The sequence below is a fragment of the Seriola aureovittata genome, chromosome 9, assembly GCF_021018895.1.
Source record: "Seriola aureovittata isolate HTS-2021-v1 ecotype China chromosome 9, ASM2101889v1, whole genome shotgun sequence".
Lineage (NCBI taxonomy): Eukaryota > Metazoa > Chordata > Actinopteri > Carangiformes > Carangidae > Seriola > Seriola aureovittata.
The window spans coordinates 27,494,032-27,615,927 of NC_079372.1; the positions used below are offsets into that span (position 1 = coordinate 27,494,032).

The 121,896-nt window shown below is 39.3% G+C and overlaps 5 protein-coding genes across 17 annotated transcripts in view; 3 read left to right on the plus strand and 2 right to left on the minus strand.

Annotated features, from left to right (window-relative positions):
- LOC130174394 (teashirt homolog 2) overlaps positions 1 to 19,047 on the plus strand; it is a 104,144-nt gene extending 85,097 nt beyond the window's left edge. For both annotated transcript variants that reach the window (XM_056384173.1, XM_056384172.1), the window contains one exon: positions 15,284 to 19,047. In XM_056384173.1, the coding sequence (XP_056240148.1) occupies positions 15,289 to 18,324 (3,036 nt within the window). In that variant the 5' untranslated portion in view covers positions 15,284 to 15,288 and the 3' untranslated portion in view covers positions 18,325 to 19,047. The remainder of the gene's footprint in view (positions 1 to 15,283) is intronic.
- Positions 19,048 to 53,854: 34,807 nt separating this feature from the next.
- On the minus strand, positions 53,855 to 61,904 carry znf217 (zinc finger protein 217). Of its 4 annotated transcripts, XM_056384175.1 has the most exons (6): positions 61,548 to 61,904; positions 57,539 to 58,920; positions 57,235 to 57,342; positions 55,717 to 57,108; positions 55,462 to 55,585; positions 53,855 to 55,309 (listed from the first exon to the last, which is right to left on the minus strand). In XM_056384175.1, the coding sequence occupies exons 1-5, from the start codon at positions 61,622 to 61,624 to the stop codon at positions 55,473 to 55,475; spliced, it is 3,072 nt and encodes a 1,023-aa protein (XP_056240150.1). In that variant the 5' UTR covers positions 61,625 to 61,904; the 3' UTR covers positions 53,855 to 55,309; positions 55,462 to 55,472. The 4 variants fall into 4 exon arrangements, with proteins under 4 accessions (XP_056240150.1, XP_056240149.1, XP_056240152.1 ...); XM_056384174.1 differs by having other exon boundaries at positions 53,855 to 55,585; XM_056384177.1 differs by lacking the exon at positions 61,548 to 61,904 and adding an exon at positions 60,888 to 61,534 and having other exon boundaries at positions 53,855 to 55,585.
- A 4,055-nt stretch (positions 61,905 to 65,959) lies between these two features.
- bcas1 (brain enriched myelin associated protein 1) lies at positions 65,960 to 81,047 on the minus strand. Of its 9 annotated transcripts, XM_056385591.1 has the most exons (16): positions 80,946 to 81,046; positions 80,738 to 80,818; positions 80,383 to 80,467; positions 79,193 to 79,506; positions 73,279 to 73,458; positions 72,210 to 72,269; positions 71,851 to 71,886; positions 71,326 to 71,541; positions 71,102 to 71,182; positions 69,879 to 69,917; positions 69,348 to 69,413; positions 68,995 to 69,033; positions 68,308 to 68,430; positions 68,112 to 68,192; positions 67,582 to 67,797; positions 65,960 to 67,126 (listed from the first exon to the last, which is right to left on the minus strand). In XM_056385591.1, exons 2-16 carry the CDS (start codon positions 80,774 to 80,776, stop codon positions 67,046 to 67,048), a joined length of 1,656 nt encoding a protein of 551 aa, XP_056241566.1. In that variant the 5' UTR covers positions 80,777 to 80,818; positions 80,946 to 81,046; the 3' UTR covers positions 65,960 to 67,045. The 9 variants fall into 9 exon arrangements, with proteins under 9 accessions (XP_056241566.1, XP_056241567.1, XP_056241568.1 ...); XM_056385592.1 differs by lacking the exon at positions 71,851 to 71,886; XM_056385593.1 differs by lacking the exon at positions 71,102 to 71,182.
- Positions 81,048 to 82,701: 1,654 nt separating this feature from the next.
- On the plus strand, positions 82,702 to 88,696 carry pfdn4 (prefoldin subunit 4). Its single transcript, XM_056386037.1, has 4 exons — positions 82,702 to 82,790; positions 84,236 to 84,343; positions 84,996 to 85,136; positions 87,782 to 88,696. The coding sequence occupies exons 1-4, from the start codon at positions 82,764 to 82,766 to the stop codon at positions 87,911 to 87,913; spliced, it is 408 nt and encodes a 135-aa protein (XP_056242012.1). The 5' UTR covers positions 82,702 to 82,763; the 3' UTR covers positions 87,914 to 88,696.
- Positions 88,697 to 94,415: 5,719 nt separating this feature from the next.
- Positions 94,416 to 114,885, plus strand: LOC130175102 (N-acetyltransferase family 8 member 3). The gene is made up of 4 exons (XM_056385397.1): positions 94,416 to 94,927; positions 112,652 to 112,724; positions 113,182 to 113,290; positions 113,869 to 114,885. Exons 3-4 carry the CDS (start codon positions 113,272 to 113,274, stop codon positions 114,612 to 114,614), a joined length of 765 nt encoding a protein of 254 aa, XP_056241372.1. The 5' UTR covers positions 94,416 to 94,927; positions 112,652 to 112,724; positions 113,182 to 113,271; the 3' UTR covers positions 114,615 to 114,885.
- The last annotated feature ends 7,011 nt before the right edge of the window (positions 114,886 to 121,896 follow it).

The following is a 121,896-nucleotide window of genomic DNA, read 5'->3' on the forward strand; positions in this document are numbered from 1 at the left end:
GTTCATTTTGGAAACCCACTGTCTATTCCCTTTTTGGGTTTCAGCGCCGTCAGCCTTCCCACTGCCTCCACCATGAGAGCCTTGACACTGTCCAGGTCCGTCCTACTTGGCAAGAAGGAGAGCTACAGAGAAAGGCAGAGTTTATTTCCTGTTCTTGTGAATCATATATCAGTACAATTCCCCTCTGTGCTGTTTGGCAACGGCGGAATGACGGGTGTCATTTATCATACGGACTGAAAGAGGCTGTGGGAAAAGGGATTTGAATTCTTCTGGAAGTGTGTGGACTCTCCTTAGTGGTGAATCATTAAACGGAGGAGTTTTTCAACAGGGATATGAGTAACTCCTCACGCTGGTACTTTGTTCCCCCGTTTCACTGGCTGGCTCAATCATTAAATGTCTCAAAAATAAGATTTACTACTTTTATATAAATTGTGAAGGGACATAGCATTTAACTTGTAATTGGGGGATTTTGTCCTGCTGAATCCATTAAGTCGCTCTTCCCTCTTTGGTTGGATGCAGGCTCCCTTGGTCATGCTTTGCAAGAATTATATTTAAGCTAATTTGAATTTACAAATTTGATTAGCATTGCATTTGTCAGTTTCCCGTTGTCCTGCTAAGCGATGACATTTTCATCTCCACCATACGGTTATTTTCTGCTCTCAGTTATGTTGACTGGTATTTAAGATTGTGCTTTATAAACATTTTGTGTTCCTTTGGATTTTTTCTCTTCACTTGTCAGGGATGGTTACTATTTCCCACATTTTGAGTCGGGTGATCAAAGAAAACGACTTTTGATAGGCTGTCACCAGCTGTTCAGCTGCACTGGCAGAAATAAACGTGTCAAGCTTTAACTTATCCTCAGAAAAACATACTTCTAACCCCTGCTGCTCTAATTGAGTGTAACTCCCACAAACCTGTGAACACACATGCAAAACCGAGTAGATCATAAATCAGGCTTCTATAGACAGCCACTGCCCCCCCACACCACCTCCACCTCCACCCTTCCCAGAGCCTCCCCAAAGGAACTACTGGTTTCCATGAGCTGGCTGGAAATCAACATTTTCTTTATGATATTTCTCTACCCAACTTTTTTGGGTTTTTTTTCATATGAAAGTTACTTGAAGTCCTCATCAAATGAGAAGTGTCAATAAGGTATTGTATAGGGAAATAGGGGCTCGGTGTGTTACAGCTGTCAGCAACTGTTAGCTGTCTCTCATGTGCAGATCACAAAGTTAAATGTGCTGTCAGCAAGTCCTCAGCTAGAAATAGACGTGTTGAGGTTAGCTTGAGAAGCACCGCCACCCCCTGCTGCCCAGTAGAATGTAGATTCATCAAACAATGTGAACACATTTCAAATCCAAGCATGGAGGTGTAATGAAGCACATTTTCAGGTTTCAAGGTGTTGGAATCTTGCTATGAAACAAAAATGATGCAGAGCTGTCTTTGCTCTGTCTTTGTCTGTGCATTAACAACATATCTGATGTTGATGTTGTTTGCTAATATTCAGCTTCTAGGCTGCAGCAGTGGGCAATGCAGAGGTCTTGGCTGCCTTTCTTCTTCTTGCAGAGAGTTCTGTCTTGATGTTTTCTGAACCCGAGCTCTGAGTGCGTGACCTCTCCCAGAGAGCCCAGAGTCCCGGGCCGGTATCTTGACATGTTAGCCTGCCACCGCCTACTAAAGAAGAGTGTAGATGCCCCTGAGGTAAATGAAAACATTTGGTTCTTGCCAGACCTGTTCACATCTCAGCTGGGCCACATGAGCTGGCAGGTGACGCGTGTACTGAGGAGAATCGGAGACCGCAGCGGTGGCCTACTTCTTTTCTTTCCACACAGGCCATGCAGGCCACAACCCAGAAACACAGATGAATATGTTCTTGGCTCAGAAAACACCCCAGTGAAACTGACAAAGACTGACCTGCATCCAGGTGAAATTCAGCCTTTTTTATGCTCATGTATCTATTTCATCCAGTACCGGTGTGTGATAGCATGGTGCTAGTCTGGTTTGGATGATTCTTTTGGGTCAGTAGTTCTTCACTGTCGTCTTAACTTCATAAAAATCCCCTTGTTAGTGAATTTTGGAGGTTCATCCGGTGGCTGTGCATTCCTGATCATCCTCCTTTTTGTTCAGTAATTTTCCGAAACAGACTTGACATTGTGTCACCATCTCACATCAACATCTGCAATTACCAGACAATTCACATTCAGGTCCCATAGGGAAGTATGATTGCAATTAAAAGCACGGGGCAAATGTTAATTAAGTTAACTACTTGAAACTGGAAACAGCGACTGTTTAAAATGTTTTTACTTTTAACCTTGCACTTCTTTTTCACTTTCATTTATTTTTGCTGCCTGGTGAAAATTACAGTAATAATAATTTTAGAGAAACAATCAAGGTTTTTTTTTTTTCCATACAATTTTTGGTTAGGCACTGAAATATTTCATAACATCAACAACTGATTAAATACCAAAAAAAGAAAGAATTGCCTCTGTGAGGACATGTAATTCACACTTTGAGCTTCTCTGCTACACAATGCTGTTGGTAAACGCTGGGATGTTCTTCAGTTGACTTGAAGACTCGCAGTGGATAACACTGCAGTTCATCGGGTTATTAAATCAGAGGGAATAACAGGCCAACTTCTGGCCATTCTAGTGATTGATGAGCCAAGCTTTATTTGCTGAGGCGGTGTGTTTGTTCCTGTGTAATTGTCTACCAGATGGCTAAGTTAACTGTTCTTAAATGCCTTCAGACCTGCAGGGGTCCTGGGTCTTAACATTTTCCCTGCTAATGACATTATGCCTTGAAACATCTCATTGTTTTTGTCTTTACTTTTTGTTCAGGATCAAAATGGCTTTGCAAGGCATTTAGTTCAAATTATTTCCTCTGTATGATTCTGTTTTTAATTTGTTCAAAGTAGGTGTTTTGAAGTCGCTCTGTTGGTAAACTCCTTTGCAAAAATGAGCCCACTCGAATTTGAACGGAGATGAGAGAGAGAGAGGGAGAGAGAGGGAGGGGGGAGCAGGACTCCACTCTACCTGTGAGGAGTCAGATTGGAGGAGAAAATGGATCTAGGTGGCAGTGCGAGTCATCAATCACAGCCCCTCAAGGGGAGCTGCAGCTAAAGCTGCTCTGAAGTGCTATCTGTCAGCTGCTCCGATCCAGTCGGGGGACCAGAGAAGGGGCCATATCGCCACCCATCAGCTCATACTCAGCACACAACTGCCATGTAAACATGTGCAGGTGCTCCTGTTAAAATAACCCCCGTCTCAGTTCACGAGGTTGCGCATATTTTCCGAAACGGTCAGTCGGGCCTTCTCATTGTGAAGACGTGTCCTCCTCTTTGGTCTCCTTGAAAAAAATATCTCTGGATGCTGCACTTCCTGTAATGGGGTTTTGATTGTTACCAGTGTTGGGTGGTTTATAGTAATTTAAAAGCGAGCGTACTGTTTCTCCTGCTTTCCCCCGTCCCTCCCATCCCAATCCTGAATAAAGCCACCAAGTGCTTCTCTGCCGATGTCGAGCCATGTCTGTCGATACCTCTCAAGATGGATAGTTGTTCTGCATGCTTATTGATTCGGCACAGGCCAGAGATATAAGTATCATTTGTCATTTCTGGAATTATTTGGAGTCCTAGTTAAAAACCAGAGTGGAGGGGGTTGGGTGGGAGATGGCCGTGCCTTGGGGGGGTTGGTAGTTGGTGGGGGAGTAGCAAGTTGTCTGGGCTTTGATGAATGACTGCACGGGTTTTTGGTTTTTACTGCGAGCGCCGGGGCCCTTTAGCTGCTATTTGCTTTCACCATGGTCCAAGAAAAACAATGCGATGGGTCCAAGGACTGAGCAGCATCGTCCTGTCATGTAGTGTAGCACAGCGAGCAGGGTGGTCCCGGCAGAAGAGTCAGGAGGAGGGTGGGCCTTGGACACTACACGCTGCTTTTTCCAAAAGACCCAGTAGGTTGTAAGCCGTCCTGCTGCTCTGTGGTCCCAGCTGACGGCCCTCGAAACACATGCTATGAATTTGAATATTTAGCATTCGGATTCTACAGTGTAACGACAAACAGATTTTTCTTGTTTTTAATTTTAAAACAGCAACACAATAAGGAAGAGGAAGGATGTTGTTTGGTAACAGTAGCTCCAGCGTGTCCCCTGTGACTTTGATTATGTCCTGTTATGGGCGCCAGGCCAGAGGCAAAGCTGGCTTCATTACTGTATGGATCATCTTTTAAGACCATTTAAGATCAACGAGAGCTATCACCGCTAATGACAGCGACTCCTAGAAGTTCATTACACTCACAACCCTTTGATTCATTCAGCTGAACAGCCAGTTATCAGAAATATGACGCTCACAGATTTATTTTCCTCTTTTCTGAATTCAATGAAATTGTTTCGTTTTTTTATTTTAAGAGTTCGACTTGAAAGTTGAGTCGGAGCGTTTTCAGAGTTTGGTGAGGGGAAAAAAGTGTTTAACAGAGGAACATGTTTAACAGCAACAAAAGAGGAGAAAAGAGGAACCTCAGACACATGAATGACAAGTAATTATTTCCCTTGTCCATCAAACTGTGTTTTGATGCGAGGATGCGATCAAACATGATATGAACAACTTCAAGCCTTCAAGTAAAAATGATTCTCAAATCGTGCAAAGCCTGTGAGCGTGAGCTTTTGTGTTGTGCTGCAGCATGAATCTTTCATAAACATGCACACACACACACACACACACACATGAACACACACACACATATTGGGCAGGGCAGCCTTTTGCCTGACCAATATTATTGCTACAGCTTTTCAGCGCTAGATGACCATTGTATATTCATTTCCATTTTAGCTTGCCAAAATGTCTTCTCACAGCAGGACAGGGATGGAGAGAGAGGGAGCGACAGCTTTGTGTGTCTTTCAGTTTTTTTTTTTTGTCGGTGAATATCCCCATATGCAAGCGGGCTGACCGGCTGCCCCCCAGCCTCCCCGCACAGCCGTCAAACAGGACAGTGCACCGGGCCCGCCATATTCTCATCACTTGTCCTTTCTCACATGGGGCAGCACAGGCTTCCACGAGGCCTCGAGAAATACTGCTTCTGCCCTGAAACACAAAGAGTTGTTTTATTATCAGCAGCTTTACATTGCGCTGTGGTTTATGCAGAAGCCCCATAATGTGAGCAAAAAGAAATATAGAGTTTAAATAATTAAAAACAATCATTGTGATATACTGTAGTTTTAAGTATTCATCTAAACATGCTTGCTACAGTATGTCATGAAAGAGGGTATTTGCATTAGTAGGGCAGCTTCTCCATTTTGTTTGCCAGAGCAGCGAGAGGACAGACAACAGAGGCCCTGCTTAATCCCTTTGGAGAACTAGTGCATGAATTGATATATCCTCCTCTCTCTCTCTCTCTCTCTCTCTCTCTCTCTCTTTCTCTCTCTCTCTCCCCTCCTGCTAATGTCTTTCCTAGAACTTGAACAAACAGCCTGTGCGTGTAGGACATATAAGACAGATGTTTAGGATTACTTTCACCTCATTGCTCTATTGTGTGCACTTTAAGGGAGCTCAGCTGATGTGGAATGCCACTCATTCAGGGCTCTCTGCTCCTACAGGGCTCCTCCTGTTTATCAAAGTGCCATCTGCACTCAAGACAGAACAACACAATTTTTAAGAGGCGGGACGTTAGCGGGGATGGATTCAATGGCAACTGGAAAAAATCTAATATTTTGAATGCTGTTTTGCAACATGGCAACATATGTAACTAAGGAGCAGTGTTTAGTTTTTGCCATGTGTATTCATGTGTGCTTAACCCCCAGGATTTCTGTTTGTTTTTGCCTTTAAAGAAACAAAGCTAACCTCTTCCTCCCTGTCTCCCCACTCATCTCAATTCATCTGTGTGTGTGTGTGTGTGTGTGTGTGTGTGTGTGTGTGTGTTTACAGATGTAGAAACAAACTGGCCGGACCCACATTGATATTGTTGAGGGGTGACATTATCTTTTAGCAGAGTACTTATCTAATCTGGCTGCTGTGGGAAGCTGGAGGAAGTGGCTGTGGGACAGGGGCCGGGGATGCTGCATCTTTAATTACCATTGATATCGCAATAGAGAAGAGAGAAGCATTGCCGGCGGGGGTGGTGGTGGTGGGGTGGGGGTGGGGGGGTAAAGGAAGGGGGGAGTTGAGAGAGGGAGAAGACCCGTGTTCACTTTTTAATTAAGGCTCCGTAGTGTAACTCGTCAATGTACATTATTGGAAGAATGAACGTCAATGCCATTGCTTTTTCTCCCCCTCCTTTATCTCTGTCAATGATTCAAAGACATGATTTATGGTTCGTCTCCGTCTTTCAGGATCATCCATCAAGCGCTGGCTCTGCCGCAGCGCCACCCGTTGTAAATCATTCTGAAAGCCTGTCACTCATTTCCATTAACCGTTCCTCTGTCGCTCTGGTCTCCACCTCCCTCAACCTCCTTTTTTTTTTTTTTTTTTTTTTCTCAGCCCCCCCCTCCTCCCTGCTTCCACCTCTCTCTCCTCCCCCTCGGTGCACAACCTACAGCCACGCAGGGTATCAGTTCCGTTCTGCTGCTTCGTCCGCCTACCTTCTTTTCAATAAATTAACCACTTTCTCCCATGCAATGAATAAAACGGCTGCGTGCTCGTCTTGCAGTCGGCACCTACTCCTCCTCCATTACAGCTGAACACCTTAGAAATGTCACGCCGCTGACTCGTAGGCTAAATGAGGATATAGCACAAAGAAAATATTTTTGTTGCACTGACTTTTCCAGTGGCAATATTTGAACAGCTTTGATATGTTTGCAGTGTGGTATTAATGAACATATATCCCACACATACAGGGCACTGCATCTGGTTTTATTATGTTTCTTTTTTTGGAGGTGCCTTGAGGATAATTTGGCTAAATATGAGCACACAATAATAACCCATGTACCTGGAGTAGACTCTGTTTTTTATATGCATTCATTCTGGGAAGGACTGTATTCAACAGTTAATGGAAACAATATTATGTCTGTAATTATTACATGTAGTAAAAGCAGCACTAAGTGGGCAGTCCTGCCATTAAATACTGTTGGTTTTCTGTAAATCCTACCAGTAGTTTAATTCAGACACTCCAACAATGACTGTAGTCTTTAACCAGTTTTTATTGAAACAGGTCTTATGAACAGAAATAATTGGCTCAATGGAGTGACTGTCAATCTCTTACAATGGTTGATGTGCCTGCTCTGGGGAGCCCAATTCACAGGCGTCTTTTTTCATTCTAATCAACATCTAGATATCAACACAGCAGAATACCCACAAACAGCAGAAAGCCTGTTTCAAGGGGAAACTTTCAACTATTGGGTGCCAACACATTTCACTATTTGGGCAGCCATTGTTCTCAGAATGGGCTGTCAAAGTGACAATGCGCACCAGGCAAATCCAGAAGTTTGCACTTTTCAGAAAACAGCGGGTCCTAATCATTTTGTGGAGGACACTTGACAACAAATTTGCCATTAAAATGAATCTGAATAGGAGGGAGCGGGCTGTTTTGAAGCATTTCTGCCTCTCTTACTGTTGCTCGTCTTGTCCCACAGAGCTCCAGGTTTGGCGGGCTTGCTTCGCTCCCTTTATGCTTGCCATGAAGCAGCCTTTGGTCCCGCTAGAAACTGACAGTACCACGCTTCAGCTGCAAATTCACTCTGTAGCCTCATTGTATTTAATGAAGGGAAAAAGTGGCAATCTACTATTAATGAACTTGGAATGTAAAAAAAAATGCCTCCCTTTGCTGAAAACTGCATAAAACTGCTTGTACAAGGAAAGCTTTGGCTGGAACCCATCCAGAATCTAATGAAAGATCCATACAGGGACAGAGCGAGCGGGAAGAGTTAGTGAAATGCAGATTGTTTTAATAGAATACACACAGTCTCTTCCAGCTGCACTATCAGATTCATCAAGGCCTGACCTTGATGGAGGGCTGCTGTTGTTTGGGAGGGCCAGTGTTTAGGGTTCATGCAAAGTTTATGATGCAGGGACTGTATGTACCATATACACAACTACTGATCTCAGGGGAACACTGAATGTAATACAGTCCATGGAGGAAAGAGTGAACTGGATGCTTGTTTTTCTTTCTATACTATAATATTATATCATGAAATCACACATGAGATCACAAGGAAATAAAAGAACAATTTAATATTAAAGACAATTAAATCCTGGATATTGCCCCTCGGATGCAAAATAAAACAGAATCATATGATGATTACAAAACATCAGACAATGACTGAATGGGAATTGAAAAGCTCTTTATTTAGTCAGGCTAGTGGGCATGAAAAACAAACAGCGCGTTAGGTACGTCGGAGTGTAGGCCATCATACCTTTCACTCAGTATCTCATAAAACTAGAACAAAGGCCTTATGTGTGTAAGGCAGTGGTCCTTTAAACGATGGCCCACTTTCCTCCCTGCTGCCACGCAAACATTCCTGACTGACATTCAATCAGGGAAATTTGAACCGAAGCAAGATGGTCTTTTATTAGTACCGCCCTGTTTGCTCGACTGGTCAGCTCCAATATGCGAAGCAGTTTGAGTGGCGTACTGTAAGATGATGGGTTCTCTCTCTGATAAGGGTGAATGAGGGGTAAACTGCTATTCTGCAGAAAGGAACCATCAGACCTCATCATGTCGCTCCTGGAGAGCCGTGTCACGGGCTCTTCAGAAACCAAGTGACAGAGCGGCACGAGGCTGCCCCCCCACCACCCTCCTGCAAGTGGAAAATACACTGGAGCTGAAGCCGCCCCGCTTCTGCTCCGCCAACTGGAACTTTGTATCAGTCAGGGCAGAAAAGATCATCTATAATCTGACAAATATACACTGAGGCTTTTAAGCCTCTTCAGTTGTAACGTTATCCTACACGCTCGCCAAATTGTTTATATTTACCTTTGCTTGTTAGCAGAAGAGGGCGAATAGAAGGCAGCCGTGCCGTGTGCAGTATTTTATTTTTTTTCCACTGTTTATACAAAACAGCGTATTACAGCTTATTCAGCAGCCAGTAATTTAAAGAGTTGGTTCACCTAAATTACAAAACAACATATTTTCTCACTTACCTCTGGTGGCATCTAGCCAGACAGAGGTTTGCAGATATCTCTCTCTGAGATTTCAGATTCTTTATTTAAGTACAAGTAGCAATGTGACATTAAGAAAATACACCATTACAAGTAACATTCCTATATTAAAATTTTCATGTACTTAAAGTCTCAAAAGTTAGTTCTGGCTGCTGTCAGTATACTAATATTAGATCATTATTAATGATGCATGATGCAAGTAAATTTTAACCTTGTAGTTGATTTAGGTGGAGCTAATTTTAACTGGTTCGTATACAATACTACTGATTAATTTACAAAAATGCATCATATTTTACAAACTGATCATATGTTTTATTGTGAAAAGCAACTGATAAATATTGTAAAAAGGACAATATTTCCCTCTAGAGTCTTGGAGTTGAAGTGTTAATTAACATAATATGGATATACTCAAGTAAAGTAAAAGTACCAGAGAATTGTACTATAGTATTTGAGTAAATGTACGTAGTTTCTTTCCACTGAGGCAGTTTTGAAAAATCTCAGAGACTCAAACCCTGGACAAATAAAACCTCTAGTATCTGCATTTTTTTTTAATTTGGATGAACCCTGAGTCTCTCTATTTATATTATTACATATTATATACGAATAGCAAACATCCACATGGCTCTGTGATGTTGGTTTGGTAAAGACCTATGAGACGGGGTGGGAGTGTTGTGTGTATAATTGTCTCTGCTGGTGCTGATAGGAAACCCTTTGGTGAGATACAACACCAGGCAACTGCATGTGATGCGGCGGCTGTGGCACGTTTTAAAGTGATGACTTAGGTGCTGGAGTGCAGATTGCAATGCTCTCCCACCGCTCACTTCCAATTAGGCAGCGGGCCGACTCTTGCGTCTCGGAGCAGAAGCTTCTAGTAGGCATCAAAAGGAGCAGCTTTGCTCTGTGACATCATGGAGGGAAGGGAGCTCCTGGAGCTAATCAGGGCAATCTGATGTGGCTCAGTAAATATCATGATTAGCCTCCATGCAACATGCAAGGACAGACTTTTAGAAATTCCCACGTTTGTATCATTAAATAAAAAAACACCCTTATAACCCAAACTAAACATGCTCCAAAGCTGAGCAGCTCAGAGCTTCAGATATTTCTTTGTGTTTGTCCGTGTGTTGATTGTGCATTGCAGAACTCTCTGTATTTTTAGTTAACAGAATGTTGGTTGTGAAAACATTTTTGATTAATTGCCATAATTATTGTGATCATTTTTGCCCAAATGAACAGCCAGATGGCAGGATATGGTGTCATATTTGCGATCCTATCATATTAATCTGGCTCTGGGTCCATCTGAGCACATTGTGCCATTTGCTGTGTTCACAATCTGTCCTCAAGTCGTCCATGTCTTCTTTTTTCTTTTTTTTTCTTTTTTTTTCGCTGTGAGTTTTTATTTGATTATATTAGACTATTAAATATTAAAGTTGAGTGTGTATTAAAGCAAGGCATTTATCTGCATGAATAGCTTGTGTTTAGTGAAGTAAGTAATGCGCTTTAAGTAACATCTCCATCATGCATACAAAAATTAACATGAGTGTTTCCGTCTCATGGTTTTGTCATCGCAGCCTCAGAAAGATCCAACAAAACCACTTTGTGGGGGGTTCACGGCTGCTTTTAACCCACTTTTCATCATCTAATCTACGTTTTGTCCTCTTTATCTTGACCATAATGTGCACCACAATACAGTTGATAACCATTTCCTTCTAAACACAACACGATATAGACTCAGTTGCAGCGTGTCTGCATAGTTTTGAAGTCTTTTCAGGACATCATTGGAGTAATTTAACACCAAATTGTTGAAATGAAATAATGGGTCAGATGGGAACTAATGACACGTTCCTATTTAAAAAGCAAGTCAAAAACTATTTCATTGTGTGATATCAATTAACCTCCAGACAAAATTTTAGTCAAAGAGAGCAGACTGAGTGTGATTGTTCTCTCTTTACTCTGCAGTGTCCTTGGGCTCGGGGAGACTGTTTCCTGACAGGGAACAATGAAGAGAGAGGTGTTTACAGATCTTTTACAGATGGCTCCGGGGCTCAGAATTAGCTCTTCACCATTTCTCATGTGATTCGGTTCAGAATTAACTTCAGATGTGTCATCAAGACTATCATCAGGATGTCTGACAATGTGTCTGTTTGATCTTGACGTGCGCTGCTCACTGAGTTAGTCAGATATCACTGTCAAATATTAAACCTTGTGGCATGTGTGTCTCATTCTAATGATAGCTCACTGAAAGAAATCACATCATGGTGACTTTTATAAAAATGCACCATCCTGTTTCCGACATTACAGTCACAAAAGAGCTTCATAACTTTGGAATTGTGTTTTGTACGCCGAGTACTTTTTGACTGACATTTCACACCTATTTATAACAACAGATGACTGCAGTCACTTAAGTGTTGGTAAATGTACAGACACAATTAACTGGGCGCATTGCTTACATGTGAAAGGAGAAGCAGATGATAGTTACCGAGCCAGCCTGGGGATTTTATCAGTGATCCTGACCTGCGTTGTTAGCGTATGCTCTGCCTATCCAGCAGCAGGCCCCCTTTTCTTTTTCTTTTTTTTTTCCTCCTTTTTTTTTTCTTTACATGGCATAAATCCGGGAGATGAAAATGTCATGGAGCAGGTTCATTTTGCAAAGAGGTTTTGATTGCCATGCGCGTGTAATTGATTGTTCCAAGGACAGGGGGAAATCTAGAAATGTCATAACAGTCCTGCTTAGGTTGGTCCCACCGCTAGGCAATCAATGAGAAGTAAAAAGAGATATTGATTTGCGAGCAGCAAAAACTGTAGCTTGAGACAACCAGAGAGCACTGGGGAAAGTGGCACAGACATGCAGACCTGTCACTGCCACCTATGAATTACCCAATCTTCTCTGAAGATAGTGTTACCTCGGATACTCACAAAGTCCTGCGCTGGGTATTGCAGCTGTCCATTAGCTAAGCTCCTCAGGCTGCTAACTCTCTGTGGCTTGTCAGATTAATGAAGGAAATGTTGACCTTCCAAGGGATAAATGTTGATGTTCTCACCATTACAAAAGTTTCAACTGGCGTGTTGATATTGGAAACAGAACGCCCTTTTACAGCTGGCACACACGTTTCTGAAATGATTGACACATTTTGAATAGACTCACTTACACACAGGAGGAGGGATTGTGTTCTATGAAGATATTGCTTAAAGTTGAGCTATAAATATGTTCCCGTGTAAGGCGTTAGCACCCAACCAGTTGGGCAGCATGCTGCAAAAGAATATAGCAGTTAATGTAATGTACCATTTCCTATGCAGTTAGCTGGTTTCTTCTAGTGAAAAAAGGCTTTTGGCTCAGAAACAGGCTGCTGCTTCTGTAAATCCAGGTCTTGCTATGCCAAGAGTCTGTTCTAACGGATAAAGGTTATAAACACTTCAACTGCCTGATTTATGATGGACACCTCAGGTTTTTTGACCTTTGCATATCTCTGTCTGAAGATATAAATTTGTAGTGACACAGATTGGAAGCTTTACAGCAGTTTATGACATGCTAAATCTCAGGCAAGGCATGCCAGCCTCTTGTTTTGTACGGCTAGTTAGGCTGGGAGTTGCCTTGTGTGGACTCTGACACAACATTTTCAAAGCAGGCATTTCCTTTTTTTTTTTTTTTTTTTTTTTTTTTTAAGATCTGAAAAGAATGTGCATGCAATTGCTGCTCTTCACTTGTGTTTTACACTGTGACACACAAGTTCTTATACTTTACACATTGCTGTTTTATTCTTGATCAATTTGTTAGTTATTTATATAATGATCTGCTGTAGGTGTTGTATGTTGGCCTAGTCCTTGAATCTGATCTTGTATTAAAAAAGGAATGCAGCTTGGCATGGCAGCATTACGGTGGTAGACCAAGCCCTGGCAGAGCGCAGTCACAAATGGTGTGAGATGCAGAGTTAGACATGCGGGTATCTTGGAGTGATTCCTGCCAGAAGGTTAATTGGTGCCTCTGGATGTCTGCTACTTAGGGCATCTGATAGAAAGCCATAGAACAGCAGGAAGGGCAGCTGTTAATCTCTGTCAATTCCATCCTCAAATACCAAGATAAGGCACAGCCATTCACATTCAAACTGATATAACTACATGTAAGTGGTTATTTCCAGGAAAACTGTGCTTTGTGAAATGCACATTTGTTTCACTAATAGGGGCAGGTCGTAGTGAATGGCATGTATTGGTGAATTTTAAGCTACATAAAATATGCAGGAAATAGCCATTACATGATGGTATGTACAAAGAATGAGCCATTTCTATTTAACCACCACTGAAGTGGAAAAATGCTCATCTCCCCACTTTGGTGCGCGTTCTTACCACTCCTTCAGTTTTAGTGATGACTTTGAAGAGAGAGGACATCAACTGGGAGCTTGTCATAGCCACTGGTGTTCTCCTTCACTGTGAATACTATATATAAGACTATAAATAAAACATACCTCTGTGCTCTTGACAACTCTCTCCCTTAGCATCAAGGGTGTTTTGGAGGCCATCACTGATCTCACTTGGCCAATCAAAACATCTCTCTTGCGGTGGATCAAGGTCACAGCACACTGGGGCTCTTGGGTGTGTTTGTGTGTGTGTGTGTGTGTGTGTGTGTGTGTGTGTGTTTGTGTGTGTGTGCAGGCTCTTGTTCACGAGGCCCCCATTCTCCATGTTTGTTTTGAAAGTCCGAATCCCATCTCCATCTCCATCCATTAGCTGGCAAGCAGTTCACCTCCAGGGTTTCTCTTGAGGCACTTTTGAAATATTGATAAAAAAAAAAAAAAGTCTTATTTTCAGAAGGCAAAGAAGAGAAGACATTCTATGGGCCGCCCAGTGTGGGACTCCTGAGTGCTCAGCTTCAGCCATCCCCTCATGGAGTGCCCTCTATTCAGAAAAGAAATATTAACCACATGAAATGCATAAGTGCCTGGACAGGGCTGTTATGTCCTATTCATATTTAACTCAGAGCACATCTGCCACATCTCTCCCAAAATGCACATTTTCCCGCATGACTATGAGGCGGAAAATATCTCAGATATGTGACAACACTGACAAACTGCATTTATTGCCGGATGTCTTGAAAAGATATGCAAACATTGGTTGTGATAGCGTTGACGTGGGTTTCCGGGTGGTTAGATTTAGATTTAAAATAATCTGAAATAGTTATTGTCAGAAAGGACATTTTAATCTTCTGTAGCTGCGTATGATGTCGAGCAGGCCCTGCAGCCACACGAACAGCCCTCTGTGCTGAGTCAGAGTTTCCGCTAATTGGATGATGGGAAATGTGTCAATTAGAAAAACTGTTGTTTAATTATCTGTTAATTGAAGCAATAATGTTTGTGCTCTATGAGTTGGGAGAATGAACAGGTGAATAATGAAAGAAGTAATTGCTGTTTATGAGACTGTCAGAGAAAATATAATGACGTGACAGATTGCCAGTAATCTTTTGAAATTTTGTATAATTGTCTAGTTTTAACGCTGATAATTGAATCAGCTTTTCCACCAGCATGATCAGCATCTTCATCAGCATCAGCATTCGCATTTACAACATATTTTTATTTTGCTGTCAACTAAATCAGTACCCCGATGTTGAAGCACTGAATATTACAACCTTGTGATAGTGGCTAAATGTCCTCTGAAGTCGTGTTTTCTCATCTTTTCTCAGTCAAGCCTTTTAATTCATTGACAGAGCAATGCTAGACATTAGAATATCTGCAGTTTGTGTTAAGCCATTCCTCACATGTAGCTTCAGAAAGGCTGAGATGTTATCCAGAGCAGAAGGCTTGCATTTTCATTTCAGTTTTGTGACATCCATAATCACTATGGAATAGGTCATTTGCAATAACACTTAACAGGCCCTAGAAGAATCAATTTCATTTTGTCACTCAGTGGCCAGTGATTGTTGTAAACATCTCAACTTGAGGCCAGAAAAACCTTGGACGCAGCACTAAGTCAATGGCCTGTCGTGAATCACATGGTACTGTTGTACCAGCAGCGTTTCTGTTAGTGAACACATTATGTCCAGATATACTCTCCCACTTCTCAAGGCACAAAACAGCTGTTATTATGTTGTCTTTATATTTCATGTTGTATGTGGGTTTTTTATAAATGTTGTACCTTGCCAAATAAATTATAAAGCCATTAAACTGTTGTTATGAATCATGTTTTAATGTAATTAATTTCTGTTTCTTCTTTTTCTAGTGTACATGCCTGATGAAGATGCTGTTCTTCAGGATTCTGTTGCTGAGGAAGATGGAGAGAACGACACTCAGACTGAGGAGGAGTGCTCAGAGAAGACCAGCCCCAAAGTGTCTGAGGACAGAGAGCTTGACAACAAGAGCACGAACACATATAGCAACCAGAACTCTCCCATTAGTGTCCTTTCCAATCAAGAGGCAGAGTTGGAGTCGCGCCTTAGCGACAGCAGTGACAGACTCTCAGACTTCAAAACCTCCTCGCCACCTGAGAGCCAGAGGGATGACGAAAGTCGCAGCTCCAAACTCAAAGACGAGACGGGCAGCAGTTTGGAGAAAATGAGGGCAGCCTATGCAAACTTTCTCTCTGATTCCTACTGGACAGGGATAGGAATGGACTTGAAAATGGCCAAAAACACCAGCAAAGCCAACTGCGACAGCACCAACGGAAGCACCAAAAGTGAGTTTGACTGGCACCAGGATGCGCTGTCTAAGACCTTGCAGCAGACACTCTCCCCAAAGCCTGTGTCCAAACCCAACCTCTTTAGCTCCGTCCACCTATACAGACAAACCACCAAACCCTGTGGCTCGGTGTTCACAGGAGCCAGCCGGTTTCGCTGTAAGGATTGTAGTGCAGCTTACGACACACTTGTGGAGCTGACGGTCCACATGAATAAGAGTGGACACTACCAGGATAACAACCACAGCAAGCAGAGCAATTCCTCTGCCTCATCTTCTAAATCGAGGAAACGAAATTTGCAAGATATGGAAGGGAAGGAGGATGCACAGAAAGTTTTGAAGTGCATGTTCTGTGGCCATTCTTTTGACTCACTCCAGGATTTGAGCGTCCACATGATTAAAACTAAGCATTACCAAAAAGTGCCTTTAAAAGAGCCAATCCCAGTAATCACACCCAAATTGTTGCCACCAGCAAAGAAACGGGCCTTCGAAACAGTGAGACCTTGCTCCCCGGACTCTACGACTGGTATTTCTGGGTACACTGAGGCACAACGGGCTGCGACCATTTCAAATGCCAACAACAATCGCTATGGCTATCAAAACGGAGCGAGTTACACTTGGCAGTTTGAGACATGCAAGTCGCAGATTCTTAAATGCATGGAGTGCGGAAGCTCTCATGACACCCTTCAGCAGCTCACCACACACATGATGGTTACTGGACATTTCATCAAAGTCACAAATTCAGCCTCTAAAAAGGGCAAACAGTTAGCGCTTGACCCCCTGGCCGTAGAGAAGATCCAGGGTTTAGCCGAGCCTGCTGCCAGTGACACTGAGGGAGAAAAGGTGTCTCCAAAAAATGCCTCCCCTGGGAGGAGTGAGAAGGATAGCCAGGGGGAAGGTACATCAGACAAAATGGAAGACACTGAAGCTAAAGATGACAAGCAAGAGAGTGAGGATCAAAAGGCAGGCAATGGGGCTTTTAAGTACCCTTATCTCCGCGAGGAGGATCTTGAACAAGACTCAGGTGGAGGAGGGGACATTCTTAAATCTTTAGCCAACACAGTGGCCTCTGCCATCAATAAAGCTCAAACAGGGACACCAAGCTGGAGTGCCTACCCGAGCATTCACGCCGCCTATCAGCTCTCTGGCATCATCAAAAGCGCCCCTCTCTCTGCGTCTCCCCCTACTCAGCTAAAGCAGACATTTAACCACAAGCTGAGACCGATTGCCCCAAAGGGGAAGTTATACCATGGTGCTGTGGGAGTTGAGGCTCCCCAGGGACAGCATCAAAATGTGGACATCAAAAAAGAAAAGGTTGGCATTAGCGATGGTAAAGAAAGCCAGAATATTAAGTTTGATCTGGTGGAGAATGATGACAGCGATTGTCAGGATGATTCCTCTTCCTCTTCAAAGCTTGATGCAGACTGTGTGAATGAAGGGAGTGAAGCGATCAAAGGGAAGTTGAGCCCAGATTTCTCTGACAGAGGCAAGACACCAAGCCCTTCTGTCAGCAATGGCCGCAGCACTACTTCAGAGCCTCTCAGTGACACTCCGGATATACTTGGCATAAACCCTCTTAGTGCACTGCAGTCAGTTCTGAACAATCATCTGGGCAAAGCAAATAAGCCCAATAACTCAAGAGTAGATAAACTATCTGCTCACGCCCAGTCCATTTTTGCTGACATTAATCGTAGCAGCGAGAAACCAGCTTTAATGCTTGGAAATCCTATAAGAAATAGGCCTGATAACACCTTCCTCTTTGTTAGTGATGACCAGCCAATAGACCTGACAAAATCTAAACACAGCAAGCCGAGTTCAGCGCTACTACAGCCCTCCACCCCAATGCCACAGAAATATGCTCTGTCTGACATAGCTGACATGGTTAAAGTTCTTCCGAAAGCCACAACGCCAAAACCCTCCATGCCACCACGGATCCCGACTATGAAACTGGAATCAGACGTCAGACGCTTTGAGGATGTGTCCGCCGAGATGTACTCTGTCCACAAGCGTAAAGGTAGACAGTCGAACTGGAATCCTCGCCATCTTCTCATCCTGCAAGCTCAGTTCGCCTCCAGCCTTTTCCAGACCTCTGAGGGGAAATACCTACTCTCTGACCTCGGCCCTCAGGAACGGATGCACATCTCCAAGTTCACTGGATTGTCCATGACCACCATAAGCCATTGGTTAGCAAATGTAAAATACCAACTGCGCAAAACCGGAGGGACCAAATTTCTGAAGAACATGGACACAGGCCACCCGGTCTTCTACTGCAATGACTGTGCTTCCCAGTTTAGGTCGCCGACCACGTTCATTTCCCATCTGGAATCCCATCTCGGGTTCCAAATCAAAGACATGTGTAAAATGCCGGTAGAGCACCAGACGAAGGTAGAGGAGCCAGAACTGTCGAAGGTCCTCAGTGTTAGAGCCACAGAGGCTCTAGTCACAGACGAGGACATTGACTCAAAGTTCAAATGTAAGCTCTGCTGTCGGACATTTGCGAGTAATCACGCAGTCAAACTCCATTTGAGTAAAACTCACAGCAAATCCCCTGACAACCATTCACAATATGTGGAAATGGACAAGGAGTAGTTTTCTTTCATATTATTGTCACTTTTTTTCCTTTTTCTTCCTTTTTTTATTTTAATACACGGGTCAGATATTTCAAACCATTTTCCAATTAGCGTTGTGTAGTGTGCATCATTATTAAAACATTTCATGGAGTACGGCAAAGACACACTGGTTAGAAATTGTATAAGGAAACACTAAGAGATACTTTTTGCACCCTGCTCAAATGCATCACCAGTAATGAAATGTATTACTGCTTGAAGAAACATAATTGCTGATGTTTGCATGCAATAGCCCTGGCTATGACTACTATTTATTTGTATGATATGTCAAGTTTCAATTGTATTTCAAAGACAAAATAATGAACTAATTGTACTTTACAACTTCTGTGATACAGTACACCTGTATAAACGTGCAGCTGTTAAAACAGGTAGCCCGACACATGATAACACACATGCAGACCTGTACAGTGTATTGCTATGTAAAGATTGTTTTGTGTTGCAATGATAGAAGAGAAAAAAAAGCACTTTAATAAATGTTTAATCACCAGTTTAGACTCGGATTCTGTACATGACTCAAAAATAATTAGACAGTTTGGAAACAAGGATATTTCACATGTAAATATATTTTAGAAGAAAAAAAAAACCAGTGCGTTTCATGCAACAAGGATAACAACAAGACAGATGATACCTGTGATACCTGCACCTTTTTTTACTTATTCAAATAAAGAGTTAACATTTGATAACAGTTTGTTTTCTTATTTTTTTAAAAGTTGTTTCTTTAATCGTTTGTTTGTGAAGTTAGCCGCTTGAATATAGACATTAAGATTTTCACTGAGACAAGTGTTATATGCACTGACTGATGAAATAACGAAAGATACATCACAAATATGAAGTTGATCGTTTTGTAATAGTTTTCTTCAAAGTTTTCCAGAAAGAGTTGGTAAGATATTTGGTGCTAATTACAGGGAAAATAGATACTGTTCAAATGGTGCATTTCCAATTAAAAATATTACAATTAATTCCCAGTGAATCCTCGAGGGTTTTTTTTAGTCAGCTGAACATGCAAAAACCTGACATTTTGCTGCAGGCAAGCAATTCCAGATACATGGAGAATAAAGTTTAAACTTTGAGCCTTTCTTTCAAGGAAATTCCTATTTTCCCTGTAATTAGAACCAAATTAGGTCTTTCTGGGAAGCATGAAGAAATCATCAGGAAAATATTCAGAAATTACAGAGCCATAAAGTAAAGCATTAACCACTTATATTTAAATTCACAATATCTTTCTATTAGGAGTTTTTGAATCCGTGGAGAACCCCAATGAGACAAAAGGACAACATCCTCACTCTGTGCACTACACTGCATTGTCTTTCTCACCCTATGACTTTTAGATACACCTCAAAGATATATCTTCTTGTCAGACTTTATTGCTTTCCTGTGAACGCTGCTGCTGTTGCTGCAAGATGGTATCATAACAATTAAACATATTTCCTCCAGCTCTATTATTTCAAGGCTATTAAAAATAATTGCCTTCTAAATTCATAAACATTTTATGCAATTCATCTCTTTTCAAGCAATCAAGTCCTCAATTACCTCCACCCATCAAATCTCTATTTTATAACAGGCAACTGACATTTGATGGTAAATGGGAAAAAGCACATGGGCACTGTGGTGATTTGAATGCTGTGACACCAACTTGCCCCCTATTGTTGGAAATGAGCAGGCAATCACGTTGTTCATCAGATGACTCCTAATGCAGTTAAAGTATTCAGCTATAATTTCTCCCCGCATTTATAATTACTGTCAAAGACCACACACCTCAGTGAGCAGATTAAAGCTATAAATTATTTAGTGCCTTTCTTCGCCGATGGATCTCTGATTTGTCTGTAGGGCCATTATGTTTTAGAGGAGCAACTTATTCTAAATTGAAGCAAGCATTGTTCTTAAGCTGCAGCAGGAAAAAGAAATAAAAAAAAAAGACGAGAAATGCTACACGGATTGTATTTATTGAACATTTATTTTGTTTTGGCTTATTTTATCCGCAGCAGTTCTTCCAAGTGTAGATCCAAATCATTATTCAGAGCATACATGGGCTACAAGCACATTTCGAGGATTCAGCACAACCTAGTAGACATTCACCCAAGGCTAACCAAAGAAAAATGCTATCATCAGTGCAATCACAGAAGGAAATTAGTTGTCTCTGACCATAATTTGCTCTAATAAGTCAAAGTCAATGTGGGATTTATTGTTAGTACACAAAAGTGTTACATAGCTGTGCAAACTTTTGTAAGGTTAATACGGTTGTAATCGTGCAGTCGCCAGTCATTTGAAGGTGCATGAAATGGGTGGAAGTGGAAATGCATACAATCTGCGTCTGTTTCTCACATAATCACGATGCTCTCTAATATGAATACATGAGTTATTAAACACTGATATACTTCAGGTAACGCATCTCAGGTAATTAAGTGAAATAAACCCGTAATTCTTTTGATGCTTTATATTAATTCATTTTGGATGTTTGCATATTAACACAGTTAATCGCACTGCACATCTAACACGTCATGGCTAATTACAGATCACAGCTTTCTGCAATTACACATACAACACACAAACACACACACACACACACACACACACACACAGACAGACAGACACACAATCTTGGTTTTAAATTGATTGATTATGATAAATATTATGCACAGTAACATGGTCATACATGGACGGACATACACACACACACACACACACACACACACACACACACACACACACAGTCTATGTGAAAGAAAGTAAACATATAAAACATAAACATATATTTTTTAGTTGCATTAGTCAGAGCACTGGCCAAATGACACACAGTCACAAAGCTTGAGTGCATCCATGGTTCCCCTTAATGAAAATGAAAAAAAAAATTAAATTAATAAGAGAGAATGCAGTTTAAAATGGGTATAGTCACATTCCAGACCTTTTCCCTCAAAGAAATTACTCGTATGTAGTGAAGCCAATCAAAATCCACAGTCCGCTCTTATAATTTATTATTTTCATTATTAAAAATCATTGATTTCCCAAAGTCTATAGTTGTGAAATTGTTTTTGAAATCTATTAAAGCCTCAGAAATGACTAGAAGCATCAGATGAGCTTACATTTGTCCTAGCTTCGAGTTACTTTTTAAAACAGTCCTAATAGCTTTGTTGAAAAATCAAATTATGCACATAAGTACACTTGTATTGCAGACGCAGTGAAACCCGACCTTAGCAAACTTGACGCCAGATCGCATTTGCAAATCCTTTGTCAATCTGTCATTAAACATGCTATCAAATAATGATAAGTGTACGCTGCTTGCTTGCACTAGCGTGCGTCTCCCTGATGCTGATGTGCTGTAATAGGGCAAATGTGCATCAGAATTTGCCTGCTTGGATACACACAAAACATTTACACTGTGCCTGACTTTGCTTCGCCCTGTGCCAGACAAGCATGGATTCTCTGCATCATCTGGCCTGTAAACTGGAGGAGGGAGGGGAAGGGAGGGGGGTAGAGGGTTCAAAATGTTCATCACACAGCAGCAGGGTAATGACTAGCTCATGTGTTTAATGAAGGGCTTTAGAACTTATAGCTATAATGACCCACATCCTAACTCCCTTTTCTCCCATTTATTCTCCCCAAAGTCCTCAGGTTATTACGTCCCTCTGAGAAATATCCCAGAAAGAGCATTACATCTCTCCGCACACATCAGAACATTTCATTGTCATTTCATCTGCATTGTACTGTTACAGAAACACTGGCATGATATTATTTTCAAATGTGGAGGTGCAAATAGTTTAAAAATAGTGATAAAAAAATGTACCTGCACCTTTGTTTTTTTTTGTTTTTTTTGGTAAACAATAAGCTGTAAAATCTTCTTTATAATGAATTCTGCCTCCTGAGATTGTGAGCTCTACAAGACAAAGAGGAATGCATGTGTGTCTGCTCTCTAACATACATCATGTCTTCCAAATAGCCCATAGTCCTCCACTGTTAATGGTGTTGCTTCAAATATGCTAATTAAGCAAAAATAAGTGATGAATGGAATACATTTGATCAATCAAGTAGGCCTAAGCCCCTGGTGCTGCATATTCATTGTACATCATGAATATGAAACCAAAGTCATTTATCAAATATCAGTTGCACATTTGTATCTTATTAATCATACATGCTGAAACTTCTGTCTTGTCAAAAAAAAAAAAAAAAAGAAAGAAAAAAAAAAAGAAAGCTGAAGGTTGATGAAGCACTTGCAAAAAGGATTAAACTCAGGGAACTCGGGTAGTGCTTCAGTCATAATGCATGAAGTATTTTCAAACTTCCAGAATCTTAAACAGTCAGTCGATCCTCGCTCCTGATAACGTTCAGACCATCCTCACCCTTTGCACATTTGGCTTTTTAATTATTTCTTCCCCCCCCCCCCCCCCCCCCCTTTTTTTCTGTCTTTTAGATATTCACTGGTAATGATTGCTTAATGATTACAGATATTCACGACTGGTTTGCTTTGAAAAGGGCAATTGGTTAATTTTTATTACTTTTGAGGTTTTATTAGTGAGTTAGGCTTAAGACTAATATGTTTTTTAAGTAATATGTAAATAATTGTATTTTTATTTACATGTTATTTAGTGCTGAAAAGTTCATCAAAATATTATCGAAATCACAATATGGCGAAGTGCTACATCCAAATAGGAGGAGCCAAAATTTTTTGATAAAGCTAAAACGTGAAACAAAATAAACAATGTGCTGTGGTGTTACAGAGATGCCCCGGCCTACAAATCATATTTTCCAGATGTAAGGGAACATGCTTGTTTGGTATATGATCCATTTTTATATTTTTTCAGTGAAAACAAAATGCAAAAATCACCATTCCAACTGAAATCGTGACTCATCTGCCAAAATAATTGCAAAATGATTTTTCTCAGCTTTATTTTTATTAAAATATTTATTAAAAATTTAATTTCAGATCTCCAAATTTAAGATTTATAAGCAGTAAACATGTTCTATAACACAATAATATAGTTGTGAGCAGATATAGTGATTAGTAATGTCAACAGCTGACCCGTACAACTACATTATACTATTTATTAATGCCTGTATACTACTTAGAAATGCAAAATATGCTATGAATGTGTTATCAAGCTGGTCAAATTAAATTACATGTAGACTACATGCCAGGGTGAAGTATCACATATTTTCCAGTAGTAGGAGAAACAACCTTCAGCAGAAGCATAAATAAATAATTGATTCATAACAAAATGAGCGAACAAAAAGGCTAATAAATAAATCAAATCTTCTATTTCAGCTGATATATAACTTTTTTTTTTTTTTAATGATAACCACTAGCTGTGGCAAAACCTCTGTGTAACAATGTGTGGAGGTTTTCATTGCCATCATATACTGGATGAGAGAACTAACACTTGATTGCCAGCAGTTCATCAGTGCATCCTTCATATTTGTCACCCAGGCTGCCTCAAGGCAGCGTGCTAGCTCAAATTGAAGCTGACATCTTCCAAATATGAAAGCAACAAATCACACATTTTTATTGGGCTTAATCTCCAGCCTAGCCCCTTGCAGACGTCAGCACAATCATGGACGCTGCTCTCATTCTTGCCGACTGGCTGCTTGTGTCTCCTGAGCGTCTCTGGACTCAGAGCAAACACAAATGGCGAGACACCCGAGACAGGGAGGGAGGGGGGTGACACCTGTGCTTATTAGGAGGCTTTAATATGTTGGTTAAGAACATGTGCAACTCATGTAACTCGGCTTGTGCTTCAAATGATCCATGGATGAGCTATAAATAGCGATTATATCTGGTAACTTGCTCAAATGTATTGTGACAGTTGAAAAGCGGATGTCCTCTTGACTCACTGGATTATTCAGTTGTTTGACTTGTACTCTCACATTTGATATTTATTTTCATTTAATATTGTTTGCCTCTGAACTTTTAGTAGGCAGCTGAGTAGGAGTTATGTTTGAAAACTGAGAAAAGCACTGCAGCAGCAAGGACACACCTGAAGAAAGATTGAAAGTAAACGCACATAGAGGATAGATAATGAAATTAATGTCAATGCAAATACATTTTCTGAGAAAAAAAAAAGTCAGGTACAATATTTTTAAAGCAGTTTCCTATTTTTCTTTGTCCAAGTAAAGGTCCAACCAAAGGTGATATAAAAAAAGTTAGATTTTCTGATCCAAAACCTGATTTGTCTTTTAAATCTGAAAACCAGATAATTGCAGTCAATGCGTAGAAACACATTTGCATTTATTCTAGAAATCATTTACACTTACAGTAAGTAAGTTTCCCGGCACATATTAAACAATTGGCAGGTAGACAAAGGGGAATCCAACCAATAGGATGCGTAGAAAAAATATTAATATTCTTAGGAAATTATGGTGAAGTCAATTTATCAATTTCATTTTACACTGTTTGTTTACAATTGGTTAAAAAAGAAGCTTTAGAAAGTTTGAGCTGTAGGAGGTTTACAAATACAGGCTGCAGACAACCTCGCGATCTGTGGGGAATAAAAGAACAAGTATGGAGAACTCTAAGGAACATTAATAAAATTGCTATGGTTCGTGTTGGTGGTCCGGATTTTCATGCTTTTCAGAAATCTGTAACTGAGCTCCTCAGCTGCATCCTGTGCCGTGTGGACAGACAAAACATATCCTAACAGGAACCATAAAGACTAACTTCTGGGAGCAAACAGAAACCCAGTCACTTTTTGTCAGATTCTTGCCAAAAGAAACCCATTTGTCGTGAAAGTCTGATACCAGAGAGTGCCAGTGTGTGACAGGGGGGCTTTAAATGTTCTTCAAAGATAAACTGAACTAAACAGCCAGTGCCAAGAGGAACAAGATAGCAATTGACTACAGCTTTCTGTTGGACCAGGCACTCACTAGATGTATTGTTGATGTAATTTCCAGCTTGACATCGGCCACAGTGAGAATTAGGCTCATCTGACCACTCACACTATAGAAGACTGATATCAAGTGTATTGGATAATGATTGGTACGTTCCGTATGATTGAGGAGCCTTAGCATAGCTACTGTTGTTCATAACAACATACATTTTCCCTCTTTCCTACAGCCCCAAAAGTTGCAATTGTTTTCTCATTTGTCAGGTAAGGCTTGTTCCACCACCAGCATTAGCATGTTAAACTATTAGTCAGGGTTGCTTTGCTCGTTAGGGATGTGCTGTTTAGATCATGGTGTTGGCGGCTTAGGACACAAAGTGGCTCCTGGGTATTAACAAAATGTGTAAGCAAAAAATCTTTTTCTCCATTTTCTTTAAAGGAGCTATTTGTAAGTTTTGCTATTGCTACATAGCCAGCGTTAGCATTAAGAGTTGTTGTTAGCTTGTTGTTAACTTTTGTCCCAATCAGGTCTTTTCTTATACTGAAGTTGACTCGCTAACCAGCGATAGCGACTCACTGCAGCCTCCAATCTACTCTGAAGATGTAGCGCTGCTCAGAGGGCATATTATTTAGCTCTTGTCTTCTAAATGCAACAATGTCTGAAGCTCTTGTCAAGCGATAATCACCATTACCTGCTCCCGGCAAGAAACCGCATTTGGTGGCAGAGAAAACTGACAAATGGCCCTTTGGATTTTTTTTTTTTTTTGGCCACTTGAGGGCAGCAGAAACAAACTTTAAACCCAACAACGCATTGTCATCTTATAAAGTTGTTACGGCGAACATGTTAGCGAACATCTTATTTACACATTCAGCAGATAGAGAGCAACATTAGCATTCATTTGTAATCTTGTAGGTAGCTTTTTGTTGGAAATGAGGATGTTGATCGTGGTGAACCAAAACAGTGTTGATATCCATAAGAAGTTATATTTGTGGTTTTAAGAACCAAAAGCCATTTCAATGTTTTACATCTCCTCTCTCAGGCCTCTCTCTGGAGCTGTAGCAATTACAGTCTCAGAAGAGAGGGTCAAAGCCTCTCCTCTGATTGGCTGACTGTTTTCTGAGTGATCGAATAAAAATATAGCAGATGTCAGGTAAACACCAAATCCTGCAAGCCTGGATGGTGGGTCTAGGTGGGCGGGGCTTGGAGCATGGCCGAGAGCGGCGACTGCTTTGTTGTGACATCACAAAGTTACAGAAGCGACAACGGCTCGTTTTAAGGCTCAGTTTCTGAATACAGGCTGTGTGCATTGCTCTGTGGACTGAGCACTTTCATACTTTCACAGTATTAATATAGAAGCTAGACCTGATCTATAATCAAAAAAGACATGGAAATTTTACTTTATACAATATGGGACCTTTAAAATTATACAAAGTCATCTCATCTATTGCTAATGTGAAGATACATACTAGAGCAGCTTAAATAAATACAAATTACATTCAAAAGTAACATAACAGTCACAAAACAGAGCAGTGGAACATTCTTTGAAGCAAATGATGCATCTATTTGGAACTCATCTGACTTTTTTAAAATGAAAGTGATTGGCCCACAGCAGAGTAGTACAGTGTTTACTTACTTGTTGGATCCTGCTGAAACTTTGGAAAGTGATGAAACTCGCAGCTGTGTTTTCAGATTTCCAGAATTACACAGATGAGGCCGAGGCGGAGCTGTGGAACATCTGTTTGCTCATTTATGTGTCAAACACAAAACATCAGACATGACTGATCTAACTTTGACGAAACTTGGAAGTATGATGCATCTCACCATGGCTCCTTGGCATTCAGAATTACACTGATTGGTCCGAGGGGATATTACATTTCAAAATAAAGTGACACATTTGTTGCTGATTGGCCCAGATGGGGACATTCTGGGGAACAACATCATTACTATTACTTTGTTTCACCAATATAAATTCATTTTTCTTACACATTATAAAATATGAAAGTTTTGAATTGTTTTGTTCTGTGGACAGTCAGCTCCAAACATTTAAATACTCCTTTTTGTAACATCACAGCACAGTGAGGCATAACAATTATAAAATCCAATGAAAGAGCCTGGAAAGAATTTGACTGTCAGCACTGTGCAAGGTCGTCTTCGCTGTAAACTAACAACTAGAATTGGATGGGATTGGATTTGGACCCCTCAGATACTGTCAGGAGAATTCAGGGTTTGTTGGCTCTGTTGCAGCCAGCAGTCAGCAAGGGCACATGAATGCTTTCTTTGTGCCACTATAAATGTGTAGGCTGAAGCCTTTTCCCTTCCTGTCTTTTGTTTTTTTGTGTGTGTCCACTTTTTCATGAGGACCATATACTGTTCACACCTTCCTATTAATAGATCACTTCCTGACTTGCAGCGTTGTTGGCCCTAAAGCCAGAAACACATCCCTCACTTGTACTACCACATAAGAAACAATGACCTTTTTGATTGGCAAGCAGTTTTACAAACTGCTGCTTACTGCAACAATATCACTCGACATAATTTGGATCCTAACTCAGACCAGATGCAGCACAGTCACAGCAGCAATGACACCTAAATAGTAAAACACTGAATCTGTAACATGTGACCAGCATACCTGACAGAGCTGTATTATTTTAACAACTGAATGTTCTCATTTTCCCTTGTCTATCAGTCAGCCTGAGTGGATAGTGGCCAGGAGGGGGAAGGGTTGATGGATGGATGGAAAGATGGGGGGGGGTTGAGTACAGAGCTCTCCACCTCTTGCCCTCCTCTGCTGTCATCTGTTGCCCCACAGCAGGCCAGAGGTTGTTGGCGTTTTGCTCACTTGTAATCCGTCTCACTGTCTGGCTGCCGGCTCTCGGGTCACCTGTCACTCAGTTTGACATGAATCAGCATTGACGCCAGCAGATTTAAGCTATTTCTCTCTGTAAACAGAGCCTGAGTCTATGGGCCTCCAGCAAAATAAAACAACAAAGAAAAAGAAACACCCCTCACCAACCGCCCAAAATCTACTGAATGCTGTCTAATGACCCATAAGAGCTTGAATGTGGTTATACATGTTTTGTTTTTCTTTTTTGTGATATAACTCTAATTAAATGTGGAATGACAATCAGGTTGTGTTAATGTGACATGACATGCTGCTGCAACTCACTTTTCCAGCCCCAGATGAGGACATAGTGTCAGACAGAGGAAGCAAGGGGGCTGGCAGTAAATCTCCCATCAATTTGACTCACAGTGTTTTGATGACATAAGGCAGATTTACCATGAGGTCTAAAACACCTTACAGAGAACCCAGTAACAATATCCCTGTGGCCCACAATTATTGAATTGCTGCTTTGTAATAAAAAAAAAATACTTGCATTGCAATTTATTTCTAAATTGCTCTTAAACGCAAACTTATTTCCTAACCTCTGGTCACCTTGTCTTATGTGCCGGTATAGGTACCAAGTATACTGTCACATGGACAAAATAATTTCACTGTAATTTGAAAGCTGTAATCTAAAACATTACCCTTTTGTCTTATGTTCAACAATCACAGATGTAGAAACCTTTCACTCACACAATGAGATCTCTGACTAAAATATTCTCAACCCACTCAATAAACACACAGTTGATATTCTTCATTATTATTATTATTGTTATTATTATTGTAATTTTATCATGAGTAATTTCATTGTGAAAAGTAGAATCTTAATCATACATGTGTCCCTTTTCTTTTAAGGCAAAAAACATCAATAAATATCACAAGCAATGTCCTTGAAGTGGACTGTTTATCAATCATCAACAAACACAATACTATTCACAACATCAAGTACAGAGTGTACAACAGAACAACAACAGAGTATCCCTCCATCCTTTCACCCACCCCAGGAGTGCTATCTATAATGTCGCCTATAGTCTGGGTTATAATGTGCACAAGGTTTGAGACATTTTAGCCTTTCAGGTATGAAATCAAATCTTTTCAAATTCCCAGAGTTTGTTTTTAAGAATAAATCTAATTCTTTCTTAATGCAGTTTCTGCAAACTCAGTTAGCCAGGGTTTAACAAAAGGCACTTCTTCCATAGTCTTTATGAAAGTCTGTAAGAAAAGAGAAGCTGTTGAGCTACTTGCAGTCTTCTCAGGTGATTAACACTGGGTCTGGTTCTATCTCACACACTTAATGTTCTGATATGAACTTTTTGTTACATATTGTTTAGTGTAAAAATGTTGCATGTCCTTATTGAAATTTTTAGAGTAACAGATAAAAGGCAAGCAAGTTTCAAAAATGTCAAGTGGATGTTAAGACACTGAAAGATCATTTTTTTCCCATATTTTTGTTTGTGTGACTCACTGTAGGTAGCTTCACTATGTATTCATGAAAACAGTGAACTGACTTCACTGTTTGTTGTCTTCGCTGGTGTAAAGGCCACTTTAAAGGAGCTATTTGTACGTTTTGTTATCGCTACACTGCCAATGTTAACATTAACAGCTGTTTACTTACCAGTCTTCCTGAGAGCTTCAGGCATTGCTGTGTTTACAATATAAGAGGTCATGATACGCCCTCTAAGCAGCACTGCTTCGTCAGGACAGCCTGGTCGCTCCAAGAGACTCGGTATCGGAAAGTGACAGACCAGGCCAGGGCTAACTGCTAACTGCTAACTGCTAACTGCTAACTGCAGTAGAAGCAAAGAAGTGATAGAAATAGACGCAAAACTGATGGGTTCTTTTCCACCACTGTGGACAGCTCTTGGTGACTAAAGGAATGAACTTTGATTCTGAACTCACAACGTTTCTTCTAGACTGGTAAGTAAACAGCTGTTAATGCTAACGTTGGCTATGTAGCAACAGCAAAACTTACAAATAGCTTCTTAAAGGCCTATTGATGACAGGTAATAACACATCGCCTAAACCATATTAATAACCCTTGTAAGTCTTACGTTATCTCTGAGTTCACTAAAACAAATGACCCTTTTTGAGAATATTCTAAATCCTCTGCATGTTCGAAATATCCCAACTCTCCAGCCTCGTGTGTGAACTAATGCCACAAATTCATAACAGTTTCTGAATTTATGAAAAAGCTACCTCTCCATGCGTGAATAGCAGCTACAGTATAAGCTCCATGATCAGAGGAAAACAAAATTACACTGGTGAAAGCAGATGATCTTTTCTATATGTAACATTTAGAAAATATTGCAGCTGTCTACAGTCTAGAAAAGAAGACATCAGATATCTTACGGAACGCTGAGGTCTTTATTTAATCTAATTTCTTTGCAGAACATGCATTGAATATCAGAAAAGCTAAAGTGGTCTAATGATGCAAATGTAACCAACAGTGACAGTATGAGCTGCAGAGACAGTTGTCACTGTGGTCAAGATTCAGACATGGACATGTGCAGTCTTAAAAACCCAGCCACTGTGCAGACAGGGAAATCAATACAGCATTTTGTTATCTATCTCTATCTTACAACTTAAAAGAGAAGGATTATATGTCATAGAGTGAGCCCAGGCAGACTTAGGCATAGATCTATCATTGTAGAGAGTCACAGGCCTTTTCCTGTGTAAATCATGTGTCACATGGGCAGCAAGTTCATTCTCCGGCCATGGAATACATTTAGGCCTTGGACACGGACCTCCATTTTTCACCTTTGATCGAGTGCTTCCCTGCAGTTCTGGCTCTATAAGTAGATTATTTTCTAACATGACGCTTTCATTGTTCGTTTTGTTATTGTTGTCCATACTAGATCAAACATGGGAAAAATAACTTCATGCGCTCAAACAAGTGATTGATACATTTTAATTACTGCACTTCTCTTAGGAGTGCAACTGTCAGAGCTGCTGAAGCTTTAATGTGACAAACGCCTGACAGTGAGACAAGAAAGGCAAATGACACACCTGTGGCAAAGCCGTGAAGGTACGGAATTTCTCCCACCTGAGCACTCAGTCCTGCACATGTCACAGGCTTCGGTGCGACCGCGAGATCGCCATAAACCAAAGCCTCAAACAGAGCCGAGACAGTGAATGATCCGCCTTCATCGTTTACAGGACCCTCATCCTTGTGGATGTTTCTGAACCATCTCTCATCTGGAATGTAATGCTGACCGTGCGAGGTGGATGAAGTGAAGAGTAGCCACAGAAAATATGAACCGTCACACACTGTAATACATCCTTTCAGGCACAGATAAAGGGTTCTGCTGAAGATGTTCTTGATAAAAAAAAAAGAAAGAAAAGAAAATCTTGTTATTAAAATGTCATACCCAAGCAGTGATTGATTTTACATTAATGACCACTATACAGAAAACCATAAAGACATAAAAAAATTGATCCCCAGCTTCAGTCTCACCTCTTTAACCCTCTTGTGATTGGCATAAGAAGGCAATCTCGTGGCGTAGCTACCGTGGTGGGAGCTCTATTCTACAGGTACTGTATATTCTCAGTTATGGGTACAAAGACAGACCAGCAGGTAGTCACTCATTCAAGACATCTATATTACATCTGTGAGATGGGGTCTTCCAGAGACAATCATTCCTACGATTCACTTTCAGCACACAAGAATCATCTTATGTCATGAAAGTATGTGAGCGCTGAAATTGTCAGGCAGCTCCCACTCCTAGCTTTCATCATCTCTTCCCAAAGCATTTCGATTTAATTTAAGTGTGCCGGGAAGTGCTTTCATTTTGTTTTAATGAAGTTTTAAAAGTTGGCTGATCTGTAATGTAAGCTGCTGCTGCTGCTGCTGCTCCAGTCCAACTTTCACTTACCTATCATCTGTTCTCCATGTGATTGTCACAGAATACAATGTGTTGACCTGTCAGGCATTACACCGTGTGTGGGATATTCCTGAGTTCACCCAGGAGTCAATCACTGCTGCAGAGGAATATGTCTGTCCTGCAGTGTCTCTGCTGTGATGAAGAGTCTTACACATATCTATCTATCTATCTATCTATCTATCTATCTATCTATCTATCTATCTATCTATCTATCTATCTATCTATCTATCTATCTATCCATCCATCCATCCATCCATCCATCCATCCATCCATCCATCCATCCATCCATCCATCTAAACCTACCTACCTATTATTTTCGTATCATTTCAAAATGACTTTACTTTTGTTAAAGCTAAAACTGCAAATCCAAACTACCCACAGTTCATGTCAGCATCACGTCCGTCCTGACGATCCTGGATCTGAGCACCACACACTGTGGGAATTTGGCTCTTTAAGTCTCGCATTGCTGAAAGTGACCCAAGATTATGTGAAACAAAGGCACGGTAAATGCCGTCATCTACACAAAGACAATGAGATGTTACGTCCAATGTCATGGCATTATGTCGGAGAATTTCAACAAAGAATTGAACCATAGACAATATCTGCTTGGAAATGGAGAAGGGTCTTAGCTGCCACATCAAAATGGAGAAAAAAGGCATAGCATTTGAAAGCCTAAAGGCTTAAACTAATACAAAAAGTCTAATCAGACTAGCAATCCCTGATGTTAATGAAGGTGTCACACATTGCACAAAGAAAGTTGTGCCTGGCAATCTTCCATTTTTCGGCTGCCTACACCAGTGACATTTCATCTCACATTCAAAGAGCGCTGAGGCCCCTTAATGAAATGCATAATTAACATATTCTAATTGTGCTGAGCACAGTGATGGTTTTGACAGAGCTCACTTTCCATGTCTAATTCAATGCTAATTTAATCTGTTCTTTTCCCGCCGACATGACCTTTCTTGATTGAGTTTCACCGCAAAGAATTTTTTGATGGATTGATTTATCAACCTCTTGGAATGCAACAAAAGTGCCAGTTTTAGACAGACGAGAGGGGAAAATGACGAAGACAACGACGGCAGACGAGAATCAGGTGACTGTGGAGAAAAACAATTTGATATTTTAAAATTAAATGAAGCCGGGGCGAAGCCATATAGAATTATGTCCCGTGATACATTGTGGTATTAAGGCTCTCCTGTACAAAACATAGCATTTTGAATCCTGCAGGTCTAATGGCATCATTTCTCAGTCACAAGCAGAACATTGCTTAAGCCATTCAGCTGGCGTACCTTTAACACGGGGATTAAGAGGAATCTAAAGGCGTCTTTATGACAGAAAGAGCAAAAGATACCAGCACTATTCATGGATCTTTTTAATCTGAGTATTTACCAAAGGTTGATGCTGAGTAGGCAGCTGAGAGTATCTCGGCCCACTCAGCTGTTGAAATTCTCTTTTTTTTTTTATAATGGGAAAGAGAGAAAATTATATTCAACAGAGGAAAAGACACTGACTACAGGAGACTTTGTTTAGCTTTGAGCTTTGGGTCACAAATTGTAGGAAATTTGTAGTATGCAATAATTTACTTTCCTTGTTCCTTTTTAGTCCTTCAGATGTCAAATAATCAATTTTTTTGCACTATTCTAAATGGAAATCGAAATGACAGGAATTCACTCCAATGTCTGATTCTATGTCCCAGTATGAGGCAAAAACCTAGGTAGTGAAATTAGGGGAGAAAGCTGGGGATGAGGAGGAATGTGGAGCTGTCAGTCAGTCAGTCAGTGGGAAGGGGGATTATGCAGAGCTCAGAGCAGTAATTGAACACCGTCGGGCCCGCCCTCATTTACATCTCTCCCTTCTGCTGGCTTTGATTGGCAGCTGTACATGAAATGCCACATCAGTTGAAAGTATGTTGTGAGCTGGCACTAACAATCCTGTGGCTCCGGGGAGACCTGCCATATTGTAATTTGGTTATCAGGCATGAAGGAAATAATTCTAAGTGCCAGGAAATGTGAGGCAGAATAAATGCTTCATTGCTGCAAGTTGCCCAGGGTGACAGTTCTTATTTAATGTACAAGAGCGTCCCGTTGCCTGTAGATTTGGGGAGCAGAGAAGGGGAAGGGAGATGTAAACTAGGAGGTGGAGGATTTTCACAAAGGCAATGGGTAAATTGGAACCTGCAGAGAGCAAAAAATACAGATAATCAATAAAAAAAAAATCATTATGCATAATTTTGGGGTCAAGTTTGTATTCTTGATAAAACCAACAACAAATGCAGACTGGAATATATTTGGATTCAACCCCTATTTTTAGTCTCATACATGGAATTTCCAGACAAAAGGCATAAGCACAGAAGTAATGCAGATTTGTGCGTGCTGTTGCATCATTTGGTTGACATGTAGAGAAAATGGGTCCTGAACGCAGCCACTTCTCTTAAGTGGCTTGGGCCTTATTTGTTTTGATGCACTGTTTTTGCATGGGGAGTCTTTTCTCTTGAGATGGAGCTGTCACATTGTAAAAAAGAAGCCCCTGATGCTGGCAGCAGCCCCCGGGCAAAATGAAAACAAGTAAGTGGCATAGATAAATCATGCCAGCCAACGTCTTGTTGATGAATCAGATAAGACCAGAGCATCTCAGGAACACTGGGCCTAATGGAGGTCCCAGTGGCAGCTGTGGGTGGTTTATAATGACTGTAGAGTGTTTCTTTTGTTTACTCGCAATTATAACACAGACACAGGGTGAGATAGATAGATAGATAGATAGATAGATAGATAGATAGATAGATAGATAGATAGATAGATAGATAGATAGATAGATAGATAGATAGATAGATAGATAGATAGATAGATAGATAGATAGATAGATAGATAGATAGAATTATTTGCAGTAATATTTGAACCCCCCCACATAATAACACAATAACTAAGTCAAATCAAAACACACACTGCTACCATCAGCAGAACTCACATTTTACAATGGTGGCATTGTTTCCAATGTCCATCGAAGATAAACCCTTATAAATCCATTTTAAAGGTGATCGTTACAACTTAGCTCATTATCATCGGATTCTTTTTCTTTTTCTTTAGTATCAAACTGATCCAGGTGATTGTCTGTGCAGTGTAAATGCTAGCAGCTAAAGCTAAAGGCTATAGGCATAAAGCATAGAGGTGTAGACAGTTTTAAGTTTGATAATTAGACATTTGTCAAGGTTGAGTTTTCATCACTTTTCACCATAGTCTGTATATAAAGATGGCCGTAGCCTCGGTTATGTCACCCACAAGTTTCTGAAATACGATTTTGAAGCTTGGAGTGGACTGCTTTGCCGTCATCATCTTGGCAGTGCCTGACACCACTTTAACTCCTGGCTAATCCAGAAATGGGCGTGTGTGGAGCTGTGACCTGTTACTCAAAGCAGTCACACCCTCGATTATGCATAATTTTAAGCCTTTATAAAATTGAAATGGGTGGGTGATATACAAATTCACCCCTGTACAGTTATGAAGGGGGAAATTAGCCATAGAGACTAAAACCGTTTTTTGTACCAGGTTGTCAACATTATTTCTGCTGTAAAGTCAGGCATTTTAACATGGGAGTCTATGAGGATTGACTCACTTTTGGAGCCAGCCTCAAGTGACCATTTGAAGAACTGCAGTTTTTGTTTTTCAGCCCTGGAGGTTGCTCCCTTTTTTCCCCCAGATGAGTAGTGCAGTGCTGGATAAAGCTTGGCTGATGTTGCACAGCTGGTATTTTTACCCCATGTTTCCAAACTCGCACTGTGGTGACTCCGCAGAAGAAAAATGATGAGCTGAAGTTTAGGACAGACTGTCTTAAAAGAGAGCCAAGAGAGCTTTTTAGATTTTCATCAGTAGCTTTCTCATTTTTTTCATAGACACTAGAACAACTTCACATTCATCTTGTAACCCTGTCTCACAGAAATTACATTTATATACTACTAATTTCCTTTCCTAATTATGTTGTTGTACAAGTGTTTCTTTAAGGGAAGGAAGTGCTAAGTTTACATACTGCACAGAAGTCACAGAGAGGTGGTCAGCGTGGGTGGTGGTTGCATAAAGTGCAGGATTTTGACTCCAGAGTTCTTGGTTTGCATCACAAGTCCAGCATGTGGTTAGGTTTAGGTGGCAAAAGCACTTTAATTAATGTTAGAGAAAGACTGTGGTTTTGGTTAAATGTTAATCAAGTAAACACATTTTGTTTTGTGCTTCAAGTCAACTCAAATTATTTTCTTTATTAAACCAAGACCATGATCTTTCCCTAACCTTAACCAAGTGCTGAGAGTTCCTAAATATAACCATGAAAAACTCTGATTTAGTTGCTATGAGTGGATATCACAAGAAAAACAACTGGAATTTGTCATTAGTGAACACTTTGTGAATATGTTCATTAACAATGTTTCCACATTATGTTGATTAAAAAAACTTTATGTTTCCTCCAAATTGTTTTGTAGAGGTAAATTAAATGGTAAATTGGTGGAGACAAGGATGCATCTAGGCCTCCCCCTTTCATATATATAGGGTTAGGGTTATATATGTATATATACATGCAACAATGCAACTCTGACAAGTCTTCTCCCCAATGTTAGAAAGTGTTGGTTAAAATCATAGATAGATAGATAGATAGATAGATAGATAGATAGATAGATAGATAGATAGATAGATAGATAGATAGATTGTATTCATTGCCACAGGGCTAATTATTCATAAGATAATAGCGTTAAGAGAAAGTGGCCTCTGCCATCATCTTTCATGTGAACGGACTGACTGAGAGACATGATGGCTGACATCTCCTGGCAGAGTGGGGATCATTTGTCCGCAGGAACAGGGGCCACTCAGTTCCAAATGCCATGGTGTGGGGTGCCCAGACAATGGGCTCAATGCTGGGCTATTATCCCCTGTGTCAGCAGGGATTGGCCTCCCATTTGAAGAGGTCCACTCGTCTGCATCCATGGCACTTTGAGGAGCATCATTAGGTGGGCCTGTCAATTTCCAACCTAGTGTTATCTGGATGCTATAAATACCGTGCATCCTTCCTCCATATATTTGCCTTCATGCCATCCATCCAACTGTCTGCAGTTCTGAGTAGATGGTCTGCTTGGTGCCAGACACTCTCTACCATTTGTTTTTTAATCCAAATGAACAATATAGTTAAGTCCACAGCTTAAAGAGAGCACAATATTTTTTGTCTTATGTGGAAAATTCAGCATATTACAAATCAGCATGCATCTTTACTTAGAGAGGTGTTTATTGCTCTCTCTAAGCGTCTCTCACTCTCGTAATTTTAGTGCATAGTCCAGCATAAATGGAGTGACAGGTGACAGGTGCGGTATTGTGAAGCTGATAAACATCAGTTTAAATAACACCTCTGTTGATCATCTGCCAAACTCATGATGCGATTCAAGCAGGTAAATACTGCTGAATGTATAGTGAACTTCACGTCACACTGGATTTCTACTGTACCTGATCAAACGGGCCTGTGAGGGGCCAAGACAGGCTTAGACCATCATTAGTCCATGGTGAGGTTGCAGACTACTAGTAGCTATCTCAGCTCATGGCCAAATTGGCTGGATGTCAGTCTGTCTGTGTCTTGTGAGGTGTTAAGAAGCCTAATGATGTCTGGTCTTGGCTGCTCCATTGTTTGGATGTTGATCTTCCTCCTGCAGGTGAGGTAGGCAGCTGAATGTTACTGGACTATAATCCAACACAGGGTGAATATAAGTGATAAGAGTTTTTTTTTTTTTCTTCATGTTATATGACATGCCAGTGCGACATATGGATGCGCCTCAGTGGATAAACATGAATGCAAGAAAGGGCAATCACTGGATTTACAGTGACGCCTCAAACATTTCCATTAGTGTTTAAATTTGGTAATTCAGAGAAATGAGCCAGAGCAGGAGCGAGAAGGTGAGGGAGGATTTGAGTTTGTAATGTTTTTGTTTGCGCAGATTTATATACGGTGCTGTCTTCTGACACGTCTCTTACTCACGCTTTTGGCTTGTCTTTAAACCTCCCTTTGGCATTGCCAGACTAAGTTATGTGGATTGCCTGTGAAGACGTGATATCTTGGAAGCACTCAGACTGCCCCCAGAGAATTGGCCTGTAAACCATCATTAGCGAGCGGAGAAGTGTAAGTCTTTAAAACGTTAGATTCAGTTGACGTGCCATATAACCCTTTTTATTCCCAGTGACAAACCGAACCATCTAAAATCATGTATAATTATGGCGAGGTAAATCCAATTTACCAATTCTGAATGCAAGGTTTTCTGAATACCATGAATTATAGACTCAGAAACATAAAGCAACTGCAGGGTTTCACAAAGAATATCTCTGGATTTCCCACTTGCACATGTGTCGTGCAAATAAAAGATTAAATTCTAAGTGATTAATTGATTTATTTGATTTTAGAAGTGATGGATACGGCCCAATAGATAGACTAGTGGGATTTGTACCGTGTGTCTGATCTTATGGACTTAAAAAAAAAAAATGCCCTGACTTTTGATGCAGTCAGGGCAAGACGGAATTTCATATTTAGCTTTGACATCTTGACAATTGGGGGGAAAGAGAGAGAGAGAGAGAGAGAGAGAGAGAGAGAGAGAGGCAACCTTCACAACTTTCAAGCGCACATAAAAGTTAGATCAGTTGTATTTTTAAAGGTGCAAAGGGAAGTCGCCATACTCAACCGAATCAACATTTCAAAGTCTTCACGGAGCCCTTGACTTTTGTGGCAGATCACAGAGAAGTGGATTGGCAAGACTCATTTACATTGTTCAGAAATCTGCTGCTGGTCTGTCTTGAAAAGAAAGATACCCTTTACAAGGCTTAAATATAACCTTTTGTCTCATATCCCGCTGAGGGAAAAAGTAAAAAAAAAATACATAGTCAGGAACATAAGAAACGATATGAAATAAATAAGTGACGTTTAATATATACGTGCATGCAGTAAAACAAGAATAGGACAGATGCTTCTGTTAATGTTCTTTAATCTTTCCTCATTTTCATGTTGTAAAAATTGTTTGAGGGCTTAAAATAAAGAGAAGTTTGAGTGACTCCTTCAGCAAGCCAGATCTGTGGACCTGTCAGTTGATTAGTCCTCTTGATTACCATTTATAAGAGGCCCCAGCGCTCTATTATTTGCATTCCTATTTAGCCATGATTTTGCGGAGGGCACACCGTGATTAAACTTGTCAAGAGGCCTGATTGACAGGGTCAAATCTTCACATTCCATTCTGCTGAAATGAGAAAAAAAAAGAAAGTAAAATAGACACTGGATGTGTCAGCTTCCCTTTCCTTTCCCTTTTCCTCTCCGAAGCTCTCAGCAGACCCCCCCCCCCCCCCCCTCCCGCCCTCTTCCCTCCCTCTCTCCCTCCCTCTTTCCCTCTTACAATCTCGGTCAGGAATGTTTTAATTTTAGGGATAGATTCTGCCTGTCAAGCGAGGCTGGATGGCCTGTAGTTCAGACGATGAGATGTGATGGGTGTAAAACAATAAAAAAAAAAGAGCAGGAGATGGGAGAGAACAAAGAGGAAAAGAGCTCACTTTATTGGACAGATTTAATTACACTGAATAGAGATTAAGGCAGGCAATCCACTGAGGTGTGAAATTAACCCTTGATTACTGATGAAGCACTGAACAGAGGCTGAAAACAACAGTTAAAAAAAGATTGACCACTCAGTAGTGGTAATTATTTCAGATATCAGTTATAAAAAAGAAAAAAAAGAAAGAAAGAATCTGGATAGGTAATGCATAAATGGACGAGGCTAGGTAACTACATTATTAACCAGGCTGAAAATGCTAACAGAGAAAGGCTTGACATGATCTGAAATCTAGCAGCTTGCTTGCATCAGAGATTACTAACCTTTCTGTTAGACTGGGCTCTTTCCCTGAAGGGGAATGGGGGCAAAGAAGAAGAAGAAGCAGAAAAAAAAAACAATTAAATATGCAGAATGAGTTGATGCAATCTGCTCACACTAAATGATGTTGTGGACTTATTTTCATTAAGTCTGAAATCCTGTTATACATTTTAGAAAATGGACACATGTGAACCGGAGATACCTGAAAGAAAGGATTTTATCATTTTAAAATAAATGATTGTGAAAGGCTTCAAATACTTGGTTCATTAAATATTTAAATATGTCTGGATAATTTGGTGCAATTCACAGAATGAAAAATAATAAACTTTATTCATACAAGGTTGCTTCACCAAAACATGAGGTAAAAATAGTCAGATAAAAGAACAATAACTTTAGTATCTAAAAAAATTACAAAATAAAAGAATAAAACATACATACAGGTTAAGCTAGTAAAAAAGATAAGGGCTGATTTATGAATGAAGCCAGTGATGTTTATTCACCTTATCACCACCACACATTATCAGCCAGTCATCTGGGAGGGAAATGGGACATCCTCTCCTCTCGTTCAGACCTGATGTTCACAACTCAGAGACAGCCAAATGCACTGCCCCGCCAAGGCTAGCTGTTCGTATAATTAGCAGTAATTAATGAACAGGAAGCGAAGACTCGTTTGTATTTTAAATGATCTTAAATGATCCCATTAGCACTTGTCATAGTCCTGTACACTAAACAGCGTGAGTTCAATTAGATTTTTTGTCATATTTAAGTGCTTTCAAGATGCCACATTTGAAGTCCTCCAGTGTTGCTTTTTTTTTTCTTCAAATTATCTCTAAAATGGCTGCAACAAATCTCTCCCATGCTATAAGGTTTCAGGCCTGAAATTACAGATTTTGTGGAATATTTATATTATCTGGCTGTTTTCTCGAACACACTTTGCACTGTCTCTTATGACCAAAGTGTTTAGTGAAGTGTATTATATTGGGTAGCTAGACTATACCACCACTGCCTACCTCTTATCCCTAACTGTGCGTGCATGACAGCATGCATACAATAAAATATGTACCCTGTCTTGTACATTTCATTCCCGGTGCTGAACGGACAAGGGAGGAGGACAGAGAGGAGAAATAAAGTGCCATAATGAATCTAAAAGGCATAATTCATTCTGATCAAACGCACTCAGGGATGAGTCATGCTCCGGTGAACCCTTCTGACCACTGATGGGTCTACAGCAGAGAAGAGGATGGGGCGGGATTGACGAGCACACATAAATTCTAATTATTCCCAATATATGCGATCCTGCAAATGGCCGTCCTCACAGTGGTGGCCGATGACGGTTCTCTCTAACAAACCCCCCACCCCCTCCCTTCTCAAAATGTCCCCTCAGACTTTTTATGAAGAGCTCTGGCTATAAACCTGGGACAGGAGCTCTAGAGCAGAAGGAATGAAAGCAGCGGGTCGTGTAGTTGGTACAGAAGGGAGAAAAAAACACACCAGCTCCAGCTCTGGAGCTGGGAAAAGAAAGGTACGATGATCAATTAATCCAGGCAGTAATTGGATGAGTGTGTATGTAATGCGGTAATGCTGTAATGAAAGTCATCCATTGTGCACATTCTCTCTCTGGCCGGTGAACCATCCCCCTCATCATCCTCTGGATCTCAGGTGCTTAGCCATGCAAATCTGTCTGACAGCCCAGTACATCTCTGTCTGCCTAATTGGACAGTATAGAGTTGTTTATGGATATTGCAGACATTTAGGACTCAGTTGGGGGCTGCTCAAAAATCATTAGCAAACGGCCCCTGTTACTGGACTGTCAACTTCACTTCACCGACGTCAAAGCACTGCGATAAAAAAATGTTTGTCTCTGTCAACAACAGGGAAAGGCTCTTTTCAAATGGAGCAGTATACTTGCTGAACATTCAAACATGTTATGAAATGAGAGTATCTGGATTCGAGCAGCTTGTTATATCACTCCTGCCACTAGTTTTTGATGTGTAAGCGAGGTGGTGTTTTTGTTAATTAGAAGAGCACTCCATCTGTAGAAGTTACAGTGGTGGATATTTACATGTATCACAGATGAAAGGTGTAACTTGCATTGTAAGACTTTCCTCCTAGTATTTGGCTTCACTGCTTTGCACTCCCTTATAATCAATATTTTTGTGGTCTTAAACTTAAAGCTGCTATGATCAATATTTTTAAATGGATCAATTGACAAAGCATACATGTATGTGAAAGAAGTCACTCACCCACAGATAAGTGTCACCCAACTCTGCAGTTTCCCTTTCCCAGTTTTATCGTCTTTAAGCTCATTGTTTTGGTGTTATGGCCCGTAGATTGTTTTGGTTGACTCTCAGCAATCTAATTAGCATTCAGCAGAAAAAACTACCACTTAACTACAAAACCAAGACACACACTGTTAGAAACTAACTAGTGAACTCAGTGGAGCATTTAGCTGCTAAAAAGCTAGATAGTTCCCTTAGGAGTTGGTGGAGACAAAAACAGAGCTCAAAGGAGAGCAAAGGTTGGACACGAACGTGACTCCAAATTATTGCTAATGTTGCTCTGCTGGATGTGTAAATAGGTAATGGTTAGTTAAAAGGTTTGCCACATCAACTTCAAATTTGATGTCATTGTTTTGATGCCAGCTTGTTTCTGGTTTTGGAAAATATTGTAGACAACAACAAAACAAACAACTATTAAACAATTAATTGACAGCAATCCATCCAATAGTTGTCAAGATATGTTTCACACAAAACAAAAATGTCAACATCATGGTGGTGCTTGATAAAAGTTTAGGGGATTATGATTCATAATTATTATCATTCATCCTCTGGGGACCATGCATGTTCGTACAAAATTTCATGGCAATCCAGTCAATAGCTGTTGAGATATTTCAGTCTGGACCAAAGTAGTGGACTGATTGACAGACCGACATTGCCAAATTACCCCCAAGTGGCTCTCAATGAAATAAGCAAATACATACAGTAAGTAAAGATACAAATTTAAATCAATGCACATTTGGTTTAGAAAAGAACAAAGCATTTGTCCACCTATGCCTCACTCCTTTCACCAATATATGAAAGTTGCCCATTCTACATCAGGCAGTGCTGTGCCCCCTCCAAGCTCCCACTGGCTCTAAACACAAGCTGCAGGTTCGGCTTATGAATGTTCACATTGAAGGCACTCTGATTTGCATGGCTGAACATGGTGAGGCAGGGGAACAGGTCAGAGGGACTCCAGACTCAAGCTTTTAGAGGGATGAGGCTGTGCCAAGCTGCACGGAGGTGATGTGCTCAATGTGCTGATGTGACCTCACACACAGTGTGAACAAAAGTGGAGCTTGAGGGCTCTGCTAAGATCACACACCTCACAGATAGCCGGACGTACTGTAAACATTACCGAACACGCGGCGATGACTAAGATTAATCATCAAAGTTATTTATTAACGTTCATTAGCACAAAGCCATTTCAAAGACAAACCCCTCAGCCAACGGTAAAGGTCGTGTCATCAAGCGGTCGTCCATTTTTGCAGAGGAACTGTTTTATCATTGCACTTATCGCTGTCAGGATGCAAATGTACCGGACGATTGATCGGAGTGACCACAGAGGAAGACTTTACGCAATGCACAAAAACTGGTGACAAGACAAGGGTAAATTCAAAAGGTGGTGCTCACCCTAACTCTTTTTACCTCTCTCATTCTGTCTCCCCACTCTTTCTCTCTCCAGCTCTTTAAACCATTCCATCTTTATAGCTGAGCCAATCAATGGCAAACCAGTGTCTATTGTCTGTTCTGTGCTCAGGCCGCTGCCCTCCTCCAGCACCCCCCATTACAGAAATGTTTCTTCCCATCAGTGCCTTTACTTATCACTTCCCGGGTGACATTGAACTTCCTATGCCCCGGCCGCCGAGACACATCTCTGAACTCACACAATTACTCTTCATCCCCACTAACAATTTAGTAATGAAGTATTGATTTCCAGATTCCTCTCTTATGGATGATATTAGATTTTGTTTGATAAACTGTGCCTGGGCCTCTAATCTGCACTGTCCCTTTTCCCACTGTCTGTAAAACAAAGTGCCACTGGAGAGATAATGACCAGAGAACATCGATGAACTCATTTCATCAATTTGTAACACTTGACAATGAAAAAGGGCAGGCATTTTTCAAGCAGCAATGTCAAAGTTTATTGCTCTGGGTACGGTCTTATTGGAAGCCAGACATCTTGAGCAGCGTTCAGCTCTAATTTATGGGCCCCAGTGTGCCAGTTACTTTTAAAGGAAATGTTTGGATACTGGGAGGATATTAGTGTTGCACCTGGGTTGTCTGATTTCCAGGGCCACCGGGGATTCATGTGTCATGTTAGAAAATACAAAAACAGCAGAGGAGAGGCTGAGACTGTGGCTATTTGCAATGCAAGAAAATGCTGCTTAGGACATAAATCATGCTGAGATGTTACATGCGAGTCACATGTGCAAGGATGCAAGAGCCACATAAATGCTTGAATTCCAGTCGTCTTGCTTAAACTGTGTTCTTAGGTTATTTAATGCACCATTACAGATAAAAACAAATAGGTAAAGGTTAGAAGTTAATCTCTATTCATTTGTGTTGTGTATTTTTCAGTATCTCTTCCCCCACAAAAAAAACACGTTAAAAATACAGTGCTTGTGGTCTTTACAAACTGGAAATAAATAATGATACTTAGCCTTCAGCTGAAATGTGTTTCAAAAAGCAAGTTTACCAGTTAAACCGGTTATTACCATACATCAGTAAATCAGGTTTATTTCCCCTGAAGCAGGTTTAAATAACTCTGGGCCAAGCTACGATGGAAACATATCCCTTAGTTCAGACTATCTCTGGTCCTGGTAAGGATAGCTTTCAAGTGTAGCTACACCTCTGTCGCATTGTGAATCAGTTTGCAGTACATGTCAGTCAGATTCTGAGATGGGCAGTATTTACTTAAAATCCAAGCTGATATCTTTTTAAAGTATCTGCACAGTATTCGTATTAAAATATGTGCTTTTAAATGCACTGCAATTAAAATAAGCGAATAAAAAACTAAAACTAAAAATAGACTTTTTTTTGTTAGCAACCAAAATATGTATATTTAAATTCATATTCATTCATTCATTCCATAGCATTACTAGTGGTCAAATCTTCAACAAGGTGCCTTTAAATACAATTAAAGACACAGACACCCAGAAATCCATCTATTTAACAGAGCTTTCAACTAGCAGAGTTAGAACTAAAGGTCCCTATCCAACTGATGATAGAAAATGTAACTCTCTTATTTTCTTTCTGTTAAATAAATAACCTGGCTGGTTGGAGAGTTTGATACGTCAAAGTTGTTCAATGTCACATTGCATCTTATACATCTTGCACATTCATTTTCAACACTTAATGATACAAATACAATGCATTACTGAAACCGGGATTGAACCCACAATGCTACAGAGTAGTCCAGCTGCACTGAGTTCATCTAATTGTGTCTATGTCTGGGCTCACTGCTGCTCTTCAACATGCTGCCAAAAGCACTTGTTTACTTTGGTAATCGCTGTGGTTTTGGTTGTTTTCCTTTCATTTTCTTATTCTTCATATTATATATTAGATATGTGCTGTTCTTTGGCTGCGATCATGGCAGCTTGATCCATGTTCATTGTCTTGGGTCATGAATGATGGATCGCCATGCAGACATTCATGGTCCCCAGAGGATAACTTAACTTTTCATCATGCGCCATCATCAAGTCAAAACTTCAGTTTGTCCAATAGTTTGGTTTTTGATGAAATACTAACCCAAACTAGTGACATTCCCATCAGCCTAGTTGTATTTTGTGCTAATCAGGAAATGTTAGCAGCAAGCTAACAAGCTTATGTTATACCAGATTAACATCAGCGTGTTAGCATATTGCATGTAGCATTTAGCTCACAGAGCCACTATCGTGGTAAACCAAACCAAAAAAAATCCACGTTGAGAAGTATCACCTGTATTTGGGTGATGAGTGAAAACAAACAGCGGAATTGTTGCTTCTGAATTAGTTTATGTCCATGAACATGATGGGGACAACTTTACACAAATCATCCGACAATTTTGTTGATTTTTATACTTGTATTATTGTATTAAATGTACATGTGTGGTGCACCTCTGTATGCTCAATAACCCTGGCATTGGTTTTTTAAACTACTGTGTTCCTCCTGTGCAGACAATTTATCTGGTGCAAAGTCAAATTATTTATTTCCCCTCATTCATCCTGATAAAATGAGAGACCTGAGGAACAACAGCCAATTTAGACCGAAAATCCCAGTTCAGCTCAGGGTAATCTGATTTCTCTGCTCCCCAGAAATCTACATGTATAGTGCTTATCAACTGGATTACTGGCAGGTAGGAAGAATAACCCAATTTGAGGTTACTTGTTTCTCTGTGTGTAGTATTCAGTGTCACATTGCATTAGAGGAGGAGGGCTATTGCTTTGTGGAATGGATGCGTAACTTCCTCGCTCCTCCTTTCCCAGATCTAGCTGCTCATTCATTCCCATGTTGTGTTTTTTTTCTCTTTTTTTGCATTGCACAACCACATAGAATAACAAAATTATCAAATGTAAATGTTCTGCAATCAGATAATGGCTTTAAGAGATGCATTTAAAAGAAAAACACAGGCCTGAGCATCAGCACTTCTTACTTTTTTCATTTTTCTTTTTGGAGGGCAACGGTGTTTGTCTTCCTCCTTACTACCAAGCATGTGGTGGAAGTGACAGAACTGAGATGGGTTTTCTGGAGTGGTCACAGGGCCAGTAGGCCACCTACTGTATGTGCTATGACAATGATAGGGCTGCTCTCAGACCTCCCACCCTCCCCATTTGCAGATATTACCCAGGGTCGAGTATGGGTTGTGGTAACTGATGATCACCGTCCGCGTACCCTCATCACCACAGAGGTCAGTCCTTCTCGAACAAGACCAGCGCTCCCTCCTAGGTGATTATTGATAAAGGATGACACGCCAATGTAGACACAGGAGAAATTATACTCTGGGGCCAATCACTGCTCCTCTCTTGTTTCTACAGAGGGAGACCTTGCTTAATGTATAAATACTGTGGTGGGACACTATTCCCTTACCTATTGAGTGACTATAAAAGAAACGGAGTGGAAACCATCAGGGATGCAGGGAGCCATGTCAGCTTCCTTTAGATACAGTCCTCCTAATATCTTTTAAAGGAAACAATCATCTTTCCTGATGAACCAAAATGTCCTATAGCAGCCAAGGTCAAATACACCGAGACCACCCACACACACAGACACACACTAAGAGAGAGAGACACACACACACACACACACACACACACACACACACAGATACAGTAAATGCATCATGTGTTCAACTGTGCATTGTGTCTCTCATTTCACCCTTTAGTCCAATACAGGGTATGTTGCAATCTCAAGGTGCTGAGAGGCAGATGCTTCACAGTGGTGGCTAGATATATTTTACATTAACATATTTAATAACATAGCATACAGGTTTAATACATATGATAGATTCTGTTTAAACCTGGAAATAGACAGTTTGTCATAGACTACAGCCGATCGGGCCTATCTATTAGAAGTATATAAATGATTCATAAATGTTTTGTATCACATTGTAAACAGCTGTAAACACATATATTTAAAGTGTATATTGATGTCTTTGTTAACAACTATAACTCATTATAGGCTTTTGTAGTTGATTTATAAACAGTTTTTATTAATAAAAATGTCAGACAGACAACATAACAACATACAATGATATGAAACATAAGAGGTTAATATAGCAAAACACTGAAAACATCATACAACGTAAAAATAATTTAAAAAATAAATAAGCCAGTAAAGGCATCATTTTAGTTGTCGGTTAATGAATGTTTGATAACACATTATAACATAATTGTAATCATATATATAATCTTATATCTTTATTAGTTCCAAACACATCACTAGACAGTTTTAAATTTCCTTGTGGGTGATCTGCACATATACTTTATAAACTTTAACATTCAATAAACAAGTAATTTATAATTAACAATTTATACTTAAGACTTCACTTTAGGTTTTGAGGAGGTTCAAGGTTTTTTTAGAAAAGTTATACAAATAGCTCAGAAAGCACGCTTATTGGAACAGGCCCTGCTTCTAAATATATAACACACCAGTATGATCAGTAGGAAATACACACTGATTCTGCTGTATAAATAATCAATGTATGGGCATGCTTTATTATGGTTTGAATTGATCACATATATGAATATTCAAATAGAAGACATACAAATAATAATTCATAGTTCTTATTAAACATTTCTTAACTGCTTTTGCACACCTCAAATTTAAATTTTTTTCCATGTCCTGATATGGGTTTGATTTAAAAAAAAGTTTACAATGTGCTATAAAACATTTATCAAACCTGTAGCAAGTTTAAATCTGTTTGTAAATGTAGGCTAATACTGATGATTTATGATTATATATGATGTTTTATAATCAGTATGTGTTATAAACACACTAATACTAATACACTTTGTTTGTTTATATGCTGTACATAAATTCACAGACAGAGATCTAGATTATTTAATATGGAGTGAAACAAGTATTTCATATAGATAGTTTAATGGGTAATGAATGCATCTGAGACATATCATTGGTAATAAATACACTGTATTGCATATATGATCAAAGCTGCAAAAAAACAGTAATTTCTTGGATGACATTGTATGCATATTTACTGCATTGTAGCTTGTTGATGAGAATTGTAACATGGGGAAACTCAGGAAAAAACAGTTGCTTAGGAGGTGCCATGTCCTACCAATCACTCTCCCCTTCTAAAGGAGCTCCAATGGCACCTGAGGGGGAATCTCATGGCTGTCATCCCAGAAAGCCTGCTGCACTGATGCCTGCTTACCATCTGCTCCCCATATGAGCAAAAACAGGCAATTGTCTCAGAGAAGGCACCTCAATCACACTGTCATTGAACTAATATACTTTAACATGTTTTTCGGTAGCTTTGGACAACATCTTGGTAGAATCTGCAGTGCTGGAAGTCCCTGTATGGTTTGTGGCGATAACATTAAATGATTGTGTGTGCATGCGGTGTAGGTCGAGTGCATTTGAAATGTATATCATAGCCTTGCCCTGTCTCAGCATGGACTTGGCATCTGACAGTGAAAAAGGCAGAACAGTGGGACCCTGTCAGTGTTACACTTCCTGTAAATAACCCCTCCATGCCTTTGGTTTTATCATTCCCTGCAAATGATTCCAGGCCCCTCCAGAGTCGACAAGAAATAGCATTATTTTATGGCATGGAAAAAAGAGGAGATAAAAAGAGGAGCCAGGGAGAGAAAAAGGGAGATGGGGCTAAAAAAGGTCCTTCAGGGAACATGGTGTAAATGAAGTTCCAGGAATGACACAGGCGAGCAATGAGGCGTGGATGGAAAATATACGCTGCACATCATCGGATAGAGATGCCAGTGGAAATGGCTTCATTGAAGTGTCAGCCCTCATCCATCAATCAATCATCCGCAAGAAACAATAACGCTGCGGCGATGGGGCAGCTTTTATGGGGCTTACTCATGGGTATCGGAAACAGCACTTAAGTGTAGTTCTGACACTGGGAGAAAAACAGAGGTGAGGTGCTCGGCTTATTCCACATGCAGGTAGAACAGATAGGGAGGGGGGAGGGAGGGACTAAGTATACAGTGCCCCCCTGGCAGGAGCGCTCTGGACAGAGGAATTTTTATATCCACCACACCAGTGGATGACTACTTTTATACATCTCCTTTCTCCTGAATCCCTGATATTGATATTTTTGGATATACAGTACATTTATGTTGCATTACAGTATGTACTGTACTGGTGCTCTGAGCTAAACGCTAACATCAGCATGCTAACATGCTCATGATGCTAACAAACTGATGTTTAACAGTAATGTTCATCATCCTAGTTTACTGTGTTAGCATGCTAATATGCACTAATATGTACTAAACACAAAGGAGAGCTGAGGCCTATGGGAATTTCATTAATGTTGTAGGTATTTGGTTACTGTATATAGGCTACTGCATTTTTGCTCTGAGCTAAACCCTAACAGAAACAGCACTTAAGGTATCAGCATGTTTAGCAGTAATGTTAACCATGTTCACCATCTTAGTTTAGCTACTGTGTTAGCATGTTAACATTTGCTTATTTATGCCAAACACAAAGTAGAACTGAGGCCTACGGGACTGTCATTCATTTTACAGGTATTTGGTTAATGTATGTACTGTACTGATGCTCTGAGCTAAATGCTAACATCAGCATGCTAACATACTCAAAATGACAATACTAATATGCTGATGTTTAGCAGTAAAGTTAAACATGTTCACCATCTTAGTTCACTGTGTTAGCATGCTAAGGTTTGCTAATTTGTACAAAACACAAAGTATTTGGTTACTGCATGTACTGTACTGGTGCTATGAGCTAAACGTTAACATCAGCATGCTAACATACTCACAATGACATTGCTAACATGCTGATGTTTAGCAGTAATGTTAACCATGCTGACCATCCTAGTTTACTGTGTTAGCCTGCTAACATTTGCTAATTTGTGCACATACAACAGAAAGTAGAACTGAGGGAGACAGGAATGTCATTAATTTTGTAGGTATTTGGTGGTGCTAAAGAAAAAGTTAGGCCATCAACAATGTCCATAAAAAATTTCATGTCAATTCATCTAATAGTTGTTGCAATATTTCTATCTGGGCCAAAGTACTCCACCTACCAGCACTGCCATCCAGTAGTGCTGAAAAAAGATTAGAATAGAGAACTAGAATACTATTGTTTCCCATATCTTGAAATAAGTCTTTGTACATTGTTTCCTATTGTCTTCTATTTCCTTCATTATTCCTTTAGATCAGATATGTCTTAGTTTCAATAAACCAGTGTTTGGTTCACTTTACTAATAGAGCATCTGCTGTGATATCACGTACAGTATAAGGCTTATATTTAGTAGCCAGCCAGAATCCTCATTGTGTTTACTTACACATAACCTCAATTGACCAAAGGCACTGAAAATAGAGCAACAAATCCTTCAAGGCTATATTTACATATATATGTTCAGCACTCTCCCACCATAAAAATAAACAAAAAAAATGCTAAATGGCCCACAGTCGCTTTTGCTGTATGTGAGCCTTTTGATTTCCCCAAACCAAATCTCTTGATGGCTTCTCGGCAACATGAAACATGACACGTCATCCATTATTCTGTACATGTGCCTTGCTATCTCAGCCTGCTCCATATGGCCCCTGTTGTCTCCAGACACCCAAATCCCTTTCCTTAGGCCAGGGGCTGTTTTTGTGGGAAACATTACATTGCTCCTCTTCCTCAGAGGAATGGGGTGATGATGATGAGCAATCACAGCCAGAGCAGACTTTCTGCCTCAAATTGTGACAGGATATTCAACAATTGACCGTATCCGCTTTGTTGGCCCAATTGCTAATTCATGCAAGTTGACAATCTGGAGGCAACAATTATGACTGACGAAAGGACTGAAAATAAGAGGAGAGAGCACTTAAGGGGAAGGAGAAAAACACTAAGTTTATTTCACAAGGAAGGAGGGAGGTAGGAGATTTGATATTCACACTACAAGAGAGAAAGAGAGTGGAACAAACACATCCTTGGCCACAGTTGAATATATTCACAACTCTTAAACAACATAACCTCTTCTAAAACCACACACACTAAACAGGTGAGTGGATAGCAATGCAAGCATGAAATGCCATTTGTGTATTGAATTGTGCGTTAAAATGGCTACTGTGTGAATCCTTATCAACACACAAAACCTAATGTGATGAAAGAAACTTGATAAGGAGCTGTGAAGACCTCAGGTGTTTCGTGCCAAAACATTTTGAGAGAAAAAAAGATACCATGTGAATTTGCATGAAACTTGCATAGTTGGCAATGAGGCGTGGTATTGAGGGATAAATATTTAAGATGTGGTAAAAAAAAAAAAAATAAAGAAATGAATAAATTTCTAATAGGATCAATAAAATCTGTTTTCTGTAACTTGTAAATAAAGAAAATATTTGAGAGAAACTCCATGTTATGAATCTATAAATTAACTTCTATGACATTACTGTATTAATCTAAAATTATTTTATGTTTCCAGGCCATAGGACGGCCCAGAGATGACGCTTTATTGAAAGGAAGGCCCGCATTACCATACGTCTGCAAGGTTTACAAATGTAAGTAAAGGTAAGGACTAAATTCTGGCAGAAATGCACAAATTACTCTTAAAAAACATGTACAAAAGGAAGCAAACAGGGAAAATTCAATCTTTGCCCATAAAAGGGGCTTTTGACATGAAAACCCTCGCAGCATTCTGGACACGGGGGATAGAGAGTAACAGGACGCATGTCATAAGCTGTTCTCGACTTGCGCTCTCTGCCATGCGTTTGCACTAAGTTTGCCACAGTGTGGGGGGATATGAGGGTGATGCTAAGTGAAATGCTCATTTTGCGTTTGTGATTACTAAGGCCCATGGGCGATATGCACTAATGTGAGCTAATGCAATAGATTACACAGTGCTGGCCCAGGGGAACAGACAGCAAACAGATGTGGTCTACTCAAAAAGGGAGGAGGGAAGAAGAAAAAAAAAATCAAAGTTTAAAGTGTTCAATGTGCTGAAGATTGTCCCTTGCAATTTATTGTTTACAGAATGCACAGCTATGATAGGCTTTGTCAGTCTTCTCCTTTTATAGAAATGAGGAGAGTCAACAATAGTGTGCTCATGTCTTGCAGATGTAGAAGCGATTCCCAAACTTCTCTAAGGAGACTTTGTGTGTGTTTTTTTTAGGTCTACATGCTTGCTGAATGACAAAGAGAGAAACTGCTGCTGCTCTGCTCTGTTTGAAACTTTCTATCATAATGAGTGACGTCACAGCAGGTGTGTTGGCTTTCACAGCTGAATGGCAACACCTGTATGACATCACCAATTAGGGTGTGGTCACAAGTGTGTCTTATTACTGAACTCAAAAGATCAGTACAGCACCATGTTTTAATCCTGAGCTGGGGGGGGGGGGGGGGGTGTATTTTTTTAAAGTGAGATGATTGCGTATTTTAATATCTGTATCAGTATTGAGGCTAATAAACACTACTTTAGTTTTATAATTCCAATTTCAACCTGGCCACAATGCAGTTTTATCAAAGCTTACTGCACCACATACACACTGTAGATCTGCTTTTCAGACTGAGCTGTCAAGGCTCTGAAACCTGCATCTAACAAAGCTTTAATCTAGACCTTGTAAATACTGCCCTCTAGTGGTCAATCTGAAACATTGTCAGGGACAGGAAATATATGCCACATACCCTTCAGTCCAATGTCCATTCACATTTTTAACCAATGATAAAATCTCATGCCAATTATTATAACAGTCTTTTTGTGTGAAGGAGTTTCCTTTTGTTCATGTTGTAATGGAGATATATATGTGGATGATACTTGTGGCCTAAATCGTTTCCTGTTAGGACTGAAGATACTGGGAGAGTATTAGTCTGAAATTGTTACCGCAACAGCAAGTATATTACAGGTCACTGATGATTTAGCTGAAAACTTGAAGAGATGTAAAAGTTGGAAGATTGGATATGTATAAACAATCTAGTATTGAATGTATCCAAGTCACTCTCCAATCTGTCATCGCAGGGTGTCCCGTTGGACCAAGTTGAAGAAACCAGGGTATTATGTGTCATTTTGAACCAATTCTTGGTCTCAGCACATCATTTGCTCTAACCCACTTTGAATATTACTCTGTAGTCTATAGAGAGGTATGATACAACACCATAAAATGGCTGAGTTGTATGACAACAAATATTTCAGCTACAGGTATATATGACCTGCAAATGTCAAAATTAAAAGACAGGTTTGTCATACCAAACACTAACAATTACTGCCTCATTAAGTGCAGGTAAGGCCCTAAAACTACAGCTAAACCTGTTTTTCTGTGACATCCAACTGTGCCCAGAGAAGTCACGAGGAATGTGGGTGACCAAGGAGCCTGTCAGTGAAGTGACAAATAATGCCAAAGAGCGCTTCGCATCTCACTTTATTATTCAAATGTGTCATACAAATCTCAAACAATATTTTAATTTTTACATAAGTACACATGTAATGTGAATACCAAACAAAAACAAATAACTTAACCAAAGACTTTCAAAGTGGCAAAATACTAAATTAAACAGTAGACTAAACTGCTTGTAAATATGAGTTAACCTGAGACTTTTTTTGTTCACAGTGTATAATTAATTGAGCCATTAACCAACATAGCTGCTTTTGTTTTTTTTTTCCCCAAACCACACAGTAATACAACATCTAAAAGGCCACTTGATGATCAGCCGGGACCGACTGCTGTCACTTGAAACAAAACACCCCTTTCAAGACTGCATAGTAAAAGCAAGCTCCTGAACAGTGACTAAATATGCAGCCTAAAAAAAATACAGCATGACTATTAAACACACAAACAGAACTCCTTGAAATTTGGTATATTTTACAGCTTATGGACTTTAGGCACCACTCAAGCAGATGATAGCCCTTTGCCGTTTCAAAAGGATAAACATTAACCACGAAATCTGTTCTGTGTTTAAAACTGGGATTGTAAATACCAAGTATATCAGAGAAATCCACAACCCAAATTGTGTTACAGTTAATCATGTGCCATCGGTCGATGTGGCCTCAGTAGTAGCTGCTTTTTGTCACCAGAGGAGCTTGTGTTTTATGTGTTTGACAAATACTGTGATGCCCAACAAACACAGGTCCATCTAGTTATACTCAAAACATGTCTGTAGTCAATAGACAACTAGATAGAGGTTCAGCTGATATGATAGCTACAGCAGCTTAACAAGAATAACAGTGTCTGGAGCACAACATGAGGTAGACCACTTCAACAAACAAAGGACTTGTTACTGTGGCCTTTTTGTAAACCACTGGGCCGAAGCCATCAAGTTATTCGACAGAAAATCCCCACCCTCCAGTGCTTTGGAAAAGGAAAACAAACAAAAAAAACTGAATAGTGCTTAATTACTGCTCGGACATCAACAATAAGTGAACCTAGCAGCAATTTTTCACACAAATTATTCTTCTTAGGTTTTTACTTAATACAATTTTTATGTACTGAAAGCTTACAGATATATTTATGTCAACCCACTAACAAATTTTACTGTTATGTCATAGACACTTACAGGTATCTGAATATTAGTGTGGGTCAAATATGGACTAAGCAACAGTTTTGAGTGGAAACAAACATCACAGTGCACACCAGTGGAATCATATCTTCAAAGAGAGATATCCTGCACTTTTTCATTCAAAAAAGAAAAAAATATACACGGAAAGCCTGAGCCCTGAAATGTCTACGCAACATAAATTTTCTTCTATTGAAAAAATATTAAATTAGGGGAGCCTAGACACTTTCTGAGCACAAACCATCTCTCCTCTTAAATCTGTACATTGAACAAATTTCCAAAATAAGGTAGCAGCACAGTTCAATCTAGAGAGAGGGAAAAAATGCATTTCACATATGACTTGATTCATTTATATCAAGAACAGGGTAAAACTTTTCAAAGATTTTTGTCAGAGTTTGAAAATCCAAAAAAAGGAAGCCCTGCTGTATGCATTTCAAATTATTTTTCAACATTTTACCTTGGTGCACTTTAGGTACTTTTGTCAGTAGCCCCATAGCGTTGATTAGGAAATGGCCCTGAGAGGTCTCTCCTCTGCAGGTTGGGCAGAGTGGGTAAGTGTTGGTACAGCACAGTTCTGCCCCCTGAGAAAAAAATCTTTTATGTTAACTCTACAATCTCCTAGAATATGCAGATTGTAAAATAGCCTATTTTAAATTTTTTTAAATCCTACCACTGTATGCATCTCCTCTGAAGCAGCTAACCTAATACATACCTGCTCTTGGGTTGGACAATCCTCCGTGACTGGGGTTAGCTGGTGTGCTGTGATAGAGAGATGCCAGGTCATTGGTTGTGTAGGGCCGCAGAAGGTTCATCATGCTCCACTCAGTGTCCAAACCTCCTCCAATAGCTGTGGTTGTATTTTTTACAGGACCCAACATCTCAGGAACTGTGGATGGACCTGACCCTTGAGATGTGGTTTTCACACTTCTCCCTGAGATAATCATCCTGCTGGATCCATCCCCTGCTGGTCCTCTAAAGCCAGGCTTCTCACCGATGTCAGCTTCCCTGCCTGTAGGTACTGTGTACTTCAGTCTCTTGCTAGAGGGTTCACCAAAGTCCATCTGGGGGAGGCTCCCAAATCGGCTCGACAGGCACAGCCTGGCAGCTTCTGAGTGCCAAATGACACCACTTCGTGCTGGGTAACCCCTCTCTCCAATTCCAACTCTGTCTGGGGGGCCTGGTCGGTCCATTACAAACTTGCTGCCTGTGTTAGATTTCTTCATGAGCTCTGTGTACCTGGGAGATTCCTGACTAGGATGTGAATCAATGTTCTGTCTGTAACGCTGAGTCTCCTGGACAACATTGTGTAGGGGTGCGTGGATAGGGGACCGCTTAGGACCAGGAGGTGGGTTAACAGGTGTCTTCTCTTGTGGTTTTGAAGGTTGGGGGGGTGGGGATTTGGTTCGACGAGGGTGGCGCCTGTCAATCATCGGAAGTGGGCTGACATCTTTCCCATCAAGTGCAGGGGGGCAGCCTGTATAACGTTTTTGTTTCAAACTGCCAGCAAATCCATTCTTTTTTGTACTCTCTGACTTGTCTTTATGAGTCAGCTTTTTGTGCATTATCAGAACCTCTGGGTACATGGTTTTATATGCACAAAATGAACAGGCAATTGGACTTAATGCATTTCTGGGTTCTGCACTGGCAGGGATGGAGAGAGACACTTTTAAGGACAGATTTAATGGGGCCTCAGAGTTTTCTTCTTTTATCTCCTCCCTTTCTATCTTCAGGTTAACAGGTACAGGGCACTTTATGAGCACATCATCAGTCGGGGAGTTAGCGGACTTAGCAATTAATTTCTCATACTCAGCATTCATCTGAACGAGCGGTTTGCCAAGGTTGCTACCTACACTATCAAATCTGTCCTCTGGTGTTCCGCTGGTGCACGATCTGGCTCCAGGAACCCAGAGTTTGGATCGATTTGGGGCAGGATTTTCAATGTCATTTCCAAGTTTTCCATCATTTGGAGAGGGCATTGATGGCACGGGTCTGCTGGGGATCTCAATATATGGTTTGTTCTTGTGACGACGATCCAGGTGATATTTCAGTGATGTTTTCTGGGCTGCAGCATAGTCACAGTAAGCACACTTGAACGGTTTTTCACCTGAAACAAACAGTGAAAAATAAGCATAGTTATGAATTTCAAAACACACAATTAGACCTACTGGATAAAATAAATAAAGTCACATATTTATACATAAATTATTCAAGTCAAATGTATTGAAAATACCTGTGTGAGTCCTCAGATGAACTGTGAGGTAATAACTTGATCGGAATGATTTACCACAGTAACTGCATTGTTTTGATCTGACTTTTGATCGATCAAAACCATCTTCACCTTCAAAAATAGACACAAATACATAAAATTAATACATAAAAAGGAAGATGACAGAATAAAATCACACAAGATGTGTTCTCAACCCATACCAGCAGAGGGAGCAGTTTGTATCAGAGTTCATTAAATAAAACAATTCCTATATCACAATCAAGACAGTATGGGTCAAACATGAGTTTGAAATGATCCCTAAATTTACCTGCACCGAGGTTTTCTGTCAGTGCTGCCTCCTCGTAGCCCTCCTCAGAGCCTTCCTCTGCGTGCTCCAGTGGGCTTACTCTTGACAACTTCCCATCCAGAGAAGAAGTTGGGCTCTCCTCACCGCCTCTCTCACGCTTGTGCACCCTGGAGTGAAGAACTAACTGGTGGTATGTCCTGAAGGTTCTGTGGCATTCCTCACAAGTGGTTGGTCTTTCTTTGTCCTTATCTTTTTGCATTAGAGACCTCCGCTGTGGTCCTGGGTTTTCTGCTACAGTCTGCTGCTGAGACCGGAGCTCTCGCCCAAGGACCTCTTTCACAGCCTTGTCTCCTTGGCCTTCAGACCAAATATTATTCAACTCCTCCTTATCAGAGTTGCAGTCTTCATTGTCTGTGCTGGCTTCCTGGCCAATATCTTTAGTATTATTAGGACCAACTGCTATCTTGCCCTTTGTAGCAAGCTGCCAGGCCTGATAGGTGTTGAAGGGATCTAACTGGGGAATCCATTTTGATGATCTCTCATGTTGCAAACTATTTCCTGCAGGGCAAGGCAGAAGGTTTAGACTGTTGAGAAATGTTTCTTGTTTTGCAAGGGATTCAGTAGTGGCATCCATGTTCTCCTTGTCTTTACCTTTCCCATGCTCCACCTCTCTATTATGTACTTTACTATGTTCAACCAAACTGTCATGGTCAGGGAAGAAAAACCCACAAACCATGCACATTTTGTAAACAGTGACTACAGGCTCTGAAATAGGGTCTTGGACGATGCCATTGACTGTGACCGGGGTCTCCAGGTCTTGCTGGGCCTTGCTTTTTGCCCCTGGTTTTACATGCATTTTCATGTGGTTTTTAAGGAACCATGGCTCTCTAAACCGTCGTCCACAGACATTGCAGCAGAAAGTAAAGTAGTCCTTGTGCTTCCTCATATGGGTCTCCAGCTCACTGGCATCTTGCGATACTTGGCCACACACAATACAGCTGTGAACCTCCTCTTTTTCAACAGGGAGGCTGCTTGGTTTGGGACGGGGTCTCTCTCCCGGGATCCTGAATTCTGCTTCAACTCGAAGCACAGCGGGTTCAAAGAAAGTGGTGGGGTGCTGTGTTAATACGTGAGGTCCTAGTTCATCCTGATGAGTAAAAGTCTGATCACAGAACATACAAGATAGCGGTGCACTTCCTCCAGATTGCAACACAGCCTTTTCTGAGTTGGTGGTGTGTGGCGTCATGCTGGAGCCAGGCCCTGGGATGCTTGCATTGTTACTAATCAGAATGTCTTGGGCAAGTCCATCTGGGCTCTCCACAAGCGGCAGCAACGAGTGAGTTGGCATTGTCTTCTGAAGGTGGAGCAACAATGCTATATACAATGTCCAGACTATTAGGAACCTGGGGAAAAAATGGGATAAGTATCTTAAGGTTTTGCTCAATATCAAAATAGAATCAGGTAGTTACTACCTAATTTAAGATAAAATCTGTTTTAAACACACCACTGAGAAAGAATTGCCTTCCCTCACTGACACAGGAAATGTATCTTTTTAGCAATCAACTGCACAGACAAGTCATTTCCTCTATATGCAGGCCACTGATAAAAAGTATGAAAACAATGTTTTTCCTTCTCACAAGCATTATTTTTTTATTCTTAGTATCTATATAACCTTTAGCGTGTGAGCAGTCAACTAAACTTTAACAATCATACTACTTTAAAATGGTTAATATCAATGTTTAGGTTAATACTGACATTCCTATTCATATTTTGTTTTGTTAAAAACAAAAGATTTTGTAAAATACAGTACTTCAAATTAAGAGTAAATGGTTATAGCAGAATACAGTACATTGCAGTTGAATGAAAACAGTAATCAAAGAGTAATACAGACTAATATGTTAAGCCATTATTGTAGTATCTGGCATTTTTTCTTATACAAAACTTAAAAGTATTATCTATGATACTTGGTTTGAATGGAATTTAACAGGATTAAATAACAGACAGAAAATCAAAAGCTTTTGTTTAAGAAAAAAAGTTATGTTACCCTATCCTACAATTCTTGTCAGCCAGGTTGACTCACATTCACGTGTGTAATTTTCTCTTTTCCTTTTGTTTTGTGACCACTGGGACTACTTCCTGGCAAGTGTTTCAGCAGGTGTTTCAGTATGTATAATGAACTTCTTATGTATAGAAAGAAAAAGATTAGGAAATTCAAAACCACACTATTACTTTGATTGGCTGAAGAGTGAAGAGTCACTGGACCAGCAAGTCCAAAGACTGCTGATGAAAGTTATTTTGTGAACATAGCATATAGCAGCCCATTGTAGCATCTATACATTATTCAATTTTAATTTCCCCCAATCGAAATTGTGTTAACAATATAATATTACAACTAGGCAATGTAGTTGATAGGGTGAAAATCCCAACTGCAAGTTTCTGGTAATTCCTGTAATTGAACCCTATTCTCCTCGGTAATATAACCTTTCATAGCCCGGTACCAAATTTACTATTTATAATTTTTCTGGCTGAAAATTACCTTGCCTGTGTGTTATTAGGACATAATCCAGGTGAGCACAGGCAACTATCGATAATGACAGTGTGGGTTATTTTAAAAGCACATACACGCTTTGTGTGAGGCAGCGTTAGCCACCTTGTTATTCAAGCAAGCACAGCCCTCATGAAGACCATTAACCTAATTTACTCGCGAGGGGATGCTCAAAGTACCAGCACAGAGTTCACAAAGTAACTTCACGTTAACTTCATCAAAGTCCTTCGTAAAATTTAACGTAGTAGTTATTACATTTCTATGTGTGCATAATAAGCAGAACACGAGGAATTAGGTTCTTGGCGATACAGATCGATATCAATCAAGTTACTGTTGCTGGCATTAAGTCTAATTGGTAACGCTTCAATTCATAAAAAGCTATCGTTTAGCTAGCATTAACTGAACTACCCGCACGTTCCGACAGCAATAACGTTATTTTCATGACAACAATTGTGTTGCAAAATCAACATCAACCATACCGTGTGTACTTACGCTGTTGCTTATTGATTTGTTTAAATGCCAGTTATTCAACTTAAACCTAGATGAGTTACTTAACGACACGCTAACGTCGCCAAATTACGTTAAGCCACGAACTTCACAACTCGGTTCTAACGACATTAACGTTAGCTAAAAAAAAAACTACACTTTCTGTTGTCTCTCTCGACTTCGACCAAACTGTAGAAACTCACCAAACAATACCTACCAACTGTGAATTTCCGGATTAATAATGATACTGATACTACGAGCGACTGAAGTCAGTGAGCTTAAGCTGTTTGTGTGCTTGGCTTCTTCATTTCACAACGCGTTTGCTGGCGGACAGCTCACCTATTCAATTGTTTGAATGTGAATCATATTTGTTCAACTTGGCGAATCCTCACTGTGCAGCTGTTGAATCCTCACGCGCGCGCGCTCTCACACACTCACTCTCTCTCTCTCTCTCTCTCTCTCTCTCTCTCTCTCTCGCTCGCTCTCGCTCTCAACGATTCTCGAGGGGGAAGATGGGGCGCGTGCACGCCAGCCCCCAAAACCCATAGGGCAAGTCACGTGGTCGTGAGTACCAGAAAAGGATTAGTGCACATAATCTTAACTAAAAACACGCATGTAAAAAAAAAAAAAAAAAAAAAAAAACGTGCGTTGCTTTATAGTGAATCTGTCTAATGTATTTTTAAATGACATCCTTTTGAATCCCAGCTACTCACCACTTGTCTGAACAGGTATGCCCAGTCTCGGTCATTTAAACACTGTCATGTGGGCTCCTTTTGTGTTTTATATCACCCAGGTTTACACTTCCATTTGTATACAGTGATGTCTAATATAGTGTTTTCCCTCCCGTTTAGTTTACTGGCCTTGGGCTAGCCTGTTGATAATACCTCTAAATGCTTCTTTAATAATCTGTAAACTGCAACAGAGCTGGTTAGTGTAATGTTTTAGAGCCACGGACTACATAACAACACCGTGTGATATGTAATGCTGCACTGAGCCTACCTAAAAGTGTAGCCCTTCTTCTTCTTCTTCTTCTTCTTCTTCTTCTTCTTCTTCTTCCACGCTCTCACGTCATGCATCAGCTACCATGTGGAGATGGGGGAGGGGTGCCTCAAACTTTTCACAGATACATGAGGTTTTTTTTTTGCAGAAGCTGCTTGGTTGAGTCATAAGAAATTTCAGGTTCTTCCTATTTCCTATATATCGTGAAAAAAAATACCCAGAGTAAATCCATTTTATATCCAGTTCGATTTTTCACTCTTGATAAACCCATATACTTCATGCTGTTGTATGTAAATGTGTATGTGTGATCTTAAAGAGAGTGGAAAGCTTTCTATTGCCTAGTAAAGAAAAAGTCTCAACAATACTATATATATATATATATATATATATATATATATATATATATATATATATATATATATATATATATAAAATCTTACTTTAACAGGGACACTATAAAGTCACAAATGGACACAAAAGAAAATATAAAATTAATACCCTAATGTTGTGAGATAAAGGCCATCACCTACAGTAGTACCCACTGGCTAATGTGTAGTTAAATAACAGCTCATCCTCCACTCTTAAACCCTTGCAAAGAAACAACAGGCAGTGCTGGAAGCTTAAAACCATAGTGTACACTGATTATTGAGACACACACATAACCTCCCCCTGAATGCCAGCAATGTCTGAAAGAAAAAAAACAACAACTTTATCAGTAACCACTCCCAGCTAAAGGAACAGTGAACAAAGACTGGGAGACTCCATTTGCCAAAACCATCTCTCACATTAGGCTGGGCTGTTGCCTGATCCCTCTCTCTCTCTCTGTTTAAGTTATTTTGTGGTTAAATTAAAAAGTTTTTTTCTGATCCTTGTTGTTACCAAGCAGGTCAGACAAATGTGGTGTTCAACAAGTAGATCTGCAGGTTTGGCAAGCAGATGTCATCAAAATGCATCTATGAAGTAATGCATGTGATTATTGAGTCCATGCCAGATACTAATAAAGACATCAAATTGATCTTACATAATACATATTCTATTCATAAAAAACAATTTGTAATGTTTATCTTATCTTATCAACTCTTCTAAAACTGTTGGTTACAACCTATAATACAAAACAAGACAACTCTGTATGTGTTTTGCATTAGTACGACTCAATGACTTACATGTGCTGCCCTAAATTAAAACATTTTTCTACCCCCATTCAATACTCTGATTTAGTTTTTGGTATTCTTTCCTCACCCCGAGATCCTGTTACACAAACAAGTCTAGTATGTTAATCAAAGGCACCACATGTGACACATCGAGGCCTCCCGCTCATTTCCCATTGTTCTGTGACCACAAAGGCTGTGTGAAAGGCTATCAATCTGGAGCAGCGGTATGATGCCTCTGGATGATGAAATTGCCCAGAGATGTTGAGCTGATCATAAAAAAAAAATCTCTCAATGTGGATGGAGATGGTGTTTAAACTATATAAATATTTCTTTAAGTTGATGACAGTTTTATCATAGATTCTATTGCAGTTATTTTAGCGTTCATCATCTGCAGTGGCAATGACAGAAACAAGTGGGCAAACATAGTTTACTTTTAACTGATTTAATTAACTTTGTCCTATTGTTTGAATTTATGCTAATGTAATTTCTCTTCCAAAATCTTCCAAACTCATTGTCTCAGATTGTTTCTTCACAAAACATATATGTATGCATTCATCATTAAACCCAAAGCAGTAAATTCTAATTAGAGATAAAGCAGCATTTTTTGAAAAAAAAAAAAAAAAAAAAATTCTTGAATGAATAATGATGTATTCAGTAAAGACAGACAGCCTGATAGGAACTGAATCAACGGATGGGAAAAGGCTGTGCTGGCTTGTTTTTGTCTTGACGTGTCAGGAGCAGCTGACTGCATTGTTCTCCTCCAGATTCACAGCCTGGCTTCTTTCATAATCCTGGTGTCGCTCCTGAAAGACACTGATAATATATAATCTCCTCTCTCACCCCCATCGCCGGTAATGTTTATTCAGTGCAACCAGCTGTTGTGTTGCTGATCATCAGAGAAATTTTTATCAGTCACCGAAAGCATTCCTAGGTGCATCTTCTCTGCACATGTTTGAAATACTTTTGATTCTTTCCTGAGGAGAAATTGAGAAAAAGAGGAGTCTCTTTGTTCTGCTGCTGGTGTCATGCTGCTTTTAGGTATAAACTATTCAGACTTTTTTTTTTTCCAGACTTTTCAATGACCATACATAGATAGAAAAAAGTTCAAACAATATAAAGTAAATTGAAATAAGTGGGCAGCAAAACGTTTGGCAAATACAATATAATCAATACGAAAATGATACAAAAAGAAACAAATGAGCAAATAGTCAATAGATACTTTGCCATCATTATGTTTGTAGTGTTGAATATTTTTTCATATTTAACAGTACTTGGATTAATCCCGTTGTACAATTTGTTCTACTTCTTTTTACTTTTCAGGGGCCAAACTAACCAAATACAAAAAAAGAAAAAGACATTTGCTTTAAAAATCTTTTTTTCAGCACACCCTCGACCATATTATGTTTCAGTTGAGGTTAAATAATTTAAATATCAAGCAAACGTTTCAGTATTTTGAATGGCACAGTAAAGGTAGGACACGCTTTGTCCCCCAGGCAGGATGTAAAACTCCCTTGAAAAACCATCCCTGAAAATCACTAGAGAGCATCTGCATTAGAAAGCCTACAGCTAACACATATAAACATGCATGTTGTGCCTGCAGGACCTGATGAGTCACCCTTGGTTAAAGGAATAAGACTTGTCCTTTAGAGGCTAGATCACCTCTATTAATTTGTTATCAGATCAGAATCAAGCAGAACAGACCTGTTACTAATGAGCGGTGCCGTGATGCACATTAGTCCCGACAGCAGGCCTCCTGTCAGGCCTCCCTGCCCACTGTTCACTTGTTCCACCCCCTCCGAGCTTTAGTGCATTCACACAGTCACATGCATTGTCCTGGGATGAACCGCAGCAACATGGTGGTTGAGCAGATCCTGTGCACTGTGTACAGTTATATCCATACCTATAACTGTTTCCATTTTCAAAACAGCCTCTTGGTTCATTATTGTGCAGAATGGATTGACCAGCCATCGTGAAATTTGATTGCGTTCATCATTTTACACAAAAGCCTTTCTCTTTAAAAGCTCACAATTCTGGCACAGTGCATGTAGGGAAAAGCAGCTGTTATCTTTGTCTGCACTGTTTTCTGTCAGGACACACAGATACATAACATTTCTGAATAACAGTATAAGTAAGTGAAAACATCAGAAACTGGTGGTGAGGTTCAGTGTGGGTTCAGTGAAGATTTTAATTTCAAGATAATGTAGGTAAATGTTTGTAATGCTTTTCGGTTTGTTGAAATATTGTGTGAGCACATTATGTTTATAGAATATCCCAATTGATTTGACAAGAATAGATATTTCAAAAGCTCCCAGTTTCACAGCCTTCTGCCATCAGCTGTTTCCATTCTTTATGTTTTATCATGAACATGAGCTCTTCACTCATACCAGCAACACTTGCGGCAACAACAATCCCACTGCATCTTTATTTGAAACAATCCTCAGGGGGGAAAAAAAGCACAGACAATCGACCACATGCCTTAACTGTGCAAGCAATACCTCACTTTTTCACCTTCAGTGCCACGGCAATTACTTTGATGCACAATTTAAAATGATCACACCTATTATAGACGGTAATACAAGAAGAGTGTGTCTCATTGATAACAAAGGAGCAGTGTGAGTTATGCCTTGAGGGGGCTGAGACTCATCACTTAATGGCGGGTGAATGGTGGGTCTCAGACATTGCCATCTAAAACACATCCTTCCAAAGACTGCACACTGTGCCATCAATCATAGAAATTACACCATAAAAGGTAAAAGAAGATTTGAAGCGCTTCCTTAGCCTGAAATATACAATTCCTTAGATCTTGTTTTACATTTTTAATCCGTAAGGCGTGTCTCATCGACTCTAAAAATGTAAATTAGTATTAAATATTGATATCCAGCCGTCATCTCTCTGTCTGTCAGAGTTACATGGTCCATTTTCTTTTTTGTGACTGTGTCTGTCAGATAACTGTCACCTGTCTGTCAGTTCTACAAATCAACACATAGATGAGTAAGGCTTACAGTATGTGCCTCTACACCCAACATAGCAAAGTGTGACTCATGTGTCACACCTTACTAGCTCAAGTTTAGTACATTAATTTGTGTTCATGAAAATGATTTGTCTTGATGATTTATCAGTGGTAAAAGAATGTCATATTTAGTTTTTGCCAAACTTTCTGAGCCACATCTTTTTTTGCAGTCTCTACAACGCCCAGTTCTTCATGATTGAGTGTCTCAGTTCCACTGTGGTTTTACACTGACGGACACAACGGACAAAATAAATGGTGAACATATTTAATGTCTTCAAGATAACTGAAGTTACACAAGACACGCGTACATATAGGCAAACACAAGCATGATATCATCTGCACACATGCCAAACACAAATGACAAACACCGTAAGACGTCAATTAAATGACCTGACACAAAGTGCTGCTATCAAATTAAAAGCTACGACTGCAAAACATACCACAAAGGACACATTTGCACACAAATGACACCTTTTTTTTGCCGCCTCAGATGTATTTGTTAACATGAATACTTTACAATCAGTTCCCCACAGAATACTTAAGATTGTGATTTCCTGAATGGCCCAATATATGACTGTTACATGTACATATACTCTACATATTGCTCACATTGAGTTAAAAAAAATCTGTAAGTGCAGTTTGAACACGCTCCTTTCATCAGCTCTAGTAGGAGCTGTCTATTTTAATGTCATATACATTTAAGTACTTTTGTCAATATCGTTTCATATTAACTTCCGCATTGCCACAACTGCATGATTTTCCTGATATGAACTGTAAAAATAGAGCCTATGTGACAATGTGTTGTCAGACAAATTAATTGCTAAAAGCGAAGTGTGGTACTGTATATTGCATAAGCCCAGTGTGTTAGGTTGCACGATTAGAGAAAGGTCACATTAAATGTCTGTAGAAAAGGTTTCACACTCGCATTGCGATACTTGTCAAGACATTTTTATGACCAAAATTATATATATATATATATATATGTGTGTGTGTGTGTGTGTGTATGTATATATATATATATATATGTGTGTGTGTGTGTGTGTGTGTGTGTGTGTATGTATTTCAACAGCCTCACCATCAAGTCAGTCTTTCACCATTTCCAATCACCACTAGTTCATCTACCTGCTCACTGCTCTTTCTCACTTGCTTTTATCATTTTATCCAGTATCCTTTCCTCTCATATTGTAACTTCTAAACAGTAACAAAAACAATTAAATAAAATAAATGTAGTTAAAGTAATTCAAGGGTGTCGAAGGGGTGATGAGAGAGAGAGAGAGATAAAGATTGAGTAAGAGAAAGGGAGTCTGTACATGGAAACTTTAGTGTTGCTTTTGGTTTCATTTGGCTTTCTCTGCTGCTGGAGCGACAGCAGCTGCCTCTGTCTGGACTCCCGCGTCTGTGGAATGACGTTTCTGACCCTGAAATTTAAAGGGAGATTTTGTTTTTATTTACAATATTTACCATACTACTCTTGTATGGTGCCATGAAATCCAAGCCAAATTTGTACTTAGTAGACATTTTATTTGTCTCCTTTCACTAAACTTCATCACTTGCAATGCAGCACTAAATGTGTGTCCTCTGAATTATGTTACACTTAGGACTTAGGACAAAGTCAGATTTATTAACCGTAATTTCTTAATATCAAACTGTGCAAACAATTGTCAGGAAGTGTATAATGATGATGAGACCAACACCTTTATTTTCTCAGTGCGATGCTGCTGCCATCTAGTGGGCATGAAGTGACAACATAGTGCATACAGTATATGCAGGAGCATTCAAAATAAACCTCAATAAACACTACTTCATTAATTTGCATATGTGTTGTCTGGGTTTCAAGAGTTGTGGGCAGTTGGAAAAGTGATGCCATCCTTACCAGATTTTTAAAGAACAGATGGATGGAGTTCCTCTTCTCCAGTTTTTTGGGAACATTGGCTGCATCGTCTCCAGCTTGGGAGGCCACTGAAGCTTGTTTGTTATCTACAACTACCTCTGACGACTTGGCTGCCGCTTTAGGTTCCTCCTTGGTTTTAGCTGCCTCTGCTGTTGTAGCTGCAGCGGGGGCAGGGGTCGCCTTTTTGGGTTCAGCACCCTGAAAGTGTTGAGAAGCTAAATTATTCCAGTCCTGGAGCAACGGAGAATAACAACATCTCATGTGCTCCAGTCATTAAGCGCAGATGGACTCTGAGAAGGCATTTGAAGTGGCATTAAGATGTACATCTGCTGTTAGGATCCAGTCTGTCTTAGTTGGTTGCAACATTATGAGGGATGATCACAGAAGCACTGATGCGTGTTGTTATGGTTCTCAAATATAAAAACAAATAGGTTTTAATACCAGATGTAATTAATGAAATCACTCTGGTTAATAATGCACCTGCTCTCCAGAGGTAATTTTACTGTATTTACCACTCCAGTCGATCTCCTGAGGAGCCGAACTCCACTTGTGGAGGCTGCCTGGACTTTTGTGGTCATGTGGTCTAACAGTACCTCAAATTCACATGAATCTGTTACTTTCTGTTTAGTAATTCCAGCACAATGCATACTCTGAGATGTTCAGATATTTCAAAGGCTTATAAAAAAAATGAAGTGAATAGGTCCTTACTTTAGGCTTGAAGAAAGAAAAGAAGGAAGATTTTGAGGCTGTTTTCTTCTCCTCCTGAGCAGGCGGTGGCGGCTCTGGCTTTGCGGCAGCCTCCAAGGTGCCAGCTTTTGAGGGATCCACTTTCTTTTATCAAAATGGCAGAGAGGAAAATACATATCATGAGCTATTTACAAATTAAAGGCATGACCATCATTGAAGCTGACAGATCTGCCACCTGCAAGTGAAAGAAGAGGTAAAAAGGGGGAAAATATCCAAGATCACAGAAGAGAGGAGGCAGAAAAAAAGAACCCCTGCACCATCATCCACAGCAACAAAAAAGAAGTTATTTTCTGTGAAAGAAAAAAGGAAGAAGACTCTGAGATTGTCTTTCTTTAAAGGAATAGTTTGACATTTTGGGAAATACTCTTATTTGCTTTCTTGCAAAAAGTAACATAAAAAGATTGGTACCACCCTCATATCTGTCCATTAAATACAAAGCTAAAGCCAGGAGATGGTTAGTTTATCTTAGCTTAGCTTAACTGAGCTTAGCATAAAGACAGGAAGCAAGGGGCAAACAGCTAGCCTGGTTCTGCTAACAAAATCTTAACTTGTTTTCATTTGTTTAAATTCATACAAAACCAAAGTGTAAAAACAAAAAAGAACGCATATAAGCATATTTCCCAAAAATGCTGAACTCCTTTAATTTACCTCAGCTTCTACCACTGGCTGTGGTGCTCCATCCACCATCTGCAGGGAAGGAAAAGTTATTTGTTTTCCCATCAATTCAAACACTATATGAAGACCTGACTCATTTGTCATGATGGAACACAGTTGAGTGCAATGTGAAATATTTAATTAATCAAACCATTAAAAACTGCTTTATTTTATTTCATTTTTTCTCAAACTGCAAATGTCAAGTTTGACGTTTTACTGAAATGCATGAAAGGTACTTTTGGTACAACATAATATTTAGTACATCTGTAACAACATCATGTCATAGGTGCCTGTAGAGTGAAGAAAAATTAAGAATTAATATTCCCAAGCACTTCTTGCTGATTTACCTGCTCTTCTACAACTGGCTGTGCCACCTCCTCTGCTGTCTCCTGAGGTTCAACCTTATTTTCAGTCTGAGTGAATGCAAATGAGTCAGAACATGTAAAAAAAAAAAAAAAAAAGACCCACTGAATTCAGAACATGGTGATGTGATATAATCAGAGTATCAGGCTTATTATTATTCCACTCCCTAAAAACAACAAAACCCCAATGTTGACAACTCTGCTTTGATTTACCTGGAGTTCTACAACTGGCTGTTGTACCTCCACTAGTGTCTCCTGTAGATTGAAACTGCTTGTTTATTCTGAACAGATGCTAATTTAAATAAGCATGCAAAATGCTGTAATTTACTATACAGCATGTCTGTTATGTAACACAGACTTTAGGCTTTGTAGATACTTGTGATAATTCTGTCAAAGCAAGACCTACTGTGCTAGTGAGAGGTTTGAAACCCCTGCAGGTTGATTCAAACACACCAGTATATATTAATATAACAGTCCCTGAACACAACTGAAGAGGCTGAGCAGACTCTAGTTTACCTGTACTTCTACTGGTGGCTGTGGTTCGTCCTTGATTGTCTGCGGGACAGGTGAAGGAGTTTTTATTGTTAGTAAAAGTCAACAAGAGAGAAAGCAAATGTCCTCAGAACCTCAAAAATGCATGGAAAGATTAATATGTTAGTATGGCAGTGTATGACAACTAAAATGAACTGGTCAAAGGAACAGTTTGATATTTTGGGAATCACTTAATCACTTATTCATAGTTGGATGAGAAAATCGATGCCACTGTCAAATTAATATGGATTAAAGGGGCTATTTGTTCGTTTTCTCAGCTTCCTGAACGTGGTTTTTTACCAGGAGCAGGTGATGGTGATTGTCGTTTGACAAGAGCTTTGGCCATAATTGTCTTCATAATATGAGAGGTTATAATATGCCCTCTGAGCTGCGCTATGTCTACAGGGCAGATTGGCGGCAGCAGTGAGTTGCTAGCGGAAAGTGACGAGAGGGGCCGGGGTTAGCATGCTAACTTTAGTAGAAGAAAAGAAGTGATTGAGACAAGAGTTAACATTAGCATTGATTTCCACCGCTGGAGACAGTTGTTGGCGAGTAAGGAAATTAAGTTCGACACTAATATCACAACGTTTCTTCTGGTAAGTTAACAGCTGTTAATGCTAATGTTAGCTATGTAGCAATAGCAAAACTTACAAATAGCTCTTATAATTTAAGAAGACGTAACATGAGTGAGTGAGCTGTAGAGGTGCTTGTAGGCTTGTATGTTTGTGCTTGTATATATGTGCTAAGCTAAGCGAAACTAATCGCCTCCTTGCTCTAGCTTCAAAATGTGCACAGACATGAGAGTGGCATCGATCTGCTCATCAAACTTTAGGCAAGTAAACAAAAAAAAGTGCATGTCCCAAAATGTCAAAAAAGTTTTTTTTTTCATTTAAAGAAACACTCATGCCCTTTTCATGAAAAATGGACTGTGGTAGAAACACCGGTGCTAATTTTAAGACTATTTTCCAGTGAAACCTTCTGACCAAAGTCACTATTATTGCATGTATAACTGAGGAGTCACAATTGTGACATAGTAATACAAAACCTGGTACTCCTGGGATGAATTTCAAAACAGGAAACAAATACTGCTGTTACAATTAAGAAACAGCAAATTGTTCAGTTTCTGCCACCTCCAGACAAATCAGCTCTTGTTCAGTTAGTACCAGGATGAGCCATGGTCAGTTTGAGAATATGATAATCTACTGTACCGCTGCTGCAGTCTTGGCCTGGGCATTGGCTCCACTTGCTGAGGCACCCTTGCCTTTGGATGCCTTCAAACCTAGCAGTACCTCAAATTCACATACAGCATGTTTCACACTATGTTATAATCTGACACCCTGTGGAACATGCACTCACTGAAAGTCTACATGAATACACATCCCTTAAAATAAGCATCTTATCTTGTCGTCTCCAGTTGGAGCTGTTTATTTACCTTTGGGCGGAAGAATTTGCTCAGAGTATCTTTGGCTGATGTTGCTTTTGAGGGCTCGGGTTCCTTTGCAGCAGCTTTTGGTTCTTCTTTTGGCGTGGGTTTTACAGGTTTGGCAGCTGGTTCTCCTTTGACTTCCATTTTTGGTGGCTCTGGAGGAGGTGGTGGTGGGATAGACATTCCTTTGAGTGCTGCAGGCGGTTCAGATACTTGTGCAGCCTATTCGAGAGGGAGAGAGGATGTTGAAATAATGGTTTGCTGAAGAAAAACCGCAAGTAACTGTCCACACTGTCACTCCAACAGTAAATACATTTGATCAGCAATTACATTTTCTTCCAACTTCAAATATTAAAAGTTTAATTAGTATGTAAAATGCAATCAAAATTCAAATTAAAATAAGTAAAGAAAATGTCCTTTCTAGAACTGATGGCTGAACTGGATGCAACCATGTATTGGAAATGTATGCCTTTTTCATGAATTGCAGGATCTGTCATAGAAATTAAAACACTTCATGGGCTATATGCTCACAGTAATGGTTGCTGCTGGTTGGGTCTCCTTCTGGGACTATTTGGCAACAAAAAAAGGAAGCAGTTAGAGAGGTAAAGTTAAACTGAAGCAAACAAAGATGTGCAAAAAGCTTTGTGTACATGTCCTGTAAATGCTGGTCCCTTAGAAAATAAGATGTACTTTTTTTAAAATCTGGAATATCCTCAATTTAAGTCACAAACAGAAACAGAAACAGAAATTCACAGATATGGATGCGAGTTACAGCAAATTGCATCTGCATTTTCCAAACGTTATTGAATTCGCAGATATGGCTTTGAAAATGGAATTCAATTTTTTAATGTAATTTTATGTAGTGTAATGCTTTATGAACATCAGTTCACCTGCTCTTTTGTGGCATCAGGAGTAGCTGTTTCCTTTTTGGATGTTTTAGTGGAAGTCACCTGTGCAACAAGGGAAGGAACATTGACTGTCTTCAATAACTCTTTGCATATTCCACACAAAAATTAAGAAAAAAACCCCAAAATGATTAACCTTCAAATGTTAAATGTGAAAGCATCATGGAGCAGTATGTTATTTAATGTAGCTGCAGAGTAAAATGTTCAGAAACAGAGGATGCAGTTGATGTGACAGGAACAGAAAAATAATTATTTAGATGAAACAGAAGCCTTTCATGAATGCAGACATAGGCCTTTATGGTAAGCTAACTAAGGCACACAGAGTGCACTCTGAGGTCCCTGGCAGAGCACATACAGTACATGTGCTGTCATTGTGACAGCTATTGTGCTCCGGAGATGGCGTAGGCCTGCCCTCGCTCTATCTTCACAAATCTCAACTTCCAACCGCACAGGCCTCCCTTGTGAGCTCACACTATGGGCCGAACAATAGGCCACCACATTCCCGCATGTTCAAAGACTTGATTAGCATGGGGCTAGGGCAATGGTAACTCTTTAAAACGGCATGAATCCAAAAGACAGCATGATGAAGAGGAAATACAATAGCTGCTTGTTGTGGGTTTTCCATAAGGCGCTGTCATTATGGCAGAATTTGTTATGGATACCTTTAAAACCCCCCTTTCGCATACCTCGACATGCAATCAGAGGAATTACAGACGAATCAAAACTAAACATAAAACCTTCACTGTTTAATTTTTTTCATCACTGATCTCTTCTTTATCAGACAAATTACCAAATGTCTTGGCTTCAGTGGCTTTAAATAATAATTAGAACACTCGCTAACTTCAGTTTCAGCTGTTTGCCTTCAGCAAGGTTCGATTTTTTTTTTCACTTTGACTACAGTAATTCTATTTATAATTATTGATTTGATTTAATTGATTTATTTAAAATAGTAATTAATTTTATTTTCCCCAAGCAGTCTAATTAAACATGAGAAGTAATTATAAATATCAAGAGCATATAAACCACAGTTGGTTTCTCAAATTGTGTCACTTACTAGTGTTTTGAAGAAGTTCATAACTGGATTCTCTTCAGGGTCACTCTCCTCTTGGTTTTCCACAGGCTGACTGTCTCCGTTGTCAGTTTCGGGAGCTTTTTCTTCCTCTGGACGAGGGTCTTGAGTCACACTTTCTGGCTCCGTTAATGATTCTGATTCTTGCTTTAGGGTAGCTGTCTCCTATACACCATCACAAAGAATTAGCCTTTGAGAATTATGTTAGAGCAGAGCGGAGCTGATATGCAAGCAGTGAGTGTCTTAATCGCAGCATTGAGATGGGAGCACAATTCCAACCATGCCTCTGCCTACTCGGGGCATTGTCAACAATCACCCTTTTATTAATGTGTGTGTCCCACCCCTCACTCATTGATATTCAACAATGTGTGAGAGTTATGCCCTGAGAAATGTCAGAAAACTAAAATACCTTGCTGTGCCCTTATGGTGCATATCTTTAAAACATAAAACTGACCTGATTTTAAAATTACTTTTTAGTGAATCTACTGTATTCTGATTTGACTTTACTTTTTACTTTGATTCTAAGCAAGTATCATTTGTCATTAAACACAAGATAATGCAAATAAATTAGGTGCAAAATCATGAATGAAAATTAGTTTTCATTTTTCATTTTATTGGAAAATGTTTGAGTATTTTACAATGTGAACATTTTGTTGATGCTATATACAAATAGAGGCACTTCGCATTATTATAAGACACAAATCATTTTACAACCCAGTTGCAATTCCTGCGACATATTATAAAGCACATGATATCCTAATGAGGTACAGCAATATTTTTTCTAGAGAAAAACAACATTCAGATAATTCTTTCAACATTTTATTGCTGCTCCGTCTTTGGATCCACATGGATGGTAAATGTAATAGTGTATCCCAGTAAAGATGTCTCTAAGCCAACAAGTCTATAGGCTGATTCTTCAACAACTGATGTACAAGCTGACTGCAACCTATCAAGTAAAGCTTCTATGTCTATACTGGTGACTGAGGTACCTTCACTAATTTCAGCACTTTGTGAGTCCACTGTTGAATCTGGTGTGTTCACACTTAATTCATTCTCTGCTTTCTCTTCAGTCTCTTCAGTCTCTTCAGTCTCCTCAGTCTCCTCAATCTCTTCAGTCTCTTCAGTCTCTTCCTTGGCAATGATCTCTGGTCCTACCTCTTCTGAAGTCACAAGGTTACATTCAGCTTCTTCTGCAATGATTCCTTCTACAATAGTCTCAAGAACAGCCTCAACACACTCTGCCAGTGGCTCATCTAAAGTTTCAGTTTCAGAGTTTTCCTCAATCGTGGCTGAAACATCACCAGAATTGTCTGTTTCATGTATTATGTCTTCAGTAGCTTCATTTTCAGTTGTCTCGAGGATTACCACCAGCACGTCAGTTTGTGGTTGTTGCTCACTCTCCTCCGCGGGCTCTTCAGAATCATCAGTGTTGGTGGCAGTTGGTTCAATAGATTCCAAGACTTCCACATCAACCACAGGTGGAGCATCTTTATCAGGATTTTCGAAAAGAGCTTCAGCTTGGGCAATGTTCTCCTCCTCATGGACTGAAATGCAAGGCTCAGACTCTTCTTTGGCCTCCATTGGTGGCACATTGACTTGCTCATCTTTAGCTTCCTCAACTATTCTTTCAATGACTTCAAGCTCCTCTGAAATAGCTTCAATGACTGATTCTAGTGTGTTCTCCAAAACCAAAGCGATTGCATCTTCCTCACAAGGGCTTGGATTTTCTTCTACAGGTTCCTCTGAGATTAGAGGGATTTGTTCAGGTGTTTCAGTTTGTGCCAAAGTATCTTCAGATGCTTCAGTTTTTACCTCTGCCATGTCACTGTTTTCTACGGGTTCTTCAGAAATTGCAACCTCTGTGACTTCTCCTTCAGTGGATGATTCAGGTTCCTCTGAGATTATAGGAATTTGTTCAGGTGATTCAATGACTTCAAGCTCCTCTGAAATAGCTTCAATGACTGATTCTAGTGTGTTCTCCAACACCTCAGCAATTACGTCTTCCTCACAAGGGTTTGGATTTTCTTCTACAGGTTCCTCTGAGATTAGAGGGATTTGTTCAGGTGTTTCAGTTTGTGCCAAAGTATCTTCAGATGCTTCAGTTTTTACCTCTGCCATGTCACTGTTTTCTACGGGTTCTTCAGAAATTGCAACCTCTGTGACTTCTCCTTCAGTGGATGATTCAGGTTCCTCTGAGATTATAGGAATTTGTTCAGGTGTTTCAGTGCTTTCAGTTTGTGCCAAAACATCTTCAGATGCTTCAGTTTTTCCCTCTACAATGTCTACTACAGGTTCTTCAAAATTGTCAACCTCTCGGACTTCTTCAGTGGCTGATTCTTGGACAGCAATATCTTCCTCAACACTTTCGGGCACTGCTTCAAATTCTTTTGATAAAGCTTCGATGGCTTCTTCATTCATCTCTTCAGCAACTGTCTCATCTTTGGTTTGGATAATTGTCTCTTCCATAGGTTCCTTTGGAACGGTAAGGCTTACTTCCTGTTCCCCAGAGAGGGGCACAAAAACTGTTGCAATAACCTCTTCTACCAGAGGGCTGCCATTATTTGCTGCAGGCTCCTCAGGAATGGTAGCACTGAGTTCAAATTCTTGAGAGAGAACAAGAATTGCTGCCTCTGGTATCTCCTCATCACCTTCACTTACAACAGCAGGACCTGAATTTGATTCTTCAACTGTTTCTGCTCCCTCATCAGATGTTGCATCTTCACCAATCTCAGCATTATCATCTGTAGTGGTGACTTCAAGAATTGACTTGGGCTTGACTTCACCATCAGGAGATTCCTCAGTGGTGATAAGCTCACTGGAAGATATCTCCACAATGATAATTTCTTCCTCAGGGCAGCTATCGCACTTCTCTGAGAGCTTGTCATCTGTAACAGGGCTGAGTTCATCTTGTTGACTTATCTCTGGTACATCGCCAGCTTCAGCAGCATCATCAGTGGTGATCTCTTCATGAGTAGATTCCTCCTTAATTAGAATCTCTGTCTCGAGAAGGGCAGGAGGTTCTTCTTCAGATATGTCTTGGTTTGCATGTGTTGGATTTGGCTCCTCATGAGAAATCTCAAAGATTGTTTCAATCACCATTGTCACTGACTCTTCATCTAGGGAGGGAACACCACTTCCTTCTCCTGAGTCTCCGTCTGGGGAGGGAACACCATTTCCTTCTTCTGCCTCTTCATCTAGGGAGGGAACACCATTTCCTTCTTCTGCCTCTTCATCTAGGGAGGGAACACCATTTCCTTCTCCTGACTCTTCATCTAGGGAGGGAACACCATTTCCTTCTTCTGCCTCTTCATCTAGGGAGGGAACACCATTTCCTTCTTCTGCCTCTTCATCTAGGGAGGGAACACCAGTTCCTTCTTCTGCCTCTTCATCTAGGGAGGGAACAGCATTTCCTTCTCCTGACTCTCCATCTAGGGAGGGAACACCATTTCCTTCTTCTGCCTCTCCATCTAGGGAGGGAACACCACTTCCTTCTCCTGACTCTCCGTCTGGGGAGGGAACACCATTTCCTTCTCCTGACTCTCCATCTAGGGAGGGAACACCACTTCCTTCTCCTGACTCTCCGTCTGGGGAGGGAACACCATTTCCTTCTTCTGCCTCTTCATCTAGGGAGGGAACACCATTTCCTTCTCCTGACTCTTCGTCTAGGGAGGGAACAGCATTTCCTTCTCCTGACTCTTCGTCTAGGGAGGGAACAGCATTTCCTTCTCCTGACTCTCCGTCTGGGGAGGGAACAGCATTTCCTTCTGCTGACTCTTCATCTAGGGAGGGAACAGCATTTCCTTCTTCTGCCTCTTCGTCTGGGGAGGGAACAGCATTTCCTTCTTCTGCCTCTTCATCTAGGGAGGGAACAGCATTTCCTTCTCCTGACTCTTCATCTAGGGAGGGAACACCATTTCCTTCTGCTGACTCTTCGTCTAGGGAGGGAACACCATTTTCTTCCCCGGCCTCAGGAGTGAAAACATTAGGCTCAGGTTCAGCGGTTTTAATCACCACTACATCGGCTAACATGTCTCCAGCTCCTCCACCGTTGTCTTCAGTAATTACTTCATCTACTCTTGGCTCTGACATGTTTACAGCAGTGTAGTCAGAGGATTCAGAGGCAGCAGCGAAAACCATCTCAACACAATCTGCCACTACTTTAGGAAGGCTGGAAGAAACCTCCAATGGTTCAGTTTCATTGCTCTTATTTTCCTCCGCAATCATTTCATTTTCTGACTCTTTAGGGATTTCTGGCTCAATTTCCTCAGGTCCAGTAATACTCTCTTCCTCAGGATTGCAGTGACGTATTTCAAAATCATCAGTAACTTCCACCCACTCCGCTCTGAACAGTATATTCTCATACACATTGTTCTCTGTGATGACAATATCGTCACTGATGATCACGGCCAAGGGTTCCTCATTTTCAGTCTCTTCAACAGCTTCCTCAGCAATTACAACAACAGATTCATTCAGTTCATCTTCTTCAGTATTTGCTGACTCTATCATGACCACTTCCTCCTCTGGGCCCTCAGAATTTACAGTTGTATCGCCATCATCACCAGTTTGCGTTGAAATATTGGTTTCAGATTTTGTGTCCGTTTGTGTTGCTCTTTCAGCTTTTTGATGTGGATATTCAACCTCCTCTTGGTTCTCAGCGATGATCATGGTGGCAGCCTCTTCTCCACTTGAGTTCAAATCCTTTATCATGAAAATCGATATTAATGTTTAAATAAAATACATTTGGTTTTTGCGTCTGGGACACAATATAATAATGTTCTTGATCACATTATGAATACACTGAGACAAAAATAAACACCCCTCTACACTGAGAAAAACATTTTCATTTGTTATTTAGACTGTCTCAGAGAGATGTTGATTAAACTCTATGGAGGTGGTAGCATGTGGTGTTGTTGTATTGGATTACATTATAATGTAGGGTGTCATTTATTTTTTCTTCTCCCTAAATGAGGGGGACAAAATAGTATAAACACCTTTCAGTATAATGCTGTCCAACAGAAAACCACCACATATATACCACATAACTGAGTCAAGATACTCCTCAATGTATCTATTGCAGGGCTAGTGTATGGCAGCGCATTACATTTTACAGATGTGTTTATTTTTGTGGTCTCTCAGTGTTTTGAGATTACACAAATTATTATTTCTTTTTCCTTTTGCAATATGTTTTGGAATGGTTTATGCACTGTTAAAAGTGAAATTATTAAGAAAATCTAATTCTCAGTGATTTCAAGCATTTTGACAGGCAGATTGTTTTAGAGATTAGTGCAAAAAAAAATAAAGGGTAAGACCAAAACCAAGAATTTGTTAGTCCCTCTCTTAGTATTTTATGGCGGAAATACACTGACAGAGCCCCATTTGCATTTACTGAAAATGTAATTCTTAAAGATGTGTCACAAATAAAAAAGTTATATTTTTTACAGGCTAAATTTATTTTCAGCCTTTTAAAGGCTTAATAATTTCCTAAAACAGTTGGGGACTCTATTTTTTAGCTAAAGTTACTCAAGCGGGAGGAAACATTGGTTGGGGATTATTTTCAGTTGCAGATTAACGCACATTTGTTTAAAGTCAGTATTTCAGGCAGCAGGACAGTGTATGTGGGATTGACTCATAATAAACTACAGGGTTCATTGTAATAAAAGAGTACGTCACCCAGTGTGATTATGTGGCTCACTGATGTGTTTTAAATGGACTACAATGGAGCTCTATGGTAAAGAGGAAGATGATATACTGTATCAGGCTTTGGCCACACAGGCAATACTTGTTACTAGAATCAGTTCTTTGTTGGTTTTGGTCTTTTCATGGTAGTTGTTGACAATAAAAGAAATTGAGAAAATCACTGGACTTATTCTTTAAAAATAAACACAAAAAGTGTACTCACCAGCTGTGGATCAGTGGCAGGAGGACTTACAGCCTTTTGATCTTCATTTGATGTCTCTTTTTCTTGAATGTTCTCGACATCAGTTGGAGGTTCTGCTTTCTTTTTGAACATTTTGCCAAAAAGATGAACTTTTTCTTCTTTACTTTTCTTGACCTCTTCCTTCTGGATGGTGGGTTCAGGGAGTTCCAAAATGACTTGGGCCTCGGCAGGTTGACAGTCTGATTCAACTATCACAAAATCAGGCTCAGTTGATTCTGTGGCGAAGTTTAAAGAGAACGGTTCGCCATTTTGGTGGACTATGGTCTCCCCGTTAACTGCAAAAAAAGAAAAAGGTGTGAGTAAGATATAAACAAAAGGTTTAGTTCATGCACCAAATTTCAAAATATAGGATTGGACCTGCTGTCACCAAACTGACTGACAACTCTTTTAATACACAATTCATTTATAAGTCAAATTGTATATGTAAAAATGTTCTTTATATTGTCAAAATGTTACTGATTGGTACTTAAGATAAGTTTTGATTTCTGTAATATTAGGTTTGTGCTGCAATAATTGACTTTATTTAATAACATATGTGAGACCTGTGCACTAGTTCACAGTTGTTATTGCTGTTAGATGTTAAGCTCTTTGTATTCAACATTAAACCCATGCATGATATCTACTTGTGCCATGCTCCATGAAGTAAACATGGGCTAGTCAATTGAAGAAGGTTACATTATCTCCAGCGTCAACATGAGCTCTTAGACAAACTCAGGCGCCAGTGAGAATCAGTATTAGTATTATTGTCACTGCAGGGACACAAACCACATCATGACAGGTCAAATAGTGGCTCCCTGTCAATGTCTGAGACTACGCCTATAGTTTACATTGGAAAACTCAAGATGCAGTCCAACTGGGAGTTACTGTGTTTACAGAGTATTATAAGAGTCCAAAGGACTAATCCAACATGGACATAGAACAATCAGCTGATTTTGTCTGTCGCAGACTGATATACAGTATTTTCCCAAGAAAGATAAGATACGATTAAACAGAATAAAGGAGAGTGAAAACCCATTCTCTCATACAGAGATACTACTTAATTAGTGACTGCATTTATGTGTTACCACTGTTATTTTACAGATAAGTCATTATGATTTATTACTTTCCAGTTATTTATCTTAATGAGAAAAGGGAAAAAACATATCACTCACCAACAACCTCCAATCCATTAGATGTGATGTTCGCGGAGAGGCCATTCACTGATCCATTTTCATGCTTGTCATGAATTGTCCCATTCTATGAAGAAAATAATAAAGCAAAAATAATGTATTGTCTACGAGGGGGATTTCATTTCAAGAGAAGCATTGGTTTTGACTGTAAACAGACACCTGAACGATCCAGCATTTTGGAAATCTTTGGGTTTCAACAATGCAAGAAGCAACTAACATTTACTTTTTCCATGTGTGCCATGCGACTGATTTAGAGACAGTAAAGCTATAGATACTACAGTTATAGCATTACGGGTTAGTTATAATATATAATATAATATAATATTCATCACTTTACCTTGGTTATCTCTTTGTTCTTGGAATGCTCGTTTCCCATATTTTCCCCAGATCAGACCTACAGCTTTCAGCTCAAATTCAACTTAAAAAAATTACAAAAACAGAAACACGGTTTTGTTATGTTGCACTGACAAGCAAAGATTTACAAGAAATAACGACTAACTTACATGTGACTATGGCTCTCTCTTCATATGTTGGTTACGTCTTACCTTGTTACACCTCTGCAAGTCAAGCAGGTAATATCCTCCTCAAGAAAAAAAAATATGGAAAGTGTCACTGGAGTCACTGATCCTGTCCAACTGTGTACATAGGCTGTTGTTAACAGGCTATTATATGTGTGCTTTAAAATGGGTGGGACTGTTTTTAAGTAATCAATTGGATTCCCTCCAGTGAAAAGCCCGCCATCCGCCCAACAGACTGTTGGTAAAAGCACATGATTAGCTCACAGTAATCTCTCTGTGAACTCTCTGAAATTCACCTGACAGTTATAATGTGGTTACGCTCCAATCAAGGACACTATGATAAAGTAGGGCATCACACTTTTGTTTACAGTTGTAGCTGAGAAGTAACAGGATGTGTATTAAGGATATTGGGCTGACACACTTCCACACTGCCAAAACAAAAATAAGTGTTTGTACTTGTAACCTTGTCCCTTAAATTTTCTCATTGTAGTTTTGAGAGAAAACTTTTAAGCATTTTTATCATTTAGGTCATTACACTCAAAGTTGTTTTAAGATTCAGATTCAGAGTTTGTTGAAAGAACGCAATAGAAAATTGAATCAAAGTGACATGTGCCTCAAAATATCCACTGTATTACTTTGATATTATTTGATAAAAACCCTTTTTTGAGTTGCAAGGAGCAAGCATCTGCTTTATTATCGCAGTTAATCAAGACAGACAGAGAGTGCTGTAATGAAATCATCTATCTTCAAATGCCTCCACATGGTCACATTTAAATGCCTTTGAAGGCCTGTCAATGTATCAATACACACAGACCTATCTGAGAGGCATTCAGTTATCAAAGACAAACTGACAGAGGTCCGTCATTTGCTTTATTCCTTCTGTTATTATTCTCATCTTTATGTTTTGTTTGTTACTTTTTTGAGTAAATGTGCAGTGATCAAAGCTCCTTAACACTCATTTTGTTTTACTCCTTATAACCTCAAAAGAACCCAAGCCTGTTTATGCAAATCAACCAAACCACAAAGTGGCCCTATCTGTGTTTTACCCCTGCTGTATTTATTGAATGTATTATGGCAAGGCTTGGAATCCTTGAACACAATGTCCCAATTGTAGCCTATAGCTATGCACATCGAGGTGGGAGTTGGATTCCCCTGTTTGGATTGTGCACTTCTGACTTCATGCAAGGCCTGCAGCTGAGAGACGTCAAGCAAACTCTTCATGATGTACCAACGCATAACAGCCTACTAGTTTTATTAGTGGCATGACCCTTCACAAAAAGGCCATTGATTTTTAAGACTTGTAGGAAGAAACAACATATGAACTCAGGTCAACACAGTATGATTTCTCATTATACTGCCCAGCTGCAGATACTGTGTAACAGCACTTACCTATCTTTGATGATGTATTCAGTAAATATTTGAAATTGGGTGCAGTACTGTTTGCTGTAGAAATATTTACAGAGCAGCAGTTCCGGTTGATATAATAACTAGTCTGACATATTCTAAGCAAGGTTGCACATTTCTTTAGATAATTAATTATAACAGTAAACTAAACTGGCTGAATTGTCACCTATGGTGCAATTGATCAATTGTCTTAGCTCAGTGGGTGTTCAGCTGTGAGTTAAGGGACAACTTCCATGCTATATTAAACCTTGTTTATTTGAAAAGCAGCTATGCGATCGAGTGACAACAAGAATATGCAATTAAATGGACAAAACTGACGAAATTAAGCATTTCACTGTCATATTTTACAGTAGCACTCCAGATGTTTCATACCGCTAGATGGCGGTACAGCTATATTGTCGTGTTCAGTCCAATTGTCTTTGTGCAGTCGAAGAAGCCAAGATGGCAGCCACTGTGAAGGGACCTGTAGTAAGTTAAAGATATATATTTAAAATAAAATCTATCTTTTGTTCGGGGCATTCCGTCGCTTTCAAGTCTGGGGTCGCAAATAAAGATGCGTACAACTGCATGTGGAAAAGAAACAGCCACAGTAAATGGCGTCAGTGATATTTAACGTCCCAGTCACACCCTCGTGTAGCTCAGCTCAATGATAGCAGCTACTGTTATGCGTTAGCTTGATAGCTAATGTAGTGTCTCTAGATTAAGCCTGCGATTAGTTGACTCTTTACTTTCTGACCTAACTGAGAGTTAATCAGTCTATTGATAATGATGAGTAGACTAATGATAATATTAACGATTGGTAACTTGCTAAACGAGGGCAGTGATACTCGATAACGGTGACAGGAAGCCACTTGCTAGCTAAGGTTAGCTACACTGACCATTCATATTTAGTGAATGACAGGTTTACTGTGATCAGTTTAACCGGATAACAAGAACATTAACCATACATTTAATTCATTTCCTGAGGTTGAAAGTCACTGATAAGATTTACTCAAGTGCTGGACTTAAGTACAAATTTCATTTATATGTACTTTAGTCGAAAATGTCCATCTTATGGCCGTTTATACTTCTACTCCACTGTCTTTCAGAGGGAGATATTGTCCTATTTACTACACTACATATGTTAAACAACTTAAATTACTTGTTTCTTTGCGAATCAACATTTTTGCATACAAAACATGTGAAATACAATGCTTTGTTAAGATTTAAACTACCCAACAGAATAGACAAGTAGCTAGAGCACAAATGATTAGTTGATTGAATAGTCTCATCACAAATAAATACATGTGTTTTTGTATTGGGTTGCATCATGTGTTTCTGTCAGTTTTTCTGCCACATACACAGTACGTGGTGGACAAAATATTATGAACACTTCTCAGTACAATGCTGTCCAATAATACAAAGTCACCAAAGCGTACCACAGAATTCAGTCAAGATACTCCTCTATGTATTTTTTTGCTTTGTAAGAAGTTTGAGAGATGTTTTTGTAATGGTTTATGTGCTCAAAGTGAAATTATTAAGAAAATCTAAATTTGATTTCATGCAAAAATCAAACTTCACCCCCACACACTGACATGACTTGATTTCAAGCAATTTGGCAGTCACATCTTGCCACATTTTAGAGGAAATGTTGTACTTTTTACTCCACATGTATTTAATAGTTACAGTTTCTAATTACTTAACAGATTAAAGATTTAAAAAACCTGTTTTGAGAATATAAAATATGATGTATTGCTGTACAACTATCTATCTAAAATGGGTAAAATTAGCTTCACTGGAGCCAACTACAATGCTTATATACTGAATGTGAATGTGTTAGTAATGATAAGTCCATGGAATAATAATGTAACACAACACAAGCTATTTTTCCTGCATTCTATTACCCACCACAGCTAATTTCCTCTTGTTTGCAGGCGGTTGAAGATGTAAATGTCACTTTTGAGGACCAGCAGAAGATCAATAAATTTGCCAGGAACACAAGTCGGATGACAGAACTCAAAAGTGAAATAGACGCAAAGAAAGTAAGCACCATTTGTTGTGAATGCAGTAATATCACAGAGTCTGGTTTCACTGTGTGGTCAGCCGAGTTTACAGAAGTCAGACTTTGATAATCATAATGGGCTTTGGGCATAATAATTTGTTTAGACCTGATACTTCTCATACAATTCTGTGACTGTTTAACAGATTGATATTGGATAATGCACTTACGTTCAGTTGCGTGATTATTTTGGTTCACATAGATCGGAATAACTTTGTCTGAAGCACAGGTATTATTTTCCATAAGGGTTACAATGTTTAGTGTTTGCTGAAACGGTTAAAGAGAGGCATTGATTCAACTTAATGGTTATTTTTGTTAATTTCTTTTTGTGTAATTGTGGCACTGTTGAACTTAATTGCATTATTGAACGGTTTTTCTAATATTCAGCTTTCCCTCACTGATACAAAATACTGGAAAACACCTCTCAGAGTACAACAATAACAATATAATTCATCAGCATTGCAAATTACAGCCTCCAAAGTGACCATAAGGTTAAATCAACACTTCCTTTGTAACACAGTTTGTTCAGATGAGTCACAGTTACGTGTGGTCTGCAGAGTATTGCATCTGCTACATTACTAGTACTAATTTGTTCATTGAGACTCTGTAATGGTTCTGCTAATGTCTCCATGCAGAAATCGCTGCAGGACTTACAGGATGCCAGCGATGACCTGATGATGTTAGACGACGACGCTCTATTGATCCCTTATCAAATTGGTGATGTCTTTATCAGCCACACCCAGGAAGAAACACAAGAGATGCTGGAGGCTGCTAAGGTGGGTTTTTTAAATGTTCTTTTCATGCTCTTCAGACTTGTAATCATCAGTTAAATGCCCACATTAAGACAAAGTCATCAAGTTAAAGGACAGTGAGGGAAATTTAACATATAATGATAGATATAAAAACCAATTTGATGAGCAGTTAGCCTCAGATCACAAGCTGTGTTTTGTCTGCATCCTGGCAACGGAAGCTTGTGGTTTGTTTATTTGGTACTAACATTGTCTTAATGTGAATCATCTTTAATGTAATTGCTTTGAAGCAACATGAGCTCATGATCAATTTAAGCAAATGAAACATCAAAGCTATTTATTTAAACAAATACATTGTTTACAATAAGTTGTACTAAATAAAAAAAATAACAAGAAAGCTCTTTTCATGACCAAGTTGGACTGAAAAAAGAACCACACTACATGTTTTCTAATTGTTAAAGTTATATTGAGGTTATTTTGCATAGATTCCTGACTGGTGTGAATACAAAAGAGTATAAACATTTTAAATCAGTGAGTAGCTGTTGATTACACACATTACAAGAGGGTCTAGGTGGTAGAACAGCAAACAAAATCTTATGTCATGTCTCACTGCGAGTGAGGTGTTCATGTAATTTTCTTGCAACCGAATATTTTTGAAATCAATGTGCTGTTTTTAAGATGAAAAACTGGATTGCATTGAAAATAATAATTTTGGTCAAAAGAGTTACAGTTGCGTGTTATGTGAAGGACTTTGCAGCCACAAAAGGCTCTGAAATAAAAGGCGGTTTCACATGCTTCACGCGTCTGTTCACACACTATATTAAAATTTATTTTTGCTGTGCTTTTCCACTTGTGCTCTCATGGAGAGAGCTGTCATAGTCTTCCAAAAGAAATTCTGAAATAAAATAAGTAAGGTATGCACAACACTCCAAACCCAACTAGAATCTTTCACTGACAAATTTGGCTGAAATATAGTTGATAATTACTTTCATTGCAGGGACAGATACAGCTCAATGCTCATTCATTTAGACTTAATGCTACATTATTTATGATGATTTCCCTGCAGGAAATCATGATCTGTTGAATTAAAAATGGTTAACACAATATCAAAACGTGTAATAGACTTTGTAGATTATAACAACTTGTTGCCAAAGTGAAAAACATATTTTCAGTCAAAAGTGTTTTGCAAAATATATTCACATTTGGAGATTGCTGTTTAGACCAATAAATACATAAGATCATAAAATGTTTTCACACACACACACACACACACACACACACACACACACACATTCTTCATCTTTACGGATTGCATTACAGATTCAGTGTAAGAAAAACTCACACGTCCTAGCATTCAGTCCAAAGAGCTGTAATTGTAATTTCTGCCTGCACAACACTTTTGAACACCCCCCTAAAATTGTCTATATTAAGGCCTTAGAAAAAGCAGGAGATTGTGAGTCCAGGTTGGCTCTGTATCAAGTACAGATGTTAAATTTGAAGGGAGAGTTCAACAGCTGTAGAGTCTTAAGCAGACAGAAATCACAAAGGTTAAGATGTTCCAATATTTCCAGATTTGCAATTGTGCAATATTTCAATTCAGTTCGTTTCTATTTGTATAGTGCCAAATCACAACATAAATTATCTCAGGGCACTTTACAGATTAAGGAGCGAGAAACCAAACAGCTCCCACAATGAACAGCACTTGGTGAAAGTAGAGAAGAAAAACTCCCTTTAACTGGAAGAAACCTCCAACAGAACTGGGCTTGTTAGGTTGAAATGAGAGAAATGGGGGAGAGAGGAGAAAGAAGGGGGAACATTTATCAGATGATATTTACTGATGGAAGCAGAATATGTACATACTGTGTATGTGCCCATAAATAGGTTTAAAGCTTCAACATTTTGTGAAAATTTCTTATTTGCTTTCTGGCATCCTCACAGTTACGCAACTAGACTTCAGACATCCGAGTGGTGACGATCTTCTCGTCTAACTCCTGACAAGAAAGCAAATAAGAGCATTTCACAAAATGCAGAACTGTTCCTTTAAGTGTACGTGAGGGTGAAATTAAGTAGAACAACAAAGTGCAGATTGTCGGCTCAGGCTTGGGCCTCGTTGTCAGAAGACATTGTTTAGGACAGATGGTCGTTTCCATAGAGGGGCGCTTGAGATCCTCCTCGCTGCACCTGTGGGAGAAGAGCTGGGCAGTGTCAGTGTCAGTGCTCCACAGATGTTAAATAGATATAGAGACGACGCACATTGAACAAGATGTATTTTAGATTAGACCTAGTCCTCCCTTCTGTCACCGCAGCACATCTCTGTTAGTCCTTGTGTTTACACCTTGATCACACAACAGAAACACACTGCACAAGCCTGTGCTTGATTGATGTGAAGTTGTCTGCTACACACAGTGAATGACAAGTGTGTTGAAAACAGTTCACTCATTATATCTGCTGATTATAATCATGCACATTTCTATACATAGTCATTTTAACTTTTTTTCTTTCATCATAAAAGTTTTCTCTCGACTTTAGAATGTGTTTTTGATGATACAACTACTAAAAGTCATCTATTAAAACCAGTTTATGTAAATTTCTTAACCCTGTATTTTAGTTGCCTTCTGTGGGGAATTTGCAGTGGCTGTCGTATAATCAGAGTTTCCATGTTCTGTAAACAGGAAGCACTGGAGCAGGAGGTCAAAGGCCTTGAGGCGCAAGTGTCAGCGATACAGCAAGTGTTGGGGGATCTGAAGGTCCAGCTCTACGCCAAGTTTGGTAACAATATTAACTTGGAGGCAGATGAAAGTTGAGCAGTGAAACAGACATTGACAGCTGCCCCAGCATGGACTTTTTTTCATGCAGCTCTCACGTCACATCCACAGGACACAACAAAGCGTCAACATGAAGAGCTTAGGTTTGTAGCTTCTGGCTTTTGTTTACACTGATGTTGTGTGTATGCGTTAAGTTTTGGAAAATAAATTCACAAAGACAACAAAGGAGATTAAATAAATGCACATAATTTCTGATGTATTTTAATTGGCTCCTTATTTAATGTTAATGGGGTTTTGTTTGTTTTTTTTTAACTTGGTTGATCAAGATCAAGTAAATACATGAGGAACAAAAAACAGCTATGTTGCATTTTAACTTCTAGCAAATTTAACAGTCTGCAATATTCTGCCCAAGAACTCATTTCATTTGTGACCCTGTTGCATATTTGTCTACCCTAAAGGTTTGAATGAAATTAACCAAAGTCCTGTCTTTGACACAGCAGTGCTCTCTGCTTGGTGACTATGTTGCTTTAAAGTGAAAGTGTCAGAAGTATCCGACCTGCTCACCCTTGTTAAACATTGTGTGGTGTTAAGACTAATCAAGTTAACGTTGATTAAATTAGAACCCTTGTCACTGTTTAATTCATTTGGAGAAATCTTAAAAAAGTTTGAACCAATTAATATTTAGTCACAACCGTAACTTACATACATCCAGATCTCTTAAGGTAAGGTATCTCATCTTAAACTGTCACCACATTGTTTAATTATATGTGATTTGGCAAATGAAGTTGTAGAAACGTAGTCTAAAATAAATCTGAAATTACACATGCGCTTTTCTAGACTCGGTCATTTGTGCAGTTGTGGGTGAGATGGAGGCTTTGGTTTGTGGTGGACATTTTTTCTAGAGAGACAACAGTCAGTGAACTTCTTTTGAAATCTTCGCAGCTGAGTGATCACAGGCACCTCATGCAAAACCACCTCATGACAGGCTGAAGGGGGGGGCAGACGAATCTGGTGTTTTATCATGAATCTAAAACTGAATTCTTGAGCTGGAGAGTGACACGTGGGATCAAAATGAAAAGTCAACTTTTGTTTGTGATTTCAAACTACACTCATTTTACTGTGTAATTCTAATTCATTGCCATCCACGCTAAAACAAATGTGAAGATTACATGTAAGTGTTTGTCCTAAGACAAGTCGTTTATTAAACTAAACTGATCAACACATTTCCCGAAGGTTTTCTCTCACATTCTCATTGGGACTAATTACTCACCCTGTTGACAAAATCTTCATGAGTCCTCACATGGCTCAGATAAAGTGATGAGTTGATATCAAAGTCACATTTAATGGTAAACTTGTGATACAAAGGGAGAAAAATGACTTCCTGTGTTCACATTAGATATAAATTTATCCAGGCTTGTGATTCTCAGTGAACTGCTAATGCTCACAGTGTATTACAGCTGAAATAATCAGTTAGTTGATTAACACAAAATTGATTGACCACTATACTATTCTGATCATCGGTTGATCGTTTTTAATCATAAAAAAAAAAATCTGCTGTTTCCAGCTTCTCAATTGTTAATATTTCCTGGTTTTGTTCATCGAATGGGATATTTTTTGATTTTAGACTGTTGTCAGAATAAAAAGCACATCTTTCATTTTATACACCAACAATTTGCACCAGCCATAGAACAACAAATCACACACTAACATTTTTTTTTCTGATAGAGAATCCACTGAGTCAATGCCTTGGAAGAAGCATATAATTTCCAAATTTGTGTCTGACAACTGAAAATATGATAACCAAATCAGGCAGAAACACAGACTTGTAGTGAGAAATATGTTTATTTTAGTTGGAAAGTGATGTCGCAGCAATTCAGCAAATCAATCCACGGATCAAAGTAATGCTTAGTCACCTTAAAGTTCTTCTTACAAATAAAAGAATAAATAATTGTGGGGGAATTGTACACTGTGCTCTCTGAATATCTCTACTCCATTGTCAGATAAACTCTGTATGCAGTGGCATGAATAAGTAAGCGAACCCCTGGGAATTATGTATAAATGTATTATTATATACATTTTATTTTCTAAACACGTGGTAAGATCTTCATCCATCATACAATTATGAACAAGCACAATCAATTTTAACTAATAATACACAAATTGTTGTATTGTATCTTGTCCATATTGAAAACATTCACACATTCACAGTTAGGTTGGAAACTGTGTGAACCCCTCGGCTAACGGCTTTGACAAAAGCTAACTGGAGTCAGGAGTTATCAAACCTGGTGACCAGCCAATGAAACCAGATTGAAGTTGTGTGTTAGAGCTACTTGGCTCATTTTGAGTTTATTGTTCACAAGAAGCATTATTCCAAATGTAAGGTGGAGGGAGCATCATTGCTGCCTCTGCGCCTGGACAGCTCGACATTATCGAGGGGAAAATGATTTACAGGATAATGTCAGGGTGGCTGCTCATTAGAAGCTAGGTAAAGCAGCTCTGTAAGAAGAATGGTCCAAAATTCCTCCTGAACATTGTGCAGGTCTGATCAGCAGCTGCTGGAAGAGCTTGTTGGAGGTTATTGCTGCCAAAGTAACTTCGATCAGTTATTAAATCCAAGGGTTCACTTACTTTTTTCCACTAGCACTGTGAATGTTTAATGGTTGTTTTCAAAAAAAGACACAAAAGCTTAAAATGGTTTGTGTGATATTAGCTCTGGGACACTGTTTGTCAACATATGCGGATTAGATCCAAAATCACATGTTATGACCAGTTAAAGCAGAAAACAGGTCATTTTTAAAGGGTTCACATACTTCTTGCCACTGAATGCTGCATAGCTGGTGGAGCCCAAAAATATCAACAATGCACAAACCTCATTAAATTGTGCCCTCAAGTGTGGCCTGCATGAGCTAATAAAACATCTGAAAAAAGAAATGGAGAGCTTGAAGTTATAGCAGACACCTCTGGAGGATCAAGATCTCAATTATCAAGTTTCTCCTCCCGGTAGGTTTCCTGCTGAACATTCATAGCTATGATTAAGAGGAACTCTGCCCACACAGGCTTGTCTTTATGCACAGCTTGTTAAACCCCCAGCTCAGAGGAACACACATGGAAATGACTGGACTTATTTCCCTGATGGCCTTGTTTACTCTGTGTCTCTGCCCCCAACCCTCCCCTCTCTCTCCATGTCTTTATCTGTTCATTTCTATCTGTCCTCTCACTCCCCTGCTTCCTTTGATGACACAGATGTTGATATTTATCCACTGTGCAGTTGGAGAGAGCTTTCAGAGCCTTTAAATTGGTATGATTTCCACTCAAGAAGCCAGTATCACTTAATTGTTAAATAAAGTGGGATGTAATCTGATGGAATATATTCTATATTTTCTAATTTCTTACAATTGCAGCAGTAGTAATGATAATAATTGGGCTAAAATATGATATAAATATATACACTGAACACTGTAATTGGATACTAAAGTGTATGTCAGTCGCTGCCCTTATTGAAATGTTAAGATATATTGGCTAAAGGAACAAAATTTTACATTTTATTAGAAAATAAAGTATATAAATGTCATATTCACTGATTCTTTTTAAGCCCAATCTGTCTGCAATGGCAGAAACAGACCAGAGAGTGTCTCTGTCTCCCCAGTAATATTACAATGAAGTCAAATAGCTTTAAGTAGCATGAAGAGAAGCTCTGAGTTTACTGGATATTTACAAATATGTCCAATGGGGTCAAGAATTATGAGTGAGATGAAGAGAAAATAACTAACAATTGTAAGATGCTTTTTTAATTATAGTAAAGAGTCACTACAATCATGTGATTTTGGATCTAGGTTCGGTGTGTGATTATTCCACAACCACGTTATTCACATCCAACTATTCCACTTTCTTAAGAAAGTATAACCTAGTGGTCGGCGCAGGTTTGGCCAGTGGGCGATGTCCTTCTCAAAGAAAGAGTTTGTGCTCATTTTGTCATTTTCTGCACTGGTGCTACAGGGAGGAATTGTGTTTGCTCACTGTCTCTGTATGTTAGCCTAAATGTCAGGAGAGTCAACCCTGAAGGTTTGAAAAATCCATAGCAGCTACAGCCATTCTTCATCGCTTTACAGCTGCTCTCTCTCTCTCAGCCAAGTTTTTATTCATTACAGGAGAAGAGCAATCATAACACTTCTCAAAGGCACAATGTTAACACTAGACCATTAATTGTATTTTGCAAAAAAAAAACATGCATATTGGTCTTTTATCATAAGAATGCAGGTCTAGTTTCCCCACATGTTGATTCATTTTATTATCTTGCTTCATTGAATTATTAAGTCACTGTAAAGAATGACATGTGACATAAGGAAAGAGTTAAATGCAATGAAGACTGCATTGTCCAATTTCAACTGCATCGTTTAGCTTTGGGTTCACAGATTAATCGATATTGAACATTAGTTGCAGCCCTAGTCTCACACCACTGGGCCACCTGGATGCCATAGTCAGCTAGATTTGAAAACCCAGCTGAGTCTATGAGTGGTGGGGCAAGATATGAGGCTCCTTAGCCTTGACAACTTTAGTGCAACAATGAGAGAATGTCAAGTAAGATACAGTATATCATGGGGATTAAGAAGAGAATCCTAAAAAGCACAAAGCAAGATTGAGTGCAGTTTAGAGACCATGTGTCAGGGGCTGTGAAAGGCACAATGCAGCGACACATCATTTAGGAAGCAGATCTTTAACTGCAGATGGACCACAGGCCCGATAAGTTTTGTGAGAGACTTTTAAGACTGATTAATTTGTTGATGATGAATTCCTACCCTACACCTCCGATGGACAGGGACTCTGGGTTGCTCTGTGTGGAGGTTGCACACTATGCTGGGAAATACACTGTCATTCATTTCATTACTGTCCGTCAAGTTGATCAGCCAAGACAATAAAAGCACAGTTCCACTGCGGCAGTGCATGAATCATCTGAATGATGAAGACAAGTCTTTGTGTGGACTCATCCCTCTGTGAGCATGAGTGAGCATCTGTGTGTGTGTGTGTGTGTGTGTGTGTGTGTGTGTGTGTCATCAGTGTAGCAATCAGGACTTATAAGTGCTTTGAAAACAAATTGGTGTCCCAGAGCCAACATCCAGTGGTTTATTTAAAGATTTGTTTATCTTTCATTTATGAATTGCTGAATTGGAAATTAAAACATTCACCCGTGTTTCATTGAGTCCCTGTGTAGAATGCCTAAAAAATGTGTGGGAGTCCAAGCTTGTAAATTTCCATCACTTATCTACTTTAATCAGAGGCTCCTAAAACGCTGAGAATATTACTTCAGAAATGCATTTCCATATCCAGCATGAAACAATGGACCAAATAACTCACTGTATGAAAGACAGTAGAATGCTTCAAAATATTTAAATGAATATAATTACATTGTAAAGAAACAGACACATCCATGCTGTTGAAAGACTGAATTGCTCTAAAATCTATAAGTGAGAAGCAACAAATGACTTAAATCTTACACAATATTTTTTCAGTGATGTTACATGAATTTTATGGAACCAGTAGACTACCTTTAAAACTCACAGCCACACTCCTGGTGGTGTTGCATACTTTGGTCCAGTCTCAATTTTCAAACTACCGAATGGCTTGCCATGAAAATTTGTATAGACATTAATGGAACCCAGATGATTAAGTACAGTGACTACAGTGATGCCCTTACCTTTCCTTGAGAACCACCATAAGGGTGTCATATTTAGGTTTTAATTAAACATCTCAACAACTACTTGATGGATTGCAAAGGGATTTGGTTTGGATACCCATCGGGCACAGAGGACGAATCCTTCAGACTTTGGTGATTTCTGACTTCATCAAGCGCCACAATTAGGTCAAAAATTGTATCCACCTGTGTGGATCCTTCGTGGCCCAACCTGTCCCAAGATTCATTGCGCGCCGGTAATGAACGCAAAACAACGCTGACAGAGAACCGCTTTTAAATATAAGTATTGTGTTTCAGCTCAGTTCAACAGCTAACGGTACAACTATTAAAGCCAAGGGCCTTAAAACCTCAAGTTTTTTTTTTTTTTTAAATAAAAGTTGTTAAGGTTGCTAGGCAACAGGAGCCGCGTTTTGCGACGCAATGGCGGGCAGGACTGGTGATGCACAGCATTAATCCTCCACAGACCAGACCATCTTATTTCAGTTCAGCCTTCACAGTCTTCAGTGGCTGCGGAGGGCCTCACCTTCGTAAACCGCGTCCTCCAAGGATGCCGTCCCTGAATCGGGACGAAGCAGTAGTGTAGTCTACGTGATACGCAGGTATACGCCGTATACCCACTAGAAAAGGTCCCGACTTACCGTACAACCACTAAAAAATGCGCAAAGATACGTATCAGTATGGGGTTTTTGACATAACGTTCAATTTCCCTTTAAAACCTGTGTCGCGAATTGGTCGCGAAGCGCGCTCTTTTGGACCACAGGGGCTTCCGTCAGGCGTGACGCGAAACCTACGTAAGTTGAAATTTTCCTGGCGGGGGAAAAAAAAAGTAAACTAATGGGTGAGCATTATTGATCATCAAAGAAAAAGCAATGAAAGGAAAGAAGAACCAATTGACTCTGTTTCAGTGGTTTAATGCTCGTCCGGTAAATACTGCCGCCACTTCGGGGGATAGTACAGATGGAGCAGCAAACACATCATAATCATATAAATACAATAAGTCTTTCATGATCTCATGTTAATGCACACTTAACGCATTACTGAGCACGGTGGTTCTTGTTTGGGGTTATTTTGAAACAGCTGCTGCCCTATGGATGTGTGCGAGGGTGGGGCCTAGACTACACCACCGGGACGAAGTGTATCTCACTGGGGAACAGACTTTGACACAACACCCAAACTCTGAAAATTATGTTTTCATGATGTTTGTTGGAATACATGAAGAAGAAGAAGTTTCCCGACTTCACGTCGGAATATTCACAACCTGGAATACTTCTATGAAAAACTTTTTAAGCTTTTGTGAATCGGTGGACTCTTATGGACTAAAGGAATATTGACAATCCAGGAATGGACGGAGTCTAACTTTAAAGGTAGGGAGTCGCCGTCGTTACTCTGTTTTGCTGGTTTATGATGATGGTTTATGAAATCTGAATTAACGAAATCTTTGTGCTCATGTTTTCCGTAAAATGAACGGAACCGTTGAATTGTGGGTTAGAATCTGTCTGAGCTAACCGTGTGTAGTATGTCAATGTTGACAAACGTTTTGGCATTTATATATGTATGAACTTTGCTAGCTGCTTTGCACTAACTTTAAACTGGTCACTAGCAGCAATGTGGGTTTGGGGGGGCTTTGTCCGCTCATATATATTTTTTGATCCTTTCCGTTTGTAGAAAAATATCAAGGTCTACAAGGAACACGTCTTTTAGTAGGAATGGTTGGCTACCCTAGTTAGCAGTGTCAAAGTTAGCATGCTATGTGTTAGCTCAAAGTATAGAAGTATAGCCTCACAGCACTACTAGCATAGCTGTAGATACTTTGCCTTGTTGCTAAGAAGGTCTTAGAGTCATATTTTAGTTCCTGAGTAAGAGAGTGTTATTTTTAAACACACAGACCATGAGAAACCCCAGTCCAGTCCCACTGATGACCTCTGGGCAGTGGGACAATCAAAGTTCTGTGTGTTGCACAAATTACTCTAATGGCAATTACTGAAGACGGATGTCTCACATTCATACCAGTAGGATTTTCCCCAAGCAGACATTTAAACCAATGATCCTTCAGTCATATTAGTGTTGCACCGACTCAGCTCTGCTGTCGCCCAATTAGCTTCAATTTATGGTGCAACAACAGCGAATAACAGCACAGAAGATTTCATATAGTTATCCTTTAGGGTGACATTTCTGTGATGTCTTTAATCGCTCTGGTATCCCTCCCTTCTTTGAAACATAGGCATAGCTTAATTAATGGTGTAAAAAAGAAGGGGAATAACTAGGATGAATTATGACGTGTCTATTTTTCATCCGATTTAAATGTAATTTTTCAACATGCGGCCCAGATTTAAGCACAAACAAAATCAGCGTCTGCATTGTGGCTGAACAGTAAAAAGGGTTCATCAAATCATAGCATTTCATTCATCTGCGCTGCTGAATTCCATTATAAATCCTCATTCACATGGTTTATGAATTCCATTATAAAACCAGACAATGTGGTGTATGTGGGTGTTGTTCACCTTGATCCTGCTGCCGAGTCTCTTCTATTAACATCTCAGTAGGTGCTGTGCTGTGTTTTCACTTTAGTTTTGGTTTCAACACTTCATCAGCTCCAAATGGCAAATGTAACTTTGATGTGTGCCAGTAAGCTAATGTCATCCTGCCAATAAATCGTCTATTGAAATCTTTCAATTAGGTCACTTGACCAACTCAGAGGAGAATACCATCAAAAAAGGGATGCAGAGGGATACATAATATTGCAGCACAATAAAGTCTAGCCCGATTGTAGGTGGTTTAGTTGGATAGAGCTCAATGGTTGAAAACAGTAACAATCTGGATTGTGTCATTGAACCACAAACACATACTACATGTAAGGCACTTGTGACATCTTGTGTATTCAATATGGTTGTATATATAATATATATAATCTGTGGTGTCTGGGGTGGGGGTGTCATGCTCAAGCTCACGTCCTCTACCAGAATCCTGGGAGTTTGAGTGTTCTGCATAGTATAGCTGCTCAGAATGTTGTAACTGTAATCCGATGGGGCCACTCTCTCAGTTTTGGGGTCACAGGGGACCACTTTGGACTTAACCTTCCACATCTGTTCCAGTTGTTCCTTCAGCCCCCGGTACTTTTCGATCCTCTCTTGCTGCTTCTTTGTGTTGCTACTGTCAGCTGGGACTGCAACATCTATCACCACTGCCCTCTTCTGCTCCTTGTCAACCACAATGATGTCAGATTTTTTAGCCAGCAGCTGCTTGTCGGTGTCAGTGGTGTGTCCCATTGGGACTTGGGGACTTCTAATCTGTACGCAGTACAGATGTTCCTGTGCACTATCCCAGATATTTGTTATGCCTCTCAGTGTTCGCTTTCCTGGCTTGCATCTTACATCCTGCTGTGCTGGACTGTCTCATGGGCATCTTTGCACAACCTGCACCTTGGGTCCTGTCTGCTCTGGTCGACCCTCCATGGATCTGGTGCCTAGGGCCTGTTCTTGTGATGCTATGATCAGATCCTTTGTGCTGTCCTTCAGGCCAGTCATGTCAGCAACTTCCTTTATCTGCCAATGATATATCTCATGTATGCATTGTGCTTCTTCCTCCTTCTCTCTCTCTCTCTCTCTCTCTCTCTCTCTCTCTCTCTCTCTCTCTCTCTCTCTCTCTCTTCCCAATCTGTCAAGACAGATGCCATCCTGAGCCTGGTTCTGCTCGAGGTTTGTGCCGCTTAAAAGGAGGTTTTTGCCACTGTCACCAAGTGCTTGCTCATAGGGGAAATTGTTAGTCTCTCTGTAATAATGATATGGAGATTATGGTCTAGACCTGCTCTATATGGAAAGTGCCCTGAGATAACAAAACTGACTTGACATGGAAGGGCTTGGTCTTCCATGATATTTCCCCTTCTTGTTCCACACTGATTGGTGTGTGGATGTACATGACATCCACTTCTTCTCATGACTCAGCAAGAGGAGCTTTGATAAAACAGCAAAGCCAGAAATAAGTCATGCTAAATAAATAAATAAAAAGACAAATGGCAGAAAATCACATGTGCATCAGACCTGTTTGCTCATATTAAGAACTGATTTAGAAAATGCTTTTTCTTTAGGGCCTTTAATAAATTAAATATGACTTTATTTGTCATCCTTTCATGAAATACTGAGAAAAGACTCCCTCCACAAAAGATGCATTAGATTTGGGAATAATATCAATATAGTGGGTGTCCGTATAATTGTGACTGACAGTGTATGATTTATAAAGCCTGCTCCATGTAAAGGCTGAGTACGGTACCAGCAGAAGCACTGAAGTTGAGAAAAAAATTAATTTTCAGGAAGGAAAAGTATAAAACAGACAGAAAGGGTAATGCTATCATTTGATGTTTATTAGGCTGATTACACACAAAAATCATTGCCATAGAAACCGTGCAATACCTAAAAAGAAAAAAAAAAAAATTGCAGACACTGTACTCTGCCTTTGAATAATCTTCACAGGATGCTTAGACCATTTGTTCTCAGCTTTCTGATCCAATGTGTATAAAAAAAATGATAATATACAATCCATAACTTGTAGGAATCAAGTGTTTCTGTGTTTGGCCTTTATCCACCAGAGTACTATTAATATATATCTTGAAATCAATATCCTACAATTATTTGCGTTATCAAATATTGCGTTGTGAGATAACAGCGACAGAGATTTGCTTAGTTAGCTACCTTTAGCTAGAGTTTAGTTTTTCTTTCTCCATCATGTATTGATTTAGCTGCATTTATGTGCAACAACAAACTGACTAACCATAATGTTTGTTCATCAATAACCAAACTTAACTTTAGTTTTAGCTAAGGCTAAAACTATTTCAGATGATATAGCCTTTTTACATTAGCTGTCTAGTTAACTGTCATTCAGTCCTCCACCACACTGATTACCAAAAGTGCACTACTGCAGCCTGGGCAGCAATACAAAGTGCAGATATTGAATCTTGGTTTTAAAAACCTGTTTTTATGGAAATCACACATTTGGAATAATGTTTTTTTTTTACTGTCAGAAAGTCAGATACAGGTTGTAACTCAATTCTGACCAATATGCAGTTACTGTGTTTTTCCTTTGTATGGCTCTGGGATATAATGTTTTACATAGTATTTACTATGTTATTTTCTGTGTCTTATTTGATTGTATCTACAAGGAAATCTGTCATTGTTTTTCCAGATTGGTCCAGTCGGTCTGGATGTTAAATGGAACTATCTTCCCCTTGTTTTGTCTATCTGGCAAGCCAATGTAACATGCACTGTGCGTCTGTCCTTCAGCTTATTACAAGCCATAGTTGCGTTTTATTGTTGGGTGACCTATAGGGGCTGTGGTAATTATGATGGGAGGAAAGGAGGAAGTCAGGTCGACAACAAAACACCGGACTTTCTCACTGAGGACCAGTTCATTCAGTCATTTCCAGTTTAAAACCAATCGTCGTTGTTCCCTCTAACCATGATGGTCCCTAAAGGTCTCTAACCTTAAAGGTGTAATGTGTAAGATTGCACTACTTGCTCCACCTCCATAGGGGGCAGCATTTCACCTCTTCGCCCCTGTCCAGTTAATCATGTTGTTGTTTTCCCCATGTTCGTTATAGTTTATTATTAATATGTGCATTTATTGTTGATAGTTAAAATCCTTGAAACATTGAAACAAATTATGAGTACTAGTAATACAAACAGTATGCTTTTATTTATCTATAAAAGTATGAAGGCAAGGGGATACTGTATGACACATGGGTGTCAGGCTACAGCAGTATGAGGAAGGGATGATGATATCATCACAAAGGCACAATCAGGAAGTGAGGTGTATTTCCAGGTATGTTTTTACTTACAAGATATTTGGCTTGGTGTTTGGTGCAGTATACAATAAACATATAAACAGGAAATAGCAAAAAAAGGTCAAATACTGTGACAGTCAAAAAGTATAAATGAATATAATAATAATTATATATATATATATATAATAAAATAATAATAAAATATAACTATATAAATCAAGATGGTTAGCACCATATTTCTAACCTATCCAGTAAAATTTTGCATACAGAAAAGTTTCTACAAAGTGAGGACCTGAACTTGTTGTGTATCACTGTATCTGTATATCAGTTGCACAGGCTTTTGTTGCAGGATTACAATTACAAGCCATCTCCCTGCTGCTGCGATTGTAAATGTTTAGACCTGACCTGCATTATCTGATCAGCAGTTTCCACCATACCAGGAAAACTGAGCTACTTTTGAACAGCATAGACTTTCTTGGAGATGCTATACTTTCTGTAGAGATGTAAAAATGCAAAAGAACCACTACGAGGACTGTATCTATGACACCACTGTGAATTCTCTAGCAGGTGAATCAGTTTATAAATATAAAAATAAAGTATGTAATATTAATTTTGGATGGAATGAACAACACAAGAGGCCTTTATGCTGTGGGTTGAGGCTGGAAAATTTTAGCAAGAGGCGCTGTGGTGGGCTTAAAGAAAAAAAAAAATGAGCCAGTGCAAGATTTGAATATGATCTCAACTTCATTAAATGAACTGAGAGAGCACTGTGAGGGCAGAATTTCTTGCAAGAAAAGCATTTCAAACTAAAACTTTGGAAAGAGTCAGAACTGATGGTGCTGATTTCAGTGAGGGCCTGATAGTGGGACTAATGAAGTGTCTAAAGCTATTCTTGTCAAAGCTTCAATGACAGTCATAGTTTTAAGGAATGTGGAGTTGGTCACATCACATTAAATATCTAAAAATGTATTGTTTTTTTTTTTTTTAAAACAAAGTCCACTTGTTTTACTGCCTTTTTCTAGTTCATAATCTGTGCTCCTGTATTATTTTATGTCAGTCATGGGGGTGAGGCAGATTGTTTGTAGATTACTTGTCCAGGCCGTTGAATTGCTCTAAAACAGGTTGTTTTTGGTAATCTCAAAATTAATTATTTTACCATTTGTATTCAAATAGTGTATTCAATAATTCTAATAGTGACAGATTTACTACTGGAACTCTGGGCTGAAATGATGACTGTTGCCAGCAGATCTTTTTCAGCTGTATTTAGCAACTCACAGTAACACTGTGAGCTGTGTTGAAATAAAAAAACAAAAAGTTTTAGCTGACTCGTTTTGAAGTGAGAACAATGTCAGGAGGTCTCAAATGTGCACATGATGGCTATATACTTGATAGAGAGAATGAGACTAAAGCTGCTTGTATAAACTCAGTATTCTCACCAGCTAATGCTGTAGAAAACATATAAATAAGGAGCAGATTTGTTCCTGTATTTCTGACAGCCAGTTAGCCCTTGTATTATAGTAGCTATTTTGCAGGGGTCTGCAAGTTTTCTAATCCATTAGATGGTGGGCCAGAACATAATCAAAGGCTAGTTTAAGAAATTGATTCATAAAAATACCACACATCACGTCTTGGGCATTTCAGAGGTCTGTCAAGTGAGCAACAGAATCTTTTGAACTTCGGTCAGAACTTTTCAGAATAAGAGCTCTCAATTAGCTCAAAATAAAGCATTGCTGCAAAAAAGAAGTTTCTTTTGCTTTTATTTTGTAGGCAGAATTGCTAAAGAGGAAGTGATTCTGTGGGTAACTCTTGCCATGACGGCGGAGATCTAATTTATATATATATATATATATAAAAAAGTATCTAATTATCATAATAATAATTTGTTTGGCCACAATTTTGTGCCGGTGGGCCGCCAGTTGCCGACCACTGGTATATTGTTATTTTATTTTACTCTTTTACTTATGCAAGTAAGTAAAATGTATTTCATTGTAAAATAACCGTGTTTGGATACTTACCATATAAAAACATACTTCGACAAGCAACACACAGTTGAGCATGTATTTTTCTGACTAGAGCCCATCGCTTTAGCATGTATAGAAATCCAACTTTTGACAAACCTTGTGTGCCTGGTTGCTAAGCCATGATTGTATCATTGCTGTTGGTCAATGGTCAAAAGAGGAAATGGAATTGTAGTATTTCTTGAATTCCACACGAGGTCAAATATACTGGTCAGATACATAGATGTATAGATAATTCATTTATAGTAGAGAACAGGCTTGTCAAAAAAAAAAAATCGATACTCAGATACTAATAGATACTACATTTTGTACCACAACACTGAGCTGGCGTTGTCAGCACAAAACTAAAAACTGTTTTTGTTGAAAATGCAAAAAGTAAAAGTGCCCTTTGGAATTATTTTGCATTATTATTTTACCTGGCCGGCAGCACACGTTAACGTGAGCCGTTTAACTATTAGCAATTAGCCGGTAGCCACATTAGACATCTGCCAAATTATCATTAAGAAAGCGGCTAGTCGCTATGGCTAATAATAAAACGACTAACGTTAATGTGGGAGCGAGGCAGCAAACATCATCAGTCCTGCCCATCTGTAATGTGAATAGAAAGTGTTAATTTAACAGGAAAACACAGTTATTTGTGTCTGAAAAGTGTTATGTTTTTTTTGCACTACCTCAGAAAACCTAAAAGTAGTGTTGTCATTGATGTTATTGTTTGTATTGTTCTAATCTTTATAATCTTAATCTCTAATCTTCATTTTTTTGTCATTTTTTTCTCGCCGTGGTATCGAAAATGGTACAGAGTATTGAGTATTTTCCTGGGTATCGATATCGAGATTGAAATTGTAGTATTGCAACAACCCTATTAGAGAAACGCTCGTAATTTACAACACAAAAAATGTATATGTTGTCAACTGATCTGAAGGCCTGTTCAGACATTGCTGTAGCTTCATAATGCTCATCTTTAATGAAAGTATTAAAGCAGCAGTATGCAGAGACTTATTGTCACTTACAATGCCGCTACATGGATGTTATTGTGTATGATTAGATGCAGGCTATAATAAAAGTCATTTGAAAATTTAATTTGAACTGAAGTTAACTGTAAAGACTTGAATGAGCACCTTCACATATTTTGACACCTATCCAACAAAGAGAAAACAGTGTTCCACAACTGATCATCACATCTGTTTAATTAGCTAATTTTGCTTTGTATCCTCAGCCTGAAATCTAAAGGTATTGTTAGTGTTTTGCAATACTCACAATATTAACAGACTGACCTCATTTGAAGATATGGGTTAGAGCGTTTCCTCCCTCCAGAAAGCTCTATAAAGGATTAGAAATGATCATGGGAACTCCACCCTCCTTCATCCTGACATATATCTTTATCTTTCAGTCGTGCGATTGTAAACCAGACCGTGTGATCTATCTGTGAGTATCTTTTGAAGTGGCACTGTGGCCGATGTGAACATCTCTCTTGGGAAGAGTGGATGTTGCATGAAAAGAATAGTTATACATTGTAATGAATAAACCAATGAATATTTTACCAAGTTTTTACATGTTTGGAGAAAAATGAAACAATTGTTCTTGGAAACAGGAATTCCCTTTTTTTTTTTTTAAAAATATATAATCAGGGGTTTGAGGATGTCAAAACAAGTCTCAGCTGTCCAATTATGTGGACAGGAGAGACAACATGCTTAAAGACACACAAACTTGTGTCTGATACTTCAACATATTTGTGCATCAAAACCGTTTTTTTCCAAATCAGTACTCATTGCCAGGGAGGGGCGAGACTGCTAACCTCATTTGCTTTCATTGAGCCTATCTCCGTCTGAGTGTTTTTAAGTGTGATGTCTTCAAAGTCTTTGAAGAAAGACAACCCAGTTTTTTTTCCTCTGGACTTTCTGGATAAGAGATTTGAACAGGTGCTGCAAGCACCGCTTTATATTGCCAACAATATAGAGAAAAATCATGTTGATGTAGGTGAGTGAAGACGACATATTTGAGAAGACTAAATGGTTGTTTGTCCCCATACGAACACTTGGCTTTTGGTTATTTGATCAATTGTTAATTTACACCACTTAAGTACAATATCAACTTAATGCATTATTAATTAAAGGAATGGTCATTTTGGGAAATCAGCTAATTCAAGTTCTTGCCCAAAGTTATATTAGATGGTTGCTGGATATTCCTAAATGAATCGAAGTCAATTACTGATGAAATTCAAGAATGAAAAGGGCTTTTTTTTAAATTAATAATTGATTGCAGTATTGAATGGAATGAAGAGTCCACTGTTAAATTACTGAGTCACTTGTCACACATTTGCTTGTAGCTATTCCAGAGGGAGACTTTCTACCATTCACGGATGACATTGAATTAGCACGGCTCTTCTGTCCCTCAGTGGAGTCTTTCTGTTGTAGTAGTTCAGCCATTATGTTGAATGTGATGTGAATACTTTCATGAAGTGGAGTGATGCATAAACAGTCAGTGTTTGGTGCCCATGGGAGGTTTGCCCAAATCTGGCTTAAGCAAAATGCAATGGTGGGAAAAGAACTAAAAGCCTTTATTAAAGCTTCCATATTTTACACTTTTCCAGTGTTTTAATTGATGTGTTGCTATCCATACAAAGATATATTTTTGGTTTTAAGAACCAAAAACCATCTCAGTGTAGTTTTACATCTCCTCTCTAAACTTCTCTCTGGAGCTCTAGTAAAAACAGGCTGGTGAGCCAATCAGAAGAGCCTCAGAGCCTCTCTTCTGATTGGCCTCTGGCCTCTGATTATATTTTACACTAAAGGTGCCTTACCATTAACCTGCTTAATGTGTAATTTTGCAATTTTTTTCCAAACTTTAAAAACGAGTAATGGAATTTAGAAAAAGCTCTAAAATGTCGCAAAAAAATTTACATTCTCGAATGAGGTGGTTTTTCTCTCTATTCATCAAAGCAATATTTTACAAAATTGAAATGGAAGCACTTTTTTCACATTCAAGTCGTGGTGCCTGTCGTATCATGACCGAGGGAGCCAGTTCCAACCGAGAGGCAGACGGCTGGAAATCTGTCGTCGTCGAGAGGAGAAAACCCAGTTTTATTCACACAATATCACTCAATGGAAACACAGACCATTCACATTTGTGTTTTGTCAACTTGTCTAAAAAAAAAATGGCTTCTATGTTACACTAAACTGCTATGGAAACCCAGATACTGTAGCAGTAAAGGGTCTGAATCTTTAACTCCCCAACACTGGCCACATGAAGTCAATGATTACTGCCCACTGAAAGCACTTCAGCAATTGCCCTGATTACGATTTCGGAATTACCATTAGCAGCAGATAAACCTGATAATGTCGGTGCAGAATACTCTCTGAGATGTGTAGTTCACTATAACTGTGGGGATAAAATTCAAGCAGCACAACAAATTCGTTTTCTGGTACAATCTTAATTTAATTTCCCTACATGAAAATAACAATGACTACATGACCCCAGTGACCCACACCATCTGACAAACTGCTGCAGCGGTTGCTGTTGCTTCTGTCTCATTATAATTCCACTCAGAGGTGGAGGTTCAGTGTTGAAAATGGCTGGAGCAGAGGTCACTTGTAGAACTTTTACTGTACAACAGCGATGAGCAGCAGGATGCCAGTGTGATACTGTCTTATTTAGCTTTGTTTACTTTTTAAAACATCGCCCTGTTATTAGAGCCTTACCAAAACAGCAATGATTAATAATATTCTAAAAAAAATACAATAAATTAATAGAGTAAATTGTTTTTTTATTCTTATTTCAGTCCCAGAGTTCTATTTGCATTCTCAAATATTGCTTTCGCCCTTTCGAAAGAGAAAAGAGTTGCGCTTTTATGCATAGTGCATTATGGGATCTGCATTTGTAATATGCTTTATCAGATAAAATGATTTGATGCATAGAAACATTTTACACTTGAATCCTTTCTACATCTAATCCAATTTTAGGGGATACAGTTTGGTAGAGTCCATTAAAAAAAATCCTCTCAGTCAAACAGCATGCTGTTTACTTTCAGATGAACACCACCAGGTAATGGAAAAATAAATAATCTGAAAGTGCCAATAACTGACTCTACTTCTCTGTCGGCACGGCTGTGTAAAATTAAGACCTACATTACACAGGGCGTTCCATCAGATTGTTGTGCATTAACATCAGAAATGGAGGTGAAATGAAAAAGACAATATTTAACTTTATGGGTAGAAAGAACACGTGAATAATAATGACGTTAAAACAGCCGAAACTTTCACCAACAGGATTTCTGTGGAGAATCGAGAGCTGAGCGTAGAACTGAAGTCAGAAAGGTTAAGTTCTTGTTAAGTTGTTCAGGTGGTTCAGGTTAAATAAAGCTGAGCAGCACACATCAACACACTGCAGTCAAATTATGTAAAAACATCTGTAAATTCAAATATGTGTGCAGCTGGAGTCTTGCTTCTTTGATAAGATGTTTAGTTGTAAACTTGCTCTTGCTCATCTACAAGAATACATGCATCGTTAATTCTGGTATGCAGAAGCACATCTGTGTTGATTTCTCAGAAACTGTGTCCAAAAAATAAGAGAGAAAGGATAATAGAAGAAATGTTGAAGAGATTTCAAATCTTTCTGCTTTACCTTGGTCAGTTATTCATTTCAAGGGTTTTCAAGTTATTCCAGTATTTAGAACCGTGGTGTTAGCAAGGTCGTATAGGAGTAGTGCCTGATTCTGTCTTCATTTTACCACATCACACTGACTTGAATTAAATATTATGTGTTTCTCTCTTCACCGGCATATTTGGATTTATTTCGTCCTCAGTACTGCATCCTGTGTATTATCAGGGTTTCCTCTTCAAAATGTGCCATGTCTGAGACAAATCAGTTGTTTAATATTGCCCACAGCCATGCAGGGACTTGTATTCTTCTGAGTCATGTCCCCAAGTCAGTAATTAAGCTTAAACAATAACATCTTCTCCTAATGAAAAACAAGCCAATGGTTCTTCACAGCTTTATCTTGCTACAAAATCCCTATATAATCCCCCCCCCAACATCTCCTGGCTTATTGTGGCTAGGTAGAGGTGGGCAGCTTTTTAAGTGTGATAGATGGAGTTTAGTTTCAGGCTGCTGCTGTTGCAGCTTCCTTCTCTGACCCAGCCGTCCCCAGAGAGCCCAGGATGAGCCAGAGCCACAATATAGTTCTGCTGAAAAGCCTTTTGTTGTCATTCAATCTGTATTCAGGCTAAGAGCACACAAACCACCTTTACTCAATGATTTTTTTAATTATTATTATTTTCGGATTGTGGAGTTTATTCATTTGTATTTAAATTCCATTAACAGTAGTCTTACAAGGAAGAGACAACTAAAAAATATCAATGTCATGTAGATCCTTTAGCTATACATATCCTGTGTTGCTCTTGCACTGTAAAAAGATACAAAAACACCTAAGTAAAATAAATTTCTCTAATAAGGTTGATTTTGGCTGACACACACTAACTCAAATCAGAACAATAGTCCATCATGTGGTTTATTATGTAAATCTAAAATAACATTTCATTTACAACAATGAATAGACAGCTGTATATATCAAAAAAGCATCCAGACAAGAACAATAACTAGAAACTGCAAACGAATGTATCAGAATCTTGTGAATTCGTGTTACATACCGTACCTCAGAATATGTAGCGTAAAATATACAAAACAAATTGATGCCATCACATAGCTTCATTGTCCTTGACCACCACAATTTAATCAGTTCGTTCTTGAGTCCAGGTGAACATTTGTACTAAATTTAAGTTATGGAAATATCATGTTCACAAGAGTGGTTCCGGCCCTGCTTGTCAGTGGCGCACAGGCATAAAAGTGATATCATTATTATTATTATTAGATACTATGATATTTGGTAGAGATATTCAGGGTCCTGAGGGGATGAATCCTAGTGATTTTAGAGATTCCTTGGTGCCACCAAAAGTCAGAATTTTTAACTCGGCTAGCTTATTTACAATAAAACATCCCTAAATGATCCTATTCCCTCAACTGACATTTGCTGAAGGCAGTCGTGCTCCCCAGAGGATGCATAATGTTACACATAATATTTTAGAGCCGACAGCAACAGTATATGCTGAGCCAATGTTCCCTGAAGCAATGAACTGTGATTTTGGTTGCCTTCTGAAACACACTCAGTCATCAGCTCCACTTGCAATAGAGGAACTGATATGATCCTGTTGTTATTCTCTCTCACCACCCTGAGGTCACACTTCTTTTACCTCATAGTTGGCTAAGAATAACAAACATTTACCTACATTGTTTAACCATCCAACTCTCTGGTGTGTATAGAGAAAACAACCTCATGGGGCTGTTGCAAGCTTTAGAGAGAAAGAAGCCTGGTAATATTCAGTGACGATCTGCCATTCGCACATTGTTAACAGGTGACCCCATCATCACTATACCATCATATGTCTAGACGTATTTATGTTATTATGCAGTGGAATTTAAAATAGTGGAGACTGTAACATCTTGAGGGAGTTTGGTGTCTGTCTGAAATCCTTTTATTTTCAGCGTGAAAATTACCTAGGATTCTCACTTTGAGGTGAGACAATCACTTTTGTCTGCATGCACTGGGTGAAGTGTCTTACCAGTCACAAAGAAGCAAGCATGACTTGGATTGCGATTAAGTCATATTATCATAAAACAAGATTTGAGAGGAGACAGCCTTGCGCTGCTCTTGGCTCTTCTGTGACTTCAGACTTTCCTAATGAGTGTGATATCTCTTAATCTAAAAACAGTGTTATGAGACAACCAAAACATAACAGGCTCCCTGTTTTCTCACTACAACCACTACACAAACTGTGGGAATCTGCATTCAGGTAAAATAAAACTGAGATGTAAACCTCCCAATTCTTTCCCTCTGATTTGTTTTTGTGCCGAAACTTAGAGGTTGCAGCCCATAATGTACAGATAAACCAACCTTGTCTCCTACAAATTACTTTTCTATACTACTCATTTGTATTTGTACTGCCTGGTTTATTCCCAATGTCAAAGTGTTTTCGAGTGAAGGGAGTTTGCAGGGAGGTAGTCTGGGTGGAAAAGAAAAAGTGCTGGACTCAAGGCCTCACAGTCTGGATGTTGTTCGTAAACATGTTGTGTCTTCTATACATAACCTTAAAGGAGTAGTTTTAATACATTTATTCGCTAGAGTTAGATGAGAAGATAAATACAACTCTCATGTTTGTACGGTAAATACAGTATGAAAACAGCTGCCGGCTAACTTAGCATAAAGACTGGAAACAAGGAAACAGTTATGGCTTTGTCCAAAAGCAGCCAGCAGAAATATCAGAAAGCTACTGCTCCCAGAGAAGGAATAGTTCAATACATAATCCTCTGTAAAAACAAGATACATGAGCTTTGGGTTTAGGTGGATTTTACGATTGCCCTAAAAGCTTAACGCACTGCAACTTAAGAAAACACATGCAAATTCAGAAAAAACATCTTCATCAATTTGACAACGTGTCATGCACTGCAAATAATCACAGCACAATGGAAGTGTTTTCATGGGACATTAAAAAGTGATGAACCCAGCTGGGATGCACTTGTTGTTCAATGCTTTGTGACTTTTGAGGTTAAAAGCATTGAAAAACAAGTGTGGATTGATGTATTATAATACAAATAATACATTATATGTATTATTATACATCCATGCAAGTCCCAGCCAGGTTCATCACTTTTCTGTGACACTAGAAACACAGCCGTTATGAGTATTTGTAGAGCGTTTGTGTATTTGGTTGTGTTGTGAGTTGTCAAATTGATGGAGATGTTTTCTGAATTTGCTTGTGTTTTGTCTATTAGCATGTGTTTTCTTAAGTTGCAGTGCATTGATCTCTCAGGGCCACCATAGGATTTTATTACCTATGGACACAACCAGGTTAGCTGTTTCCCCCAGTCTTTATGCTAAGTTAGTTAACGATAGTTTCATACTTAGAGCACAGACATGAGAATGGTATCAATCCTCTCATTTAACTCTCGGCATGAATGCGAATAAACATAACTGCCAAAATGTTGAACTTTTCCTTTAACCAATAGTTGTGAATGACTAAATATAACCATTAAAATGTTTAATATGTTGTAGAAAAATAAATCGTACATATTGACACTGTACATTTTGGTGATCACAGATAGGATAATTAACTGCTAAGTCGTTAATTAATCATCATGTTCCTTTCAAATATAAATGTGATTTCTAGAAGACTGGACCGAAACACAACATTTTGAATGCAGGCCTTCCTCTTCCCATGGATCACAGAGGATTTCAATCTGATTTCAAATATTAATGTTTTATATCTCCGTTTGATGTCATTATGGAGTTTGGAGCCAGATTCATCTGTACAAAAATAATGTCTTACTTGATGGTTTTGTACAGTGGGAGTGAGACATGGTGTAAAAATAAATGTACTGTGTTCTCCCATTGACTCCCAACATAGAATTTCATAGTGAATCACAAACACCATCAAGATTCTTCATTGCAGCAAATATTGTTGTATAGCAGAGAGTTTCTTTTGTTTTTGCCAGATATACAGATAGCCTATGTCCTGCAGGGAGGAGGTGCCATTACTTAACAGAACTACATAGCTGAAAATCACCAGTGTGACTCAATGTCCATGTTTTACTTTTGGGTGCTTTCAGGAATGACCACATCGTAAATGCTGAGGCATTTCCAAACATTTATTCTATGCAAGAGCAAATGCATTACTATAATAATGAAAGATGGCTGGAACTAAATGGAAATCTCTGTGGAGTGTTTTAGCTCTGTATATATGAAATCTTGAGGCACTGGAAGCCACAAAGTAAGACAGATTCAAATCAGAGTTTCTGGGGAGGCAGTAGTTTGGAAATGAAGTTGTCTGAGGTGTGTTCCAATGATGGTTTGCCACCATATGAGGGGGAAAAACTCAATAATGTAATGGTTTAATCCCTTAATGTCTTAGCTCGATGACAAGCATACTGAACAGGCTCTGTCCCCTTACAATCCTTGTGTGAGTACATGTCCATGAATAAAAATGCTGCTCACTGGGTTCTCATGGGCCCATTAAGTGGAGCATGTAGTTAGCCTACCGTGGTTAGTTTCCAGGGCAGCTTTAACCTGTTTTCTTGTGACTTTTTGTTCAAGACAATTTGCAATCAACTGTGAAGCACACTTGGCTAATTTTATCAAGTGAAATTAATATAGCCTGTGATGATTAGGTATAATGCACTGAAGCAATTCATACTAGGACTCATTCATGGTGCTCAAATACAACTTGATTAATGTTACAGCCTGTACTTTACTTTGAGTTTACAAGTAAAGCTTTTGACTTTTAGTTTGGTTTTTAGAACTTACTTCCTTACTTACTTGACTTCTAGTGAAATTATACATCCGCAGTAACGTCTCTGACATTAGACTTCTTTTCCCTCCAGTAACAAACAATCAGCTTATTTCAAAGTGATCAGCAGTAGTCAGTTACCAGCTGACTACTGCTGCCGGCTCAACCTATCATGCAACAAAACCAAGTAAGACGTGGGTGACTTTTGCATAAATGTTCCTTTTGGCTTTATTCAAACATGACGGGGCAGGAAAGAGCCAAGAAAAGATTTGAAGGAAGACAAAGAGGTTCTCTGTTTTCGCACAGGCTGCATTAGTGATGGATTAAATGGATAAAATTCTTAATTAATGATGCCCACTCTCCTAATAAATTTCCTCATGAGTTTCATCAGTTATTAGACAAAGAATTCTGATGCCTTCTTTATAAAGTGACAGTCCAAACAAATAGAAGCAAGAAGTCAAGTTGGTTTTTAGGTCATTTAATTGCTATCTGCCTACATGCTGTACTAAAGTGTTTTGATGGATATTCCTTCAGGCTGGTCATTTGTTTGAATGAAACCTTAACTTTATAAGCTGATCTGATTATTATTGGAGCTCTAAAGGTTTCTTTTTTCTTTCTCTTACCTCATTGGAAACATTAATCATTCAATTCAGATTTGTGCCATACTGAAAATTTTACAAAAATGTTATTAAGTTTGACGAGATCTCCACTGTGACTTTTATACACAAGTGTCATTCAGAAATGACACCAATATTTAAGGCACCAGTATATATTCATCAGAACTGGCTGCCAGCTGGTTGAATAGCTTCACAAACCTCCTCCTTACAGACAATTTCTGTAACTTTCTGAAACTAACAATCCTACATTTACATCCACTGTGATTGGCCAAATGTACAAATGTGAGAGAGTGAACTGGGTTTAAATTTTCCATTTGCTACAGAACTTTCTGACATTTTTTTTTATGTGAACAACTGAGTTCAACACTACAAATGTCGTTCAGGAAAGACTGTCTCTCTGTGACGCTCATCTTTTACTCCAACTTCAATTGTGGCCGTTTGAAGCAACTATAAACACTGTTTTGGACGTGGTCGCACAACACATTGTACAAACCACTTGCTTTCTAGAATAAACCACCGTCTACGTACCGCAGTGAGGTGCATGTCTGAAAGGGGCTTATGGCTTTTATCATACAGCAATACTGTCTCCTCTAAATTACATTTCTTCACTCAACTAATTTGCAACAGCAAATACATTTTGAAGGAATGCTGACAGGATTACATTTTCTATTGACATGATGAGGAAATGCTGTTAATTCACGCATTTGGGAAGTTGCAAAAATGTTAATATTGAACGTATCACTCAGATGTTTACTGACGACGTATGTCCGATCTATCAGTACAATATCCACTTGTAGTGACTGCAGCACTATTGAACTTTTCTATGGGGGTTTTCTACAGTTTTTTTTGTGCGTTTAACCAAAACCTCTATCTTTCCCTAACCTCAACCATAATGCTTTTGTTGCCGGGTTAGATTTATAGGCAACTGGTGGGCTCTGGTGTAATAGTCATGCACTTTGTAAATTAAGTGCTTCATTCATTCAAAGAAAAAAGAATTGCCAGTTACCTTTGCCACTACAACGTAATCGGAGAGAAATTTCATAATATGTGGTTGCAGTGGTCTGGGGAGGTTTCATTTTATCGGGTGTAAAATTCAGAATTCACATGGTGGTTGGGAAACGGGCTGAAAAAAGTTCCCGAGTTGCTTGACCTTCCAGCACTCACAGATTCATGAGGCAGCACTATTGATTTAAACAGGTGTAAGGGCCCTTCACCTGCCGAGGAAATTGAATCATGTCAGAGGGCCGGCAGGTTATTGCACAAGACACCGTCACCGACACCACAGGACACTTTTATGTCAGGAGGGCCAGACAATATTCATTTTACTTTCACCTTTATATTGCAGGGAAAGAACCGGTGTGGAGATCCACAGCAGATTTCTGAGAGAGCACCACTGAAACTGAAACACCTAAAAAGAGGTTAATAACATTTCATTCTTGGAGATATAAGGGCCAGGACGAGCGCTGAATTCACATTCTGCTCAGTTTTCTGACTTAATATATTCAGGATCTGTGCTCATCCTCCTTGAGAAATCCAATGATATAGTTCTTTACTCTGTTGACTAAGCTAATTAAGTTTTTTTTTTTTTAAAGAAAATACTCTGCGTTTCATAATCACAGCAACCTTGTGATTAATTTCAACTAAACTTAAAGCACAGTTATAGCAATCTAACTAAAAATTCTTATATGAACCCTGCTATTTTATACAGTGAGCACTTAAAGTCATTTAAGGTCTACAAGTTCTTGCTGCGTGTGTGCGTGTGTGTGTGCGTGTGTGTGTGCGTGTATGTGTGTGTGTGTGTGTGTGTGTGTGTACTTATAGGTGAGCATGCTCAGACTAATTTCAATCCCTTTTGTGAATGGCTGATTATCACAGTCTGTAGTTTAAGTTCAGGGGCAGCAGCAGCAGCAGAGTTAAAGCACTTCAGAGTGAGCGAGAGACGAGGGGGAGAGAGTGTGTGTCGGCATGGCCCAGAAAAATAACTGTAAGTTCATGTTCTGATTAAGTTAATCTTTTCTACCTTCTTCTCTTCAAGTAGTCGAGTTGATTACAAACAAGAGCACTAACAAGACAGCTAAGGGTGTGAATGAATAGCAACGCTAATATGCCTGGATGACACATTGCACATTTCACTAAGACTTAAAGGCCTTTTGTTTGTTGCCTCAGGATTCTCACCTTGATTCTAATCATTATCACGTTTGAGACCTAATTGTATTGCATCGGGGAATGACTCTCATGCTTGAAATCTTAAAGAGAAAACAATGCTATAATAATTTTAATTGCGACTTTCACCTCGGGTTGTCATAACCAAATGGCAGGTTTTATGTATTCATGTGGAATAGAGTTAAATTAAAACCGAGAAAGGTATGATTCTGTAAAAGGTGTATTGATTCATTTTTCTTTTTTCCTGTTTTTTTTTCAACAAGTTACGTGAGTGTATTGAGCCTGTTGTTAAATCCAGCAGGAATTTCTCATTGCAACAACAGGCAGATTAGTCTCACTGAGCTCTCATTCTCTCCCTCCCTCCCTCCCTCTTTCTTTCTCTCCCCCTCTAACATGCAGTTCAGTTCTCCATCAGGGAATACAGAGCTTCAGATCAGCATGTGGTCATGTCACTCTTCCGTGATGGGATACTCGAACATGTGTACCCAGCCTTCTTCAATGCCATAAGCAATCCAGACCACGTTGGCATTGCTCTGAGTATTTCCATGGCCGGCTATGTGCTAGGAGGCAGCTCCTACTTCCAAGCATTGCTCTTTGGCAGCGCATGGGCCGGCCTCATTTATTACTTCTGCCACGATATCTACGAAGGCTACATGATGAGGCGGCTGAGCACAGACATGGCCAACATTCAAACCAATTACCTGGAAAAACCAGATAATGGTTTCTGGGTGGCAGAGGCAGATGTTAACGGCCAGTCCAAGGTGGTGGGGATGGTGGCAGTGATGGGGAAGAAGGGGGAGGAGGAGGAAGGAGGTGAGAGGTTTGATAACTGGAACGGAGGAAGCCCGGAGTCTGCCCAAGATGCTGAAGACAGGAGTTACGGTGAGATGTCCCACATGGTGGTGGCGTTTCCGTGGCGTCGCCGAAACCTGGGTTCACAGCTGATGCAGAAGGCGTTGGACTACTGCAAAGAGCACGGCTACACCCGCCTCGTTCTGGACATCAGCTCACCGCAGACAGCGGCCATTTCCCTGTACCAAAAATTTGGCTTCGTTCAAACTGGATCCCACAGTAACACGCACGCTAATCGCTGGTTCTCCAAACTGGCTAGAATAAATGTGATACGAATGGAGAAGTTCATTTAACCCTAAGTGGACTTTATACCTGAGCGCCTAATACAACCTCAACTGTACAGCACATTTAGAATATTTCAGTTAATTTATGCTTCTTGTCTCGTTTAACGCAAAAAACCCTCTCTGCTGAGTGAGATCTGGTCACTCGTGTCTCCAGCCTGCTATCATGCTAGTTTGAAGAAAATACATTAAATTTCATGTTTTTTCCACAAAGCAGCATTAATGATCCGAGTTTCCTTGTATTTCTTCTCGCCTTGATGTATTATGTATACACCTGCACCCCTGACAGACCAATGCCCACAACCACAGAGAACAATGAGATTAGTCAACTTCTCTGTTTATTTATAATTTGCATATGGAAGAAAAACTAATCTTAATTTCTTTCTTTCTTTTTATTAAATTAATTATTGCGCATTAAACAGAACAAACTGCATTCACATTCAATTATCTATTGTTCTCCTGTCCACCAAGGAACATAATATATATATATAAATATATATATATATATATATTTATATATGAGAGGAGAAATGTAGTCATTCGGAGGCAGAAGAACTTTCTTTTAAGCCTCTTTCCAGGGAGAAGTTGAATCCCTCTGCCTCAGAGGAATTAATGCCAGCTGACTTCTAAGACCTCACAACTCTTTGCTTAAAATACCAATGAAAAATGCAATAGTATCAGGACATTGGGAGGTTTAAAATTCTTTGGAGCTAAAAGAGCTGTGTGTGTGCATGTGTGTACGTGTGCGCCATAAAAAGAGGATAAAAAGTTCAGTATACCGCAACGCTCGAAGGTCATCATACACAAGGCAAATACTGAGATTATCGACACCAAACAATAGAGAAAAAGCTTAAGTGTTTCCACATTGGTGGTCTTATGACATATGTGAGGAGGGACTTGACAAAATAGGGGTGAGCGTACCATGGGAATTGATCTTTACAACACTGAAACTGTGATAGTTGGCTAGTATTTGTGAAAGCAGTATATACTTCCTTTAATAAATCTAGCATTGTGCAGCATCAGCTAAACAATGTAGATTTACAGATTTTTTTTTTAACCTACATTGCCTTAGAAATCCCCCTGAGGTGATTACAACTTCCAAAATATTATCTGCACTGCACAGTAGCAGCTTATCTTGAAAGAGTGTGTGCCCGCTGACAGTGAGCCTATAAGGGAAAACATCAAGCAGCCAATGTGCGCGGTGACAGGTGTGGCCTGAATGAGTTTCAAGAGGGAGTACTGTATGGATGGAGCAGCTTGGCACCGAGACACACACACACACACACACACACGCACACACACACGCACACACACCATCAGAGGCCTTCAGGCATCAATCATTCCTGCTGAGGCTGTCGGAAAAAAATTAGGCTGGTGGCCAGCAGGCAGGTGCTGAACTAGCCAGAGGAAGATGAGCCTTAATGCTGGCCAACCTGTTGTCATCCTCTCACAATTACCAGTACAATTGGCCTCAAGGTAATGACAGCTTGATTGTAATTCCTCTCATACACATGCTGCACGAACGAGCCAGCTGCTGATTTGAAGGTGTGTTAGATGGAAAACCTTTGCAAACACTCTTGCACAAGTCAGAATAGATGAAGCCACAGTTTCAATAAAATGTAATCACTGTCTTAGAAGTTGTCATGTTTTATTTTCTTACAACATTGAATCAAAGTAGATTTAATATGGCTTTTTAACACTATTCCACAAAATAAAAGCCTTTTCAAAGTAAAATAGAAAATAAGATTCTTCCTTCATCTTCTCAAAGTCAGTATTTAAAATTGTAGATGTACTTCTGGGCCTGTGTTGATAGATATCTATCATCTTCGTGCATCTGGTGTTGGTCAGCAGTCAAAGACTACGGCTTAAATCAAACTAATAGACGTCTACATTCACCATTGCACAAGGCTTGATTGGGAATGTAAGACTTTTTTTTAGAATTACAAAAACATGGCTGACTGAGAAACTGCATCAAACCGCTCAGTTCACTCCACCAAGGAAATGTTTTCCTTATTCTGCAAAAATTCTGCAGATATTTTGCAGACTGACAGCTGCCATCTTGAATTGTCAGATAAACTGAGCACTCACAAGTCAAAAACACTGAAATCTTTCACTCACACATGATGTGTATGCAGTATTTGCCTGGGGGGGGGGGGGCAAACAATGCAGACCAGTCTAAAATATCTTTGTGAGACCTGAAACTGTTAGATTTAGGGTTAGCTCAAACTCTGTCAGGTTGCATTGGGATTATGAGCGAACAGACTTTTTTAAATGCAGCCACAAATGGACTGAGCTCTGAACTCCTGAAATGAACATTATTGTTTTAAGCGATTACTGTGTAACTTTGGCTTTAAAAGTTTCACCTTCCAGATACAATCAACTGAAACCCCTCAAACCTTCACAGGTGATCTCCATTTAAAGGTCCCATATTGTATAAAGTGAGATTTCCATGTCTTTTTTTGATTATCTTCTTATGAATATCAAAACTTAAAACACCAGAAAAGAGTAAAATATGGGACCTTCAACTTAATTTGTGACTTCTAAAACCAGTTGGCAGTGATTATTCAACTGTGTCCTATTAAAGAAAGTAAATACTTAACTTGGAAATATTTCCTCACCAGAAAGTAAACATGCATTTTATATTTCATATTTGTAATTTATTTAGATCATCTCGCAATGATGTTTCAAATAGTTTTTTTTTTTAATGTTGATCAGTGTAAAAAAAAAAAAAAAAGCATTAAATCTGCTTTTATTCAATGTTGTAAAACAATACAACATAACAACTTTCAAGTGAGGTGAACTATGGTGTGAAATTTCATTTTTGATGGATGCATGCATGCAGCAGTTGAGAGATCATTGGATTTATTAGCATATGTAATGAGAGAGCAGACTTCATAGAGGTTTGTAGTCCAACTTCAAAATCCTTTTTCTTATCTGTTTGTGTCTTCTTTTCTTTTAGATTGTGGTTTATACATAACCAGGGACTTTTAATCCGTCTGTCATTATTGGACCAGAGGTTAAGATAACATATGAGATCAATGAAATAGGCAGACTCTCATCAAAGGATGAGCTCAAGAAATCCAATTGGAAAACATTTCTTTGTCCACTACTTTTAGGGTGGGGCAGTGAGTGTGTGTTAGTGTGAGTGTGTCGGTGTGTGTGTGTGTGTGTACTTGTTTATTTGTGAGCAGGGATTATCTGGAGCATTCCTGTGTGCATTGATTCTCACCATAAGGTATTTCTTGTGATATTGTATTAATCAAGCCTTGTATCAAGACTGAAGCCATCAAGCTTATCATGGGAAAAGAGTTAATATATCTTAAGGCAAACTTTGGTGCCACTTCCAAAGCAATAACAAAGCAAGTAATCAACATTACAGGCGGCGCCTTTGTGTAAACGGGTCTGTTTCTGTTTCTGCATTAGCGCTCTTATTGAATGGGCAAAGATTGTGGAGATTAATTGCATCAGGATACCAGTTGCCTATGTGCTGTTGTCTGAGAGCCAGAGGTAGATTTGTTTGGATCATACATCATCATATGCTGCTCACCACTGGCTTGCATAATCACTTTTCATCTTTCTTGCACCACAGGAAGTTATTTTTTGGCCGTGCCGCTGAACTTCATTGCAGAAGACAACACCTGGCCAATTACTCTGGGTATTAAATCAAAAGTAACAAAGGCATGGCAAGCACTTACACAAACAGATAGCTTATCCTGCACTGTCAATTTGCTGTATTTTAGGAACATGACATTATGCAGACTCTGCACTTCCTTATACTGAATAATTGGTCAATTATTCGCTGCATGGTTCGAGAATGATAAATATGTTTTCTCATAAGAGCAGAGTATTAGACCATAGTGCACACTCTGAGACACTAACAGGTAAAGTATGAGAAACAGGGGAGATATGCTAACTGGATCCTTTTAAGTTATAGCTTACAGTACAACACTGGAACATATACAGACACATAATTAGAGTCTCATTATCATTCAAGATTGGAAATCAAATTATGGGATAAATATGGAATTAGATGTAGCTAATGAGTTGGTATTGAATGTGTTTACACCACAGTGAACCTAAACATTGTGGATAAATGTTCCAGACAGTATTAGACAGTGGCTCGTTTGCTGAGCTCCAGCTCCAGTGCAAGAGGGCTGTGGGGACTCAGTCAAGGAAGTAATTGGACACAACAACAACCGAAAAATTGATCACAGCTGTTGTAATTAGGAGGAATATGGTACAATCAATTTTTTCACATTTCAGGCTTGAAGCTGAGTTACCCACAGTAACTGCATTCCAATATACAATATACAAGGGGGTAATGGTTATAGTGTGATCCTCTTATGGTATACTTAAACTGATTGTGTAATATTTTTGTTTAATGAAACAAGAGACTCAATCAAAGGGGACTATAAAAATATTTGGTTTAGGAGAGGGCTGGATCTTATCTTTCATTTTATGTGTGTGCGTGTGTGTGTGTATGTATCTATATATATCTATATATATATATATATCTATATCTATATATATATATCTATATATAAGACTGCAGTTCCTTGAATGGCCACTTGAGGCTGGCTTGCCATAGACTTCCATGTTAAAATACTTTATTTATATGTTAGCAGTAATTAGCAGCTTGTGGTGCTCGCTCACCATACTTGGCTTGTTAACTAGCTAGTTAGCCAGCAAAGGAATTAGCCTTGAGTTAACCGTTGAGCAAGCTATAGGTTACTCACTCTGCCAGTAAAAGGCAGAGTCAGGCACTGCCAAGATGGCAACAGTGGAGCAGCCCGGTCTGAGCTTCAACACTTCTATTCAGAAACCTTTGCGTGACGTCACAGAGCTACATCCATCTTTATATTACCCTTTCATAACCTTACATGTGTTTATTATTGTTACTATGATGACAAAGGTCCCCTAACGTCAAGCAGTCATTCTAACTCAAACCGCAGTGTTTTCCTAAGCCTAGACAAACCGTAACCATAGTGTTCTCATATTGTAAAATGGGTTTACTTTTTCCAACAGTGGTTTGTAAAAAAAAAAGATTAATGATGTCCTTTTGATGGGGGTGCCAGATCAGAAAATGTCTTTCTTTTAAAGGGCACGGACAAGCTATGTATTTTGTCATTTGATTTGGGATATGTGTTGCATGGGTTAATGTTATATGATGCTTTACTGTACTCATTCTTTCGCTTATGATGCAGATAGAAATAAAAGTGGGAGCAACTGTAGGCAAGTGAAAAATTATGCACTCTACTGAGAGATACTATTCAACCATTAATAACTATAAAGACCCACATGTATTCTCTTTCACAGAACCGACATATTGGTTCCTATAGCTGATCTTGATGGACAGAAACCTCTGGATAGGGCCAAATACACCTTTGTTACCTGTGTTTATTGTGTTAAATTAAAGAGTTGTGTTTAATAATAACACAATTTTACTATTTGATACTTTTTTTTTTTTTTTACCATAAATCTTCTAAGTACAGGCTGAAATAAAATTTTAATCTACCCCCTACTCACCTCCACCCTCAAATACTTTTTCATACAGTCCTTAATTAACAATATTTGACAAGTGTAAGTCATGATCCAATATATTTAAGAAATCATTACTTTCTGATGACATACAGAATAACTTCATCATGTCTCTCAGTTTCCAGACGTATTGAAGGAAGTAAGGAAAATAATCCCCATCACAAATGGCCAGCAAAAACCATTAAAATCCAGCTTTGATTGATCTCTATATTAACTAAAGACTTCTGAAGTTATTTGACAAGGAAGCTGGAAGACGGTACTTTATCACGCACATTCAATGAGTCATGGATTAAGTTGTGCTGCAGTGAGGATATCTGGCACGTGTCACAGTACTGGAGTGAGGAAAGGATAATGTCTCAGTCTGGGGTGATGTGATTTGTGCTTCAAGAAAGAGAAATAGACCTGTTGTGGACTTCGATTTCTCCTGGAGGAAACGGCTGCAAGGATACACGGCCGTCACCCGGTTTTGCAGCACTCGCCGCCATCTGTTATGTAACTCCATACATGCCAGCTGCCATATCAAGACAGATTACACATTCGTTAACAATGCTGCTACTTGAATTAGATGCTACAAAACCAGATACCTCAGTATAACCTTGCTGTGATGTCTTCAAGGCTTCAACCCTACTTCCTGTTCTCATTTTGGTCCATTTACATGTATGAACAATACTTACCCCTGCTGCATATTTCAAAAAGACTATTTAAGTGTCAAATTGAAGCTATTATTGTCTGGGATTCTGACATTTTGTAAATTATTGGCCAGAAAAGAGCACAGTGGGATGCGTATAAATCTGTTGGTGAGCTTTGTGTTTTCCTCAGCCGAGTGTCACAGTCTGCAGTGAGCAACAAGACAAAACAGTGTGACTGGAGAATGTGCAAGGTGAGATGAGATGTGATCTCTGGAGTGAATCAAATGGTTAAGACGCTGGGTATTGGCTGCCTTTGGAAGCCTAATAGGAGATTTAATAGGCCCAGACAGAGAAACAACTTACATTTTTCATGATGCAATTTCTCAGGGGTATTAGTGTTTGGACAAGCTGACAAGCCTACACGATATTTATAAACCATCTGTTGTGGACGCTGCGAGTCAGGTGTCTCTGAGGATCATTTTAGGTTGGATTCTTACATCTCGAGCAGAGGGCCGAAATGGATTTCTCTCAAAATGAAACACAGACACACCTGCTCGAAGAAAATAGGATCTACAGTGCAGTGCCTTCAAAACGCAACTCTTTGGGTAAATACCTTTGAACAGTTTATCATAGGGAGCCCGCAATGGTAGATTACAGGTTCAGTATAATTCTCCTTACTCAGTCAAATAAGAAAAGACAAGACACAGTTAATGCACAGTGCAGAAAGTGGAGGATGGATGCCTAAAATACATATATAAATACTGTATATAATTTTTTTCAATTTATTTTGGGGGTAAGTTGTTTTGCTGTCTTACCGGGGGTTTGATGGAGGGTTGACATCAGTTTGGCGTCTCTGCATTCAGTGATAAGATGTGGTAACCCTGTCTCCTAGCTGAGTTTTGAGTATATGTTGTTTGTTAAATCTGATTGTTGCTTGTTTAATTGTGGACATTTAATCTATAGAGAAATTCTTAAGATTTGAAACCAACTTTTAAGAGGCTTTCACATGTCATTTGTTGCCTTAAAGACATGATGTACTCAGGATGTAAACCCTGGTCTCTGATGTCAAAGTGCTGCATTTTGTATACCTACCATCCACCTCAGTGACCTCCTAACAGCTAGCATGA

Excerpts from the sequence above, each read along its gene's own strand:
- znf217 (XM_056384175.1), bottom strand. The coding sequence starts at position 61,624 with ATGCATGACGTGAGAGCGTGGAAGAAGAAGAAGAAGAAGAAGAAGAAG. Across the intron at positions 57,343-57,538 it reads GACAGAAAACCTCGGTGCAG|GTGAAGATGGTTTTGATCGA; the intron begins GTAAATTTAGGG and ends CTATTTTTGAAG. Across the intron at positions 55,586-55,716 it reads ATTGTCCAACCCAAGAGCAG|GGGGCAGAACTGTGCTGTAC; the intron begins GTATGTATTAGG and ends TTTTTTTCTCAG.
- bcas1 (XM_056385591.1), bottom strand. The coding sequence starts at position 80,776 with ATGGGAAACGAGCATTCCAAGAACAAAGAGATAACCAAG. Across the intron at positions 71,542-71,850 it reads AACCAGCAGCAACCATTACT|GCTGCACAAGTATCTGAACC; the intron begins GTGAGCATATAG and ends CCTCTCGAATAG. Across the intron at positions 67,127-67,581 it reads ATCTGTTCTTTAAAAATCTG|GGTCAGAAACGTCATTCCAC; the intron begins GTAAGGATGGCA and ends TTTAAATTTCAG.
- pfdn4 (XM_056386037.1), top strand. The coding sequence starts at position 82,764 with ATGGCAGCCACTGTGAAGGGACCTGTA. Across the intron at positions 82,791-84,235 it reads CCACTGTGAAGGGACCTGTA|GCGGTTGAAGATGTAAATGT; the intron begins GTAAGTTAAAGA and ends TCTTGTTTGCAG. Across the intron at positions 84,344-84,995 it reads GTGAAATAGACGCAAAGAAA|AAATCGCTGCAGGACTTACA; the intron begins GTAAGCACCATT and ends GTCTCCATGCAG.